Source organism: Nelumbo nucifera, chromosome 1, assembly GCF_055504915.1.
Source record: "Nelumbo nucifera cultivar China Antique chromosome 1, China Antique-T2T, whole genome shotgun sequence".
In the NCBI taxonomy this organism is placed as follows: domain Eukaryota; kingdom Viridiplantae; phylum Streptophyta; class Magnoliopsida; order Proteales; family Nelumbonaceae; genus Nelumbo; species Nelumbo nucifera.
Genome location: NC_142649.1, coordinates 63,940,640 through 64,084,818, shown reverse-complemented (window position 1 = coordinate 64,084,818; position 144,179 = coordinate 63,940,640). Strand labels below are relative to the sequence as shown.

The window sequence follows — 144,179 nt, the reverse complement described above, 5'->3', positions numbered from 1 at the left end:
AGGGGAGCGTGTAGGACCGTCGATACAGCCGTTCGTCTATTATGACATATTTGGCTGCCTGGTGCTGCACCCCTCTGGCTGCATTGCGGTCCACAGGGAGGGTCCCATCTAGCAAGAAGCTTGCAACTGGGTTGATCTAGCTTGGCTCTGCTTCAAGGACGGGAGCGACCTCCTCTGCCCCACCGAGAATGCTAGGCCGAGGTAGGTCCTCTATGTGCACGGTTCTCATGGCGTTGTGACTAATGCTGGCTAACCGGGACAGGGCATCGTTCTTAGTGTTCGCTGACCTTGGGATTTGCTTGATGAAGTGTGACTGGAAGTTGAGCAAAGCCTCCTTTACCTTTGCCAAGTAGGCGATCATAGTTAGCTCGCGTGCTTCATATTCGCCCGTAACCTGGTTGACCACAAGCTGGGAATTGCTGCAGATAACTATGTGTTTCGCTCTTACCTTTTGCGTTAGGGCCAGCCCGGCTATCAATGCCTCGTACTCCGCCTCGTTGTTGGATGCCACAAATTCAAAGCGTAGCGCGTATTCCAATTTTGTGCCACCCGGGCCGCATAGGACTATTCCAGCCCCGCTGCCCTGTTGGTTCGAGGAGCCATCTACGTTAAGGATCCATGGCTCCTCATCCCAGTTCGCGTTTGGCCTAACTAGGAGAGATGCCACTCTGGTTGCTACCTCACGGGGTTCGGACTCTATTGGCTTGGGAGCTCCGGGCTCACCCAAACTGGGGATCTCAGGCACAACCGGCCTAGGGACTTCGAGGCTGAACGTGCAATCGGTGATAAAATCTGCTAAGGCTTGGGCCTTAATAGTAGTTCGTGGCTTATACTGGAGGTCGTACTCGCTGAGCTCGATGGCCCACTTCGTCAGCCGACCGGAAACCTCGGGCTTGAGTAAGACTTGCCTCAGAGGTTTGTCAGTCAAGACGATGACAGTGTGAGCCTAGAAATATGGGCGGAGTTTCTGAGCTGCAATTATCAGTGCGTATGCCAGATTTTCTATCTGCGGGTATCTCGTCTCTGCTCCTTGCAGGATTTTACTAACATAATAGATGGGTCGTTGGACCCGATCTACTTCTTTTATTAGTACCGAACTGACCACCTCGTCGCTTGCCAAGAGGTACAGTTCTAAGACCTCGCCCTCCTCGGGCCAGGTTATGACCGACACACTAGCGAGGTAGTTCTTTAGCTCGTCGAACGCGAGCTGGCAGTCTCGGGTCCACTCGAACCCTTTGCCTTTAATTGCTTTAAAGAAAGGAAGGCAGCGGTCTGCCGACTTGGACATGAAGCGGCTCAGAGCGGCTATGCGACCATTTAGCCTCTAAACCTATTTTACTTTTCGGGGTGGTCTCATATCTAGGATGGCCTTTATCTTGTCCGAGTTGGCCTCAATACCGCGCCGGTTGACGATGTACCCTAGGAACTTACCCATGGTGACTCCGAAGACACACTTGTTTGGGTTCAGTTTCATGCTAAATTGACGCAGAATTTGGAAGACTGAATCTAAGTCTTGTATTAATTCATGCGAAAACTGTATCTTGACGACCATGTCGTCTACATAACATTCTATCTTCGTGCCAATTAAGGGCTGAAACAGCTTATTCAGAAGTCTTTGGAAGGTCGCCCCAGCATTCTTCAGTCCGAAGGGCATGACCTTGTTGTAGTATAGGCCGAACTCGGTTATGAAGGTGGTTTTTCCTCATCGGACTGGTCCATCCTGATTTGGTTGTAGCCCGAGTAGGCGTCCAAGAAGCTTAGCAACTCATGTCCCGAGGTCGCGTCCACTAGGCGGTCAATTCTGGAGAGGGGGAAGCAATCTTTCAGGCAGGCTCGGTTCAGGTCGGTGTAATCGACGCACATGCGCCACTTGCCGTTTGCCTTTTTTACCAGCACTGGGTTGGTTACCCAGCTTGGGTAATGAACTTCCCTTATGAAGTCTGCTACAAGGAGCTTTTCGACCTCCTCGTCGACCGCCCTCCAGCGCTCTGGGGCTAAGTTCCGTTTCTTCTGTCTAATGGGTCTGACTACAGGGTCAGTATTAAGTTTGTGAGTTATAAGGCTGGGGTCAATACTGGGCATATCGGCCGCGGACCATGCAAAAATATCTAAATTTTGAAATAAGAAACTCACCAGTTCGGTTCGTAGAGGTTCCTGGACGGAAGCACCGATCTGTACTGTCTGAGCCGGGTCCGCAGCTGAAGTTGGGATTGCGACCGTTTCTTCTGTGGGCGAAGCTCGTTCTTCGCCTTGTTCCGTAGGCCGCTCCAGTTCGAGGTCGTCGGCCACCTTGGTTTTTCCCTTCAGGGCGGCAACATAGCACTTGTGAGACTCAAGCTGGTCGCCCCACGCTACCCCCACACCGAAGTCTGTAGGAAACTTCATTGGCAAGTAGTAGGTGGAGACCACTGCCCGTAGGACATGAGTGATTGGTCGCCCTATTATGGCATTGTATGGGGAGGAGGTCGCGACCACCAGGAAATCGTGGTTGAGTCTGACTGCACAGGGCCATGTGCCGACTTCCACAGGTACTGTTATTTTCCCGAGAGGTCTGACTTCCTCTCCACTGAAGCCCACCAGAGGAGTGTTTGTGGGCTTCAACTCGCTTCTTTGCAACTGAAGCTGGTCAAACGCCAACTTGAAGAGAATGTTTGTTGAGCTGCTTGAATCAACAAGTACGCGCTTGACTTCGAAGTCGCTGATCCTTAGTTTTATGCCAAGTGCATCATCGTGGAGGTAGTGGACCCCTCGCGCATCGTCTTCCGTGAAGAAAATCGGTTCCTCTGTCTTCGGCCTCTTCGGAGGGTTCTGTTCTTCTCGGGCAGCTTCGCGAACTGACGCCCGGGCCGCTGCAGAAGTACAACCCGCAACCACTGAACCTCCCACTATCACGTGGATGGTTCCCCGAACTGGCCTCTCTTCCGGAGGCTGTCTTTGCGATGGTTTGGCCGGCCTGCTGCTGGACTCGGGGGCATCCTTACTGTGCTCCCCTTGCCGACCTTTCTTAATATTAATATTAATATTATTATTATTATTATTATTATTATTATTATTATTATTATTATTATGCTGTACAAAATGTCTCAAGTACCCGCGACGGATGAGTCCCTCTATCTCGTCCCGGAGATTATTACAATGTTTGATACTATGACCGTGGTCTCTATGGAAACTGCAGTACAAGTTTTTGTTCCTCTCGTTTGGGTTCCCTTTTAGGTGAGGTGGCCATTTTACGTACGGGGCGTCTATGATCGTCATCAAGATCTCAGCCCACTTCGCGTTTAAGGGTGTGTAGTCCGTTCGAGCTGCTAAGGGAGCTCGGAACGGCTGGCTCGACTTCATCTCCCGGGCTGGATCTTTCCTTCTTTTGTCATTTGGGTTGGAGGGCTCACCTTCCCTCTTCCTTTTCTCGATCCCGCTTTCGGTCCTTTGGTTGATCTCCTCCTCTGTTCTCATGAATTTATCCGCGAGCTTGAGGAATTCAGCTACGGCTGCGAGCTGGCTAACTACCATGTGCCACTTGAACTCCTTGTGTGTCACTCCTCTCTTGGCTGCCGCAAGCTGCACCGCGGGGTCCAGTCGCAGTATCTGCAAGCACGCATCATTGAACCGCTTGATGTAGCCCCGGATGGACTCTCCTTCCCTCTGGACTACTCCGAAGATGCTCTCCTCGGTTCTAGGGCACCGCTTGCTAGTAACGAAGTGCGCGGTGAAGACCTGCACAAACTGGGTCCAGCTTCTTACTGATCCGAGGGCCAGGTTCTTGTACCAGGTGCGGGCCACCCCTCTGGAGGTGGTAGTGAAGGCCACACACATGCATGATTCACTGGCCCTTGCCAGGTGCATTTGGGACTGGAAGGCATCGATGTGATCGTTGGGGTCGAAGGACCCATCATACTTGTCTAAAGGGGGGAGTTTGAAATCTCTGGGCATGGGGACTGCAAGGAGTTCTGATGAGAGGGGGGAAGGGACTGAGAGAATAGGGGCACCTTTTACCTCGTCCGAGCTTGTCTCTTCTTTACCTCAGAGCTCGGGCAGGACACGGGTGGCAGTTCGGCGACTTCGCCGGTGTCTTCGTTGCTGGGTGGGCCTAGTACTGGCGCTGCTGGCCTCTATGTTGCCGAGCTCGATGGGCCCGGATTGTTGGTAGTCCACTGCTAAGACGCTAAATCGGTTCTCTGTGGGTGGGAGCTCAGAGTTGGAGTGCCGAGGTGCTGACTTGGCAGGCGAGGTTCCCAACCCGCCGGCGAGCTGCGAGGCGGGGGTGATTTTTCTTTCCCCCGGCTATGGGGCGGGCCAGTTCGGGTTGTTGCCCTTTGCGCTCCTCGTAAGGCTCGGGGTCAAAGGGAGAGTTCGGGCTCCTTTTGGGGAGCTCGGATCGCTAGTTCCTCCTCTCGGAGCTCGCGCCTTGAGCGTACTGCCGTGCTGAGCTGTTGCCTCTGCCACGTGTTGAGTGGTCAAGAGGTCGGGACAAATCTTCCTTCATCAAGCATCACTAAGCTCTACTTCCCCCTCCACGATTTGTTCACTTCTACTGAAGTTATTGAGATTAGTCTCTCTCTATTTTTCTCTCTATTATTTTATTTGCTGGTTTCTATTAGGGTTTTCTACTTTTCTCATTATTTTAACATTAGGTTTGTAAATTTGTAGTGGTCGATCAAGCTAGACAGGGGGGCTGTAAGATAAAAATAGTGACTTGAAGACAAACAATCCATAAGATTCGCGGTTGTAGTGACTTGAGGTAAGATGTCGATTTTTGTGTTGAAAATTTCTTTGCGTCTCTTTCTTTCTTGGCCCATCTAACATTGTTTGTTTGTTTCTGGAAAACAGGGTCAAGCTTGGCCTTTCTCAATAGCATATAACATACCCAAAAGTGAGACTCAAACCCAGGTCAATCTCTATATATCATCTTCCTCTATATTTAATTCTTTTTAACACTGGAGTCAGAGAACTATATTCTCTTAGTAAGGGAATTGATGGAGATCAATATTCTTTTGATAAAATACAGTTGGATGCAATTTAAATATTTGACTTGATTTAATAATTTATGTGCTTTTGATAAAGCAATCCATTGAGAACTAGCACGACCATGGCATTCTAAGTGAAGGTTAACATGGTAGAAATGAGATGTAGAGGTTTTATATGCTGCAATTGCAATAGAAAAGAATCCAAAAACGAGGCTGCTTATTGGTTTTTGATACAATGTATGGAATGCTATCTATATAGGGATTGATGAGATATGTGGTGGAGAGTAGCACTTGGGCCAGATCCATTGCACTATTCCTAGGGGGTTTTTTGAATTCCTCATTCAACTAAAAACCTAAAAGTGCCAATTCGTTGGATGACAGTTTAGCTAGAGCAAGAGTATCAAAGGTTAATCTAGAGTGGGTCCAGGGCTGGGTTGTTCAGCTTCAGTTTGGTGCTTTGCCTCTTATTCCTTTGGGCCTATCTGTTGTATTATGGTTTTTTCAGCTCCTTAATGAATGGATTTTATCTGTTATTTATCAAAAAATAAAATATAAAATAACATCTATTTGATCATTCAAATGAAAGGTCAAACCATGAAATTCTTTTACATATAAATAAGCGTAAGGCTATAACCCTTAAAAATTTCATGGTTGTGGTTGGTTAGTTGGAAACTGTAACTTACCTGAACCAAGCCAAGTGGATTCATGGCGATTTCCACCATAGCGTTGAGCATATGGCATCGTATGAATGGATTATGAAAGAAGAACATAATATGAGTCATGAATAATTAACCCTTATCAAAGAAAAGGGAATTTTAAGGTATTAGAAAAGAGATGATAAACAACATGTTAAGACTTATAAAACTTATCCTGCCACCAAGGGGATGCCCTGAGAATACGAGTGGGAAGTTTGGCCTTTCAAATCTGAGATTCCAACATAAGCTGTTGTGTTATTCCCATATTTAATGATGTCTCATGCATGAGGGAGAATTAAACCACTCCATGGAAAATCTAAATAAATTCAAGATTAAACTATGAGGGTTACTAAATTGCCATTAGTTGTCAAGATCCACATAATTGTTAAAGATAGGAAGTACAAGCATGCTCTTTCTAGGGTGAAACATTAGCAGAACAAAATGGGATATCCATCTATAGTTGTCTTTTGATACACTTTTTAAAAAGAAGCAACAAATATTCGATGCAAAACCTAATTGCTATAATTGAATAACTGAAACCAAATTGGGACAGTTCGATTCAACACCTGAATGAGGTGTTCATCATGATGTAGCCAAACCATGGATTTCTCTATAGAGTAAAGGTATAACTATGGACTAGAGATATCTTCTTTCATCCACCTAATACCTACTAGGGAGTCTCCTATCTCCAGCCAGCATTTTAATCAATATGTGACAGTTCACTCCATCTCCTCATACTTTCTTTTCACTACATTCACTAACTTTATTTAACTTTTTATTTGTTATATTTTTAGTTTAGGATTTTAATGATGCATAAGTTATGTGTTAATATTATTTGTCAACAGAGGCATGTCCTTTTTGCAGGAGAGTTTGAGAGGCCATGACTGAGCTGGATCTTTCTGTAGAGGTGACTTAGTGAATACTTATAGAATGATTTCCAATTTACATTTTTATTTCATGTTTCAAAGTTTCTTATGTTGTTGCTACAGTTGATTATTCTTTCTTTTTTTTCTTAGATTTTTATGAGGTGGTTCTCTTGTAGTGGATGCTTTCTATGGGCATTCTCTAGGATTATATGCTTTTTATTATCATGAGACTCAAGAAAGTGTCTGGAGTTGGGTTCGATCCTAAATAATGTTAAATGAACCTAAAACTTGACATTGTGGATTGTTCCCAACTTATTCATAAAAAAGAAATAAATAAATAAAGAAAAGCTTCCATAGTTGACTTTCCTAATGAATAAAATAGTAAAATGCCATAGTCAATCTGTAACCTACTTTTTCCGTAATCTAGCAGTCACAAAAAACATAGTTTCCTTCATCTATAAGTTGAATTAAATTATCACTTTTACCTTCTTAGAATTGATTATAGAAAAACACTATTATGTGCTCTAGATTGGTTGCTTTATTTTTTTTTCTCTAAGTGTCCACCTGTGAAAGGAAGTTCCATAAACACCTATAGAATGAGAGAGAAATGAAAGATATCAAGTAGTGAGATATTTTAACAACAAGTAACTCATAAGGGACACCATGAGGACAATAAACCTTGCTAGACATGATAGGTTATCCAAATGAATGAACACACTAGAAATTTCCTAAGATAACTACTCAACTTGGTTTAACTTTTTATCATTTAGTTACAAAATTGTAATAAAATTGGGTAGGGACATGGAAAGCCTTCAAGCTTTCAAAAATATAACCTGAGACATGTTGAGGACTCCCCGAACAGAAAAAGGACAAACAAAATACTTGAGTTGCACTTGGGTTAGGTAGATTCGGATTTGGAGGCAGAATAGGAATTTTCAATTCCTTGTATAGAATTTCCATGTTTGGATCGATCCTTAGTGTAGTTGAACTCGATGAAAATGTTAGAACTCAAAATGAAAGGGGTGACAGTTATTTAATTTCTGCAGCATTGAGGTGGAATAATTCAAATTTAGTTCATTTCCACAATCAAACACATCCTTAGCAAAGGCAACAGAAGAAAAGTCTATAGCCAGATGCCATGCCACCCTGTTCACTCCTCAACCAGTTCTTTGACTAACATGTATACTTGTTTCAGTCCCTAGGAGAAAAAGAAAAAAATTTAACATTTTTACTCTTAGCATCTACATGGCGTGTATCTTGTTGGTAATACTCCCCAACCCCTATTGCCATTAGTTGCTTAGCTGATAAGTATTGCTAGAATTCCCTTGAGCCATGATATTGTGGGATCTTCTTTGAATTAGAATGACCAATAAGTCAAGGGGAGAGTTAGATAATGTCCTTTAAGGTCACTCACTATCTTTTTCTCTAGAGAAGCCCAGATTCCCCAAAGAGCAACTCTCAAGTTTTGCTTAATGAAACCAGGAAGTGGATCAATAGTCTAATCGTTAACTTTATAGGCTCAATCTGGAAGGAGTACAAGTGCAAATATGTAGAGTGCAAAACTATGCATTTTGTATTATTTTGTATACATTTGCACTATACATATTTGTATTTGTATTTGCACTGTACATATTTTTATTATCTATGTTTGCTATCTTCTTTTCAGAGTTGGTAAGATAATTGTTCTGTAGGTGAGGCTGAGTCTGGGTTAGAACGGCTTCATCAATGTGCTGAGAAGGAACTACAGTTTATCTAAATGCAGAGGGCCCATCAGAAGACTTCAATGAGTTCCGGACAAAGCTTGCTGGGCTGACTAGGTAACTACTAGAAACACATATATATTGCTGGAACTGAACATTGTGGGGATATTTGGTATTAAGGTGGGGGACATGATCTGTTTTTTCAAATATTAATCATCATTTGAGGGAGAAGCACCTTTTTAATATAAGCCCCTGGGAAGAAAGCCTTAATGGAATAAGAAAGGGAGAAGCACTTCATCAATCCTATCTTGCTTGTTATTCTCCAATTTCAGCAGTGATTTACAATAGAAATCTGAACTTTTAAAATTTAATAGCGTGTTTACTTTTGATGATAGTGTGACTCGAAACTACTTTGAGAATTTGGTACAAGCATTGAAGAACGATTTGTCAGATATGGACTCGCATGGTGCTTGTAGCAGAACAACAAGCTCTAAGAATTTGAGAGGAAACAAATCCAGAGGTGGAAGAGGCAAAGGAGCGGCCTCCCAAGCTCCCGATCAACTGGATGATTCAGGTCACTGGTCTTGTGACCATTGCACATATACTAATGTTGAGTTTGCAAATACTTGCCAAATATAGAGCAAAGTTAGAGCTCTTCGGGATGTGGAATCAACCTTTCATGAGCTATTTATCATTTTCAACAAACTAACAATCGTGGTTATGTAGCAAAAGGCACAACTCCAAATATGTGGATGGAGGCATTGGATCAAATTGTGTTAATTGTATTATGCATTAGATCAAAGTTTTTGTTAATTGTATTATTTATATGATATGAATTTGGAAATTGTAATATATTTTTAACATAGTTGCATATGAATTATAGTTGGAATGCAATTTTTATCTTTTATAATATCAATGGGCTCACATATTGATATTTTACATGTGTATTTTATTTAGATGATTGACAATAATTATTATAATATTTGCAACAATTTATTAAATTGAATATTAACAATTAAAATGATAATTGGCAACAATTGCTTGATTGTTGCTACTTCAACAATAGTTTGGAAAAACTGATGTCATAAATAAGCATAAGAAACAATTGTCCAGTTGTTACAATTGTTGATTGTTGCATATGAAACTTTGGGGCAACAACTGCTTGATTGTTGCCTATTCAGGGGAAGGGTTGTTGCCTAAGATGCTAATTAGAGACAAATTTTTAACTGTTGCAAATTTATAATTAACATCAGCAAGTATGATTGTTGCCTAAGGTACCATTGAGCAACAATTAAGCAGCTATTGCTAAAAATTTATATGGGCAATGATTTTTATTATTGTTGCTAAAACAAACATTTGGCAATAATCCCAATTGGTTGTGGCAAAACACTATTGCTGCCAACAGCTGGTCCAATTGTTGTGAATAGTATATTTTGCAACAATTGATTGTTGTTAAAAACTTCTAACAATTGCTTTGCTAGCCACAACAAGAGAGTTTTAAAAAATCTCTTATACAAATTGTCATTTCCTAATATTCCTCAAATATAATATCATTAGGCATTTTTGCATTATAAAAATTAATAAGAATTTATTTATGAGAAATGCAACTTTCTAACATAGCATAGGTAGAATTCTATTTATGTTTAACATCTAATATAAAATGTTTATTTTTAAAACCAAAATGTTGACATAAATATTTAAATTCTTGTTTTCTTGCTCTAGAACTTTTATTATACATAATACAATTTCTAATTTTAGAAATATAAGTAGAAGTAATATTTAAAGCATCCCGAATACATAAATTTAAGATGTGACATGCACATCATATATGAAATAATTTACCATTTAAACATGGTTTTAATTAAGATTTTAAAATATTTATTGCTGAATCATTGTTACTATCATTATCAAAACTAATAGAAAATAATTTATTCTCAATTCCATAAGCATGTAAAGTATTTAAAATGCTTGCAATAATAGTTGGGCCATTATGTGGCCATTCAAGCCTAGTAAACTTAAAATTCTTTTATTTAAAAGCCAACTTTCATCAATAAAATGACCGGTAACATAAATATAATTTATGTTAAATTTAGAAGTCCAAACATCAGAAGTAATTGCAACTTTAGAATTAAGATTTGATAACATATAATTAAATTTTGTTTATATGAATAAAAAAATTTTAAAGCATCTGATCTAGTAGTATTCCTAGAAACATTTTTATATTGTGGATTTACATAATTACATAACCATTTTTCAAGTTTAGTATCTTCAGCTAACAAAAATGGTTGTTCAGCATGTACAATGTACTTTGCTAATTTTTGCCTCATTTTTTCTTGAGAATATTTAAATGTACCAAACCCCCTTGCCAAATTTGTGTTTGTGTTGTTTCTCTTCATTCTTCTTCTTCTTCTTCTTCTTCTTCTTCTTCTTTCTCATGGGTGAGCAAATGTCTGCTCAAGTGGCCAGTACTACCGTTACTACAATAGCTAAAGTCTTTCCTACATTTTTGGCAGACAACTCTTTTTCTTTTCCCCTCAACATCTTCTACTTTAAATATTTTCTAAACCGGGTTAATCGACTTAGAGGCCCTCTTTTTCTTTCCCCTAGTATCAATACTAGGGGTGGAAGTTCCATCAATATCAATAACATCCATATCAGTGCTAACACTATCATGATGCGACTAAATATCGTCAACATTGAACATGTTGGGGAATTGGTTTCATGAGGAGCCAACCATTTTTTAAATTCTAAGAAAATAAAAATTAATTTAATTGGACTTACCTGGGTTGTCAATTCGGAATCCCAACTTGATTTCAATGGTTAAAGCCTTTCAACTCCAAGAGTCCAAGCCTCCCAAATTGCTAACTTGAGATACTCGAGCTGGTTAAGCCTTCTTATTGAAACTTCAATAAAGTTGAGAATTGGAGAATCAATTAATTAGAGTTCATATCACTTTAGAGTCTAGAGAATCTATGAGAGAAGAGATTAAGAGAATTGTTGAATTGGTGTGATGAAAACAGTGGGGGGGGGGGGTAGGGTTATTTATAGGAATTGAAAATAACTCAATTTCCCAAAATACCCTAAAGACTAGTTGTTTTTTAGTTGTTGGAAGGGGTATTTTGGTCATTATAAAGTTATCTACCACTTTACCCAAAATGCCCCATAAACCAGCTGTTATATAGCTGTTGGGGGCATTTGTGTCATTTTTCTCTCCTATAACCAAAATACATAAATACCCCCTAACAGATATAAAAATTCCCAAATACTTCCTAAAAATAGTTATATAGGGGGTATTTCTATAAAACAAAAACCCCAAAAGCTGAAGCTAGCCATTGAGGATTGGGTGGGCCAAGCGCGGCTGACTACGAGCCCGCTGGCCATGCTATGGGTTGGGCTATGCCGACTTGTGGGCCGCGGGCAGCACGACACACACAACCCGTGGATTCCGAACCCCAGCCCTAGCACGGCACGGACCATCATGCCGGGACTACCACAACCCGTGTGTCGTTGTTTCGTGTCGTGCTGGGCTTGGGGTTCGGAGTCCACGGGTTATGCGTGTCATGCTGCCTACAGCCCATAGGCCAACATGGCCCAACCTGCGGCATGGCCAGCAGGCACGTAGCGGGCCACGCTTGGCCCGTAGCATAGCCCGTGTGCCATCGTGTTGGGTCGTGGGCGGCACAACCCGATTTACACCTCTAGCCCCCTCTCTAAAGTTTGAATTGGAAAACAAGCTATAGACTTAATTTAGTCCTTGTCTAATTTTAATGATGGAAATGTAATTTGAAAACTAATTTTCTCTTCATTCAAATCACTCACATTAAGTCTCATATTTAAAGTATTAACTCTCATTAACATTCATTGAATCCTTTTTTTACTAGAATACCCTTATACTTTTTTATTTTGATCACTCTCTATTTGTGATGACACAAAATGCATTTTGAACTACTACATTTATCCTTGTTCAATTTCGTCACATTAAGTCTTATCTTATGATATTAACTTTCACTCTTTTATTGAATCCTATATTTAAGATATTATCTTGACAAAATAAAAGCAAAAAAAAAAATCTATCAATTAGATTTACATCCAATGATTATAACAATATAAAATACATTTTTTTTAAATTTACCCAAAAATGGAATAGTTTTTCCATCAAGGTGGCGAGTAAGCAATTCAATCATCAGAGTCAAGTGGACTAGGCACATCTCTCTCTCTCTCTCTCTCTATCTATCTATATATATATATATATATATATATATAATTTAAAACCAACCCAAAAATGAAATTATTTTCTAGTTGGTGAGTCAATAGTTAAACATTTCAAGTCATAGGTTTCAACCATTGATTTCATAATTTAATAATGAAAATTAAAAAATATAGAAAATATAAAAATGATAGTAACTCTATAAAAACATTTGGGTGCATCTTTAATCATATTAAAACTAGACACGATAAACAAGAATTAATTTTAACTTTTTTATTGATATATATTTATAATACAAAATTCAAAACTAACCTAAAAGTGAAATTGTTTTCCTATTTAGTGATAGATCAATTCAACATTTGAAGTCAAATGTGTCAACTCGTAAAGTAATAATTAAATAATAAAATTTTAAAAGGATAAAACACAAAAAATATACAAAAATATATAAAATTATATAGAAAACATTTGGACATATCTATATATTAATGAACTATATAAGTGTAACAAATAAGAATAGCTTTCATAAACAAAGAAACATAAAAAAAATCATAGAAAATTTTGGAAATACATTATATACTATTAACATCATCACAAAAAATTTCATGTAAAAACAAAGAAATAAATGAGTATCCAAAGAGTGGTTCTTTCTACTATAAAATAAAAACCTTAATATTCAAACATGCCTACCTATTCTTTAATAAAGTGAAGACATGTGGGTTCCCACTTCAAAAAATATGGGCCTATGATAATCTTTATAATTGAATTTCCCAATTTAAATAAAAAGACTAATTATAAATACTTTCAATGGTTTTGATCCCATTTCTTAGATGAAGTATAGGTTATTGGTTACAAATTTGATCTATTTTTTGAAGTATATAAGAAACTCAGATTATGTGTAGTAGATAAATTGTGAATTAAAAAAAAAAGTGGCTTATAAACAATAATTTAATTTCCCAATTCAAAATAAGAGATCCATTATGAATATTTTTAATGGTGTGGGTCTCATTAAATAGGTTATCAATTACGAACCTTATTTACTTTTTAAAATTAAACAATGAACTCAAATTAGATATACTAGGGAAATAGGGAAATTCAAATAATGTGGGTTATTATTTACAAATAAAACTTGATTAATCTATTGAACCAAACAATATTTTGATCTGTACTTGCCATGGAACAATTTGGCTGGAAAGTTTAAAAGAGTAAGTTGCATACACCTCTCTTATGGTTCTTATTCAAACATTAAGAGGGTGTTTGGTTCTGTTTACGTATATGGATGGTCGTTTATTTGTGCTTTTTCACTTGAAACGTTTATTTATACATTTTTACTTTGAATGTTTTTTACTTTAAATGTTTCTTGTTTTTGTTGTTTGGTTGGGCTTCACTTTAATAGTCTTTTTGCTCTACCTCAGATTAATACCCATTAAAGTGTGACACATCAGCATTTGGTTTCAAGAAACAGTGGGGTGTTGGGGGAAACAAGAATTTGGTGTTTTCCCAAATGCCCCGTGCACAAAAATCAAAGTGTTTAAGTTTTTTAATGTTTATTTGATATATGGTGAAACCAAACAATTGTTTCATTTTGCTTCATATGCAATAAACGCCAACGCCTATGTGGCACTGATGTAGCAGCGTTTTTTCAATAAATGCCAATGGAACCAAACACAAACTAAGAGGGTGTTTGGTTCCGTTTACGTTTATTGAAAACGTTGTGTACTTATGTGGCTGCAAAACCGAGAAAAGCTATTAATGAGGGTGTTTATGACACATAGGCGCCATTAGGCACCACATCAACAAAGTGCCAATAAACACTTACCCGTTTCAGGAATCTCCAAAATGAAGCTTCATGAAATGGGAGAGGCACACAAAATCAATGATTGCTTTTGCAAATACCAATACGTACGGATACAATTAATGAGGCTTTTGCTGATGGGGTGCCTATGTGGCACCGTTTACTGAATAAACGTAAACGGAACCAAACACATAGTAAGTCATCTCCTTGACTTTACCTCTTATTTGACTACAGAACCACAAGCAATTTGTTATTTTTTTTTAAGCAAAATCAAAGCATTCATTAATCACAAAAGGTCAGATACAATATTACAAAAGGATCATGGATGAAATGTGGCTCAAGTTACCACGTGTGAGTGCTTTGAATGCTACAACCATGCTTCGTTAGACAATGTGCTACTTTATTGCAAGATCTTGTTATCTAAAGAGATGGAATCAAGATAGAAATGTATTTTACCAAAAATAAATAAATAACTCTTGATAAAATATTATTTTTGCCTCTAAAATATGTATTTGAGATCGATAAGAGCACTGCCAATTATAAACACCAAATATAGATCCACCATGTAAAAAAACTTATTATTATCTTATCATATTTCTTAAACATATTTCAACTTTCCATTCCACTCTTAATTTTATAGAAACAACAAAAAATGTTCCTTAATAAGTACAAAATGAGGACATTTCCATTCATAAAACATATGAAAATGAAGATAAAACAAAACTTTAGTAAGTTTTAAATGCCATTTAAACATTTTCCAATATTAATATGGTGGGATTTTTGTTTTAAAGTATGAGGTTCTCTTTGGTAAGAGTATTTATGTCTCAAAAATAACAATAAATACATATTTCGATACATGTTTGCATTCAAGATAAGGGCAAAATTTTGCATCCAAAAAATGGATGTAAACTTTGCAATGAAAGTTGATAAATGTTAGAAAAGGGTATATTTCAATATTGGAACTCAAGTTTATAAATATTACAACTAAAAATCATTAGACAATACTACAAAACTAAACTGATGCTGCGCAATCCGGGCATTCCTATCTGGCAGCTAACTGGCTCCTGGCTGGCGACGGACGGTACCTGAGAAGAAGACGGTGAAGGATTCCCGGGGTACTTGCCCGGTGGGAATACTCCGATGCTTAAGTTAGAACGCTGGAGAAAGCAATAAAGAGTGCGAAGAAGGCTAAGAGTGCAGGTCGCGCTAGATCACTGAATGTTCGAGATTAGCTCGAGAGAGATATATTCAAGATGTTCAAGATACCTTTTCCCCTTCGACCATGGGGTTTCTTAAATATGGGCGTTCTTGTCAAATCGGGCGTAACCGCCACTGAGCCTCTGCCGCAGCCGTTATTTGCCAGGGCTGCATAGGTAACCGTTGCAGAGTACTACCCAATCGGATGAGTGACACGTCCCGGGAGGACTGACACGCCACCATCTGTCGAGAGACGTGGGTGCAGTCTGTCGGGATGGAAGGGACTGCGCCGCCAGTCAGGAGACGTGGTGCAGTATGATGGGTACGGTCTTGTCAGATAGAAGCTTCCTGAAAATGTCACGTCGCTTAGTAGCGAGCTGCCTTGTAACGAGCTCCCAGGGGTACTTCGAGGTAATTCCTCTTGAGATTGCCCTTAGGGCGGTTTTTCTGCCTAAGTGTTGGAGCGAGCTGGTTATCTTAGCTCACGAGCTGGGATAGACTTACCTTGGAGTATTCCCTTTCAGTGCATCGGGGGTCCTCGAGCTCGCACTGTAGCGAGCTCACCCTATGGCGAGTTGTGATGTAGCTAGCTGTCCGTGGGCTCGTTACTTAGTCGCAGTCAGGCTGTGGTGCTAAGCTGTTACTTGTGCTGAGTCATGTCCATGTGTCACCGTCTCAAGGGGTCGGGTCAAATCACCCTCCATCAATTGCCCCCCACTCCTCGGGCTAAGGGTGCTACCTTATCGTGAGGAGTTCATGAAGTGTGACGGGTGGATTTGACCCGAAGTTCAAACTTGATTGACTGATCGCATTAAATACGCACGCAGAAGTCAGGGGGTCTCTGGACCTTTTGAATGCCAAAAGACATGCCGAAGCGGCTCTCAGTTCCGGAAGATGTGCAGCTGTCATTACCTTAATCATGGGAGACGTGCAGCCAGTCACGTTTTAGCTTCAGGAGGCATGCGGTCAGCTTGACAGTGAACCGTCAGATCCGTTTTAATTTAAGCTGTCGATTTGAGGGCACAATGGCTATAAATAGGAGGGCCCCAGGCCTCATTTCTTTTACGCTAACTTGCCTTGTTTTCGGATTCTGAGGTCGCGTCTTCATCTAGCTGCCCGAGCTCTTCTTCTGCTCACACCGTCTTTTCGGTTCATTTCTTCCCTGGTGAGTCTTATCATTTTGTCAGTATGTCTGGGTATCCGTACCATGTCTTTTCCCGGGGTGACGACCAAGATGACGCCCCCTTGAGCTCAGGGTGAGCTTGGGGGCAGGCCCTGGAAGCTCGGGAGGCTTATGGCGAGACTGCTTCTACCTCTCGGGGTAGGGAGCCAGATAGCTTTGGTCCTTCCTACATGTCGATGGAGAGACAAAGGACCTTGGTTCTCCGATTTAACCTCCCTAGAGACCTTGTCTATAGTCTCCCTTCCGGTGACTATCCCTGGGAGCATGGTTCTGATGAGATAGTGATCTTCCAGGAGCAGCTCATCACTGGCTTCCGTCTTCCTCTACATCCTCTGATAGTGAAGGTTTTGAATCACTTCAACGTCACTATTGACCAGCTTCACCCCAACTTCATCCGAAATGTGGTTGGGACTATCTCTTTATTTTACGAGTACTGTCTTCCCCTTAACCTTGACATCCTTTCCACCATTCTGTGCATTAAGAATGCTTTTCCCGGAGCGCCTCCAGAAAGGCATTCCTACTATTTTTCTCCCCGCCGCGGCTTCAAGCTCTTATACGAGCTGCCGAATAGGATCTCGACCTAGAAGCGGGACTATTTTGTAGTTTGTAACCCTGAAGGGTGGCCCTTCCCAACTCACTGGAGGGCCGCCATCCAGGATTCAGGGGTTGACTTGGACCCCAAAGTTCGGGAAACGCTGCAGTCCTGGGCAGCAGTTGGCTTTCATTGGTCGGACTACTTGACCGAGGACAAGCTCGCGCAGGCTAGCCTGAGCCCGGGTAGATGCCTTTTAGGTCGTGTAGTGCCTTGTAATTTTTTTTTTACTGGACAAATACCTTGTGATTTTTGGCAGCCATCCTGTCTGGTGTTGACACACGCTGCCTTCTATCCAGCAACCAGAAACGCAAGGCAAAGAGGTCGCGTCCTGACCGAGCTTCCACTTATGGGGGTGCTAATTTCGAGTCTGCTGACCTGGTCTTTGCTTCTCCACCGCCTGAGGTCCCACCGGTCCCATCCGAGGGAGTTTCCACAGAAGGTGGCCTTGAGGAGGGCGAGCTCCCGGGGCAAGGGCCATTTCCTCCGTCTGGGCCATCCCGCCCATTCCCCTTCCCGCAGTTCCCTACCGGAAACTGGGAGGGTGTTAATGACTACATCGTGGCTCCACGAAAGAGCCTAAGGGCGGTCTGCCACGAGGAGGTCGCCCGCTAGGGAGAGATGGACCCCAAAGAGCTCGCCAAGCTAGCCTCCGCTCACTGCATGGTGGTAAGTGGCCTTTTCCTTCCTTCTCTTTCTTTTCTCTCCTTTTCTCTTTTCTGACCTTAGTCTTTTGTTGGCAGGTGAACTCCGCCATCCACGCCATGGCCCTCCAGACCAACATTCACTCTAGCGATGCTCGTGCTCAGAGGTCAACCGTGCAGAAGCTCCAGGGCGAGCTCGACTGGGCCCGAGGTGAAGTCTTTCAGGCTCGAAAGGGGAGCGAGGCCCAGGAACTGCTCGTCCGGGACCAGGAGACGCAGATCGCCCGGCTATCTGAGGAGAGTACTCGCTACCGGGAGGAGTCGTCGAGGGTGGCAGTGGAGAGGGTGCTTCTTCGCCAACAGGTTCGAGACTTGGAGTCCACGCTTCAGAACCGAACTCGGAACTTCGACACCATGGTGGAGGCTGAGCAGGCTAAGGCGGTGTGGGACTTCAAGGACTCCCAGGAGTACCACGACCTCCAAGTGGAGTATGGCTCGAGCTCTTACCGCTCTGGGTTTAAGCTTTGTCACTGGCTGGTCCGAAATAAGTTCTCCGGGCTCAACCTCGATGGCATAACCTTGAAGGGTTTGGATCCTGAGATGGCAGACCTAGCGGAGGAGGAGGAAACTGACTCTCCGGAGGACAATGATGAGGTGGAGGCGGTGGATCCCTGAGGCCGGTTGTTCTTCTGTTTTTCTTCTCTGAATGGATTCTGGTGGTTCTCGGGTGTCAGAACCTGGTTTTAAATCTCTTTCTTGGGCGGTTGAGCCCTATTTTGCTTTTGTTGAACTTTTCCCGAGCTGTTAAGCCCGGTTTTTTATTTATATAAATTAGTAATGAAATTTTTATCTTTTTCTACTAAGTATGGTGTGCTCTTTACTTTCTGCCGAAATGATTTTATCACTCGAACAGTTAGAGCTACATACTCGAAGTAGGATTTTTCGGTAGTTGTTACCCCGAGCTATCCCTTGGTGCTTGAGGTATTTTTATATTATACCCCGAAGTAGTTACCATGTATGCCCGATCTGTTTGTTGACAGGTCGTTCCTTGTTGAGTTCAACTAGTATACTGAGACGAGCTACGCTTCATAGGGTTCACACCCGAGCTGCATACGCCTCCGGTACTAATACTTAGCCTTTGCTAATGAAGTGGTTGGGTCTTTCACAGTGCCGAGGTCTTAGTTAGCTCGGCGCTTTAACCCTTAGGCTGGGGGAGTGACTTATAGTCCACTCTTGGAGTTTGCCCATGCCATGGAGGCGACTTGGTCTTATCGCGCCGCGGTCTACGTTAGCTCAACATTTTAGCTCTTAGGCTTTGAGAGTGACTCGTAGTCTACTCAGTAGTTCGCCCATGCCATAGAGGCGACTGGGTCTTATCGTGCCGAGGTCTGCATTAGCTCAACATTTTGGCCCTTAGGCTCTGAGAGTGACTCATGGTCTACTCAGTAGTTCGCCCATGCCACAGAGGCAACTGGGTCTTATCGCGCTGAGTTCTGCGTTAGGTCGGCATTTTGGCCCTTAATCCTTTAGCTCGGTTTAACCGTGCCTTTAGTCCATGGAGGATAGCTCTATTCGTGACTTTTGCTTGACCATTTGCTTAAGGGTGTGCAACTGAAGTGAAGTTCTGTCGAATTCCCATGTCTTGGCACCAGTTCTGGAATTTAATGTCTTCGAACTGCTTACCGTTATCAGAAATATGTACCCGAGGTAACCCGAAGCGGCACACTATATTTTTCCAAAAGAAGTTTTGTACGTTTCGAGTTGTGATTGTCACGATAGGTTCAACTTCTACCCACTTGGTGAAATAATCAACTGCTACCACTAAGAACTTCCTCTGGCCTGTTGCTAGTGGAAACGGTTCGAGTATATCGATGCCCCATTGTGCGAAAGGCCACAGGCTGGTGAGATACTTAAGGTCGGCAGTGGGCTGATGGATATTGGCATGCTTCTAGCACTTGTCACACTTTTTGGTGAGCTCAATAGCATCCGTTTTCATTGTTGGCCAGTAGTACCCCTGTCGAAGCGCTTTTTGGGTGAGGGCCCTACCCCCTAAGTGTCCGCCGCACAGGCGCTCATGAGTGTCGCGGAGCACGAGCTCGGCTTCGGAAGGTCGCAAGCAGCGCATGTAGGGGAGCGTGTAGGATCTTCGGTACAGCCGTTCGTCTATCATGACGTATTTGGCCGCCTGACGCTCTACCCTTTTGGCGGCATTGCAGTCTACAGGGAGGGTCCCGTATAGCAGGAAGCTCGCAAGCGGATCAATCCAGCTCGGCTCTGCTTGAACGACAGGAGCGACCTCCTCTGCCCCCCGAGAATGCTAGGCTGAGGCAGGTTCTCTATGTACATGGTTCTCATGGTATTATCACTGGTGCTGGCCAACCGGGATAGGGCGTCGGCCTCAGCGTTCTCTGACCTCAGGATTTTCCTGATGAAGTGTGACTGGAAGTTGAGTAGAGCCTCTCTTACTTTGGCTAAGTAGGCAATCATAGTTGGTTCACGAGCTTCGTATTCGCCTGTGACTTGATTGACCACGAGTTGGGAATCACTGCAGATGACGATATGCTTGGCTTTCACTTCTTTGGCTAAGGCCAACCCGGCTATCAACGCCTCATACTCCGCTTCATTGTTGGATGCCGCGAACTCGAGGCGTAGTGCGTACTCTAGTTTTGTGTCGCTTGGGCTGTACAGAACGATTCCGGCTCCGCTGCCCTGCTGGTTTGAGGAGCCATCTACGTGAAGGATCCAGGGCTCTTCATCCTAGTTCGCGCTTGGCCTAACTAGGAGAGATGCCGCACTGGTTGCTACCTCACGGTGCTCAGACTCAACCGGCCTGGGAGCTTCGAGCTCACCCGAACTAGGAGCCTCATGCTCAACCGGCCTGGGGACTTCGGAGGGACTTCTGAGTTGAAAGTGCATTCTGCAACGAAGTCTGCTAAGGCTTGGGCCTTAATAGCAGTTCGCGGCTTGTATTGGAGGTCGTACTCGATGAGCTCAACGGCCCACTTCGTCAGTCGACCAGAGACCTCGGGCTTGAGTAGAACTTGCCTCAAAGGTTTGATGGTGAGGATGACAACAGTATGAGCTTGGAAGTATGGACGAAGCTTTTGGGCTGCAATAACCAGTGGGCAGGCCAACTTTTCTATCTCTGGGTATCTCTTCTCTACTCTGTGCAACACCTTACTAACATAGTAGATAGGTCGTTGGACTCGATCTACCTCTTTTATTAGTACCGAGCTGACCACTTCATCACTTGCCAAGAGGTACAGCTCTAAAACATCGCCCTCCTCGGGCCGGGTTAAGACCGGTATGCTAGCGAGGTACTTTTTGAGCTCGTCGAACGCGATCTGGCAATCTTCGGTCCATTCAAACCCTTTGCTTTTAATTGCTTTAAAGAAAGATAGACAGCGGTCTTCCGACTTGGACATGAAGCGGCTCAGAACAGCTATTCGGCCATTCAGCCTCTGAACCTCCTTCATTTTTCGGGGTGGTCTCATGTTTATGATGGCCTTTATTTTATCCGAGTTAGCCTCAATGCCGCGCCGGTTAACGATGTACCCCAGGAACGTACCCGAGGTGACACCAAAGGCACACTTATTCGGGTTCAATTTCATGTTAAATCTACGCAGAATTTCAAAAACTGAATGCAAGTCTTGTATTAAATCACGTGAAAACTGGGTTTTGACGACCATGTCATCTACATAACACTATTTTTCGGCCAATTAATGGCTCAAACAACTTATTTACAAGTCTTTGAAAGGTTGCCCCAGCATTTTTCAACCCAAAGGGCATGACCTTATAACAGTACAGGCCGATCTCGGTTATAAAGACGGTCTTTTTCTCATAAGCTAGGTCCATCCTGATTTGGTTGTAGCCCGAATAGGCGTCTAGGAAACTCAACAACTCATGCCCCGAGGTCGCGTCCACTAGACGGTTGATCCTGGGGAGTAGGAAGCAGTCCTTCGGGCAAGCTCGGTTCAAGTTGGTGTAGTCGACACAAATGCGCCATTTACCGTTAGCCTTTTTTACCAGAACGGGGTTGGCCACCCAGCTCGGGTAATGGACTTCCCTGATAAAATCGATTGCAAGGAGCTTCCCGACCTCCTCGTCGACTGCCCTCCATCGCTCTGTGGCTAGGTTGCATTTCTTCTGTCTAATGGGCCTAACTACATGATCGGTATTAAGCTTATGAGTTATAATGCTAGGGTCTATGCCGGGCATTTCTGCCGCAGACCATGCAAAAACATCTAAATTTTCAAGTAAGAAGCGTAGCCGTTTAGATCACAAAGGCTCCTCAATGGAAGTGCCGATCTGGAGTGTCCGGGTTGGGTTCTCCGACGATGCCGAGATGGAGGTGGTCTCTTCCGTTGGCGCAGCTCGCTCCTCGCACTTCTCCGTAGGTCGCTCCAGCTCGAGGTCGTCGGCCACCTTGGCCTTCCCTTTGAGGGCGGTGACATAGCATTTGCGAGACTCAAGCTGGTCACCTTGCGCTATCCCGATTCCGAAGTCCATGGGGAACTTCATGGCCAAGTAGTAAGTGGAGACCACAACTCATAAGGCATGGGTGATCAGCCGACCTACTATGGCATTATACGGGGAGGGGGTTGCGACCACTAAGAAATCATGGTTGAACCTCACTATGCTAGGCCAAGTGTTGACTTCCACAGGTACTGTAATCCTTCCCAGGGGCCTGACTTCCTCTCCGCTGAAGCCTACCAGGGGAGTGTTCGCGGGCTTCAGGTTACTCTCTTGGAGTTGAAGTTGGTCGAAGGCTGCTTTGAAGAGGATGTCTGCTGAGCTTCCTGAGTCGACGAGGACGCGCCTGACTTCAAAGTCATTGATCTTCATCTTTATGACAAGTGCGTCATCATGGGGGTAGTGCACCCCGCGCGCGTCATCTTCTGTGAAGAAGATCAAGTCTTCCATCCTTGGCCGCTTCGGGGGGTTCTGTTCCTCCTTGGCAGCCTCGCGAGCTGATGTCCAAGCTGTAGCTGAGGTGCAGCCCGCCACAATCGAACCTCCAACAATCACGTGGATGGTCCTCCGAACTGGTCTCTCTTCAGGGGGCTGCTTCTACGGCTGTTCTACCTGCCTGCTGGATTCAGGAGCATCTCTATTCTGCTCCCCCTGTCGACCTGCTTTATTATTATTATTATTATTATTATTATTATTATTATTATTATTATTATTATTATTATTATTTTGTACAAAATTTCTCAAATACCTGCGACGGATAAGCTCCTCTATCTCGTCGCGGAGGTTTTTACAATTCTTGGTGCTGTGACCGTGGTTTTTATGAAACTACAATACAATTTTTTATTCCTTACATTAGGATCGACCTTCAGCCGAGGTGGCCACTTCACATACGGAGCGTCCTTGATCGCCATGAGGATCTCGGCCTGCTTCGTGTTGAGGGGTGTGTAGTCCCTTTCTGCTGCTAGAGCTCGGAAAAGCTGACTTGGCTTTGCCCCCCGAGCTTGGTCCTTCTTCTTCTTGCTATCGCCCTGAGTTGGGGGCTCTGGTTCTCTCTTTCTTTTCTCGAGGGCTTGCTCCCCCTTTTGGTTGATCTCTTCCTCTGTCCCTATAAACCGATTCGCGAGCTTGAGGAACTCGGTCATGGTCTTAGGCTGATTGACAACCACGTGCCACTTGAATTCTTTATGGGTAATACTTCGCTTGGCCGCGGTGAGACGAACTGTGGGGTCCATATCGGGTATTTGTAAACAAGCGTCGTTGAACCGCTTGATGTAACTCCGAATGGACTCCCCTTACTTTTGGACTATGCCGAGGAGGCTTTCTTGAGTTCTTGGGCACCTCTTGCTGGTGACAAAGTGAGAGGTGAAGACTTGCACGAACTACGTCCAACTTCTTACTGATCCAGGCGCGAGATTTTGGTACCATGTGTGGGCTACCCCTTTGAAGGTGGTGGAGAAAGCCACACACATACAGGATTCACTGGCTCTTGCCAGGTGCATCTGGGACTGAAAGACGTCCACATGATCATTCCGATCGAAGAATCCCTCATACTTATCCAGGGGAGGGAGCTTGAAGTCCCTTGGCATGGGGACGGCAAGAAGTTCTGGCGACAGTGGGGAAGGAACTGAAAGGAGAGGAGTAGCTTTTACTTCATTCGAGCTTACCTTCTCCTTACCTCTGAGCTCGGGCAAGACGTGAGTAGTAGTTCGGCGAGCTCGTCGACGTCTCCGCTACTGCTTCGTCGGCTCGGTGTTGGTGCTGCTTGCTTCAGTGTTACCGAGCTCGATGGGCTCGGACTACTGATGGTAGCTCTGAACCGAAGGGCCCTACCTATAGTCTGCGGCTAGGACCTTAAACAAGTTTTATGCGAGCGGGAGCTCGAACTGAAAGTGCTGGGGCGATGCGGGCTTGTCAGGCTGGGAGGCCACTGACCTGCCCACAGGTTGCGAGGCGGGGGTGGCTGGCCTCTCCCCTCTGCCATGGGACGAGGCTTGGCTTTTGGAAGGATTCTGGGTCTGAGAGGCTTCTCCCCGGCGAGGTCGTTCGCTCCGACGGGAGGGATTGGTTTGCTTCATGGCCGGGTGCCGAGGGGGAAGCAGCTGTTAGGCCTGAGGCAAGAAAGGGAACTGCTGCTGGTACTGGTACTGAGAGACCTGATGCAGCACTTGCTGCTGATAGAGTTGAAACTACTGAAACTGCTACATTTGAGCTTGCATGGCTCGCATGCACTGCACTAGGTCTTCCAACTGGTTCTGGTTGGTCACTGGGGGCACAACCGAAGGTTTAACAAAGGTCGCTTCAACCGTGGAAGGGAGTGGAGCGTTCACGGGTGCCACTGTGAGGGGCACGTTCAAGCTGGGAACCCCGTCCATAGAGAGGGAAACGGTGAACTATCTGATACAGACAATGGGGAGCTAGGGTTGCTCCTCAGAAGCGTTCTGGTTGGCACCATGTCCGGCGTTGCTGGAGGAGGCCATGAATGCTAAGTTCTCAAAAGGAAATTGTAGAAACTTAGAGGAAGGCTTTTTTGAAGCGTTTGCCACAGACGACGCCAAATGATATTGTGCAATCCGGGCACTCCTTGCTGGCAGCTGACTGGCTCCTGGTTGGCGACGGACGGTACCTGAGAAGAAGACGGTGAAGGATTCCCGTGGGACTTGCCCGGTGAGAATACTCTGATGCTTAAGTTAGAACGCTGGAGAAAGCAATAAAGAGTGCGAAGAAGGCTAAGAGTGCAGGTCGCGCTAGATCACTGAATGTTCGAGATTAGCTCGAGAGAGATATATTCAAGATGTTCAAGATACCTTTTCCCCTTTGACCATGGGGTTCTTAAATATGGGCGTTCTTGTCAAATCGGGCGTAACCGCCACTGAGCCTCTGTCGCAGCCGTTATTTGCCAGGGCTGCGCAGGTAACCGTTGCAGAGTACTACCCAATCGGATGAGTGACACGTCCCGGGAGGACAGTCACGCCACCATCTGTCGAGAGACGTGGGTGCAGTCTGTCGGGTTGGCAGGGACTGCACCGCCAGTCAGGAGACGTGGTGCAGTCTGACGGGTACGGTCTTGTCAGATAGAAGCTTCTTGAAAACGTCGCGTCGCTTAGTAGGGAGCTGCCTTGTAGCGAGCTATCCCGTAGTGAGCTACTTTGTAGCGAGCTATTCTGTTGCGAGCTACCTTGTAGCGAGCTCCCAGGGGTACTTCGGGTGCTTGAATCCCATGCCAAACAATGCCTATATAAAGGCACCAACCCCAATGGCGAGCAAGCAAGCAAGCAAGCAAGTAAGCAAGTTCCAGCTCTTAGACTTTGTGATTTTTAGCTCGCAGTCTACTATGAGAGTACTGACTTAAGCATCGGAGCGACCTCGCCGGGTTAGCCACCCCGGGTCCTCTGACATTTGGTTCCTTGGAGGTCTCTAAAGTGCAACGAAGCTCATCAATTCAGCTCGCCACCAGGCAGCTCGACACCTGGTCAGCCCAACACCTCACAGGCAGCTCGACACCTGGTTTGCCCGGTACCTCACAAGCAGCTTGGCACCTCACAGGCAGCTCGACACCTGGTCAGCCCGACACCTCATAGGCAGCTCGACACTATAGTCAGCTCGCCACCTAGCCTGACCAGTTTGACTCAGCTCGGCAGCCAAAGTTCACTTTGGCCTGAGTCATCGGCCACTTGGAAGCAGACCAAATGAAGAGGTACTTAGCCAAAAAATCGATACATCAATAAAAATTGATTCATCACCTACCATTGCAAATAAAAAATGTTGATGTAATGCATTAATTTTACTTCACTTCAGCTTTTTTAATTTTCTTTGTCCAAGAAGAGTATTAAGAGAGTTATTCTTTGAAAGTTGTGTGGCAAAATAAATTAGAGAAAGGGTAAAATTGAAACTTTAAATTATGTATAATAATGCATTAACCATGATAAGGATATTTTGGTAACTCCAATGTCTTTGCTACCAAAATACTAAGTGAAAAGAGATATTTGCACATTTTTTTTCAAAACTACAAGAAAGGCTTTTGTTAGGATTAAAATACAAAGGTGGTTTATATAATAGTTATAAGGGGATATTTTTTATAATTTTAACTCAAAATAATACAATACTAATAAACTTATAAAAATTAATAAAAGTTATTTAAAAAAATAATAAAATAATAACTTTAAAATAGAAAAAATAATACAAACTTATCTAAGAGAATAGAAAATTGACCGTTCTCACTAAAACGCAACTTAAATGTCATATAACTCCATCTTCAACTTTGTTTATAAATATTAAAATCCGTACATCGCCCGGGTATTGAACGCCACATCCCATTCTCGAGCAGCAGTCAAGCGTCTCTTGCGCCAATGGCTTTGGTCTTCACAACGTTAGTTGATTAGTTTTAATGGTGTAAGTGTAAGAGTGGAGGTTATGGATTCATGCCTCCCACATTGGGAGTTAATAAGCGGGTTACCTGACTTCCGACAGGAGGACTATAGCTGTACAAGATGGACTTTCACGTGCGGTTATTTTGTAATTTAAACTAAGTAGTGAGGGTAAATTGTCAACTTTGAAGCTTGAAGCCTCGAACCCAGAGTCCCAGACACCCAGTTCTTTAATGTCGAGCTGTTTGAGTCCGGGCAACAAAACGATGCTGTACATACGTGCTCTTCATTGTATGGTTTCGTTTTAGGAATCAGGGGTCAAGATTCACAGATAAAAGTTCGAAGTTAGTAATTTCATAATTTCACCACAGCTCGTGTTCATTTTGCTTTTTTTCGAAAACCTGGAAAAAAAACCCTCCGGTTCGGGTCAGCTCTGTATCGATCGGATGGTCTCTTTGAGAGATGTCGAACTGGTTTAGAGCTTCATTCCCGCGACAGTAATGGCGCAAAAACTTCAGCAGCAGCTAAAAGAGGTGGGATCGAAGCTCGAAAATCCTCCAGCTTCAAAAGATGCGCTAATTAAGCTTTTAAAGGTAAGCTTATGTTTCAATTTTAAATTGCCGGTCTCTTCATATTTGTTAGAAAATTCTTAGAAAAGCATTGCCTTTTTTGTTGCTCCATCTTCCTTTAGCCGTCTTGCAGATTCATGGTTGCTTAGTATTATTTTGCTTCCACCGCTTCATTGTTGTGAGTTAATTCTTTTACTTTTGTTTTTTAGCTTTTGCTCCCTCGGTGTAAAAAATTCGTGATTTTGATGCCAATTATGGAAATTTAAATCAGACTAGGGCTTAAACGAAGTATATACGTATTGCTTTTAGGAAAAAAACTATTGTTTTGTTGTTTGTGCTCTGCTCCTGGTGGCAGTAATAATCGAGCTCTACTGAGAAAACTAAGCGTTGAAAAGGAAATGACCCGGTTTAGCATGCCTTCTATTTTAAGGTTAAGTTCGGATGCAGTTTGCAATTGCACGGTTTTCTTCTGCTTGGGAAAAGAAATGATGGATATTGGGTAAAATCAGCTCAAATTGATGGTTAAGTTCGGTTGTGGTTTGCAGCTGAAATTTACATTAATCTTGAAGGGTTCTGACAGCAAGGCTGCAGCCTTATAAACATTTTCAAAGCAATATATTAACAGGAACACAAATACAACAGGAAGTGTTGGTTATTCTTCCTTCTAGGATCTGTTCTCTAGGAATGATTTAGAATGCTAAAGTTTTATCTGATAAAACATATTGAGCAGTCATCAATTCATCATCACCGATCAGTTTGGTTAAATAAAATAATAGTCCATATTTATATCAAATAAAAAAAGAATTATAGTCCAATAACCATTGATGACTTTGTAGGAGAAGTAAAAAAGGAGAAACTGAGAAAGCGACCATCTCTTTGAGAGAAAGAATAGAAGAGATTTGGGGGAGGATGTTTTCAATGGTTAACTCAAGGGTGCTTGTAAAATTTTTAGAGGCATTTCATTTGAGGTCCATAACAGAAACCTTGGAGATTCTCTAATCTACACACTCTGAACCCCCTCCCCCTACCAATAATTCCTCTCCTTTCTATTTGGTCAGAAACTCAGAATTCAAACTTCAGAATAGTTCCTTTTCCCTAAATGGATCCCTTGACCTCAAAGAATAGTTCCTTTTCCTTCTTATCATATGCAATACGCTATGCATTAAATAGCTACTAATAATCCATTTCCTTCTACATCCTAAATATATGCATCCTACTCTACAAGGGGTTCTCCCTTGACAAAGACACACAACGGACCAGAGACACGGCCTTCCTATAAACAGAAAAAATAGCCAGGATACAGAATATCAAAATGTCCAGATTTGTTATGGGCCCGGGCGTAGGATCTCGTCACGGGTCGGTCCACGGGGAGAACCTCTAGTTTCCCCTTGCCCCTCCCTTTGCGTGCTGACCCTATCGTGGCGACCTAAGGGGTGATTTGTCCAAGAGATCACCCTAACTCTCCTTTACTCTTCTCTTTGACTGAAATTTTGGATGCCTTTATTCAATAATAGTGGCTCCTTAAATAGGAGATTACAAGAGTCCTACTCTTAGGGAGACTCCTTGCTGAATAGGGAGACCTCCAACTCTATCTTGATAAGATAAGACTGATAAGATAAGATAAGTCTCTCTTAATCCTAATCTAATAAGATAAGTCTCTCTTAATCATAATCTAATAAGATAATCTAATCTAATCTACTAACTTAATAAGATAAGAATAACAGGATAGTCTAATCTAATCTGCTGAATGGATAAGACTATTGCTGCCGAATTGGATAGGATGAGAACACCGGATCATTGCTGCTGCTGCTCCCAATACGCGTCCACATCAAGATTATTTTTACCCTTCTGGGGGAGAAAGCCATATATATAGAGAGAAACTGGTTCGATAGTGATGAGGGGTGATTTGGCCCGATCTAATAGATGGAGAACACGTGGATGCGACTTGCCAGCTAGATTGTGACTCAACACCTTTAGCCATCTCGGCAGGACGGGTCACCTCGGGTGTCTTGGTCACTTCGGATAGCACCGAAGCCCGGGTACCTCGGATGACCAAGCCTACCGAAGTGACACATAGCAGATTCTAGAAGCTTGCCAGCTGTCTTCGAGCCTTCCAGGATCACACTACGCAACTATAGGCCTTATCCTCATCCTGCCCGAATCGGATGGACACGATAAGCCTTATTGGCTAGCACGTTATCCACCTTCTGGAGCGGAACGAACTCCTATGGCTTGGGCCGAAGATCTCGGGAATGTTTCGTGTGACCCACGACAACCCAACTATATAAAGGCATCAGCCCCTAAGACCCAGGTACGTGCGATATAGTGCATTCTAGCTCTTAAGTTACTTACTTTCAACTCGCTATTCATATCCAGTACTGACTTAAGCATCGGAGCGACCTCTTCGGGTTAGCCACCCCGGGTTCTCTGATCCATCTGTCTTGCAATTCGACCAGTCTACTTATTCGCTGACGTCCGAGCTGCCTTCCAGCTAGGAGCATTCAGATCGCGTAGTAAACATGATATATTAAAATAACATACTGTAGAGAAGATGGGCCGAATGGCCCATAGGCTGTTTATCCTTTCTTACTGTTTATGTTCCTTTCTGTAATGGGCCTTATTCTGGGCCCATCCTTTCTATGTTATGATCTTTGTAATTTCTTGCCCAACTAAGGGCCTCCTTGTAATTATTCAAATTTAACTTAATAAATTAGTGTTAGGGTGTTTGAGAGAGATTAAGGGGTTCGAAACTCTCATACTCTAAACCCTTATTGCCACCATCTCCTTCTTCACCTTCTACTCCATAGAAGAAGTATTTTTTGCTTTTTTTTTTTTTTCGATTCCTTTTGATTTCTGCATCTATTCTAAACAGTCCCACACTCTCAAGGACTGTTTTTTCTTCTTGGTATCAGAGTAGGCCTGAACTTGGCTTGGGCTCTCATGTGGGTGTAGTCCAGCCGACTACATGAGAGTGTTATAGGGCTGGAAGCTTCAGCTTGTGTCGCCTGATTCTTGGAGGTCATTGGAGGGTGCCCAAGACTCAAATCTCTTGGAGAGTGGTTCGGTGACCAGGAAGAATTAGAGAAAAGGAATAGTTCGGTTTCTGATTTGGAGCTTAAGTCAGAGATTGTAAGTTGTGCTCAGTTATTTCTGGGGTATTTTTCTGTTTTTGGACTGTTGAAGTGTCCGAAGTTTCCTTGAAAACTGTACAGCTATTCGGCTGTTTTTAATCTGGTTTAACACAGAGATTTCTGGGTTGTTTTCATTTCTTTTCTGGACTGTCAAACTACCGAAAAATCTTTGGATTTAGTGCTGCGAGTTGTTGCTTCTATTTGGTTGTTTTTGGGCCCTGTTCGGACTGTTCCTGAGGTGTTTCTCACCTTTGACAGTGGGGTCTTCTCTGCTGCCCACACTGTGTTTGTAAAAAGGCCTCTTCATTAATACGAACTGGTCTTTGCTCTTTTTGGGGTACTTTTTGGTGAGTACCTAGAATTTCTGATTAGAAAAGGAGCTTCGACTGGGTGCACAGTGCTTGGAGGTTTTCTGATTACTTCTTGAAGGCCGAACCAAACTGTTTAGTGTCTCGTGTAGACAACAAGGTGCTGCTTCAGACTTGGTTCTCACAGCTTCCGGGTGTGGTTTGGCTTTGTGTATTGCTGTTTTGAGGCTGGTTTAACATGGTCCTTGCTCCATCCTCATTCAGTACACTTGTAGAAGTCGGCTGAAATCCTATTTGAAGTGTTTACATGATGGACTCCTCAGAGATTGAAAGCAAGAATGTTGCTGAATTTGGACAAGTTCAGGGGACTCTAGTTGATTCTTTATTGACTGTGACCACAATCAAGCTGGATGGAACTAATTATCTAGCATGGTCACAATCGGTAAAAATTTATATTTGTAGTAGAGGAAAGTGGGGCTTTATCTCCGGGAGCAAGAAGGCTCCCCCAGAGGATGATCCATCCTATGAGAAGTGGATGCAAGAGAATTACACTATTATTGGGTGGCTTGTGAACTCAATGCAGCCACAGATTAGCCAACACTATCTATGGATGAATTCAGCAAAGGAAATCTGGTACAGTATTGCAGAAACCTATTCCCAAAAACTAAATGTGGCTAGAGCCTATAAATTGAGAAGTGATGTGAAGATTTTAAGGCAGGGGGAGAAACCTTTAGCTGTATACTTCTCAACCCTGAATTCTCTGTGGCAAGAAATAGACCTAATAGAAGCTGTAACTTGGGACACCACCAATGATGCAGAGACCTACAGGAAACTGGTTGAAAGAAACAGGGTGTTTGAGTTCTTAATCGGACTAAACCCAGAATATGATATCACAAAACAGAATATTTTATCCAAGGAGAGTGTCTCATTGTCACAAGCATATGCATTGGTGAGTAGTGAAGAGAGCAGAAGGATTGTCCAGGTTCGAGGGGCTGGTATTAGTGATCACTTTGCGAATATGGGGGTTAAACCCAAAGGAGTTGCAGGGACTTCTAGTGGCATTGGGAAGAAAGAGGTTGTATGTGAGTACTACAAGAAGCCAAAGCACACCAAAGACAAGTGCTGGAAATTACATCCTAATCTTGTTCCCATTCGGTTTCAGAAAAAGCATGATAGTAAAAGGACATGGAGTGCAAATGTGGCTACTGGTCTAGATAGTGACAAGTACTATACTGAAGAGATGTCTGCTTGTGCACAGTTGGCAGCCATGAAAGCAGAATATGGAAAGTTTGGGAAGATGACCAGTCATCTAGAGGGTGTGACTTCTTCTTCCAACCCTTCAGGAAATTCGACTTCTTTTGCATTTGCTCATTCAGGTATAAGGGCTTCTGCCAATCATGCAACCACTTCAGGTAATCTTAAGATCCCTTGGATTATTGATTCAGGTGCTTCTGATCATATGACCAACTTTTCTACCTTGTTTGTTTCATATGATTTGCTTTCTGGACGTGATAAAATCACCTTAGCCGATGGATTTCTTGCCCCTATTTCTGGCAAGGGAACCATCAAGGCTACAGATTCCTTGTTCCTACCTTCTGCCCTTCATGTACCTAGACTAAATACAAATTTGTTATCTGTAAGTAGTCTAACCAAGTCATTAAACTGTTGTGTAACCTTCTTTCCTTCCTACTGTGTTTTTCAGGATCTGGAGTCTCAGAAGGTGATTGGGAGTGGCCATGAGGCGAACGGAATATACCTGCTTGATACTACAGGACAATGCCCTGATCATCCTGGGAATGTTGCTTTTGGGTCTGTTTCTTCAGTCTATTAGTCGAATTATGTTGTGTCATCTTCGTTTGGGTCATCTTTCTTTTTCTGCTTTGAGTCATTTATTCCCTGAACTGTTCAAGGGAATTAGTTTGTCCAGTCTTCATTGTGAATCTTGTGAGTTGTCAAAGCATTGTAGAAACAATTATCCTTTGAGCAATAAAAGATCTTCTTTTCCTTTTAATATTGTGCACTCTGATGTGTGGGGGCCTTACCACTTACCCTCTATGGGTGACTACAAATATTTTATCTTGTTTATTGATGACTTTTCTCGGTTCACTTGGATATTCCTGATGAAATCCTGTGATGAAGTTCCAAGACTTGTAAGACAATTCCATGAATTTGTTTTAACCCAGTTTGATACCAGGATTAAAATTTTCAGATCTGACAATGCAAAAGAATATTTTGAGAAGAACTTATCCTGCTATCTCTCTGACATGGGGGTTATTCATCAAAGTTTCTGTGTTAGGACCCTAGAACAGAATGGAGTTGCTGAAAGAAAAAATAGGCATATTGTTGAAGTTGCAAGAAGTATTTTGTTTGCCTCACATGTTCCTACAAGGTTTTGGGGTGATGCTGTTCTCACTGCTACCTAACTTATAAACCGTATGCCATCTCGGATTTTAGGGTTTAAGTCTCCCTTCAATCTCCTTCATCCGGACAAGGACCTTTTTCCTATTCCTCTTCGTGTCTTTGGCTGCACCTATTATGTACATGTTCCAAGTGTCCAAAGGCATAAATTTGAACTAAAAGGCCACAAGTGTATCTTCCTTGGTTATTCCCCCACACAGAAGGGTTATTGTTGTTTTGATCCAAAGACTGGCACTCAGTATGTCTCAATGGATGTCACCTTTGATGAGCTTTCTCCCTTTTATGGTTCCTCTCTGGAAGGACATTGTCCACAGGGGGAGGATTTGTCACAGGTGTTTGCTCTTCCTGTCCCAATTGAGTCTTTTGATGAGTCTGCTTCTCCTTCAAATGAATCAAGGAAGGATCAGTCGTTCCATTCTCCCTGTCCCAGTGTTCTTCCTCCTTTACCTCCTCGTCCTATCCTCAATCCCAAGGTGTATCAAAGGCAAAGATCTAGAAATGAGCAGGTTGTTTCCCCTACAACACATGAGCCTCATGCACTTCCAGTCACAGATGAGACAACAGGTACTGTTTCAGCCCCCTTGGAGCCATCTTTCCCTGACCTTGATATTCCCATTGCTATTAGGAAAGGAAAACGGAAGTGTATTGCACATTGCATTTCCAAACACCTTTCTTACAGTCTGCTTTCTCCTTCATACTTTGCCTATCTCTCTTCTGTTGCCTCTAACCTTATTCCTAGGTCTGTGTCAGAAGCTTTTAATTTTCCAGAATGGAGGGATGCTATGAGATCTGAAATTGGTGCCCTACACAAGAATGACACTTGGGAAGTGGTTGATTTGCCTGAAGGGAAGGATCCAGTTGGTTTCAAGTGGGTCTTTACCATCAAATATCAGGCTGATGGCACCATTGAGAGGTATAAGGTCAGGCTGGTTGCAAAAGGCTATACACAGACATGGGATTGATTATTTGGAGACCTTTGCACTTGTTGCCAAGATGACATCTGCGAGGGTTCTTCTATCTCTAGCTGCTCACTCTGACTGGCCCCTTTATCAATTGGATGTAAAGAATGCATTTCTGAATGGTGAATTACAGGAGGAGGTTTATATGTCTCTTCCTCTAGGGATGTATGGAACAGATATGAAAGGAAAGGTATGCAGGATGAAGAAATCTCTTTATGGACTAAAACAGTCCCCTAGAGCATGGTTTGAGAGATTTAGAACAACACTTGTTAACTTTGGCTATGTACAGACACAGTCTGATCATACTCTTTTTGTGAAGAGGGGTGGACCTCTGGTAGTATACCTCATTGTGTATGTAGATGATATTGTTGTGACTGGTAATGATGTTTCAGGAATTCATGATCTCAAATCTTTCCTCTATACAAAGTTTGAGATTAAAGATTTGGGGGAATTGAGATACTTCCTTGGCATAGAAGTTGCTAGATCCAAGGATGGGATTCTTATCTCCCAAAGGAAGTATGTCCTTGACTTGCTTTCTGAAACTGGGAAGATGGGTGCTAGACCAGCTGCAACTCCTATTGATATGAGTCATAAACTCTCTGCTTCAGATGGAACATTGTTAGAAGATAAATGAGTCTTCCAGAGACTTCTTGGGAAACTTCTGTACCTATGCATGACTCGGCCAGATATTGCATATGCTGTCAGTTGCATTAGCCAATTCATGCATGCTCCCCAAGACACTCTTATGGCAGCAACAGAGCGAATCCTGTGTTATTTGAAGGGCTCCCCAGGAAAGGGAATTCTGTTTGCCAAGCATGGTCATATGAAACTTGAAGCCTATACTGATGCTGACTGGGCTGGAAACATTGATGACAGAAGATCTACTTCTGGGTATTGCAGCTTGGTGGTTGGTAGTGTTGTTTCTTGGAGAAGCAAGAAACAATCGGTTGTTGCTCGATCTTCAGCAGAAGCAGAATACAGGGCCATGTCACATGGAGTTTCTGAACTATTGTGGCTAAAATCATTGATGGAGGAACTAGGGGTTGAGCATGACAAGCCAATGATGTTGTACTGTGATAATCAGGCTGCCATCAACATTGCTTACAACCCAGTGCAGCATGATAGAACTAAGCATATTGAAGTCGATAGACACTTAATTCGAGAAAGGGTCTCTTCGGGTGAAGTATGTTTTCCTTTCATCACATCTGAAGGACAGTTAGCAGATTTCCTCACCAAGGGCATTCCCAAGGCAAAACTTCAGCATGATACTGGCAAGCTTGGCATGATTGACATCTATGCTCAACTTGAGGGGGAATGTAGAGAAGATGGGCCGAATGGCCCATAGGCTGTTTATCCTTTCTTACCGTTTATGTTCCTTTCTGTAATGGGCCTTATTCTGGGCCCATCCTTTCTATGTTATGATCTTTGTAATTTCTTGCCCAACTAAGGGCCTCCTTGTAATTATTCAAATTTAACTTAATAAAATAGTGTTAGGGTGTTAGAGAGAGAGAGTAAGGGGTTCGAAACTCTCATACTCTAAACCCTTATTGCCACCATCTCCTTCTTCACCTTCTACTCCAAAGAAGAAGTATTTTCTGCTTTTTTTTTTCGATTCCTTTGATTTCTGCATCTATTCTAAACAGTCCCACACTCTCAAGGACTGTTTTTTCTTCTCATACAGAAAGCCAAACCTCAGCCAAATCAAACAAAACCAGATTCCGGGGATCCCAAAAATCTGCATCAACAGAATGCCAAATCTGTATGCTTTATTTTTATTTTTTTTAAAAATCCCATAAAAACTATCACCCCTTCACAAACAATTTCTGAAAAAATGATATGTGGATACCTAAGATCTTTCTCTACCAAGCTGCAGAAAGATCTACTGTAAGGGTGGGTATCCATATGGCTATTGACATTATCATGATGTCTTGGTGATGTTAGAGATGTACATTATGAACTGTTGAGAGAATTCTAAGTTGTAATCTAATAACCAGTGATCATTTTGTGGAGGGGAGAGAAATGGAATATACTAAACATCAATTTATTTCCTAACCTTTATTAACTTACAATAATACCCTTAATAATGTGCAACCATATAATATAATATGCTTGCAGTCTCTCTTATGACAAAATGTAACGAATGTTATTGGTGTTGTCAGTATGGTCAACTAGTATCCTTGGTGCCACTGTGAAACCAGATAGGGCTTGGACCTTTTGAAACAAGCCATGTTTATATCACATGTTTTGATCATGCTTTCATATTGATTAGTGGGTAATGGTCCAAAAAATAGGAACAACTATTGTACAGGGTTGTTTGTACCTGTTACCGAGAGTAGGTGCCATATATGAAGTTTGTATAATTTACATAAAGCAGGGTGTTCAAAGTGCAAAGTAGGAAAGCTCCTGCAATTAGTTGCAGAAGAGATAGAAGCTATTCATCTCCTGACCTGGCAATATGCTACATCCTCAATCATAAAGTTGGTTTTTTTTACTCATACTGGCTTGAAGATATCTCCAAAATGTTGTCTATGGAGCAGGAAAATAACAAGATTAGGTTCCACGTACATGAAGCTTATGTGGATTTAGGACAAGGTCTGTTTGATCCTCTTACTAAATCATCCAAGGTTTAAAGTAATATGGGTGCAGAGAGCTTTCAATAAAAGGTGCATATGACTTTCAAAGGGGTCTCTTTTGTGGTTTTGCTTGTGGTTAAGATGGGAATATTATATTTTCAGTGGCCCAACTAGTGGGCTGATACAGGTGGGTTTCAGATAAACATGTGGTGTTCTTGCTCATGTCCTTTAAAAGATCAATCCAATGCTTCATCGACCTCTTTAACTCAAGTCAATACCCATTTGGGCACCTCTGGATTGTTGCTTATCCTTGCCTGTGCAAGTCAATACCCATTTGGGCACCTCTGGATTGTTTCTTATCCTTGCCTGTGATTGCTTTTGCTTCAATTTTCTTTTAAACCTCACATGTGATAGGCAAATACCACAAAGGGAAAAAGCCAGTAATGTTGGAAGCAGAGTGTTGGGCAGAACACTCTGAGGAGGGACCTTGGCAACTCCACAGGGGTTCAATCTAGCCTATGGAAGAAGATGGAATGGGCTTGTGGTGGACGCCATGTAGTTCTGATCTGGATGCAGTCTACTTCTGAGGGACCTTGGGGACTAAGATATTGGTTAAGAAGTGCAATCTTAGCTGCCAATCTGAACTGCTAGTTCAGAACTTCCGATTGATATACTGGTCTGTCAATAATTTGTCAGACAACTTGGCCAGAATGGAGATCCATATACCTGAATTAGACTGGAGATTTGCAGGGCCAGTTGTCAATGTGTAACTTTCTGTTCTTGTTTCTTGTACTTAATGCTCAGTTTGGAAGGAGTGCAAATACAAATATGTACAGTGCAAATACTGGTTTAGAAATACAAAACAAGGCTTTGTACTGTACATATTTGTATTTGCACTCCTTCCAAACTGAGCCTAAAAAAGGGGGTGCAACTTTGTGTCTTGTTCTTTCTTTGCAGGTAGTCAGCCTTTGGCTGTTTGTTACCACTATTCCCATTGCTCCCAGGGCTGTTGGGAGACAAAATGTTACTTCCTTTTTCCTTTATTCAATTAAATTCTGTTATTGATCCAAAAAGAAAAAAATGTGATGGGATGGGTGAAGGAAGAAGCATATTTAGTGGCCTTTGGATTTCAGGATACTAGCCATTTTCTAGCCAAGAGTTTGTGAGCTTCCTGTTTTTGACAATGGTGTATATCATTTATGGTTACCATACGCTATTTGTTGTTTCTTTTCTCATTAGCTTTATGTAGCAAGTACCCCCTTTGGATATTTATTCTTATCTTGTTTAAAAGTTAAACAGTGCTTAGATATGGTTCTTATTATTGTTGCTGTTTTGATGTGATTTAATCTTGACATGCACCCCTTTGAATGTGCAGCAAGCTGCTAGTTTTCTGTCTGAGTTGGATCAATCTCCATCACCATCGATGTTGGAGTCACTGCAACCTTGTCTCAATTCTATAGTCAAGCCAGAACTGCTGAAACATCAAGACAAGGATGTCAAACTTCTTGTGGCAACCTGCATTTGTGAGATAACCCGAATTACTGCACCTGTAGCTCCTTACAGTGATGATGTTCTAAGGGTAAACTTCTGTTACAAAGTTTAGCTATTATTAACAAGGATGTTCCAAGGGTGCACTCCTTGTACAAAGTTTAGCTGTATTAACAGGGATTCGTCCATGTTGTTATTCTATGGGTGTTCTGCATTTATTTTCAACCATTCTTTGATTTTGTGAATTCAGTTTCACCTAATTGGGCTTGATCTCTTCTGCAGGACATTTTCCACTTGATTGTAGGTATTTTTAATGGATTAGGTGATATCAATGGGCCATCATTTGGAAGGAGAGTTGTTATATTGGAGACTCTTGCAAGATATAGGTCATGTGTTGTGATGTTGGATCTTGAGTGTGATGATCTAGTGAATGAAATGTTCAGTACTTTTTTTTGTGTAGCCAGGTACATTTAGTTCTTTAGATATTCGTGGTGATTTTTTGAATGAGATATACTAGTGGTATGACCTGTACTGGTGAATTGGCCTTTGATTGCATAAAGAGAGAGAATTAAGTACTCCCTTGATCCCATGTGTTGGGTATCTTTTTCCTGATGTAAAAGCAGTTACACTGCCATGAGCATGGTGCTGGTATTCCTCTTTTATCAATTTGTGTAAGGCATGTAATATCAAGCATGCCTTTTGGTTTTGTACAATAGTTAGCAATATTCATAAATCTAATGATGATTTATTTGTTTTAAATTATTGGACCACCAATAACCGACTATTCCCTTTTTCTGAAAGCTCAAAGCTATGTCCTTAGTTATTTTCCAGAGTTATTAATGGGAAATATTGTTACAGATCCTGTTTTCTTTTCCTCCTTTTTTATGAATAACAATGGTTTTAGTAATGGAAAATAAATGCCTTATTGTCGACTATCATTTTTTTAAGGCAATGGTCAGGAGTCAGTTGTTGGAATGCTGAAGGTGGGAGGTGGGGTTTGATCTACACGAACTAGATCAGTTCTAATTAATAGTCTGAGCAAATCATTTAGACTGGTTAAAAGATTTGCTATACTTAAGCAGATAAACTTTATAGACAAGTGGGAAATTGGGTGTTCCTATACTAGGCCTGCATTTCCAGGATAGGCTAAAGAGTCATCATGGGGTGGGTAAGCCAGGTGGTATATCTATATTCTACTGTACTCTTTCTACCTTATTATTAATTTTATAGAAGTTTTTTTGGATTTGTTAGAAAAAGGGTGTGGTTTGATCCTAGGTCTATATTAAATTATTTGTCATCGTCCTAGGTCTATATTAAATTATTTGCCATCGTTGTTATCATCATCATTATCATTATAATCTGTGGAGATAAAGAGAGCTGAGGGCTATTTTTGTACTTTTACTCTTTCTTGTACATTAGATTGTTATGCACACTATCATATGCATGGTTCAAAGTATCGATACGGTACGAGTTTCGGCCGTATCGTATCGGCACTTAGAAACGGCTGAAACTCTACTTTTTTTAGTTTTTTTTTTTTCAAATTTTGGTTTTTTGGGAAGCTTTTAGCATGCTTTTTATTATTAAAAAAATTGGGGGTCGGACCGTATCATTTTCAAAAGATACGATACGATACGCCTGATACGGGGCGTATCGTATCGATACTTTGAACCATGATCATATGTATATTAAGGGCAGATTTGTCCTTTTATCTTCTTAATATAAATATCTTTTTCATGGGTGTCGACAGTCACTTTTGGCACACCCACCAAACTGCTGTTTTCTCTTTCTTGATCTGACTCTGACATGGTACCAGAGCAGATCACAATCTGATCTGCATAAAGCTCCTTTTGTACCTGTGTTTTCTTAGTCTTTTTGTGGTCTCCCTAACAGTATTTGGGAAACCTTCAAGTGCCCTTGAATATCTTTTCTAGGGCTGTTTCAATCTGATCTGTACAGACCAAATTTCTGGACTGTTGCGCTACCAGAACTGCTATTCTCCTCGGATCTCCTCTTAGGAACATCATATCGGCCTGAAACTTTAGATCTGGTGTCGCCCAGAGGAGTACTATTGATCTTTTTTTTTTTTTGTTTTGTTTGGATCGGATTTGATCTAGAAGGGTTTTGATCCATCTTTGGGTTCGACAGACTGATACAGTTTCCTTTTTTGGACATCGGCTGAAAGGAATTTCTTTCTACTCTCTGTTTTGAAGTCTATCTACTTCTTTGAAAGTTTGTACTGCTTTCTTCTTCCTCTTAATGGCATCAGAAAGAATGGATGTTCTTCCTATCATTTTCAATTGTGCGAACTATGCTTTGTGGAAGTTTAATTTTCAATTCAATGTTGAGGCAAAGGGAATTTGAGGATACTTGGATGGGTCTATAGTTAAACTAGATGATTCAGACATTAAGGCCCTTAATCAATGGAAGATTGATATTGCAAAAATTTCATCATGGACTTCGGATCAGTTGAAGTTGATATTGCAATTCCTATGAGGGGATACCACACTATATGTGAGATGTATCAGTACCTTGAGAAGGTATATCAACAATCAAACACTTCTAGATAGTACCAAATAGAAGTTGATATATTTTCATATCACCAAGGAGAGAGGAAAGGTCAAGAATACTTTGTAGGATTTATTAATCTCTAGACGAAGTATGAGCTAGTGCATATGGGAAAGGATCCTTCAGACTGCTGTGTGAAGTATATGAAAGCACATTTTGATAGAAGGAAGATTATGCATTTCTTAATGCATCTCGGACCTGAATTTGAAGTTGTCAGATCTAATATTCTTATTCGAGGGACTCTTCCTGATCTTGATACTATCCTCGGGGAAATCTTGAGAGAAACTAGGCTTCTTACACAAACTGCACTTGATGAAAGGAAGGATTCAAACATAGATGCTGTTTTCTTTGCAACAAAACCTAAGGGGAAGAAAGATTTTTCCCGAGTGCAGGTGGTGGGTCAAATCAAAAGAAAGGATCATATAAAGCTTATTAGACTTAAATAGAGAGTTCAGGTTCCTCCTCCTTTATTGCTTTAGTGGCTTCACAGAATGATAGTTCCGGTGGTATGTTTGAAGAAAGGATTCAGTAGCTCATGTCCTTGGTCATCTCTTCTGCCTTTTCTGCTACCGATTTCCAACCAACTTGGAGTGACTAATTTGATAGTTGAAGGAGACTCTAAGGTGATAGTGGGATGGATGTCGGACCCATAAATTGTTGTTTGGGGATATAGGAACATCATAAAAAAAGTCAAATGGCTTACAAGAACCATGTCAGTTAGCTTTCAGTGGGTTAGTAGATCGACAAATGCTTTGGCAGATTCTTTAGCTAAACAAGGGGCTTCAAGGGATTCTCTGTTAGACAATGTATGCCCTTTGCTCCAATTAGCATGATGTACATTATGACATTTATTGTAAATGAATAAAGTACATATTTGATTCATGTTATTATGGTGTGTTTCTATGTAATACCCTTAAACTGGACACATATGAGACTCGTGTTAGTTTAGAATCTTCACAGCCGTTGGATAGATTTGGGGAGACTTATCCTGCCAAGGTTGACACTGATGTACCGTCAAGTTGGTTGGGGTGGCTTGTCTCAGCTGCCAGGGTGAGACCTGAGGTACATGCAGTGTGGGTTTTCTTGAAACCCTGAACCAGACCAAAATTCTAGTATTGCCCTAGACCTTGGAGATAGATGGGCAAAACTGGAATGTTACACCTGACCCCTAGACTCGATTATGATACTACACTAGGTGTCGGATTGGACTGTCTTTGATATGCCAATCAATGAGATCCTTAGAGGGGGTCAATACTTGGGTATGTTGGGACAGTCCGAGAATTCATCTGAGTAGGTAATCATAGTGATAGGATCAGCCCCTTTGTCGGACAAAGTGAATGATCGGGGATGCACTCTCTCTGATGGAAACCTAAACTGCCGGTAGTTGATTTCAACCATTGAAATTTGTTTTGCAAAATATATTTATATAGAGATATACATATATATATTATGGCTTCAAAATGTTTGCAAAAGGTTTTAATTCCCGCGATCCATGTGAGTAGAGAGTGCAACACTGTACCTTGCAGCCGAGGGAGAGGTCCTCTTTTGTCGGGCAGTGTTTGATCATTATTGGCTGAGATGTCAAGTGTAAGACCATTGAGGGTTATACCTGATGGGCTAATCTTGCATCTGCCCACAGTCCTTGGGCCTTTATAAGATGGCTGGACCCAAGGACCATTTAGTGTAAATGTTGGGCCCATTAAGAGCCCATAGTGATGGACTCAGGGGTTCACTGTATTCAACAGTGAATTCGGCCAGGCCTTGTAACAGAGGCTAGGCTAAACCCATGTGGCTGATGTGTAGATCAATGATAGGGTCCCACGCCATACAAAGAGAGACAAGCTAGCCAGCATTAAAGTGGGAGTGAGCCTGAAAGCTTAATGGGCCTAAGAGCCCATTTCGAACTGTGTTAATTAGATTAATTAAATAGGGGCGGATCTGGGATTTGGATCAACAGATAAGATAAGGGATTATTCTTATCCACTTAAAGAGTCCAGATCCAAATAAAGATTTGGATCAAAGGAACTCCTAATTTGATTAGAAAGACTGATCTTTATTTGCAGATAAGATAAGGGATTATCCTTATCACTTAAAGAGTTCAGATCCAAATAAAAGATTTGGATTAGGAAATTCCTAATGGGATTAGGAAATTTTCTCTTTAAGGCTATAAATAAGAGAGCAGGGCGAACCTCCAAAGACACATTCGCTGAATACAGAGAGAAGAACACAGTTAGACTGCTCTTGCCTTCTGCTCTTTTTCTTCCCGCTCTTGTCGCCCCACCCTGTTCGATCTCCAGTTCTTGGATTCGATCAAGATTGGATCTTGATATTGTTTCTTGCAAGAAGAAACAATCTAGAAGCTGTGCTCACCGTCCCATTCGATTCTTGCTAAAGAATCACTAGTTCTTGGTGAAGAACTACCTGTTGATCCTGCCTCACCCTAAGCTGTGTCACTTCAGTGGAGGAAGGATTTGGTACTCTCTTTGGGCGTGAACACCTACGTTGGGAGGAGCATTCTTGCGTGGATTCCGTATCAGGTATATCCCTCTCTTAATTTGGTCTGGTTTGGTTACGAGAACGAACATTGAAAATGCAGTTTTCTAAATTGGGAATAGGATTCCCGGATGGGAGTAAAGAAATTTTTGAAATTTCGCCCAACCTTCCTGTAGGGTTCGGCCATCCATATGATGGATCTCTCATCTCTTCAATGGAGACTCTATAAGGGCTGAGATATTAGCTGTGGTACAAGGACTACAGATTTCCAACCAACTTGGAGTGCCTAATTTGATAGTTGAAGGAGACTCTAAGGTAATAGTGGGATGAATGTCAGACCCAGAAACTGTTGTTTGGGGATATAAGGACATCATCAAAAAAGTCAAATGGCTTACAAGAACCATGTCAGTTAGCTTTCAGTGGGTTAGTAGATCGGAAAATGCTTTGGTAGATTCTTTAGCTAAACAAGGGGCTTCAAGGGATTCTCTGTTTTTGGCTAATTTGTAACTGCAATCTGAAAAGAGTTGGGTTTGGAACAGATTATGAGGAGACCTTTGCTCCTGTGGCAAAAATGACTATAGTACGACTCCTATTGGCTATATCTGCAGCCAAACATTAGACAATTCATCAAATGGATGTGAAGAATGCATTGCTACATGGGGAATTGAAGGAGACTGTGTACATGAAGCCTCCTTCTGCATATTGTATAGATCCACATCTTGTCTGCGGCCTCAAGAAGTCTCTATATGGCCTCAAACAAGCTCCTAGGGCCTGGTTTGAGAGATTCTGACTGTTACCACTAATGCTGGCTTTATCCAGAGCTCCTCAGATCATTCCTTGTTTACTTTACATCGGGAGAAGGGCATGACAGTTCTTCTCTATGTTGATGATATAATCATTACAGGGAATGATGTAGAAGGAGTTGTTGATTTGAAACGACTCCTCAATGAATCTTTCAAGATGAAGGACTTGGATCCCTTGACTTATTTTTTGGGGCTTGAGGTAAGCCGTAATTCTTATGGTTATTTTGTCAACCAACATAAATATGCGATGGATTTTGTTGGAATGGCTAAGCTCAGTGGTTACAAGGCTCTTGATACTCAGTTGGAAATTAATCTGAAACTTAGTAAGGATGATGGTTCCCCTCTTGAAGATCCTACTCTCTATCATCAACCGGTAGGTAGTCTAATCTAATCTATCTTACTATGACTCGGCCCGATATATCCTATGCAGTCCAACTTGTGAGCTAGTTTGTGTCATCCCCAAGACGACCACATTTGTCTACAGTCCATCAAATTATTAGATATGTATGGGGGACTTTATCTCACGGCTTATTCTTTTCCTCCTCATCCTTCATTAGCCTCATTGCCTATGCGGATGCTGATAGGGCTGGCTGCCTAGACACTTGACGATCCACTACATTGTGGTGTTTTTTCTCGGGCAACTCTCTCATTTCATGGAAGTGCAAGAAACAATCAACAGTATCCAAGTCTTCCATTGAAGTTGAATACAAAGCCATGTCCTCAGTGTGCAATGAAATTATAGGGCTCCAAGCTCTCTTGCATGATATCTCCTACATGAGCCATCACTCTCTGTTCCTCTCTTTGCAGACAATGTAAGTGCAATCAAAATTGCATCCAACCATGTATTCCACGAGAGCACAAAGCATATCGAAGTTGATTGCCACTTCATTTGCGATCTTCTTCTTGTTGGCTCTATTTTTCTTCCACATGTGTCCTCCAGCCTCCAACTTGCTGATCTGTTGACAAAGGCGATGACTCAGACACAGTATATATTTCTCATGGACAAACTGATGCTTATTCCTAGGCATCGGTTTGAGGGGGAGTGTAGAGATAAAGAGAGTTATCCAAGGGTTATTTTGTACTTTTACTCTTTCTTGTACATTAGATTGTTATGTACACTATTATATGTATATTAAGGGCAGATTTGTCCTTTTATCTTCTTAATATAAATACCTTTTTCATGGGTGTTGACAGTCACTTTTGACACACCCACCAAGCTGTTGTTTTCTCTTTCTCGATCTGACTTTGACATAATCATCATCATCCAAGCCTTAAACCAACTAGATGGGGTCGGCAACATGAATTCTGTTTCACTATTCTGTTCTGTTTAATGCCATATCCATTTATTAGTGCTTAAATCATTTTTACTACTTCAACCCATTTCCTTTTTGGTTTACCCCTACCCCTTCTAGCCCCTTCAACTTGTAACATATCACTTCTTCTTATGCGAGTTGTGAAAGGTCTTCTATGTGTGTGACCAAACCATCTTAGTCTCACTTATCAAAAAAAAACCCATTTTAGTCAACTTTCTCTCATTTTATCACGTATTAGAGCTACATATAAGATGTTTTGTTTTAGTCTTATTTTAAAACCTCTTGTTTCTGAGGTATTTGTCCATAAACTTTATTTTGCATTCAATCCTTCAATAGTTTCATCAATTAAAACAATGTTATTAGCAAACAACATGCACCAAGGGACCTCTTCCTGAATATGTTTAGTCAATTCATCTATCATTAGTTCATATAAATAAGGGCTAAGTGCTTGTTGCACCCTCGCCAACAGGTGGTGGCTTAGTTGGTAGGATCTCTGGCTTGTTATAGCAGAGACCTGGGATCAAATCCTGCTGCCACCAGGGTTGGGGGTTAAGGGGATGGGGGATGGGATACCACCTGTTGTATAGTCCGCAAAATAAAAAGTGCTTGTTGCACCGTCATACATATCCTTAATTAGGTCTATATTGCCATTTTGCAATCCCTTTCTTTTCCAAGATCCGCATCTCTCTAGGCACTCTATCATATGCTTTCTCTAGATCAATGAACACAATATGGAGATCTCGACTCTAGATTAAGTTCTTTGTATTCAACAAATAATAAGTGGAGATTTGTGAAATCCTAGAGAAGAAAAATTTCCTATAAGGCCTCAAACTGACCTTTTATTACAATCTGACAATCGGGAGCAGCAGTTAAACTAATCAGGGATCCTTATATTTTATATAGAAGAATAATATAAAACATAATGCAGGATCATCCTTGCACTAGCCCTAAGAGATTGCATGGAAAGACTCTCACAGCATACAAGGATCATGAGTGGTGTCCATTTTGGATGCTAGTTTGGCATATGGAATTAACCTTGGTATTTCCCAACTTAACGGAACCCAGAGGCAGCTTGGCAACAATGTGAAAACCCATCCTTGGGTTGTGTAACATGGGCTTACTCAGATTGGGTTTGGTAAAGTAGTAAGTTGGTGGAAATTTCTCTGTTTTTCTTTATTTGGAACTCTATTAGAAATAGGAATTTAATAAATACCTATAAATCCCAGCTGTTGTGGTAAAGAATTGGAAGGAAAAGGTGCCTTGGAATGAGACTAGAGATTTTAAATGGCATTTGGAATCTCTCTCTCTCTCTCTCTCTCTCTCTCATTTCTGTAACCAGCCACCGAAGGCTCTTGGTGCTGTCTATTATTAATTCCAGCATTACAACATCCAGAAGCTGAGTTGTTATTTCACTTGAAATATTAAAAAAAGCCCATTTCCCACTGTATGCCCTAAATCTGATATTCTTGCTCTAGGTCTTTTTGTTCCTCTCTTTCTGCATTTGTGTTTACTCACTGCATTGTCGGGAGTTCTAGGATCATTGATGTTTTAGTAGACTCACTACTAGGTGGGTTCTTTATATTGTGATTCAAAATTGGCTAGCTCTTCTGTTCTTAGAAAAAGATATATATTCCTCTTACAATCTTTGTATTCCTCTTACTTTTTTTCATCTAATAAAATTCCATTTCATTTTTGTACAGCCTCTATTTGAAGTTTGAACAGGTGCCTTTTTTGGTTTATTAATGAAATATGGCTTACCTCTTCTAAAAAAAAAAGATACTTTTATTTTTGAAAATAATATCCTCTCTGTGGTAGGAAAATATAGAATAGGCTTGACCACCCTCAGATTTTGGTGGGTGTAGTTAGCTTAGGCAACCATGGATTTTCAGGCATGGATAGGGTGCTCAAAGACAGTCTTAGTACCATATTAGCCATCCATTCAGGACTTGTGGGGGTTGTGACTCCCTAAAAGTTGAAGTTTTAGCAGTCCTACAGGGATTGAGGTGAGAATATCTCTTTAGTAACATAATGGTGGAGGAGGAGGTGGTAGTGGGCTGGTCAAGGAACAATAGCATGGGTCATGACAATAAAGACACATTATGAGGAATAAGACACTTTGCTAGAGAAATGGTCGCCTCCTTTTGAAGATCAACAAGTGGCTTGGCTGATACAATGACTAAACAAGATGTTTTTGGCTATTTCTGTTGGGCTTGGGCCAACATAATGCAAAATTAGGGCCTTTTGTTGGGATGTATTCCACTTGAAGATCAACTGTTATGAATCTCTGTAAAAGAGGCTCTTGTATCTCACCACATAAATGCTTTCTTTGTGCAAGTGGGGGAATCTATATTTCATCTGCTTATCTCCTACAATTATGCACCATATGTCTAGGGATCAATTGTACTTGGGACGTAATTAATAAGTATTACTTGTAAGCAATTGGGCTAGGTAACATGACAAGCCTAACAAAAATATCTGCCCTGTATTTTATTTAGCACTCTTTTATTATAATCAATAAAATTCTATTGTTACCTATCAAAAATAGAAAAAAATCAGGGCTCAACTTTTTGGTGGGATGGTTGGAAGATGATTACTTGTAAGGAAGGTAGGGGCTAGGTAGCATGTGCTAACCTCTACTTTTGAGGTGCTTGGCACTTGTTGTATATTATTCATTCTTTTATTTACAAGCAATAGATTCAACCAAGGTTTAAAGTATCGAGATATTTCAAACACGAGCTCCACCTTTTTTTTAGTTTTTTCCCCCCAAAATTGACAGGGAGTCTGTCTTATCTTAACCTACCTTCTGAAAATAACCAAAACCCGAAACACTTCATATTTAGTGCACTGGGGTGTATCCGGAACAATATGATATACCCGATACACCTCAATACATTGCGATTTTTTGAACCTTCGATTCAGCCATTAGGATGGACCTGAGCTCTGTTTTCAGCACTTTGGTGCATGTCATGGATATTGCTCAGGTTTGGTGTGCCTGACCATGCTTATGACATTGTGACACCTGACCATATTGTCAGTTTCCAATCTCCAGGTGGTCTTAATATGCCAGCTACTGTTGATAACTAAAGGAGAAAAGAAATAAAGAAATATAACTTTTAGGAAAGACCATTGCGTTTTGTACTTTGGATATTAGGAAGATAGTTTTGACTGTTCTTATTTTTCAGCGAATGCTGTGACCAACTGCAGTTATCTTCATCCTTCTTATTGATCTTTTTGCCCCATATGTGCAGTGATGATCATCCAGAAAATGTATTAACATCAATGCAGACGATCATGGTACTTCTCATAGAAGAAAGTGAGGATGTTCTGGAGAACTTATTACTTGTTCTATTATCTGTTTTAGGCCGGGAAAAAAGTGTAAGTGCCTGCTCTCTGTATTCTGATAGTGCTCATGTCTTTAGTCGCTGGGCCCTGGTTAGGAGGAAAGGCAGTGGTGTAAATTTGTAATTTTCTGTTACTATCATGTTTGAGACTTCCCTGCAACTCTTTTTTTTTACAGAGTTGATTTTTGGAATTTGTGACACTAGGATGTTTCTATGGCTGCACGGAGGCTTGCTATGAATGTTATAGAACATTGTGCAGGAAAACTTGAACCTGGCATAAAGCAGTTCCTTATATCATCAATGTCAGGGGATAATAGTTCTCTGAATAGTCAGCTTGATTACCATGAAGTTATCTATGATATTTATCGATGTGCTCCTCAGATTCTTTCTGGAATCATCCCATATATTACAGGAGAACTTTTGGTAACCACTTCACTAACTTGCCGTGCCTTTTTTTTATTTGTTGTTATTATTTATATTAAGCAGCTCTGACTCTATGGTTGTAGACATTCTCTAAGGCTGTATGTGGGTGGGGGAAAGTGGAATAGTGTAGTATCAGTTTATAAAAAAAAGGGGGATAGTATTCATGGGGACCACTTCTGCAAGTTTCCAGGTTCCACTTCTTGTTTCAAAATTAGCACCATATGGAATCCACAAGTTTTTAATTTTTTTGCATGTTCTCCACAGTTTAAGTTGACATCAGGATCCCTTTTTTGGTGGTGGTTTAAGGGGGCGGGGGTGTAAAATCCATGGATTTTGTGGTGGAATGGGTTTTGATATAATTTTCTCCCGGAATTTTGCAGTTAGTATTGAGTTCCTAATCTAACTGCTTTTTTTTTGATAGATAACTGAAACTTTATTAATAAAAAACACAGCAAATCTACAGAGCTATATACAACGTGAGGATAGGCTAGAAGAGCTGCCTATCCCCAAGGAGAAAAAGAAAAATTACAATTACAGCCCAGAAGAGTTGATCCCTGTTTTCCCCTTGTTTAGCCAAGATATCAGCCATATTGTTGGCTGATCATCGAACCCACAGAAATAGCTAACTAGAACACTTCTACAATATTTCTATAATCTACTTTATTTTTTCAAGATAAATAACATATAATCTTAGATGCTCTATCCATGGTTTTCAAGATTAGTGAAGTCTATTGAACAGATTCCAAATTTTGAATTTCCATCTTATACAGGCAGATCAAGCAGATATTCGCTTGAAAGCAGTAAAGTTACTAGGAGACCTGTTTGCTCTACCAGATTCTATCATCTCTGAAGCATTTCAGCCAGTATTCTCTGAATTTCTGAAGAGGTTGACTGATAGAGTAGTAGAGGTTAGAATGTTTGTCATTGGGCATGTGAAGAGCTGTTTGCTTTCTGATCCTTTCAGACCTGAAGCTCCTCAAATCATTGGTAATGAGGTTTCTGTTTAGTTATTACATATTTTATTAGTACAGGGTAACTGTATACAGTGTTGACCTTGAGCTCGATGTTCATTTCCAGCTGCCCTTAGTGATCGGCTGTTGGACTATGACGAAAATGTTAGGAAAGAAGTTGTTACAGCACTCTGTGATGTGGCTTGTCATACCTTGAAATCCATTCCAGTTGAAGCCATAAAACTTGTTGCGGAGCGTCTTCGAGACAAATCTGTACTACTACTTTGTTCCTCTTTTTCTCTCTCATATTCATTTAGCTATTATTTTCAACAAATTTATGTTTCTGATGCTATTTGTTTCAAAACTTCCAGTTACTTGTTAAAAGATATACAATGGAGAGGCTTGCTGAAATATACAGAATTTATTGCTTGAAGTGTTCTGAAGGAACAGTTAGCTTTAATGAATTTGATTGGATACCTGGGAAGATATTGAGATGTTTTTTTGACAAGGATTTCAGGTAAGATACTTCTGTAATAGAAATAACAAAATTAATTATCCTCCAGTTTCATACTTGGGCATTAAGCTGGAAAACTGTATACTATAGTGTTCTATTTAAAGGCAATGTTCATTGAATTGATGCATTGCTTTTAAGGGAGTAGGCATGGTTATCTCCAAGAACATACTGGATTTGAGGTATCTTAACAAATCAGTGACTGGAAATTTCACAATTTTAAAATGCAGATGATTCATAATAAAAAATTAGATATGGGAAATTGGTACTTTATTTATCAATGTTTCCATGGAGATGTCTTAGGATCAACCATGGAAATGGAATTGGCCCTTGGGATTTGAATTAACTAAATTGCAATGAATTGCATGTATTTTGGCATTTGACTTCTTTTTGGATGCAGCTGCTGAGTCAAGCGTGAATTGACCTATGTGGTAACAAAATGACTAAAATTTGCACAAATGAATGGCTGGAAGGACTTTATAGTGGAAGGGGATTGTCAGGTGGTTTTGCTTGGCTGCAATTGGGTGAATGGTTTCCATGGACATAACAATTCCCAGTCAGGAAAGCCAAATCCTCAGGAACAATCTTGAACTGCTTGTTAAGATGGATTCCAAAGAGTGCTCTTTTTTTGTTTCATGGGGTTACCAACAGGGGGTAGCCCATCCCCCATCCCCTTAACCCCCCAACTCTTGTGGCAGTGGGATCCCAGGCCTCTGCTACAATGAGTCAGATCCTACCAAGTACCAACTGATCCACCACCAGTTGGTGATTCCAAGGAGTTTTAATGAGTTTGCTGATAAACTTGAAAAGCAGGAACCTCAAGGCAATCATTAGAAATGGGATGTCCAGGTCCTGGGATTTCTTTATTTCTGTTTGGTTATTGTAACATATGAGTGGGATTAGTCAGCTTTTTTTTTTTTTTTCTGTTTTTCTGGTTATGGTCTTGTTACCCTCTTGGGTTACCACATATTACTCTCATTTTCTTTTCATATGAATGAAAATTATTTTGTTATTTATCAAAAATAGACCTCTGCCCCCAAGAGAGGCTATAATGAGACCTTTAAGTTCAGGCCAGTTGATATAATAGTGAAGAACATGACTTGGAAGCTATCTATAATTTGATTAATAAAACCACAATTCAATTATCAAAAAATAAATAAAAGACTTGGTAGCTCAGTTGACGTGGAGGTGGATGGGAAAAACTTGTTTACCAAAATGATTAAAATCTAATTCAGAGGAACAACATCAGGGGAAACCAAATACATAAAATGCTTATACCATGTCAAATAATTCTAGCTCATGCTAAGCACAGATTAAAACAGGTGGAGAAAACCCACATCAAATAACCACTTTGTTAACACAAGCCACCATCACTTTTCTCCATGTCAACTTAAAGCCACCATGGAAGCTGTTTCTATTGAGGATATCAGTTCATAGATTCAACACACAAAGACAAAAACTATACAGTAAAGCTGAATACTTTCTCCAATCTTCCTGCTTCCTCCCTCTTTTGCACCAAAAAGAAATACAGAGGATAAAAAAATTAATGTCTAATCATGCATTTCCTCTATCTGTAGCTATTGATCTATCTTAGGGTGTTGATATTAACAAGGAAGAGGAGAATTTTATGCATGACTATTACTGCTAACCCTCCCCTCAACCTCCACCTTAATTGCACGCTTGCTGGTAGGTCTAGGGTTTGTTCGTAAAACTTGAGGAATGCCTTTCAGTTTTTCAATTCCCCTCTTGATAGGGCTTGTCAAAACATATCCTTACCAAAGTCTGTAATTCACCAAGTTAGCTCCATATTTTCCTTGTTCAGATAGATAAAATATGTGGCACAATTCCATTTTCGGCATACTCAAAGGGATCATTTTTGTCAGAAGTGGAGTTTGGATTTCCCAAATTCATTTTTATTCCTAAAATCAGCACAGTAACAGAACCTAACAGTATGGTTCTGTCAATAGAGTGAGTTATGCTTCCAGCAGGAAAGCCACCCCAACAAATCCATCTGAAGTGGTAAAACAGACAAAGGTTTTCCTCACTCATGAGGAGGTTGAAATTTTGATTCTTGCTTCTTTCTTGATTCTGAACCAGTTGGAATAAAAAATAAATGGGAAGGTAACTTTTGGAGTTCTAATCGGGTAATGATACAAAGACTATAGGTGTAAACAATTGGGGTTTCTTGAAACATTACAAGAACCAATCATCATCTCTAGTACACACCTTGAGGTTGAAGGTGACTGTTTTATGCCATGTTACAGGCAATTAATTTGTCTTTATAGAAGTGAGCTTCATTAAATGGAAAATTACATCAAAAAGAGGATTTTGTTTTTCCTGTTGTTCTTCTGTGAGTGTTAAAATATCTCTTCTAACAGTATCTTTGTTGGGCTTGGATACTGTTGCCTTAAAGGTGAATTTGGTGTTGAAGCCCTTGAAGGCGTGAATATTGTGCCTCATTCCCTGGCCTTCAGCATTTCTGTGATTTGGGCTTTAATGGCAAGTCTTCAGCTGAAGCATATATTTTGAAGATCATAAAAACATAATTCTCTTCAACTTTTTAGTGTCTTTCTTATGGTGGTAATTAGTAATAATTGGCGATGTACATTGAAGGTCTATCTTGCCATTCTCAACTGTAAGGGATACTAGGGTCAGGGTGGTTCCTTCATAATATTGGACCTATGGGGGATGCCAACTCAGTGAGAGAGGAGCAGCTTTTCTTCTCCAGGGGTGTCAAGGGTCAGATTGTCATTCTGCATGGGCTTTGAGGAGATCGTGATAGCAGGTAACTCCAACATTCATTGGCTATGGAACAGGGGGTGAAACATCTATGGGCCTATGAAAACTGATTCGCTATATTTGAGTTTTTAGACGAGTTACCTGACGGAACCCCTAATCTTGTTGGCTTTAGAGATCTGCCAATGCTAGCTCTGGTATGTTGGTTAGGGCTGTGAGGATGTACATTTTATATTGGGGTACTTTTTTACTGGCATGAAAGGTGTCTTATATTTTTGGTTTTGGTGATTTCCTTGGTTTTTAGGTCTTGTTCATTGCCAACAGGCTTTTCTTCTTCTTCTCTTTTGATCTCTGTATCCTTTCTTTTTCTTTCTGCAATAGTGCTTTTTTCAATCAATTATAAAAAATGATGTGTTGCACATTAAAATATTTTGACGTATTCAGACCAACTTTCCATTATTAACCAATAGCAAACGTTCTGTAAATTCTTTTCATTGGCTTTGTACAGATCAGAGACAACTGAGGCTGTTCTTTGTGGATCCTTGTTCCCCACTGAATTCTCAATCAAAGACAAGGTGAAACATTGGATTAAAGTCTTCCCAGGGTTTGACAAAATTGAGGTTAAGGCACTTGAGAAGCTACTGGAGCAAAAGCAGAGGTTTGTCTCCAATTTTTTAACATCATTTTTGGGTGATGTTCATGTCTCTTTTCTGTTCACTTCTTCTATTTGATAGTATATAGACAAAATTTCAGCGAATTTCCTATTGGATTGCAGGTTACAGCAAGAAATGTTGAAGTATCTCTCTCTTAGGCAGATGAATCAGGTTTAGAAATCTTGAAAATTGAAATGCTAATACTAAATCTTCTGTAAAGTTTTATCACAATTAAATCTCATCAAATGCAGGATGGCGATGCCCCTGAGTCCCTAAAGAAAATTTTTGTTTGCTTCCGGATCATGTCCCACTGCTTTCCTGACCCTACTAAGGCTGAGGAGAATTTTCAGATTCTTGATCAACTGAAAGATGCTAATGTTTGGAAAATTTTGTCAAATTTACTTGATCCTGGCACTAGTTTTCAGCAAGCTTGGACCTCTAGGGTATTTCCTTCATGCTCCTCTATATATTATTGCGATAAAAGCAACAAAACATTGGCATGATTTTTTTGAAAGAAAAAAATAGACATAATTCAAATAGTTTCTTTTCTTTTTAGTTGTATATGAAATTTATTAATCTGGCATGGGCACTTCTGCAGAAAAATAATATGGTTGCTGGCATTGTTTTCTATTAGAATATTCAGATGTTAATGTTTTCTTTGTTAATGTAGGATGAATTGCTTGGGATCCTTGGCGAAAAACACCGACTTTATGATTTTTTGGGAATACTCTCAATGAAGTGCTCTTATCTACTCTTCAACAAGGAGTATGTTAAAGAACTCCTTTCAGAGATTTCTGAACAAAAGTCAGCAGGCAGTACACAACTAATTCGATCATGCATGGATCTACTAGTGGTATAATCATGTCTTTCCCATCCTTTCTGTACTTGTAATATTGCAACCTAAATTTTTATCCTTTAAGGTAGCTCCACTGTTTTTTTCCCTTTACTGCATATTCAAGGTCATTCAGATGCTTCTTAGTTTTTCCTTCAACTTCCTCCTTTTTCTGTAAATGTCTGTCATATTCAGTGTTATGATTCTTGAAATTCTTGTTAAGGCTTATTATTCTGATAATTTCTGCAATTGCTGACTGACTTCACTATTCCTTAATGGAGATTGTCTTCCATCATTCCAATTTGTCTTTTTTCTTGTTTTCCCCTTTGTCTGGCTTATGGAGAGTCTTTTTTCATCCTTACTGTATCATCTCAACAGCTTGATAGAGCTCAACTTAGAATATCATGAGGCAGCTTCTTAAGGTCAGCTGATGGTTAGGTGGGCTAAGTCCATCAATACCATCCATCTCTGGAATTTCTTCCCAATAATGCAGTTCACAAGGTGGATTCATATAGCTTACATCAGCGCCAATGCCTCATCACTCATGTGGGATATAAGCTTGTTTTCCTCAACCACATATCAAGTAGTAGAATGTGTACATCTTTCTTTTTATGAATAAAATTTCTGTTATTTATCAAAAAACTGAATAGAACAATAATGAGACTTTCTTTCAGAGATGGAGAATCTAGACTCCACTTTATAAATTGGATGATGGTGAGCAAAAGGAAGAACCAAGGGGGATAGAGATTTTTTAATTTGGGAGTTGAGAATTCAGTGTTATTGGGTAAATCACGTTAAGAGATTTCTGCTTGACTTGGGGGCCTCTTGATAACAACTGAAAATGCTGTAACTGAAAAACTTATTGCTTCGTCTTTTAGTAAATAAGTTTTTGAGGTCATGGGTTCCTTAATGGCTGAAACTGAAATTGTAGATCACAATATCCTTTAAGATTTTATTATATAATTATTTTAATAACTAGAAGACAAAGCAATAAGCCTTTCAGTTCAGAAATCTCATCCATTAACAAATGGCCCCTTAGACAAACTATGGCATAAGGTGAGTGTCAATATCCATGATACATAGACTAATGGCTAGGATGCTGGTCTAGAAGTTATTAGTAACTTGTCTCCCACTCTCCCCTTGGAAAGCTATTTCTAGCTTGGATTCTCTCTCTCTCTCTCTCTTTTAATGGTTCATTTGGTATCGTATTTGCTTTGGGAAGAAAACCAAGTTTTCGAAAGACCTTTAGGTGGGGGATAATCCTTTGAGAGAAATTTTTCTAACCTTCTCTCTCTACCTATAAAAAATAAAATTATTTCCCACTTTTCCTTATTAGATGTTGGGATTTCTTGGAACTTTGGTTTCAAGAGATGCTTAAGGGATCTTGAAGCTCCTAATGTCACTAGCCAGGCATTCAATTTTCCTTTAGGTTCAGTTTGGAAGGAGTACAATATGTAGAGTGCAAAACCTTGTACTTTGTATGTATTTGTACTGTACATATTTGTATTTGTATTTACACTCTGGTCCACTTTTGTGCCGTTTGGATGGAATGTAAAATAACAACAATAATCGATGTAAACAAGCTCTTAGAAAGACTTTTACATCGAGAATCGATGTGAAATTTACATCGAAAAAAGCGATGTAAAAAACTCTTCGAACTCTCCATCGATGTAAATGTATAACGTCTCTCTTCTCCTTTGAAACTACTCTGTCTCAACCTTGTGGTTTCAATCTTCTTATAGGGGATGCCTCCGACAAGTGTTGCGTAGCGTTAGATCGATTTGACAAGTTTAGCATAAAAGATGTTGAAATGGAAAAGGAAGATGATAAGAAAGAAGAGACCAAGGCTACTAGAATGGAGGAGTGCAAAACCAAGGAAGAAACTTTACCTTTCATGCTGCAGAGATCTGTAAAGCAGCTTCACTTTGGGAGTTGGGAAGAGAAGGAGATTGTGGTGAAGGAAATCAGGAGATTGGCCAGAGAGGATCTGAGGACAAGAAAGTCGCTTGCGGCTCTAGGCGTTATATCGTCGTTGGTGTCCATGCTTGGTTTGGAGGTTTCAGATCATCGGCGATTGGTGGCTCAAGCATTAATTGAGCTAGCTAATGGCACTTACATATAAGTTTCCTTATGACTTACTTCGAATTGAGATTATCAGTTCTCTCTGTTGTTCGCTTTAGTTCACTTGATGATCGGTCTTCTCTGTTGTTCACGCTAGGTTTTACATCATTTTGCCAAACACACAAGAGTGTAAAACGAGCACAAGGCCAATTCGCTTTTTTACACTGACAATGCTGACCGTTGTAATACTCCATCAGTGTAGTTTTGTATTTACACTGCAAACATGTCTCTTGTTTAGTTTGGATACATTCAGACTCAATTAGATCATACCCTCTTTGTTAAGAGGAGAAATACTCTTTTCTTATTGTTTATGTGGATGATATTGTTATTACTGGCAGTGATACACAAGAAGTTAATGATCTCAAGAAGTTTCTTAATTCTGAATTTGAGATCAAAGACTTAGGAGAGTTGAGGTATTTTTTGGGCATTGAAGTTGCTAGATCTAGAAAGGGTATCTTTATTTCCCAGGGGAAGTATGTGCTGGATCTTCTCACTGAGATTGGGAAGGTTGGTGCTAAACCTTCCTCCACCCCTATTGATGTGAATTATAAACTCTCATATGATGATGGAGAACTTTTGACTGACAGGGGAGTGTTTCAGAAATTCTTGAAAACTTCTTTACCTCTGTATGACTTGTCCAGGCATTTCTTATGCTGTGAGTGTAATCAACCAATTCATGCATGTTGTAGAAAGGGTGATATGCTATCTTAAGGGAACTCCCAGGAAGGGTATACTGTTTGCTAAACGTGGTCATATGAAGGTAGAAGCATATAGAAATGCTGATTGGGAAGGTAATATAGATAACAGGAGGTCCATATCAGGCTATTGTGCTATGGTAGTTGAGACTATTGTTTCCTGGAAGTTGGCTGATCTGTTCATAGTCGGGCTATGTTCTAATGCAGTTTTAGCAAGAAAACAAAAGAAAAGAGAGGAGAGAAGAGAAGAGAAGGGAAAGGTGCGGTTGATTTGTGTTTGCTGCCCCCCTCACAATTGGTATTTATATGTTTCTAAAATAAAAGTTAGTACAATGACATAAATACCCCTGCTGCCCAAGAAACACACAAACAACAACAACTAATAAAAAGAAGAGACCTTGCTAATTTACTATAGTATTTCTCCACACAAAAGTCTATCTCTAACTTGTTGTTTGTAACAACTTTGGTTAAGAGGTCAACAAGCTGCATATCGGAGGCAACATAGGGAAGACACTTCTTGAGAAGCAACTCTTTCTCTAATAAAGTGTTGATCCTCCTCAATATGCTTGGTCTTATCATGTTGTATTGAATTATGAGCAATATTAATAGCGGCTTGGTTATCACAATACAATATCAGGGGCTTTTCATATTCAATCTCTTTGTCCTCTTGTAGGGATCTTAGCAATAACACTTTAGCCATGCCATTAGCCATAGATTTGTACTTTGCTTCAACATTGGAGTGGGCAACAACATTTTGTTTCTTATTCCTCCAAGAAATTGGATTATCCTTAACAAGGGCATAATAACTTGAAGTAGATCTCCTATCATCAACACATCCAACCCAATATGCATTAGTATATACCTCTATTTTCATGTGACCGTTATTCTTGAAGAGTATACTTCTACCTGGACACCTCTTCAAGTAGGCAAGATGGGATGTTCTGGGAGACTTCATATACTGACCAACGACATTAACAACATAAGAAATATTAGGACGTGTTAGGTAGAGGTAGAGAAGATTTCCAACCAGCTATTGATACATGCCTTTATCTTCAAGTGGCTTGCATTTATCTTATGATTTGGCTCAATTGGTATGTTTGCTAGTTGAACTCCCAATTTTCCAGTTTCCTCTAGGAGATCAACAACATATTTCCTCTGGGAGATGAAGATACCATGCTTAGACCTGGCCACTTCAATTCCTAGGAAATATCGCAAATCACCCAGATCCTTCATCTCAAACTCCTTACTAAGTAACTTCTTAAGAGAATTAATCTCATCACTGTCATTGCCTGTCACCACAATATTATCAACATATACAACTAGAAGAGTTAAGGCTGAACTTGTTTTCTTGATAAAGAAAGTGTGATCAGATTGAGCCTGTAGACAACCAAATTTCTCCAGGGCAAGTTTGAATTTGTCAAACCATGCCCTTGGAGATTGATTCAAACTATACAAAGCCTTCTTTAGTTGATAGGTTTCTTTCCTATATCTCCACCATAGAAACCCGGAGGCAACTCCATATATACCTCTTCTTGTAGATCACCATTCAAAAAAGCATTTTTAACATCTATCTGGAACGACAACCATGAGAAGTTTGCAGTAAGTGACAACAACACTTTGATAGTGTTCATTTTGGTGACTGGTGCGAAGGTTTCCACATAATCAATACCATAAGTTTGTGTGTATCCCTTAGCAACCAGTTGGGCCTTGTACCTTTCAATTGAACCATCTGCATTGTACTTCATTGTAAATACCCATATGCACCCAATAGGTTTCTTCCCTCTCAGCTAATCCACCAACTCCCAAGTATCATTTTTGATAAGAGTATCCATCTCAACTTTCATTGCTTCCTTCTACTCAGGTACTACTAGGGCTTCTTGTACTGTTCTGGGAATGGGTATAGCAGCAATGGACACCAAAAAAGACTTAAATGAAGGTGAAAGGTGGTCATAAGAAAGAAACTGGGAGATGCAATGGGCGGTTGATGAGGTGTGATGGCGTTTCCTTTTGTGTATTGCAATAGGAAGGTCAGGATCATTTGAGGGAGGCTGAAATTCAGTGGTGGTAGTAGGCATGCCATCTGCAGTAGTTGTGGGTAAAGAGGTTGTAATACCTGGATCTGGTGCCACAGAGGAGACTAGAAATGGCCTGGACTGCTCATTACTGGAACCAACCTGCCTCCGTGTTAATCACACCACCAAAGACTCATAGATATCTAAGGAAGAGGCTTAAAAATGAGTCTGTACAGCAACCAAGTGCCAATTACAGCTCTGAATTAATCTTTCAGCAACCTAGTACCAGTAGAAGTAAACAAGATAGGCTAGAACCCTAGAACTGATCTGTTTCCAGATAAAAACCTTAGAACCAGCCCTAGAGAAAGCCAGAAAATCCAGCCGCTCCTTTCTGAGGAGTCCAACCGCCTTCTACAAGCTGTCGATCTTAGAATGTATTTTCTATCCAGAAAAGTACTGAACGCCACTACAAATGAAGGTTTAACCCCTAAACTTCTATCCAATCCTAAATCTCTAATTCTTCTTGGTTGTTGGTGATCTCCAAGATTACACAGGTCTTGGGCAGCAACAGACTTCTCCAAAAACCTCCAAGAATCAGGCACACCAAACTGAAAACTCCAGCCTTAATTTATCCTCATGTAGTTGGCTAGGAGAAGCCTACATGAGAACCCTAAGATGTCCTAAACTTGGCTCTGATACCAAGTTAGCTGATCTGTTCACAGTCGGACTGTTTTATGATGCAGTTTCAACAAGAAAACAAAAGAAAAAGAGAAAAGAATAGAAGAAAACAGGGAAGAAGAGAAGAGAAGAAAAGAGAAGAAGAATAGGAGAAGAAAGGTGTGGTTGATTTGTGTCTGCCACCCTCTTCACAATTGGTATTTATATGTTTCTAAAATAAAATTCAGTACAATGACATAAATATCCCTGCCACCCAAGAAACACTAACAGCAACTAAAAATTAACAAAAAACTGACAGCGACTAATAAAAAGAAGAGATTCTCCACACTGGAGAAGTAAAAAGAAGTTAGTGGTTGATAGATCTTCAGCTGAAGCCAAGTATAGGGCTATGGTCCATGGGGTTTCTGAGTTATGGCTTAGATCTCTCCTTGATGAAATGGGCATCCCATTTGATAAGCCTCTGATGTTATATTGTGATAATTAGGCTGCTATTAATATTGCCCATAACCCAGTTCAGCATGATAGAGCCAGGCACATTGAGGTAGACACACTTTATACAAGAGAGAGTGGCCTCAGGGGAGTGTGCCTTACTTTCATTGCTTCAGAAGTGCAACTAGCAGATTTTCTAAGGGAGTTTCCAAAGCAAAGCTACAACATTATATAAGCAAGCTGGACATGATTAACATCTATGCTCAGCTTGAGGGGGAGCATAGAGAGATTGGGCTGAATGGGCCTTAGCTTTCTTTGTTTTAAATAGCTTTATTTTGTTTTTTGTTCTGCTGTAGTGGGCCTTCTTTATGAGCCTATTTTATTTCGTTTTGTTTATGCTTAAGTCAGCCACCTAACTAAGGACACTCTTGTAACTTCACACATTTTTTATTTCAGCATATATAAATCAAATGAGAGAGACAAAAGAAGAGAGATCAAACTAGTTTCTTCTCTCTTCTCTTATCTTCCATTCTCTCATCTTCTTCCTAAAGCTTCTGCTGAAAGTCTTCTTTCTTCCTTTCTCCTTCTATTTTTATTTTATTTTCTAAATTATTACAGGTGTGTTCTGCAACTCCTTTCTTCTCACTGCAAAAGGGAGAAGAAACTGGAATTACACTCTTGACCTGAGAGCATGCCCTGTGATTTTAAGGTTTTGATATTTATAATCACAACCAACAGTTATATTTAGGTCCTTGTGGTTCTGCACCAATAAATTTGAACTTGTTTTACAACCGTTTTAATGTAGTAAACACTTGTACTAGTTTGGTTCTTAATTTTATTGCAGTCACGATTTAGCTGTCTCCTGAGGTATGTGCCCATATTTGTAGACACCTTTTCTTAACTTCTTGGTGACAACTTTCAGATTATTGCCCATTTTTCTCCGTTGCTATTAAGTGGGATTGAAGAAGAACTGGTGAATCTTCTTAAAGAGGACAATGGAATAGTTAAAGAAGGTGTTCTGCATGTTCTGGCATGGGCTGGAGGAACCATCCGGGAACAATTATCAATGACTTCTAGGTGCAACCCTAGAAATGTTGAATTTCCAGAAGCTACAATTTTCTCTTTATTTTCTTTTTATTTTTCTTATTTTTTAATGTGGATATGCTTTTTCTGTCTTTGTTATTATGCAGTTCAGTAGACCTTATATTAGAGAGAATATGTTTAGAGGGTAACCGAACAGAGGCCAAGTATGCTGTACATGCCCTAGCAGCAATAACAAAAGATGATGGCCTTAAGTCTCTCTCTGTTCTATACAAGGTTTCCTTGCTCACAACCCTTTTTCATTTAATAGTAGCTGGTTTGGCTCTATTTCATAATTTGCTATTTCTTGGGATGATATTTGTACTTGCATGACCTGATGCATCTTACTGGATTTGTAGAGGCTTGTTGATATGCTAGATGAGAAGACACATCTTCCTGCAATCCTACAGTCTCTGGGATGTATAGCACAGACTGCAATGCCAGTTTTTGAAACTAGGGAGAGTGAAATTTTAGGGTTTATAACAGGCAAAATTCTTGAGTGCAGTAATGTATGCCTTCTGCAATTAACAAGACTTGTTCACGTTATTATAATATTTACAGTGATCATCAATTTTAACTTAAACATTTATCTTTTCTATTCCAGAAGGAAGAGAAAAATACTCAAAGCTGTTGGGACAACAGAAGTGAACTTTGTTCATTGAAGGTTGTCAGGATAGGGAAAATTGTTTCTTAGTTACTAGTCCCTCATAATTATCTGTGGCATAAATAAGTTCTAGTGGTTTTCTTTTAGGGATATATATATATATATATATATATATATATATATACTTGTCATTCGCTAGTCTTTGCTTTTTTCAGTGCATTATCCTGGTGAATTCAAAGGAGGATTTATAATCTCTTGGTGATCCACAGATTTTTGGTATTAAAACATTGGTGAAGAGCTACTTGCCTGTTAAGGATGCTCATTTGCGTCTTGGGATTGAAAATCTCTTGGGAATCCTTAAAAATGTTCTTACTTTTGGAGAAATTTCAGAAGATATAAAATCAAGGTACTCTTGAGAGAATGTCTACACATTAGTATTTTCCAGGATATGAAACTGAAGTGCCTTTGATTTATTGCTTGCTGGTTAGTTAAAAGTATGTCTGATCTTGCCATCTGACTTTTTTTTTGTTTTCTTTTTTTTTGTGTTTTTTGGTTATCTATTTGCAGTCCTGTTGATAAGGCCCATTTGAAGCTTGCTTCAGCAAAAGCAGTCCTACGTTTATCAAAGCACTGGGATCATAAAATACCCATTGATGTTTTTCATTTAACCTTGAAAACGTCAGAGGTTGAAGCTTCCCTTTCTGAAGCTTGTGTTCAGATAGTATTTTAAGTAGCACTATTTGTTAAGGTTATTCTTGATGATAGATTTGATTGTTACCTTCAACAAAGAGCAGCTTAACATTCATAGTTATTTATGTGTTGCTTGCTTTCATGTCTCACAGGTTCTCTACCCTCAAGTTAAGAAACTTTTCCTTGGAAAAGTACATCAGTATATAAAGGATCGACTTCTTGATGCAAAGTATGCTTGTGCATTTTTGTTAAATTTAACTGGATCTCAGGGGCCAGACATTAAAGAGGTTAACATTCATATTGTTTATAATGCATGCCAAATTATTCTTAATGTTTCTCTTTCTATTTTATTTCATATTATTATATTACTTATTCCATCTGGTGGAATGTGGGGGAGTCTCTTGTTGTTTGTCTCTTTTCTTATCCTTATTTGGTTTGACAGGACAAACATAATCTAGTTGAAGTTATTCAGACGTGCCACCAAGCAAGAGCACGCCAGCTTTCCATGCAATGTGATGCAAATCTGTTGTTGACATATCCGGAATACATACTTCCATACCTAGTTCATGCTCTTGCACATGACTCTTCATGTCCTAACATTGATGATTGTACAGATGTTAAAGTATTTGAACCAATATTCCGGTACAACGGCTATCTTCATTTACTTCTTTTTGTAGTATTGCATGAAACATAGTTGTGATTGACAAAGACATGAGCTCTCTAATTTGAAATTAGCACCATCCTTTATTTCTTAGTTACATTTATGCAATTCAGATGTTTTGTTCTTCTGTTCACGCACATTTTTTTTTTCATTGGCATCAAATATTGCATATAGACATATGGAGTGAGATCACATAGGTATGTTTTACCATCATTATTCGAGCTGTAAGAATAGTTCAGTCAAACTAGTTTCAGAGATAGAGAAGAGAGAAAAAGAGAGAAGGAGAAGAAGAAGAAGAGAGGAGAAAGAAGTGTCGAACTGAGAAGTCAAAAGGACTCTCCCAGCTGACCATATATTTATATATCAAAAGCAATGTACAAAGTGAAATATGCCCCTACTTAAGTATGGGACATGTAATTAACATAATACTTAAACAGAAAAGACTGAAATGCCCTTCCTTAGCTGACTCTAACACTCCACCTCAAGCTGGAGAATATATGTCATATAGTTCCAGCTTGTTACATATATAGCTCACTCTTCCCAAACTCAACCCTTTTGTGAACAGATCTGCCCACTGATCACCTATTCTCACATGCTCTGTACTTATGACACCATTAAGGACTTTTTCCCTTACAAAATGGCAATCTACCTCTATGTGCTTAGTTCTCTCATGAAAAACTGGATTGGATGAGATGTGAATTGCAGCTTGGTTGTCATAGTATAGCTTCATGAGTTTGCTTATTGAAAACCCGACTTCTTAAAAAGATTTTTCAACCACACTAGTTCACATGTAGTGTGTGCCATGGCCCTGTATTATGCTTCTGCACTACTACTTGCTACAACAGTCTACTTCTTGCTCTTCCATGTCACTATATTTCCTCCAAGAAAGGTGCAATAACCTGTGGTGGATTTCCTGTCCGATACTGAGCCTGCCCAATATGCGTTTGTATAACCAATTATTTCAAGACTACCTCCTGGCTTGTACAGTAACCCACGGCTTGGTGCCCCCTTCAAATACCGCACAATTCTAAGAACTGCGTCTAGTGAGGAACTCAGGGGCTTTGCATAAATTGGATTACCACACTGACAACAAATGAGATATCAGGTCTAGTGATAGTTAGGTAATTCAGTTTTCCCACTAGCCTTCTATTACCTTCCGGGATCATCAAATAATTCTATATCACTGCCCAACTTCACATTCAATTCCATGGGAGTTTCAGATGGTTTAGCACCTAATAGTCCTGTTTCTTCCAATAGGTCAAGAACATATTTCCTCTGATATAGGTTTATGCCTTGCTTCGATTTAGCAACTTCTATACCCAAGAAATATTTTAACTTCCCAAGGTCTTGTATCTGAAAGTGATCTTGTAGAAAGACCTTCAGTCTATCAATCCCAAGTCTATCACTGCCAGCGATGACTATGTCATCCACATAAACTACTAGCAAGATCTTCCCGGCTTTAGAGCCATAGCTAAATATTGAGTGGTCAACTTGACATTGTCTCATTATCACTACTTCACTAAATTTTCCAAACCAAGCACGGGGAGTTTGTTTGAGCCCATAGATTGCCTTCTTGAGCTTACACACCTTACCATCCTCCCCTTGAGGAGCAAACCCTGGTGGTTGCTCCATGTACACTTCCTCTAGAAGATCACCATGGAGGAAGGGATTTTTAATATCGAGCTGAAACAGAGGCCAATCATTCATGACTGCTAAGGAAATCAACACACGTACTGAGCCAATCTTAGCAATAGGGGAAAAGGTTTCCACATAATCTACACCATAAAGTTGAGAATACCCTTTTGCATCTAAACAAGCTTTTAACCATTTCACTCTCCCATTTGGTAGATATTTAACAGTATACACCCATTTACAATCAACAACATGCTTACCTGGGGGAAGATTGGTGAGTTCCCACGTATGATTGTGATTAAGGGTAGAGAGTTCCTCTTCAATAGCTTTATGACACCTTGGCATGGTAAGAGCCTCCTGAACATCCTTAGGTGTAGATACAGAGGATAACAGAGAAACAAACTCGTGATGGGAAGCAGAAAGGTGAGAGATAACATAATTGGATATGGGGTGCAGAGTGCAACTACGTTTACCTTTTTGCAATGCAATAGGAAGGTCGAGGTTAGAAGGCAACTCGGGTATGGAAGAAACTGGATCTGCAGATAAAGTAGAAGCTGGAGGAGGTGCTGGTCTCTGTCGGTGAGTATACACTTGACGGATTAGTGGCCTTTCAGTAAGTTCTTGCATTAGGGGAGGTGGAGACTTAGTCAATGGGAACAACAGGAGTGGGATTATCAACTGGAAGAGGAAGAGGAACCTCTTTGGGAGAAGGAGAAATATCAGGACTTGAGAAGTACGACACTGACTCAAAGAATATAACATTAGGACAGACAAACGATTTCCGAGTAATGGGATTGTAGCATTTATATCCTTTCTGAGTCCTAGAGTAGCCAAGGAAGATACACTTAATAGAGCGTGCATCCAACTTGTCTAGACCAAGACCAAGATTCTGAACAAAACACACACACCCGAAGATCCTGGGAGTCAAGGGATATGGAGACAAAGTGGGAAACAAGATAGAGATCGGAGAACGACCATCAAGAATGAACGAGGGCATGCAATTAATGAGAAAATAGGCAGTAAGCATTGCATCATTCCAAAAACGTTTAGGAACATTCATATGATGAAGAAGAGACCGAGCTGTTTCAAGTAGATGTCGGTTCTTCCTCTCAGCCACCCCATTTTGTTGAGGAGTGTTTGCACAGGATGTCTGATGAATAATGCCATGTTGTTCCAAATACTACTGAAATGAAGTAACAAAATACTCTTTGCCATTGTCTGAACGGAGAATTTTAATTGAAACACCAAATTGTGTACACACTTTAGCATGAAACTTTTGGAAAATGGAAAATAATTCACTCCTTTCTTTCATTAAATAAATCCATGTCATTCTTGAACAGTCATCAACAAAAATAACAAAATACCTGTAACCATTATAAGACTCAATTCTAATTAGACCCCAAATATCTAAATGAACCAAAACAAAAGGACTCAACATGCGCCTATCAACTTTAGGATTGAGGGAAACCCGGTGGTGTTTCCCATACTGACACGACTCACATTGCAAGGAAGACAAGCGACTCAATGACGAAACAAATAGCTTGAGAGCTTTAAGAGATGGATGGCCTAGTCTACAGTGCCACTGGAGAGGAGTCAAAGAAGTTTAAAGTGCAACTGTAGAACCACCACCGTCAAGGTAATACAATCCACCAGCTTCATGCCCTCCACCAATCTTCCTCCCCGTCTTGAGATCCTGAAAAGCACAAGAAGAAGGGTAAAACGTAATGGAACATTTGAGTGATTTGGTTAGTTTACTAACAGACATAAGATTAAAAGGAAACTTGGGTACATATAAAACAGAAGACAAAGAAAGAGATGCAGTATCAACATTACCGACACCATAAATGGGGGAAGTAGAACCATTGGTTAGGGTAACATTATGTAATGTGGAGGTCGGAGAAAGAGAGGAAAACACACCTGGAGTCCCAGTCATGTGATCAGAGGCTCCAGAGTCAATTATCCAGGGGGAAGGTTTTGATGCCAAGCAAGCCATACCTGAATGAGCAAAGGTGGCAGTATTCTGATGTGAAGTAGCCTCAAGGAATCTCTCATACTCATCTCTTGGAATACTCATCATCTCCTTCCCAGAAGTAGTTGTGACTGTAGAAGGTGTTGGATCAACTGGCTGATTATCACTGACTTCACTACCACCAACAACTGCATGATTAACCCATGTGGAGGGTGGTCCATGTAGATCATAACAGAAATTAATTGTGTCCATCTCTTCCACAATGTGTACATTTCCTACTAGTGCTTCCTCTTCCTCTTCCATGGCCTCCCCCTGAATCACGACCTCCACCATTGCTACGACCAAACATAGGGTTACCATGGCCCCCCCCAACTATACGACCACCTCCTCTGTTCCCATAAGCTCCTCCTCGAGTTCCAACAAGTGCTGATCTGTCAGGAGGTATGGTACTCTCTGTGGGACCAAGAGAAATTCTACGGAGATGGGCAAACACTTCCTCTAGGGTAGGAAGGGCAGATCCACCTAATATCTGTGCTCTGACAGTTTCATACTCTGATTTCAGCCCCACTAAGAACCGGGTAACATCAAGTTGTTCCCTTTGTTGTTGCTGAATTTGGACATCCGGAGTTAAGGGATGATAGACATTAAGTTCATTTCGAAGATTTCTCATACTGGCATAATATTCTTCAAGGGTCTGATTTCCTTCCTGCAAATTGAAGTACTCCTGATAAAGCTGATAAACTCTTGTAGTGTTGTCTTGTCCAGAATAGAGTTTCTTGGTGTGCTTCCATATATCCTTTGCTGTGTCTAAGAACATGAAGTTAACACTGATTTTAGGCTTCATATTGTTCCACAACCACATCATGGTTTGAGCATCCTCCTACTCCCCAATCACTGAAACCCGGAGATTCAGTAGTAGGTTTCTCCTCCTGTACATGTTAGCCCATGGCACATAGTTTTCACCGTTGAGTTTGATGAATGTCATCTGGACACTTAAAAAATCAGAGGAAATCATCACACTCGATTTCTGGTCACCACTAACATCTCCCTTGATGCCATTTCAACCTATGAAACTGGTTCTGCCTGTCCTAAAAAAATATTAGTCCCAAACACTTCGACTATTTTTCTTTGAATACTACAGCAACACACTCATTACCATACAGTGTCTCCTCATCCAATCACCATGATCCTGCCCTAGCATACATTCATCCACTTCTGTGAACATACGGTTTCATAACCACCATAAAAAAAAAATATCCCTCTTGAAACTGCTCAATAGAAGGTTCAGACCACCACAACTACAACCACATGGCCACCAAGGCTGTCACGCATGGTGACAGCAGTCCAGAAATTTTCTACTAGGGCTGCCGCAGTCCCCCTTCAACTGTAACTAGGCTACCGTAACCCTAGGAATGCCTGAATAGGTTGCCGCAGCCTTCTCTACCACTTACTCCAGATTGCGCAGACCAGAAAAAATAAAAAAAAATAAAAAAAAAGAAAGGAGGAAAGAGGATTTGATTGAATGAAGCTGTTGTCTTCCTTTCTCCTTTTAGTGGCACTCTGATACCATGTAAGAATGGTTCAGTCGAACTGGTTTCAGAGATAGAGAAGAGAGAAAGAGAGAGAAGGAGAAGAAGAAGAAGAAGAAGAGAGGAGAAAGAAGTATCGAACTGAGAAGTCAAAAAGACTCTCCCAGTCGACCATATATTTATATATCAAAAGCAGTCTACAAAGTCAAATATGCCCCTATTTAAGTATGGGACATGTAATTAACATAATACTTAAACAAAAAAAACCGAAATGCCCTTCCTTAGCCGACTCTAACACAAGCCATCAAATGACTGTTTGAGTTGGCTTTAAATACCTGTTTCACCTTTCATTTCTAATGCTTATGCCTTCATCATATGGTGGTTGATGTCCCTTTTAGCTTCATCATCCTCATTTTAAAGACTTTGGCCTCCAACTTTCTACTTGTGTGTGTGTGTGGGGGGGGGGGGGCATATTTTTTGGGAGCAGGTTGGAAGTATGCAAATCCCAATCATGACTGATATCAGAGGAGGAGAGGAGGAAGAGAGAAGAGAGAAGAAAAAAATTGGATTCAAACTTGTAGCTGGGGGCACCAGCTATTAGCTTATATATTAGGGCAACCCAACGAATAATAAAAAGAAGAGAAATTACAAGAGTGCCCCTGTGACACTAAAGAACAGAAAACACAAATAAAACTTAAGAGTAGTGGCTAACTGATTTCAACACTCCCCCTCAAGTTGGGACATAGATATCAATCATTTCCAACTTGTCACATAAATCATTGTGCCGCAAATGATGTAATCCCTTGGTAAAGATGTTTGCATGTTGATCTGTGGAACTGACATATGGAGTGCACACTTCCCCACTTATAATTTTCTCCCTAATAAAATGCTTGTCAACCTCAATATGTTTAGTTCTATCATGGAGCACTGGGTTGGCAACAATGTTGATAGCAGCTTTGTTATCACAATACAAGGATATGGGGCCATCAACAGGAAATTCCAACTCATTCAACAAGTTCTTTATCCACATAACTTCAGCCACTCCATGGGACATTGCTATATATTCAGCTTCAACACTAAACCTCGCCACAACATTTTGTTTCTAGCTTCTCCATGTGACTAGGTTTCCTCCCACAAAGGTGCAATACGCACTAGTAGACTTCCTGTCCTCAATTGATCCGACCCAGTTAGCATCTGTATACACCTCAACCTTCAAGTGACCAATCTTTTGGAAAAGTAAACCGGCCCCTGGGAACTTCTTTAGGTACTTGAGAATTCTATTGGCTGCCTCTAAGTGTGTAGTCTTAGGAGCATGCATGAATTAGCTAAGAAAATCCACAACATAAGCAATGTCTAGCCGTGTTATAGACAAATATAATAGCATGCCCACAAGTCTTTGGAATTGTTTCACATCCTTAATAGTCTCACCTTGACAATCACCTAATCTGTGGTTTGGATCAATGGGGGAGTCCGCAGGTTTGACTCCAAGTTTTCCTGTATCCTATAATATATCTAGGATGTATTTTCTTTGAGAAATGAAGATCCCCTTTTTCGAACGGGCCACTTCAATTCCAAGAAAATACTTCAAAGGACCTAAATCCTTCACCTCAAATTGAGTGGCTAGGAACTCCTTTAGTCTTTGAATTTCCACCTTTCAGTCGCCTGTGATCATTATGTCATCAACATACACTATCAAGGCTGCAATTTTTCCTTCTCTTTTTTTCACAAATAATGTATGATCAGTCTGACACTGTTTATAACCAATCTACTGTACAACTAGGTGAAACTTACTGAACCAAGCCCTCGGTTATTGTTTTAGTCCGTACAAGGACTTCTTTAACCTGCACACCTCTTTTTCTTGGTCTTGGGCATAGAAACCAGGAGGTTGCACCATGTACACTTCTTCTTCAAGATCACCAGTCAAGGAGGCATTTTTAATATCTAATTGGTGGAGATCCCAATCAAGGTTAGCAGTAAGAGAAAAAAGAACTCTGATAGAATTCATCTTAGCAACCAGAGAAAATGTCTCTGCATAGTCTTCTCCATACACTTGAGTAAACCCTTTCGCCACCAATCAAGCTTTGTACCTTTCTACTGTACCATCAACCCTGTGCTTTATTGTAAAATCCCACTTGCACCCTACCGGTTCCTTTCCCATAGGGAGATCCACTAATTCCCATGTACCATTTTTATATAAGGCATCCATCTCTTCTTTCATTGCATCTGTCCATTTAGGTATTTAAAGAGCTTCTGCCCTATTTTGAGGATAGGGATACTTTCAATGGAAGAGAGAAAAACACGAAAGGAGGATGAGATGTTCTCATATGAGATAAAGTGGGAGATAGGATGTCTGTTGGTACAGGACCTAACTCCCTTCCTTTGTGCAATAGGGATGTCAAGGTCATTGACAGAAGAAGAATCAATGGCAATAGGATCAGGAATGTCAACAGGAACAATAGTACCTGGTGGAATGTGATCTGTCCCTAGTGAATCTGATGATGCTGGTGGTATAGTTTCAAGTTGCTCCATAGCTTTTGAACCTGATTGGCCCTTGCGGCAATAGAGAAAGACACGGAACGGAGGAGGGTCAGGTAGGAGAGGTAGTACTTGAAATTGTTTTTTCTCCACCCTATTCTTTCCCTGAGGAGAAACCGGGAAGAAGGGATCACTCTCAAAGAAAGACACATCCATAGAAACATAGTATTTCCGAGAAACGGGATTGAAACAACGGTAATCCTTTTGAGAAGAAGGATAGCCCAAGAATACACAAGGAAGAGCATGAGGGTCAAGTTTACCATGGGTAGGAGACAAGTTTTGAACAAAACAACGACAACCAAACACACAAGTGGGAATAGAAAAAAGGGGGGCTTTAGGGAATAGAAGCTGATGAGGGGACCTGTACCCTAACACCTGAGATGGCATACAGTTGATGAGATGGGTAGCGCATAATATAGCATCCAACAAAAAACGTTTTGTAACACTCATATGGATGAGTAACCCATGGGCCACTTCAAGTAGATGGCGGTTTTTTCTTTCTACAACTCCATTTTGTTGAGGAGTTTTGGCACAAGAGCTATGGTGGATAGACCCACACGAAGCAAAGAACTCCATGAGATCACTGTGGAAGTATTCTTTGGCATTGTCAGACTGGAAAATTTGGATCTTTGTTTGAAATTGGGTGAATATCATGTGTTGGAAATCTTTCACAATCTTTGGTACTTCATCCCTGGACCGCATGGGGTACACCCATGTATATCTGGAATAGTCATCAATAAAAGTAATGGAATATTTATAGCCAAGCTCAGATGGTAAAGTAACAGGGCCCCAAACATTAGAATAAACAATATGGAAAGGAAAATCAGATTTATTATTTCTTGAAGAAAAACAATTTCTACAATGTTTGCTCAGTGGGAGTAACAGAAGAGATAGGGGATGATGAAGCTATAGAAGGGTCTAAGGAGGAAGGGGAGCGAATCTGGGAATTAATGGTGATCCTTTTCGAGCAGTTGGTAGAGGTGGAAATTCATTCCAGGTTGGGATCAAAAGAGGAGGCTGAACTTTTTGGGACTACTTCTAAGGAAAAGAAGAGGGAGATTAACAAGAGTGGTGCTGGAACTAAAAGGGCAAATAAAAAATTTAGCAAGAATAAGAAAAAAGGACAAGAAGTAACTCAGTTAAAAGCTTCAAACAAGGGGGAGGGAGAGAATTCTAAAAGAAGAAAAAAAAAGATGAGTGAAGTTGAAAGACTTAGGTGTGGTGTGGATTATGAAAGATGAGGCATAGGAAGGAAGGAGAGAAAGCTGGGTTAAATTAAGCTGAGTCGTTGAGTCTTTTTTGCTTAGTTTTCCATGATGATAATCAGCTGGAATGTGGGGAGTTCAAGAAAAAGAAGTGTAATTAGGGAAGTCCTTAGGAAAGAGAAACCGACCATTTTCTTAATTCAAGAGTCAAAGCTGACAGAGGTGGATAGAAGATGGGTGAGGAGTGTTTGGTCAACTAGAGGGTTAAGCTGGGCGTTTACACAATCATGGGGAGCATCAGGAGGCATCATTACAATATGGAAGAATGAAGAGATGGACTGTACTGAAGAACTAATTGGCAATTTTACAGTAACAATCAAATTGAGAAGGAAAGAGGATGGTTTTGAGTGGGCCTTAACCAATGTATATGGACCTAACTCGTATAGGGAGAGGGATGATTTTTGGGATGAGCTTGCAGCCATTAGGGGTCTTTGGAATGGACTGTGGTGTTTGGGGGGTGATTTCAATGTCATAAGATTCCTAAATGAGACTATCAATCTAAATGATAGGGTCACCTCTAGCATGAGAAAGTTCAACCTATTTGTGGACTCATATGAACTTAGAGAGCTACCTATGTTGCAAGCAAACTTCACTTGGCCCAATTTCCAAGAACAACCCCTATGTTGTAAATTAGATAGATTTTTATTCTCTTTAGGTTTCGAATCTGCGTGGTGGGGACTAACAGTAAGGGCTCTCCCTAGACCTACCTCAGACCATTATCTAGTTAGGTTATCCCAAGAACACTTAGGAGGGGGCCATGTCCTTTCTGGTTTGAGAACATGTGGTCGCTTCATCCTGATTTTATAAAAAAGGTTCAACTATGGTGGGAAGAAGACCAAGTGGAATTCAGGTGGAAAGGGTACAAGTTTTATAAGAAGCTACAGGCCCTGAAAGCTAGAATCAAAGCCTGGAATAAGGAGGAATTTTGAAGAGTGGAAGAAAGAAAAGAGTGGATTGCTAATAGGATTCAAGAAATTGATGGAGGTACGGCAGAGAGGAGATTGACCGGAGAGAGGGATGAGTGTTGGAAGCTGAAACAGGAGTTGCAAGAAATCATAAGGAAAGAGGAGATAAGTTGGAGACAAAAATCTAGGTGTAAGTGGCTAAAGGAGGGAGACGGGAATACCAAATTTTTTCATACCTTAGCAAATGGAAGGAAGAGGAAGAATTTTGTGGGGAGGTTGGAATGGAATGGGGAAGTGATTACAAGTGAGGAGGAGATAGCAAGAGCCATTGTGGAGAGAGAAGAAATTCCTAACCTTGATTGGCTTCTAGGGAATAGGGTTTTGATGGATCAGCTAGAAAAGAATTTTGAGGTCCAAGAAGTAAAAGATGCTATTTTTTCAATGGAAAGATCTAAAGCCCCATGCCCAGATGGTTTCACGATGGCCTTTTACCATGATTGCTGGGATATTATAGGTGGTGATTTAATGGAGGTCTTCTTGGAATTCTTTGAGAGAGGTAAGATAAATTCGAGTGCCAATGCTACTTTCATAGCTCTGATTCCTAAAAAGGTAAATGCAAACCACCCAAATGATTTTAGGCCCATAAGTCTAATTGGTAGTATGTATAAGGTAATCTCAAAGGTCTTGGTAGAAAGAATAAAAAAGGTACTACCATCCTTGATTTCTCTGAACCAAGGGGCGCTTGTGTCAAGAAGACAAATTATTGATCAGATCCTTATTGCCAATGAATGTGTGGATTACAGAAAAAGACAAGGAGAAAAGGGTCTAATTTGCAAACTGGACTTGGAGAAGGCCTATGATTTGGTGGACTGGGGTTTTTTACTGGAAGTATTGAGAATTAGAGGATTTGGAGAAAGGTGGTGCATGTGGGTTAAAGGTTGTATCTCTTCATCCCACTACTTCATTCTAGTTAATGGAGTAGCCAAGGATTTCTTCTCGGCAAAGAGAGGTTTAAGACAGGGGACCCTCTTTCTCCTTTACTTTTCACCCTGATAGCTGATGTGTTGAGTGTCCAGATTACTAGAGCCGATGCTATAAATTTGCTTAGAGGGTGGAGAGTAGGGAGGGAGGAAATAGTTGTAACCCACCTTCAATTTGCTGATGACTTGATTCTTTTTTGTGAAGGAGATCCGGAGGAGTTGGAAAATTTAAAGGTCTTGGTAGAGAACTTTGAAAAGGTCTCCAACTTGAGAGTAAATTGGAATAAAAGTTGTGTAGCTGGAATTAATAGGCAAGAAGTAGAGGCGACATCTTTGGCTAGATCTCTAGGTTGTAAGGTAAGTGATTGGCCTCTTAAGTATTTAGGCTTACCTTTGGGAGGAAACCCGAGGTCGGATAGTTTTTGGTACCCAATTTTGGAAAGATTCTCAAAAAGACTAGCGGGTTGGAAAAGGAACTACATTTCTTTAGGGGGTAGAATCACTCTAATTAAGTCAACACTAGCAAATTTGCCAGTGTATTTTTTTGTCTTCCTTCAAATTGCCTGTTAAGATTGCAAATCAGGTTGAAAAAATAATGAGAGATTTTCTGTGGGAACCTGGAGATACTAAAAAGGATCATAGGGTAAAATGGGAAGTGGTGTCTAGAAAGAAAGACAAAGGGGGCTTAGGGATTGGAAATATTAGAATAAGAAACACAACTTTGTTAGGCAAATGGTTATGGAGGTTTCCTAAGGAGCATGAGAGTTTATGGCATAAGGTGATAAGAAGTATTCATGGAATGGAAGCAAATGGATGGGACACTGGACTCGACCTAAGGGCTTTGCGCTTTTCCCCGTGGAAAGATATTGTTGGTATCTTGCCTGTCTTCTCTCCTTTAATCAGGTATGATGCTTGCGTGGGTAATAAGATTCTTTTTTGGGAGGACTTGTGGATTGGGGAATCTCCCCTTAAGGATAGATTCCCGTACCTATATTCCCTTTCTTAGAAAAAATCTCAATTTATCACTTCTTTTTGTGTTTCTGGGGATTCTTGGGATCTAGGACTAAGGAGAGGTTTGAGGGACTCATAAGTGGATTCGGCAAATGATATTTTTTCTCTTCTAAGTTCAATTTTTCTAGACCATTCTTCTCCTGACAGTGGAATTTGGACTGAAACTTCTACAGGTAGTTTTTCTTGTTCTTCATTTTTCAATGCTATGGTCCTTCCTTTTAACCTGGTTTCCTCCTTTCTTGTTAAAGAAGTATGGAGCACTCCGGTACCCCCAAAAGTAAGGGCTTTTTGTTGGGAAGTGGTTCTCCAAAAAATCAATACCTTGGAAGTGCTTCAAAGAAAGAGACCAAATTGGTGCTTGTCACCTCATGTCTGTAGCCTTTGCTTGAGGAATGGTGAGATGGTGAATAACCTATTAATTTCTTGTCCTTTTAGTGCTCTAATTTGGGATTGGTTCTCCTCTCTCTTTGATTGTAGGTGGACTACTCCCACAAGCATAGCGGATTTATTTGACCCTAGCTTTTTCCGATAACCAAAGAAGAAAGGAAGGGTGATGTGGAGAACAACGAGGGCAGCTATCTTGTGGGCAGTGTGGGAGAGAGAAATAATAGGATTTTCCAAGGGAAAGAAAAATCAGCTCCTAAAGTTATTGAAGGGATCACAATCAAGGCAGTACATTGGCTGAAAACTCTTGACTTGTTCAAGGATGTCTCTATAGATGATTTGACTAGAGGCTGAAGTATTTTAGCAAGGTCTTCAACTTCATCACCTACCATACAAGCAGTTTGGTCTCCTCCTTTGTAGTGTAATGTCAAACTGAACTTTGATGTTAGCTCTCTTGGGAACCCTGGACCTTTTGGAATAGGGGGTGTGTTTAGAGATGTGGAAGGAAAAATCCTAGCTATGTATTCTGGTCCAATAGGTTTGGGGGACTCGCTTAGAGCTGAAGTATTATCTCTCCTCCAAGGGCTCAGATGGGCCAAGCAATTGGGTTTTCAACAGTTAGAAGTGGGGGGGGATTCAAAATTAGTGGTAGGTTGGCTGCAATCAAATAGTTTGGGAACATGGTCCCTTAGACAACATGTAAGGGAATTATTGAGTCTCACAAGGGAGTTGGGTGCACAAGTGTATTGGTCTAGGAGGTTAGCAAATGCTTTAGCTGACAACCTAGCAAAACAAGGGGTGAATCAGGAGGTTTTTGTTTTGCGCAGTGTTATAAGTTATTTGTTATTCAGGGGTCACCTTTTACTTTAGAAGGTGATTGTTGTTCTTCTGGTTTTATCTAATGAAAGTTACCGTTTCCTATAAAAAAAATGTTTGCTCAATTGACAAGTTTGGCATTTGAACTCAAACACTGACACTGATATAAATAAATCCGGAAGTAAGACCTTTAACGACTCAAACGATAAATGACCCAAATGACTATGCCATAAGTAAACTTGATTCATACTAGACTGACTCGTAGATTCAATGACTGCAAGACTAGCTTTGTTCTCCAGCATGTAGAGATCATTCACCATACGACCTCTACCAATCATCTTCCCCGAGTCCAAATCCTGTAGAACACAAGAAGAAGGGAAAAAGGTCACTGAACAATTTAATGAATTTGTAATGCTACTGACAGAAAACAAATTTATAGGTAATTCCAGAACATGTAATACATTAGAAAGGGGTAAGGGTTATGGTTCCTTGACCGGCTATGGTGGAAAAAGAACCATAAGCTAATCTCACTTTGTCCCTACCAGATAAAAGTTGATAGGATTGGAAACAATTTGACTTACCTGTCATATGGTTTGAGGCTCTAGAGTCAATTATCCAAGGGGAATCAGATGAATGGGAAGACACATGGAAGGCTGTGGCAGGATTACCATTACCTGAAGTAGATGCAAAAGAAGTCGAGGCAGGAGGAGCAGAATCCATCTGGCGGATTGCTCTCCCATATAGATCCAAGTGGTCACGGAAAGAATTAATGATATCTTCCTGGGGATCGGCAACGGATGGGCGGTCCTGGTGAATAGCAGTAGATGGCTGAGGCTCCTGAGAGGCCAAGTTTGCTGTATTGAACTTTTTCTGACTCTGCTGTCCCAACTTCTTATTCTGATCTGATTTCTCACTCAACTCCTGGGCTCACTTTGGCTTTCCATGGAGGTTCCAACAAGTATCTTGAGTATGTCTGGCCTTCTGGCAATGAGTACACCATAACTTATCCTTATCATCCACTCTCTTCTGTAAGTCACCCTTCTTAAAGGAATTATTGCCTCCTACACCCATACTCCCTTTAGCCACTAAGGCAATCTTCTCCCCTTCGGAGCTATTCAACACACTTCGCCTGCTCTCTTCAGATTGAACTAGAGCATACACTTCTTGTACTGAAGGAAGATCTTTATTTCCTTATATCTGAACTTTGAGGGACTCATATACAGGGTTCAACCCCAAGAGGAAGGCAAAAACCTGTTGTTGGGAAACCAGAGACTTGTAGGCCTTAGCATCAGCATCACACTTCCAATCAATGTTTTGATAGTGATCTAGTTCTTTCCAAATTGAGGTCAAATCTGAATGATAGGCTAAGAGGGTCCTCTCCCCCTGCTTACAAGTAGAGGAGGCAGCTTGCAACTGGTATATTTTGGCATAATGATGTTGCTCTGAATAGGTAGATTTTGCCTGCTCTCAAATCTCAACAGCTGTTTCAGCCCACATGAAGGTCTTCCTAATTGGAGGCAACATAGAAAATAACAGCCATGACATCACCATGTTGTTTTCCTAATCCCACCTATCATGCTCCACCCCCTGAGACTGGTTCTTTTGTTTTACCATTAATATAGCCTACCTTCCCCCTGGCTGTTATGTATAATTTGATTCCCCTTGACCATTGTAGGTAGTTAAGACCATCAAAAGGTATCACGGCCATGGGGAAACTCATGTCAAAACCCCCACTCACTCCACCTTGACTGGAGGACCCACTAGGCAGGATAGAATCTTCAGATGACATGTTATAGGATAGTTCTACTAAATAAAACAATCACAGTTCAGCCACAATTTATTAACAGTTCAGTTCAGATTGGTTCAGCCAAGTTCACCCACTGTTCAATTTCAGTTCATGCAGTTCAGACTCCAGTTCAGCCACAGTTCAGTCCCCAGTTCAGTCACAGTTCAATCCCCAATTCAGTTCAGACATAGTTCAGTCCCCGGTTCAGCCACAGTTCAATCCCAATTCAGTTCAGCCACAGGTCAGTTCAGTTAAGTCTTAGTCAGGTATAAAATTTTGGGATCTCACACATCTACTGGAAAATTTTCCAAGAAATATAGTCGACCACTGTCTTATAGTTACAGGTCATTTAGACCTATATCACCCAATTATTTGGGCACAGAAATGGATCACACGATCCACAAGACTGAGAAAAAAATTCACAGCACTTACAGGTCATTCAGACCTCCATAACCCCCTTACCTGGGTACAAAAAAAAGGACCACCCGATCCACAGAAAAAAGGTGAGAAAAAGCCTTCACAGCATCAAACTTCCCTCTCTTTAATTGTTTGTTGGCACATGACCAAGAGAGAAGGGAAGAAAGAACGCAGAAACCTTCAGATCAGTCCAATGCACTTCCTTGACAAGTTCAATCCACAACAAGAAGAAACTGAGAGAAGAGAGTGATCTCGTGGCTTCTAATCTCAGAAAACCCGCTTTGATACCATGTTTTCCAGGCTAGAGATATCACAGAAAGAGAGGAGAGGAGGAAGAAAGAAGAGAAAGAGAGAAGAAAAAAATTGGATTCAAACTTGTAGCTGGCGGCGCCAGCTATTAGCTTATATATTAGGGCGACCCAACTAATAATAAAAAAGAAGAGAAATTACAAGAGTGCCCCTGTGGCACTAAAGAACAGAAAACACAAATAAAACTTAAGAGTAGTGGCTAACTGATTTCAACAATATTAATTATGCAAATTGAAAGAGTACAACAAGTTGGGAGGATTCAGCCATCCCATAATACAAAATGACTTTTGCCCAAAATACTTTTTGCCTATTAACCCCTTGTTTTTCTAGGGCATCTGCCATCCCATTTGTAGTTCTTCTCACCCACTTAAAAGCAACACTTATCTCCCTTGATAGGCTTTCAATTTCCCTAAAGGTGTGCCTGTAGATCCATGGAATTTGCTTATTTCATCTTGTCCAGGAAATGACCACTTGGGAGTTCCCTTCCACTTTCAATTGCTGGAACCCATACTGCTTTGTAAACCTTAGCCTGTGCAGTAGTGCTATCAACTCAGCTTTCAGTGAGTCACCTTGTCCTATAGGGCCTGAATACAAAGCCAGCACCTTGCCATATGAATCCTGTTGGAATGTTCACTTTATTTCTTATGTTTGTATTCTGCTGAGTTAGGGTCCGTTTGGACTAGTTAAAGTAGCTTTTTTTCTTTGCTTATGTACTGTAACTTAAGTAGGGGCATATGGGTCCTTTCCCTTTTAATTATGGTCACCCTATATATATTAATATAAGCTGGCGCCGCCAGCCAGTTAAGTTGACTCCAAAAACATTCTCTTCTCTCTTTCCCTTCTCTTCTTCTTTTCTTCTCCTTTATTCTGCTGTTAATGTGGTATCAGAGCAGTTCTGCTATGCCTAAGAGCAGATCGAACAAGGTCCCTCTTCCTCAACTTGCTGTCTTCAACTGTGATTAAAAGGGCAGACCTACGACTGGTACAGATTCATTTTAATACCTTTTTTTCTTTTATCTTGGTCGTGTACCAAGGAAAAACAAATGAATCCAGATTACTGAATGCCGTCTGAGAAGTTGTGAGGTTTGAACCTCTTTTTTTTTATGGATCGTGTGATCCTATACCTGAAAATACAGATCTGTAGGTCATGGATGGCCTATTTTTTTAACCCTTGTGGTGTGACTGTACTGGTTTATGACCCCTCCTGGCAGTCAATGTGTTTGGATGGTCTGGAAGTTGGTGGAGTGTGACTTTTAGCACAGTTCAGCACTGAGATCAACCTAAAATCTCGCCTTTTTTGGACAATCTCAGCTGGATTGTAGTCAGATTGTGTCCAGATTGCAGTGTGTGCATGTGGGATTCATCCTTGGTGTGTTTCTAGGACTGTTTTTTGGTGATAGGAGGGGGATCATAAGGGGTGTGTGTAAGATTTGAAAAGTGTTGAATCATGTCCTTTGAGAATTCTGCAACTTCTGGAATTTTAGGAGGTCAAAATGGAATGAGTGGGGGGATGGATATGAGTTTCCCCATGGCTGTAATTACCTTTGATGGATTGAACTATCTTGAATGGTCTAGGGGAATTAAACTTTACATTACTGCTAAAGGGAAAATTGGGTAAATTAATGGTAAAGTGAAGGAACTAAAGACTGGTAATGCTGAACATGATAGATGGGACCAAGAAAATAGTATGGTGATGTCATAGCTCTTGGTCTCCATGCTGCCACAAGTAAGGAAGACTTTTATGTGGGTTGAAACAGCTTGTGAAATATGGGAACAAGCAAAATCTACTTATTCAGAACACAGACATTATGCAAAGATATATCAATTACAAGCTAAATCCTCCACTTGCAAGCAGGGGAGAGGAGTCTCTTGGTGGACTACTCAGATCTAACATCAATTTGGAAGGAACTGGATCATTATCAAAATGTGAATTGGAAGTGTGGTGAAGATGCAAAGTCCTACAAATCACTTGTTTCCCAACAACGGGTATTTGCTTTTCTTTTGGGGCTGAATCCTACATATGAATCCATGAGGGTACAAATCTTAGAAAGTAAAAACTTACCATTAGTTCTAGAAGTTTATGCCTTAGTTCAGTTTGAAGAGAGTAAAAGAAGTGTGATGAATTGTACAGATGGGGAACCAGTTGCACTAGCTGTCCGAGAGGGTACAAGTTCAAATGTTAGAGGTTCTTTTAAAAAGGGTGATTCACAGAAGAGAGTTGATGACAAAGACAAACTTTGGTGCACTCACTGTCAAAAGTCCAGGCACGTAGAGACATATGTTGGGATCTTCATGGCAAGCCTAAATGGGCTCAGGAATTGAGTAAGAAACCTGATCCGAGTAAGAATCCAACCCAACAGAGTCAGAAGAAATATAACTTAGAAAATGTGGCATCTCAAGAGACTAGTCCCATGGTACCCCAGGAGCAATACTCTGGTTCTGACCCCAAGGAAGAGATCATCAACTCCTTTTGTGACCACTTGGAATTATATGATAGGACACTTCACCAGATGGATTATAGCCCTAGTCCATCTACCTCCTTTGTATCTACATATGGTAACACTGCCACTACTTTCCATGTATCATCTCATACATCTGATTCCCCTTAGATAGTTGACTCTGGAGCCTCAAACCACATGACTGGTAAGTCAAATTTATTTCATGCATATAACCTCCTCTCTAGGAGAGATAAGGTGAGACTGGATGATGGGTCTTTTTCCACCATAGCCAGTCAAGGAACCATCTCCCTTCCTCTTGGTCTTACCCTCTCTAATGTGTTGCATGTTCCTAAATTACCTATCAATTTACTCTCCATTAGCAGTATTACTCATTCCTTGAATTGTTCAGTGACCTACTTTCTTTCGTGTGTGTTTTAGGATTTGACCTCGGGGGAGACGATTGGTAGAGGAAGCATGGTGGATGACCTCTACGTGTTGGAGAATAAATTTGGTCACCTTTCATTTGAGTCTTTAAAACTTATGTTTTCTGAGTTATTTAAGTCTTTGTCAGTTAGTGAATTGCAGTGTCAGATGTGTCAATTGATCAAACATTGTAGAAATTCTTTTCCTTTAAGACTGGATATAAGTATTTCATTACTTTGATTGATGGCTACTCTAGATATACTTGGGTTTATCCTATGTGATCTAAAGATGAAGTTCCAAAGATTGTGTTCCAGTCGGGCAATGCAAAAGACTAGATATAAGTCTTTGCTTTGTGTGGATCCCTTCATCGAAGCTCTTGTGCCAGGACACCTTAACAAAATGGTGTTGCTGAAAGAAAAAATATCATCTTCTTGAAGTAGCTCATGGTTTATTACTTCATATGAATGTTCCAAAACGCTTTTGGATGGATGCTATTATATGTGCTGCATATATCATCAATCATATACCATCTTGGTTACTAGAGTATAAGGCCCCACATCAACTTTTGTTTCCTACAACTCCACTGTCCCCCATTCCAATGCGTGTCTTTGGGTGTCGTTGCTTCGTTAATGACTTGTCTCCTACTCGCGGTAAACTCGATCCCCGTGCCACTCCTTGTGTTTTTCTTGGTTATCCGTTATCTCAAAAGGGTTACCATTGCTATGACCCTGCTACACGCAAGTACTATGTCTCCATGGATGTATCCTTCTTTGAGAGTTAACCTTTTTTCTCAGTTTCTCCACAGGGGGAGAGTAGGGTTGAGGAGAAACACACTCAGGTTCAACTACCTCCTCTTCCTGATCTTTCTCTATTTTGTGTCTTTCTTCGCCGCCATAAGAGCCAGCAGAGTTCAAGAGCTGTGGAACTTGAAACTATGTAATCAATATCATCGGACTCTCTAGAGGTAGATCCTCCTCATTAGCCAGGTACACTTGTTCCCATTGATATGCCTAAACCTCTTAATATCGGTCCCCTTGTTATTAATGATCTTGATATTCCTATTACTAAGAGAAAGGGTGTTAGATCTTGTACTACTAATCATCCTATATCTCACTTTGTGTCCTATGATCATATTTCACCTTCATATCATGCATTCCTTTCCTCTATTGACAGTGTCTTTGTTCCTAAGAATGTGGCAAAAGCTTTATCCAAACCTAAATGGATAGATGCAATGAAGGAATAAATTAATGCCTTACACAAAAATGGCACCTAGGAGTTGGTGGATCTTCCTGAAGGGAAGAAACTAGTGGGTTGCAAGTGGGTATTCACAGTAAAGCATAGGGCTGATGGTTTGGTAGAAAGGTACAAAGCTAGATTGGTGGCCAAAGGGTTTACACAAGTGTATGGAGTAGACTATGCAGAGACCTTTGCTCCACTAACCAAGATGAATTCGATCAGAACCCTCCTTTCAGTGGTAGCTAATCTTGACTGGGAACTTCAGTAGTTGGATGTTAAAAATGCATTCTTGAATGGTGACCTAGAGGAGGAGGTTTATATGACTCAACCTCTAGGTTTTTGTGCCAAAGGTAGTGAGTAGAAGGTATTCAGGTTAAAAAAATCATTATATGGGTTGAAGCAATCACCTCGGGCTTGGTTTAGTAGGTTTCATTTAGCTGTACAACAGATGGGATTCAAACAATGCCAGTCAGATCATACTCTGTTTGTGAAGAAAGGTGAGGGAAATTTGCAACTTTAATTGTGTATGTTAATGACATAGTAGTTATCAGAGATTAGAAGACTGAAATATAGAAGCTGAAGAAATTCCTAGCCACTCAATTTGAGGTGAAAGATCTAGGTCCCTTACGTTATTTCCTTGGGATTGAAGTTGCCCGCTCTAAAAAGGGCATCTTTATTTCCCAAAGGAAATATGTACTAGAGCTATTAGAGGATACGGGCAAGTTAGGAGTAAAACCAATTGATTCACCCATTGAACCCAACCATCAGCTAGGAGAGTCAGGGGGAGTGTTTGAAAGATGTGAAGAAGTTCTAGAGACTTGTAGGGAGACTTATGTTTGTCTATGACTAGACCTGATATTTGCCTATGCAGTGGGTGTCCTTAGTCAGTTCATGCATAACCCTAAGACAACTCACTTCAAAGCTACAAAAAGAATCCTTAGATACCTCAAGAAGTTCCCAGGAGCTGATTTGCTATTCCAGATACATGGGCATTTGAAAGTGGAGGTGTATACAGATGCTGATTGGGCAAGGGCAATCGATGACAGAAAATCTACTAGTGGGTATTGTACCTTTGTGGGGAGAAACCTAGTCACCTAGAGAAGTAAGAAGCAAGGTGTGGTGGCTAGATCCAGTGCTGAAGCAGAATATAGAGCTATGTCTCATGGAGTTGCTGAAATCATGTGGATAAAAAACTTGTTAGGAAAGCTGGGTTTTGCAGTTAGCAAACCTATGTCACTCTACTGTGACAACAAAGCTGCTATCAATATTGCTGCTAACCCAGCCCTTCATGATAGAACAAAACATATTGAAGTGGACAATCATTTTATTAGAGAAAAGTATGTGAGGAGAAGTGCGCACTCCATATGTCAGTTCAGAGGAACAACTTGTAGACATCTTCGCCAAGGGCCTTCATCATGTGCGGCATAATAATTTGTGTGACAAGTTGGGCATGATTGACATCCATGTCCCAACTTGAGGGGGAGTGTTGGAATGTTCACTTTATTTCTTATGTTTGTATTCTGCTGAGTTAGGTTCCGTTTTGACTAGTTAAAGTAGCTTTTTTTTTTCTTTGTTTATGTATTGTAGCTTTTTTTTTCTTTGTTTAGGGTCCTTTCCCTTTTAATTATGGTCGCCCTATATATATTAATATAAGCTGGCGCCGCCAGCCAATTAAGTTGACTCCAAAAAACATTCTCTTCTCTTCTCCCTTCTCTCCTCTCTTCTCTTCTTCTTCCTTTCTTCTCTATTATGCTGTTAATAAATCCCAAAATACTCCCCCTATACCATCCACCCCTTGAATACCTAATGAGCTTCCATCAAAATTTGGTTTTACAAAATTGATTGCTGGAGGTTTCCATTCCATGATTACTCTATCCTTTTCTTTAGCAGATTGTGCCACTTCCTTCCAAGATTTTACAATATTCTTCACTTAGAAAATTTGAAAGACTTCCATTATCTTTACCCAGTGTGCAACTTTTATCTTTTTGGCATCTACGACTTCCTACTTGGACCTTTTCTTCTCATTGAATATGTCCAAATCACTGCTGCTTTAACTGCTTTCCACATTATCCCTTCTCTTTTCTTTAGCTGGCCCATCTTAACTCACTGCTTTATCTTATTACATTTCTACATTTCCTTAATTCTATCAAATGTGCTTACTTTTATTTTTGTCTTTTTTAGTCTTACCCATCATCCATCTTAAACAAATAGTCATTTTTTTTTTCACTTACTATGTTGAAGATTGCATACATATAATTGGAAACAAATTAAAAGATGCATTCCAGGGGAAAGCTTAACCACACAACATGGATTAATGGTGGTAAAAACTTAACCCCACAACGTAGATTAATGGTGGTAGATTTGTGCATTAAAAGATGGAAGAAAAAGAGAGAAGAAAATAGGAAACTGAAAACTAGGCATACAAATATAAAAGGAGAAAAACTATTATAATTTAAAGACAAGTGAATAGTAGAAGGAAAATGGAATCTAGATAAAGTGACTAATAATATGTCGCTTGAAGTGGTTAACTGTATTTAGAAGTATCAAAATAGGTGTTGAGAGAATCTAAAGGAAAATGGCAAATTGCTTAAGAGACTTGGTGGTGGAACTAAGAGGTTTAAGACATAACCAAAGCAAACTGGACATGTTATAAAGATTGAAAAAAGGCTAATAATGTAGAAAACTTGGAAAAATATAAAAAAATACATAAAAGGAAGTAAATGTAGTGATATAGTGGACCAGACCTGATATTCTTTATGTGTGGTCCTATAAGTTCAGTCTTTTTATTTCTTATTTTTGTCTTTATGCTTACTTTCTTATACTGTTGTAGGTAGTAGGGAATTTTTGTCCTTTTACCTAATGTTATGTTAAACATATAAATAACACTGCCTTGGGTGGCAGTAAGTGATTTTCGCCCATTCCTCTCTGGCTCTTCCTCTATTCTCTTTTCTCTTCTTCCACCTCCTTTTCTCTTCTCTTCTCTCTTCTTCTTCCTATTGATTTCTGTTTTCTCTTCTACCAACTGCAGTAACTTCAAGTGTAAGAAAAGTGAGTGAAGCTAAATTTAAGGCACATGATAAACTTTATCATAAACTAGGCACTAAAGAGGGAGAAAATAGAATTCATATCCCAAATATGAGATAAGGTTACATTGGTTGCTTGTTTATTGTTCAGAATGTGATTTATGGCAAATAAAGCTGTCCTGGGTTAGTAGAGAACCTGTTGGGTTGGGTCTTATATGATGCTTGTGTGTGAGCAACATATAGGTCTTTTTTGTTATTACCTTAGAAAGGATATCCTTTCCTGTACATGGTCACTCTTCTCATTTTCTGCAATAGTCTGATCAGTTAGTGATCAAGTATGTATACATATATCATTTGGACTTTAGAATAATATAACCAGGTAGTATGCATGAATAGAAAAACAACAAAAAGATCAAAAGCATTTACTTTTGTTTATTTATTTTCTCTGTACTTTTCTAGGCAGTTGCATTTATTTCTTTCTGTGTTGATACGTGGAGATAAAGCTGGAAAGCCAGAAGTTAGTGCCAGCAAAGAAAAGGAGACTGTTTCTACAATTATCTCTATTTTTCATGCTATCAAATTATCAGAAGATATGGTTGATGTGATGAAGTCAAAGGTAGGAAAACCATTTCCTTTAGTCCCTCCTATTGGTTATCTGAGATTAGTTGATTTTGAAATCTTATCAGTAAGCTTTGTACAATATGTTCGTTGAAATTTACAGAACTCACATGCAATCTGTGATATTGGGATGTCAATCACAAAGCGCCTAACTCAAAAGCAGGAAGATTTGAAAGGATTGACAACCTCAGTTCCACTACCTCCGGCACTGTATAAACCAGTTGAGAATAAAGAAGGGATTGACTCTTTGGTGAGTATTTTTTTATATTAAATTTTATTTGATATGTAGTCTTCTTTAAATGCATTGAATAGCTGAAAGGTGGAGATATTGCTCATTATTTGGCATAGATTTTGATGGATATGTCAGTTATTGATCATCTGCCATAGGTTTGTTAGGACAAGCCAACTCTTGTAGTATCATGATTTCTGTCAATTTAATGTCTATTTTTGATCTAGTTTTTTTTTCCTGTCTTTTTTTTTATATCTTAGCAGTTTTAATTGGCTTATCAAAAGACAGGAAGATTATTTGTGCTGCCTTTGCTTGCATATGATAGTCCTTTTTATAGTTGTAATCAGTCAGTTGATTCTGATTTTCTGATCAGATTTATGCTGATAATTAAATGAATTTCCTTGATGATGTATACGCACATTAATCAAGGAAAATCTTCAGTGCAAGAGTTTACTTCTATATTTTTAGTATGTTTCATTTGGTTGAAAAGAGAACAGGGCTCCAAGGATTAATTCTTAGAAGTCATAACAATATAAATTGCTGGTGAATTAGCTAGATAAGGGGCACAAGGGGTGGATGTATATTGGGGGCCTGAAGTCTCGGTAGGTAATTATGTGTATTTGGGTTGTGGGAAGCTGGGAGCCAAGGACTTCTTTGCATGACCAATAGTTGAGTTTGTGGTTTCTAATTTCTGCTGTAATTTTTTTCACATTTTAAGCTTTAATAGAATTGTTTCTTTTTTTTAATTATAAAAAAAAAGCTACACCACAACACACAACGTATGGTATTATGGTTGGTTGCAATGCACGGACTGAGGTGTTTTTATCAATTGCTTGGAGATATCTTTTACTCTCTTTTTGTTGTAAGTTGGGTCAGAAAGGTTATCATGCAGCAAGCCAACTATTAGTTGGGGTGTCAATTGGACTGGATTTGGTCCAATCCGATCCAGTCCAATGTGAGTCCATTATAAATGGACCAGGTCCAATTCAATCCAATGAATGTTGTGGACCAATTTGGACCGGTCCAATTCAATGTCTGGACTGTCCAATCTGTTCAAATTCATTTTTATTTAAATTGGTTTCAACCCAAACCTGGTCTATTGACATGTATATTCGTATCTTATATCAATGGACCAGATATTGGCTTAATCCAACCCAATCCAATATAAATTTGTTACGGACGGACCAGGTCCAATCCAATCTAATATATATTTTGGACCGGATTGGTCCAATCCAATATGTCTTGTTGGTCCGTCCGATCCGTCCAAATTGATTTTGGACTGGACGGGGTCCAATCCAAAACCGGTCCATTGACACCCTTAACTATTAGGTATATGGGCTTGGGTCCAACCAAGCATGTCTCTTCCAATAGGGACCAGACCTTCTTAATATTTTTCCATGTCATGATAGAAACTTACAAGAGATATTTCCAATAATAATAGGAGTGTAAATCAGGGTACACTTAGGATTGATGGCAAGAGACAACTCAATGTTACCTTTCCCAATACTTTGGTTCAATAATTCATAACAAGGGAGAGACAGAGGAGGATGTCACCTATAGAGTTAGAGCAAGATGGGCAAAATAGAAGGGTGCATCGGAATTTTGTGTGATAGGTGAATTACTTAGATTAAAAGGAAAATTCCACAAAACAATTGTGAAGCTATCTATATTTTATGAGCAGAGTGTTGGACAGTCAAAAAACATGACCAAAAAATGAGTATGGTAGAAATGCGTATAAACTAGAAAGGATAGGGTTAGAAATGAAGTCATTTGAAGGAACCTAAGAGTAGCTCTAATAGGTGGTAAAATGAGAGTGTAGATTAAGATGGTTTGGTCATGTGCATAAAAGGCCATCTACAGCACCTATAAGAAGAAGCAATCTATTACAATTTGAAGGGGCTAAAAGGGCTAGGGGCAGACCAAAAAGGACATAGGCCGAAGAAGTGAGAAATGATTTAAGTCCTCGTATTTAACAATGGATATGGCATTAAACAGGACAGAATGGCATAACTGGATTCATGTAGCCCAACCTCATATGGTTAGGGGTGTTTAAGGTCCGGTTTGGAGAAAATCTCAGATTAAACCAGTAAATTACAGTTTGATAAATTCTTAGAACAAGCCAAACTATTTTAGTACAGAAACCAAACCAGATCAATCCGTTCTTTTACAGTTTGGTCTAGTTTCTATTATGTTTGGGCCATTCTATTGGGCTTAACCCAATTAGAAAGCCCAAATAACATGTGTATCTACATAAATAACAAATATAATTCAATTATCAAATTGAAATGCTAACAAGTGCCACCTATTACTATTATATAAATTACATTCATACTTTTTTTTTATGAGTAAATCACATTCATACTATCTCAAACATAAACATCTCCTTGGGTATCAAAGTACAAGTGAAAAGTTGAAACAAATAACAACAATATATGAAATGTTAAATGGATACGCACATACATACATATGCTTAAACATATGTGTTATATATATTATATACATTAGTAAATTTATTATTAATAATTCGGTTTAATACAGTTTACAGTTTAACCACCAAATTTGGTTTGGCTTGGTGGTCTAGACCATATAATGAACACCCCTACATATGGTTGGGATATAAGGGAAACTTACAACCATGAATTCAGTTATGCTAGTGCAAATGAACATTAAGATAGACATGCAAATTGCATGGCATTGCTAGTGACTAATGAAATGAGAGTATTATCATCCAATATGTAGCGTGCTTCAATGCCTATTGTGCTAATTCAAATTACAGTTGTCTGTCACTTTATCCAACCCACTTGAGTGGCTTGTTTGCATATAATTTTCTTTACCACCTTACAGACTAGTTTCTTTGGGTCTCTTTGCATGTAAATTTCTTGTATGTCCATAAAGACTTTTGAACAAGCATTACAGGACTGCTTGTCGCCAGCATGAAAAAGTTAGTTGATCTGGAAGGGAATTTTCTCCATTTATCCTATAATCGTGGAAAACCATTGTTCTGATATATTAAAATCAAGGGAATTTTACAGTGTTATTTCCAACATATCTCTGTTTATATTTTGATTTGTATTATATCTTACGTCTTAGTTTCTGTTGCCTTTTCCTTTCAGACCACTGAGAGGCCAACATGGTTGGCTGGTGACAGTGTCTTGGACCATCTTGAATCAATTGATTTGGAAACTAATGGAATGGTATTTTCAACATCTTAGTATTCTTTATCATCAATTCCTTGAGAAATTGTGGTTATTTTAGACAACTATTCTTATCTATGTTATTAACTTCTTAAGTGTCTCTCCTGCAATGCTGTCAGGTTCATTCAGAAATTCCCGAGGATGAAAACGTTCTGAAGGCTAGTGATAGAGATGAGAATGAAATAACCCTTGGGAAGATGATAAAACGTTTAAAATCTCAGCGAGCCAAAACTAGAAAAGTAGTGAAGAAGAAGACTTTACCAGACGGAAGAAAAAAATCAAAAAATGATGTTGATATTTTGGGAATGGTGAGGGAAATAAATTTGGATAATTTGGAAAGATCCAATAACTTGGAATCAGGCAATGGTCATGAATATTTTGCAAGTGGAGAAACAGAAAATGATCAAACAATGAATGAGGAAATTCCCAAAACACAGAGAAGGAAAAGAAGGAAAACTAATGATTCAATAACTATGGCAATACCAAAACGGAAGAGGTCATTATCTTCTCAGGATGTTCACAATTCATCTCACTTGAGCTCTTCCAAGGGTCTGAAGAAAACTTTAGAGGACAATTCAAATCACATATCTATGCGATCTATCAAATTTGATGTGGAAGCCCACACTGATTCAGAAGATGATATGTCACCAAAGAAAGAAATGGTTGAACCTACCGAATCTGGTTTGCTGGGTTCATGCTTGCCAACAAACAAAAGCTTCTCATCAAAACGTAGGGGCAAACGGACTGGTCAGGATTTGAATGAAACATCACATAAAAATGGGAGAACTGATAGCCATGTGGTTAAGGTGAGACTTTCACTTATCAGACTATTTAATAAGCTTCTTACTTATCTTTATTTTGAAGTTCTTCTGCCTATTTTTGCAGAAGCCAAGTGCGCTTCAGACTGATGATAATAATTCAATTGATACTACTAAAGCCTCAAGAGGAAATGTTAGGAAGCGGAAAAGAAGAAGTATTGCGGGATTAGCAAAGGTCATTCCCTACTTTCAATGTCTTTTGCATTATTACCCTCCATAACATATTGTTTTGCTTTTAGACTCTTCACTGTTCATAGAATATCAGTGAAACTTGGAAACTTGTGGTTGTGATTTACAAAAGTTTTAAGGAAGTAACTGCTTAAAATAAGGTTATAATGTTAAATTGAGCTCAACTATAAGATAATAAGAAGAGAACAATTAACCTGTAGGAGATGAGGCAAACTAGAGATCAAGGTAACCTGTACACTGAACCACTCTACGAATCAACCTGGTGTTCTGAACTAGAGAATAATGAATTCTAATTTATGAAAGAATCTTTGGTTTACTAGACCATGTACTGACTTTTGGTTGGGTTTGGATTGCCCTACTAGTTTGAAAGAGAGAGAGAGAAAGGGCTCAGTTGTGCTTGGTTTCAAAATAATAGATGATTGGATTTATTTTGATGTCTATTGCCTAGGGGTGTTCAAATTCGGTTGATAAACCGAAAACCGAACCGAACCAAACCGAAAAAGCTAATTCGGTTCGGCTCGGTTTTTATTTTTTTAAAAAATTGGTTTTTGGTTTGGTTCGGTTTGACTGAAATTTTCAACCGAACCGAACCGAAAACCAAATTAATGCTGTTATTTAGTTAAGTATATTAAACATTAATGTTTTATTTGATACTTTGTGCTGATTAATTATTATATTTCCCAATGAACAATTAATAATAGTTAATTAAAACCTACACTCATTATTAATTGTTTATTAGTCATTAATTGTTTATTAATCATTAATTATTTTTGAAAATGGCCAATTCGCCAATTCCCCATTGGCATAGGGCTTTGGGCCTATTTTAGCTTTTAATTAATAATAGCTAATTAATTAAAACCATTGGGCTTTGGGGTCATTCCGACTTTTAATTAATAATAGTTAATAGTTAATTAATTAAAACCATTGGGTTTTGGGGCCATTTTAACTTTTCATCAATAACACTTTTTAAATGCTTGTCATTTATGTGGAACCAGGATATAACCGAATCGAAAACTGAACCAAACCGAACTGAATTCGGTTAGGGTCGGTTCGGTTCTAAAATATAATTCAGTTCAGTTTGGTTAGAGGAAATGGTAAAACTGAATAATCGGTTAGGTCCTCAGTTTGAACCAAACCAAACTGAACCAATCGATTGTGCACCCCTACTATTGCCTGGTCAAATGCCAAAAACCATCCTACACATCCCCAATGTCCACTAGTAGGCTTCTTGGCACATATGAGTTTCCAATCTGCAGAAGATGCTTGTAGAGGCAATCCACTTCTATATTGTATATATTACAATTGAGCTATTTTTGTCAGTAATCAGTGTGCATGCATGTTTAATGCTGTACAGGAAATGACTAATACTTGATGTCACAGCCTCACAGGCCACCTATTATTAGGACTTACTACTCGTGTGATGGTTAAGTTAGTCTAAGGTCCATTACTATTCTGGTCTCCACTATTTGAAAAGTGCAAAGGGCTTTTTGTGACTTAGGTGCAAGGCATAAGGCAAGATGAATGCCTTTATGAATCAGGGGGCAAATTTTCTGAAAAATTTTAAAATGCAAACAAAGAAGAAAATGAAAATAAATAAATAAAAATATTAAATGTAGTATTAGTTAAAAAATGCACACTTTAATTTTAAGCTAAAAGTTTTAAAAAGTCTGTTAGTTCAAATTAAAATACATAAACATAACATACAAAACATATTCAAAGCAAAGATGAAAAAAAAATCAAACATTTGAGCACTGAACAATTTAAATTCTTAATCTGTATATGAAAGATAAGGAACAACATTAGCAAAAAGAATAAATTAACAACATTAGCAAATATGTTGTTCTTGGAGCTTCAGTGAGTGAGAACCTTCATTTTTGCTAATGCTGTCCATTCATTCTTCTTAATACCAGTCAGTTTTAAAAGATAAAGAACTATAATTAAAATTATGAAAGTTGGTAGCCTTCCCACTAAATACTTGGGCTTTCCACTCGGGGAAAAGACTAAAGAGCACTTAAAAATCCATTTGGAATCCAATCCTAGAAAGAATGAATTCGAAGTTTGCAGCTTGGAAAGCTCGTTACCTTTCTAAAGGAGGCAAAATGGTTCTAATTAAGAGTGTCTTAGCTAGTCTCCTGGAATATTATATGTCTACTTTCTCAATCCCCTCTGAAGTGGCAGGTAAAATTGAGCAGAAATTGAGGAATTTTTTATGGAACGATTGGAATGGTGATTTGGAAATCAGGAAGGTTAAGCATTTTAACACAGCCTTGTTGGATAGGTGGTTTTGGTGATTCTCCACAGAACCAAATAATCTATGGTGAAAGATCTTAATGGAGAAATATGGATTACATAGTAATGGCTGGGATGCTGAGAATCCTCACATATCTTACGGATGTGGTGTTTGGACAGAGCTTTGAAATACTTGTACCTGGCTCTATTTAATGTAGCAAAGAACAAAATGGTGTGGGTTGCTGAATCCTATGTAGTTGATGATAACATGATTGCATGGATCCCCTTCTTTAGAAGGATTTTCAATGATTGGGAACTGGATTTAGTGGCTGAGCTTCTTGCTATGCTCCAAAATCTGCATATAAACCTCTAAGCCCATGATTCTATATACTGGAAAGTTAAGTTTTTTTATGTGGGCAGTTATGTGGGCTGACTAGGAAAGGGAAGGTCTGCTGATCAGCCGTTCCGGCAGCAGTTATGTGGGCTATCTGGTATGAAAGGAACAACAGAAATCAACTACAGAATCAAGGTGATCAATTTGGTTGTAAAACTTCTAAGGAGCTGAGTTGGGACTGCCATTTGCACAACAGAGTAGGGCCCAGGCCTAAGGAGGTCAGACATCATCTAGCCTATGTGGCAGAGACTTCATTCCATAACATTTGTCTATCAAAGGAAGTCACATCAGTTGTACGGTTAAGGGGAATCCCCAGTTTGTTACAAGGGAATCTGCACAATGTAAGAAGTTATATAATTTGGTGTGAAGAAGAAAAAAATCAAATAATTACCCCATTCATTTTTGTCTTCTTTCATTCTCTTCTAAAGGAGGTTAGGTTGCCCTTGAAGTGATCTCTATGTTGTGCAGTATTCCAACAATTTGGTGTTCTTTGATGACATATTGATTTATAGTGGTGATTAGGAAACCCACTTAAAGCACCTTGAGTTGACTCTAGACACCTTGCGGGATTACAAACTATTTGCAAAGAGATCCAAGTGTGCCTTTGGCCAAGACCAAATCCACTACTTGGGCTATGTGGTTAGAGATGCGCAGGTTATGGCAGAAATGGACAAGGTCAAGTGCATGCTCTCTTGGCCTAAATCCACATCAATCAAGGTCCTTGGGGGCTTCCTGGACTTGACAGGTTATTACAGATGATTTGTTAAAGATTATGGATTGGCATCTGCTCCCTTAACTGCTCAAGAAGGATAACTTCCACTGGGATAAGCAAGCTCAATGGGCATTTGAGTCACTCAAGGCTGCGCTATCTTCCTACCTGTCCTAGCCTGACCTGATTAATCCAAAACCTTCGTCATTCCGTGAATGTCGAGCAGTGGGTGGGGGCAGTACTACCCAAGAAGGTTGGCCCATCATCTACATCAGCAAGGTGTTATCTAGTCAGGCACAGTCCAAGTCCACCTATGAGAAGGAGCTAACGGTGGTCATGTTTGGAGTTTAGAAATGGCGTGCCTACTTATTGGGCCATCCATTCATTATGAGGACTGATTAGTAGAGTTTAAAGTACTTATTGGATCAGCACACCCTAAATATCGAGAAGCAAAGGTGGCTCTACAAGTTATTGGGATTTTCCTAGTGCTGTAAACAGATCAAATTCGGATCAGATCCAGCTGTGTTTGCTTCCACATCCGATCATGAAACATGTAGATCCACATCCACATCCAATTATCATGTTGGATTTCAATTGGATTCGGATTTAATCCACAACCATCTTATTGTGTTTAAAATAACTAAAAAATTCAAAACGTTTATCAAAAACTAATTATTTTTAACTTAAATGTATAATAAATGTATATAAATATGATACATTAGATTTATCGATTACAAATTTTATATAACTATACATAATATCTATATGTAGACATTATACTACATATATACATAAAATAATAGTTTTTATCGGACTTGGATTTTAAAATGGACTGGCTGGGGTTAAATTTACATCCAATCCAATTATTAATCGGATGCAAGTTCTAACATTCCAAATCCAGGATAATTGGATTGAAAGTTGAATCATATCAGACTTTTGGAGTCCATTGACTACTGCATTGAATACAAGCCTGGCCCATCCAATGTAGCAGCTGATACCTTGTCCAGAAGACCAATTGGCCCATCCTAGCTTTTCTGTGAAGCCTTTGCATGGATGGTTGCAGTGGACAGTGTCTTCATAATGGATCATTTAAAGAACAGATGGTTCAGTATGGCCAGTATGTGTTGTGCAGAGAACATGAAGAGACAGTCAGCCACTTATTTATTTCTTACAAAATTTCTGGGGTCATATGGAGTTTGTTCACAGCCTTGTTTAGGGTCAGAAATTTTCAGCCAAGGTGTCCTTAATAAATCTTCTCATCTTGGAAAGAAAAAAAAAATAGAAGATTGTTTGAGGATAAAGCCTGGAACGTGAAAAGGATTGTGGCAGCTATTGGCAAATCTGTGCCAGATTGAGCCCTGGTCTTACCAGAATTTGATCAAGTAAATTAAGAGGACCTAGGGGACAGTCTTCGGGGATTGTGGTAGCTATTGGATGATCTGTTTTGATTTCACATGTGTGGAAACAGAGGCAAGGGAGGAATAGTAGGAAGGGGAAAGAAGGCTGTAGGACAGGTGTTTGGAAATGCAATGAGTTGTACATTTCCGTTTGCCTTTGCAAAGGGCAATAGGGAGATCAAGGTTAGGGAAGGTATCTGAAGTGGTAGAAGAGGGCTGACTTGTTACCTTAGTGGTGATGGGAGGAGCAAGAGGCGCATCTGAAGGCGTGGGAACAACTTGCATGCCTCTGAGTCTTTGTCTCTGGTACCACCTCTGGATAATAGGATGGGAAGGAAAAGTAAGGGGATGAGCAGGAGGAGGAGGGGGAGTAGGGATAGATGACTCGATTGGAGGAGACCCTATAGAAGATTCAATGGGAATTGGAAGAGGAACAGATGGTGACAATGCAAACAACTCCTCTGAATGCTCCCCCTCAAGAGAAGTACCAAAGAAAGGAACAGACTCTACAAATGTGACATCTCTAGAAACAAAGCGAGTGCCACGAACCGGATCAAAACAATAGTACCCCTTCTATGTGGAGGCATATCCCAAAAAGACACACTTGTGTGCTTTAGGCTCAAACTTACGTCTTTGATGACTGTGAACATGAACATAGCAAGTGCACCCAAACACCCTGAGAGGAAGAGAGAAGAGATCCTCATTTGGGAAAAGAAAGATAAAGGGAGTTTTAAACCCCAGAACCCGAGAAGGCATTCGGTTTATCAAGTATGTAGCTATAAGGACAGCATCACCCCAAAACTTAACAGGAACATGGGAAGCAAAAACACACATCAGAGTGCACAATATGGAAAGGAGAAACAAATCTTTTATTACTCACTGAAAAAGATTGTCTACAATGTTTTGCAAGTTCACATGACTCACAATGAAGACTCGATAAGGATATTCCCTTAAACATTTCTAGAAACAAATGACTCAAAGCTGAAAAAGACAAATGACCAAATCTGAAATGACATATCATGACTCTATTAACTGACTCTGATAAAACAGACTCCAAAGCTACTCTCCACTAGGTAATCCAGGACTTTGATTAGAGACATCTAGCAAGTATATCCCATTCGCCTCATGGTCACTCCCAATCGTCCTTTGAGACTTCAGGTCCTAAAACACAATAAGTAGGAAAGAAGGTTATGTTACAGTTCATTGATTTTGTTAAACTACTAACTGACAAAAGGTTAGTGCTAAGTTTGTGAACAGGAAGGACAGAGGATAATACAAGTGAGTTAGAGGCTTTAATATTCCCCTTGCCAGAGATGGGAGCAAGAGACCCATCGGCAAGAGAAATCTTCTCTCTACCCGAGAGGAGCTGGTATAAACAAAAAAGGTTGGGTATGCTAGTCATATGGTCTGATGCACCAAAATCTATGATCTAAGGAATTCTACGATTAACTGAGGTTGTAGCATGATTTGCAGAAGCACGAATACCTAAATGGGCAAAAGCGGATGTAGAGGGGGTGCCTAAGGAGGAAGATGCAACCGTAGACTCCAAGTGGTTTATCAACTTCCCATATCTCTCAAATTCTGCCTTCACTGCTACTAGCTATTCCACAATAGATTTTTCTTCACATTTAGATACTATAGCAACATTTGCATTCTTGGGCTTTCTAGACTGACCACCATTCTTAAAGTTGTTGTTCCGAAACCTCTCAGGTAGAAGATCTGGATGAAGCTTCCAACAAGAATCCTTAGTATGTTTCGGCTTCTTATAATATTCACATATCACCTTTTTTTCATTTAGCCCCTTTGGTTTTATTCCAGCATGTGCAAAATGTTCTGGAGGAGGTGGGGTCTGTAGTTGTACCTATCGCCTGCTCTCGTCACTGCTCACCATAGAGTATGCCTAAGCAAGTGACACTTCATCCTTGGCCAGGATATTCTACCTTGTAATATCAAATTCAGGATTGAGTCCTGTAAGGAACTCAAACACCCTGTTTCTTTCCACAAATTTCCTGAAAGTTTTTGCATCTTTGGTGCTTTCCCATACAAATGCTTCCATAACATTTATCTCCTGCCATAGTGACTTCAACATCGAATAGTAGACAGCCACACTCTTCTCCCCCTGTTTTAAAATTTTCACATCATTTTTCAGTTTGTAGGCCCTTGCAACATTTAATTTCTAAGAGTATGTCTCTGTCACGCTATCCCAAATCTCCTTGGCTGAAGCCATCCACAGATAGTGTTGACTTATGTGGGGCTGCATAGAATTTACCAACCGCCCAATAACTGTGTAGTTATCCTGCATCCACTTCTCATATGTAGGATCAGTCTCATCTGACGCCACCTTACTACCCGTTAGAAACCCTAGTTTACCTCTACTATAGACATGGATCTTAATAGATTGTGCCCAAGCAAGGTAATTTGTTCCGTCAAGTTTATTTGTAGTCACTCCTGTCAGAATGGAATCTATGGGACCAACCCCCGACACCGGGATCTGCTTCACCTCAGTTTCAGATTGCTCCATCAATCAAATGAAAAAGCAATGTTTTCAACCTTTATAGACCTAAATAAGGTCAGTCAAGCACTCAAAAGTCCCAAAATTAGGGTTTCACCGTACTTGGCCTCTGGGGAGAAAGAGAGAAGAGGTAGCTGCTCAAACCAGAGCTATCCAAGCTACTTCCAACTGCAGCCGCCCACTTTTGGATATAAAAAGGAACCCTCCAAGCCTTGAGTGCCACACCCAAACAGCCTCTTCAACCCGTAACTAGAAATTCTCTAGTCAGATAAGGTTTTGGGAAAAAATCTGCAGCCCCACTTTCTTGGCAATCTTTGGCCAGATTCCGACTCTCCAAACCCTCTACCAACTAGGCAAACAAGATCTCTGAATAATTAGCAATTTATCTCTCCATACACCTTTCAATTAGAAAAAAAAGTGTGGGAAAAAAAGGAAAAAAAAGGAAAAAAAGGGAAAAACGGAAGGGAGACCCGCTCTGATACCAATATATGATTCAAACCAATAAAATTAGTAGAATATTTTATATTAAAGCAAAAGAAAGTAAGGAAGAAGAAGGAGACAACAAGAAGAAGGAAGATTGGAGAAGAAAAGAGAAAGAAAGTAGGAGTTCAATTATCTCCTCTTTCCCCCACTTATCTTTTAATAAACTTACTTAAGTTACATAATTTATAAGATTGCCCTTAAGTAGGCGTCCACATCAACACTATACTTAGAAAACATAAACAAGAGCTAAAGGCCCATAAATAAAAAGCCCAATAAGAAAACATAACAGGAAAGAACTAATAAGAAAGACACTAATGGGCTAGGTCCCATTTGGCCCAGTCTCTCTACGGGTTTTTCTCATTTTTTTGTTATTCCACAACCAGGTCATAATTTGTGCATCCTCCTGTTCCCACTCACTATACCCATGAGAGTCAAATGAGGGTTTCTCCTCCTTAACATGTTTCACCTTCTTCTTGGCTCTCAGAAACACTTCTACCGACTTATCCCATGACACATAGTTCTCACCATTTAATTTGGAGGTAATTTGTACATGTTGAGTTGGGCCTAGTTGTTTTTATTCTTATTTTAAGTTATTTAGTTAGGAAGTTGTTGGGCTTTAGGCCCATTAGTTTATGTTTTTAAGTTGTGATTGTTCAGCTACATTAGTAGCCGCCCTACTAAGGGCATCCTTGTAATATCTCATCCTTTAAGTTAAGTATAAATATAACAAGGGGTTGGCAGCTAGGGTTTATCTAAGAATCCCGATTGACTTCCTACTTGTTTCTCCTCCTCTTTTCTTCTCTACTGCTGAAATCTTCATCTTCCTCCTCTTTCCCTTCACAAGAAATTCGACTAAATCTGCAATCAGTGATTTCTACTTGGTATCAAAGCAGGCCGAAGGTTCCTTGAGTTATTTTCTCATGCAGCCCTAGATCGGCTGACTGCATGGTGATTTAAGAGGTTGATCGAAGATCTCAGATAAACCCAGTTTTTGGATTTTTTGGTGGATTTGTTTGCCCTGTAGCTGGTCTAGGGTTCCAGAAGTGTTTCGTTTGATCTTCTTGCATATTTCAGTTATTTTCTTTACATTTTTTAGAAGCATGGAGGGTCTCGGAGTTGAAAATAAGCCTGGGAGTGAAATGAGACCAGTGGGAGGAGGTGTTGGTGACCTTTTTGGGACTGGGACCATTACTACAGTTAGGTTGGATGGTGCAAATTACTTAGAATGGTCACAATCTACAAAGATGGCCATTGGTGCTCGTAGGAAATTAGGGTATATCACTGGTGAAGAAGTGAAACCCGAAACTAGCAACTCTCGGTGGGTACAGGAGAATTATATGGTGATGACTTGGTTGTGTAATTCCATGTTACCCCATATAAGTAAAATTTTTTTATGGGCAAATACAGCTAAAGAAATATGGGATGGGGTTGCAGAAACCTATTCACAGAGGGAGAATGTTGCTAGGGCTTATCAGTTGAGAAATCAGATTATTTCTACAAGGCAGGGGGATAGACTTGTTGCAGCCTATTTTTCAGCCCTTAAAACCCTGTGGCAGGAGATTGACCATTTAGAGACATTTGCTTGGGAAACCACTAAGGATGCAGCTACCCATCAGAAACATCTAGAGAAGTATAGGATGTTTGAATTTCTTGTTGGCCTTAATCCTGAGTATGATATTGCAAGACAGCATCTTCTTTCCAGGGACAGTTACCCTCTCCCAGGCATATGCCTTTGTGTCAGGGGAGGAGAGCAGGAGAGATGTGATGATGAAAAATCCTGTTTCTGATTAATCTGTCATGGTGAGTACTGTGAAACCTAAACAAAGTGGAAATCTGGGTGGCAGTGAAATCAAGAAGGAAGATAAAAGAGATTTGATCTGTAACTACTGTAAGAAGCCTAAACACACAAGAGATACTTACTGGAAGCTTCACCCACATTTTGTGCCGACTAGACTGAAAAATAAGAAGAGAAATGCTCACATGGAAGTTACTGGTGACATTCCGACCCCTCCTACAGCTGCTCTGGAGTCTGTTGCAGCTGTTGTAGTAAGGGCCGAACTTGAGAGGTACGGGCAACTTCTGAACAAGTAGGATACAACCAGTTCCAACTCAACAAGAAGCAGGCAACAAGGTACAGGTGGTACTGGTGGAGTCCACTCTACTTCCTTTGCTCACACAGGTAGTTTACATGTCACTGTAAATTATGTTTCTACTTCAGGTAAGGAGGGACCTCCTTGGATTATAAATTCTGGAGCCTCAGAGCACATGACCCATAGCTCTACTATTTTTTCTTCTTACCAACTTTGTTTTGGCAGAGATAGGGTCTCCACAGCTGATGGATCCCATGTTTCCATTGCTGGGAAGGGATCTGTCAAGATTAGTGATTCTATTTCTCTACCCTCTGTCCTTCATGTTCCCAGATTGAGCACTAATTTGTTATCTGTTAGTAGTTTGATTAAGAACCTGAACTACTCAGTAATTTTTTCTCCTAGTCATTGTATTTTGTAGGATCTGGATTCAAAGAGGACGATTGGGAGTGGTCGTGAAGTGAATGGGATCTACTTCCTAGATGTGCTTCCTCCTCATCAGAGTCATCATGTCAGCAAGGATAGTGAGTTAGGGTCTGTGGGTCAAATCATGCTTTTGGCATAATCGTTTGGGCCATTTACCTTTTTCTTCTTTGAGTCTTTTGTTTCCAAAACTTTTTGAGTTTGTTAGTTTGTCAAGTCTAGAGTGTGAAGGTTGTCAACTTGGAAAGCATTGTAGACATTCATTTAAACATAGTAATAAAAGGTGTTCTTCTTTTGATGTTTTTCATTTTGATGTGTGGGGACCTTACCATGTTCCTTCTATGGGAGGCTATCGATATTTTCTCTTATTTGTGGATGATTTCTCATGATACTCTTGGATTTACCTGATGAGATCCCGCGATGAAGTACCATCCTTGGTGAGGCAATTTCATCAGATGGTGCTAACACAGTTTGGAACAAGAATAAAGGTGTTCAGATCAGACAATGTTAGGAAATATTTTGAAAAACACCTTGCCTCGTATCTGTTAGAATATGGTATTGTCCATCAGAGTAGTTGTCTCTATAGTCCACAGCAGAATGGTGTTGTAGAAAGGAAGAACAGACACATTGTTGAGATTGCAAGAAGCATGATGATCACATTTACAGTTCCAATTTGGTTTTGGGGTGATGCAGTTCTCACAGCAGTATATCTGATTAACAGGGTGCCCTCTCGTATACTTGGATTCAGCACCCCATTCAGTCTCCTTTTTCCTGAGGGGGAGATGTTTCATATTCCTCTCAGGGTGTTTGGGTGTGTCTGCTTTGCACATATCCTTGCTCCTCACCGCTCGAAGCTTGATCCCAAGGCAAAGAAGTGTGTCTTCCTTGGATATGCAGAAAATCAGAAACGGTACTGCTACTATGATCCAGTCTCTGGTAGCCGGTATGTTACCATGGATGTCACCTTTTTTGAATCCACATACTTCTTCTCAAAGAATCCTTTTCAGGGGGAGTCTTTTGGGGAAGTGAGTCAGCAGTCTATTCCTCTCCCAGTTCCAATCCCTGTGTCTACTCCTGTGCTTGACCCTCCTGTGTCACCTACCTTACCACCTCCTTTGCGTCCTGCTTCTCAGCATTACTTACAACAGAGACTTCACAAGGAGGTTGACTCCACTACATCAGAACCCACATCACTTCCTATCGGTTCCTTGGAGACTCCAGATTCAGCTGACATGGATTCAGGTATTCCTCTTGGTCCTGCTACTGTTTCAGTTCCTATTGATTCTACTAACCCTGTTACAGATAACCTTGATCTTCCTATTGCTCTCAGAAAAGGGAAGAGAAAGTGTACTACTCATTGTATTTCACAGTACTTATCCTACAGTGGACTTTCTCCTTCCTACCGTGACTTTTTTTCCTCTTTTGACTCAGTGTCTATACCCAAGGGTGTTAGTGAGGCTCTCTCCAAACCTGAGTGGAAGACAGCTATGCAGGAAGAGATGACAACTTTGATCAAGAATCAGACATGGGACATTGTGGATCTACCAGAAGGCAAGGAGACAATTGGATGCAGATGGATTTACACAGTAAAATATAAGGCAGATGGAAGTATAGAAAGGTACAAGGCAAGACTTGTTGCAAAAGGGTACACACAGACCTATGGCATTGATTACTTAGAGACCTTTGCACCAGTTGCAAAGATGACCTCTGTTCGGATACTTCTTCCTCTTGTTGCCTCATACTCTTGGCCCTTGTTTCAACTTGATGTGAAGAATGTTTTCCTAAATGGGGATCTACAAGAGGAAGCGTATATGGATTTTCCTGTTGGCTTCTACAGTGATGCTGAAAAGGGAAAGGTATGCAGCTTAAGAAGTCACTTTATGGCTTGAAACAATTTCCCAGAGCATTGTTTGATAGATCCAGAAAGGCCTTGATTGCTTTTGGCTACACTCAGACTCAATCCGATCATACCTTGTTTGTGAAGCAAAGGGGATCTTTGGTGTCAGTCCTAATTGTTTATGTGGATGATATTGTTGTCACGGGGAATGACCTAAGTGAGATTGATTGTCTGAAAAGGAATCTACATAAAGAATTTGAAATTAAGGATCTTGGAGAACTGAGACACTTCTTAGTCATTGAAGTTGCAAGATCAAAACATGGAACTTTTATCTCTCAAAGGAAGTATGTCTTGGATCTTCTTCAAGACAGGGAAGCTTGGAACGAAGGCAATCAGTACCCCTATTGATCAGAACCATAGAATCAATGCATCAGAAGGTGAGCCAGTAAAGGACATTGGGAGATATCAGAGACTTGTGGGTTGGCTGCTATACTTGTGTATGACAAGACCAGACATTTCCTATGCAGTAAGTGTGGTAAGTCAATACATGCATGCTCCACGAGTCCAGCATTGGGAGGCAGTTGACAGGATTCTTGCTTATCTGAAGGAACACCCGGGCAGAGGCATATTGTTTACTGATCATGGACAGTTGAAACTAGAGGCTTAGACAGATGCAGATTGGGCAGGATGCCTTGATGACAGGAGATCAACTTCAGGAGTGTGCACCCTTGTTGGGGGTAACCTTGTCTCGTGGAAGAGTATGAAATAAACAGTGGTGGCAAGATCAAGTGCTGAAGCTGAATACAAGGCCATGGCACATGGAGTTTCAGAACTTCTCTGGATCTGTTCCCTATTAGAAGAAATTGGTGTATAGGCAGAAGAACCTATGATGTTGTACTGTGATAACCAGGCAGCAATTAACATTGCCCATAACCCAGTCCAGCATGACCGAACTAAGCACATTGAAGTGGATAGACATTTTATCAGAGAAGAGTGACTTCTGGAGAAGTTTGTCTTCCATACATTGCTTCTGATCTGCAGCTCGCTGATGTTCTCACAAAAGGTGTTGCAAAGAACAAGCTGGAGCATGATCTACGCAAGTTGGGAATGTGTGACATTTACTCCCAACTTGAGGGGGAGTGTTGAGTTGGGCCTAGTTGTTTTTATTCTTATTTTAAGTTATTTAGTTAGGAAGTTGTTGGGCTTTAGGCCCATTAGTTTATGTTTTTAAGTTGTGACTGTTCAGCTACATTAGTAGCCGCCCTACTAAGGGCATCCTTGTAATATCTCATCCTCTAAGTTAAGTATAAATATAATGAGGGGTTGGCGGTTAGGGTTTATCTAGAATCTTGGTTGACTTCCTACTTTTTTCTCCTCCTCTTTTCTTCTCTACTGCTGAAATCTTCATCTTCCTCCTCTTTCCCTTCACAAGAAATTCGACTAAATCTGCAATCAGTGATTTCTACTGTACATTTAGGTAATAAGGGGAAATCATTACACGAGTTTTATTATCACTGCCCTCTCCAATTGTGGCCATTATAAAAAAGCAATCACAAGAAATCACCCTTCACTATTCAGCACTCATGACACCACACACCACACCACAATTAAGCAACTGTTGCTAAAACACTCACAGTCGTAGGGTTCAGCACTAAAAACCCTACTGCTATCACACACATTCAGATATAAATAGGAAACAAATACAATCCCTACACATACCTATCAATCAGCACTGCTGCAAAGTTCAAACCCAGTCCAAAAAAGAGAGAAAACCACATGCTCTCAGCTGACCATAGACTTCTGTTCACACCTGTCCACAAGCCAGCCCTCTTCAAGTTGTCAAGTAGAGGGTTTCTAGTACTACACCACAACAACTGGAGGCATAGTTACCTCCTAGAAGGAAAAACGATCACTCCTTTTTTGGCCCCTTATCGATCCTCCAACTGATTGATGAGAACTTTCAAAAGAAAAAGCTCAAATCTGATATGGCGATCCAAGGAGAAAAGAAAGGAAGGAAGCAAACTGATTTCTAGTGCTTTGATACCATGTTTGTGGATCAATTGACACTAGTTCAGTCCTAGTTCAGAAATAAGAAAGAATAAGAGAAGAAGAAGAGAGGAGTCCTAGTTCAGAAATTAGAAAGAATAAGAGAAGAAGAAAAAGATAGGAGAGAAAAGAAAGGGTTTGGCCAGTGAGAAAAATCTCTCTCAGCTGGTCCACCTTGTATTTATAACTTATGCATTAGGATATAAAAGACAACTATGTCCCTCATTTAAGTATGGGACACAGAACTTCAACATAGGTAAAATAGACAACTCACTTCTAATTATATGACAAAATGACCAAACTACCCCTTATTCTGCCGACTCTAACAACACCTAAACAGATTGTACGTTTTTCTTTTAATGAAAATTTTATATTTACTTATAAAAAAAAAAAAACCTTGTTCAGAAGACATGAGCTGGGACAATTAGTGGTGTCTAGGCCTACTTTTCCCTCGTTGAATCAGATCAAAGACGAAGCTTATAAGGACCCTTAGCTTAACAAAATCAATTCCAACCCAGCAGACACTCTTGGCTATCAAGTAATTGATCAACACTCTACTACAGGTGCAGTTGTTAGTGGCTAAGGACTCCTAATTTATACCAGAACTACTGTGACTCTTTCACAAGTTTGATCCAGGGATATACTTGGGCATTCTATGAACCAAAAAAGAATCTTTGCTCATTATTACTGGCCAGGACTCAAGAATCAGGTTAGAGACTTTGTAGCTGCATGCCCTACTTGTCAACAATATAACTACGATGCTGTGGCTCCAACAGGCCTCTTGTAGCCACTACCCAGCTCTAATTAGGTTCGGGAAGAAATAACCACGGACTTCATTATTGGCCTTCCCACATCCTTAAGTAAATTTGTGATCATGTTAGTAGTGGCTGGCTAACAAAATATGTCCATTTTTCACTCTTCCCCACCCTTACACAGCATCTCTCTCGTTGCCTGAGTTTATGTGCAAGAAGTGGCCTAGTTACATGGTATGCCATCTGCAATCATCATTCGTCACTGACAGGGACACCACATTTATGAATAAGTTTTGGATTTAATTCTTTCAAGATCAAGGTACTCAGCTGCACAACTCCGGTTACCATGCACAAATGGACGGTCAGATGGAATCACTAACAAGTGCCTTGAAACTTATCTTTACTGTTTCTCTAATGACTGACCTGAGCAATGGGTTCAGTGGCTTTCCTATACAGACTACTGGTACACCACCTCACATCATGCTTCAACCGAGACCACTCCTGCTACTTTGCCATATGAAAGGGGATATACAGTTGTGGCATCTCCTGGATCAAGATAAGATCCCTGTAACTTGTAAGTACAACTTGCACAAGGCCCAGTAGCAGATGAAATTATATTATGACAAGAAGCACAGGCTGATTGAGTTTGATGTAGGGGAGATGGCATACTAGAAGCTGCAACCTTACCGACAAGTTACAGTGGAAAAAAGGGGCTGGCCAGAGCTCTCTCCTTGTTATTTTGGTTCCTTCAAGGTGTTGGAAAGAATTGGGGAAGTTGGTTACAAGTTAGACTTGCCACCTACATCCAAATTGCACTTGGTGTTTCATGTGTCTTTGCTCAAGAAATGTTTAAGCTTCACTACCATTGTGGGAACCACCCTACAAGAATTCACAGATGAAGGAAGCCTTCATACCAAGCCTTACAAGATTATCAACTTTAGGCAATTCAAGAAGGGCTCACTGGTGACAAGGGGAACCTTAGTTCTACGGTCCAAACTCCCTGTTGAGGATGCCACTTGGGAGCCTTATGAACAACTGCAGAAACAATTTCCTCACATCAACCTTGAGGACAAGGTTGATTTCAAGGAGGGAGTTGTTGGGACTCCACCAGTTGCATAGCAGAGTCGAGCCCAAGCCCAGGTGAACCAGGCCCTAGGAGGTCAGACATCAGCACAGTCCATGTGCCAAATACCTCATCCCATAAATTTTTTCTATCAAAGGAAGCCACATCAGCCTGTCCAAATTTTTTCTACGGTCCAAACTCCCTGTTGAAGAGAGAAGGAAGAGAGAAGGAGAAGAAGAGAAGAAGAGAAGTTGAAAAGAAAAGAGAGCAATAATCTGGCTGCCCCCTTCACTTATTATTTATACTAAAATAATAGAACAATACAAAGACAACTATGCCCTTATAGGGCAGCAAAACATAAAACAGCATATATAACACTCAAAAACATAATAAAATTTGGACTCACATAACTACTGTGGTCTCCACCTCCTATCTAACAACTAACATAAAACATCATAAAACTAATTAATCTTCAACACTCCCCCTCAAGTTGGGAGTAAATGTCACACATTCCCAACTTGCGTAGATCATGTTCAAGCTTGTTCTTTGCCACCCCTTTAGTGAGAACATCAGCCAGCTGCAACTCTGAAGAGACATAAGGCAAACAAACTTCTCCGGTTGTTACCCTTTCTCTTATAAAGTGTCTATCAACTTCAATGTGTTTTGTCCTATCATGCTGAATTGGATTGTGGGCAATATTGATTGCAGCCTGATTGTCACAATATAACATCATAGGTTTCTCTGCTTTCACCCCAATCTCACTCAAAAGAGATCTAACCAAAGAAGTTCTGAGACACCATGAGCCATGGATCTATACTCAACCTCTACACTTGACCTTGCCACAACCGCTTGCTTCTTACTCTTCCAGGAGATCAAGTTTCCACCTATAAAGGTACACACTCCTGATGTAGACCTCCTGTCATCTAAGCATCCTGCCCAGTCTGCATCTGTATAGGATTCTAGCTTCAAATTCTCATGATTTGAGAAAAGAATGCCTCTGCCAGGGTGCCTTTTCAGATATGCAAGTATTCTCTCAATAGCTTCCTAGTGTTGAACCCAAGGTGCATGCATGTACTGACTCACAACACTGACAGCATAAGAAATATCTGGTCGTGTCATACACAAATACAGCAGTCCGCCCACCATTCTTTGATATCTCCCCACATCCTTTACCAATTCACCATCCACACCATTAATTATGTGACTTGGATCAATAGGAGTTTCTGCTGGTTTGGTCCCCAACTTCCCAGTCTCTCGCAATAGGTCAAGTACATACTTTCTCTGTGAAATGAAGATCCCATGCTTGGATCTTGCAACTTCAATCCCTAAGAAGTATTTGAGCTCACCAAGATCTTTGATCTCAAATTCTTGCTGCAATGATTTTTTGAGATCATCAATCTTTTCCATATCATTTCCTGTCACCACTATATCATCCACATACACAATCATAATTGACACCAGAGCATCTCTCCTCTTCACAAAGAGGGTGTGATCAGGCTGTGTCTGTGTATATCCAAAACGGATGAGTGCCCCTCTGAACCTGTCAAACCAAGCCCTAGGTGACTGTTTCAGTCCATACAGAGATTTTCTAAGTCTACACACCTTTTACCAACATTTTCATAAAAGCCTGTTGGAATGTCCATATATACCTCCTCCTATAAGTCACCATTGTGGAAAGCATTTTTTACATCAAGTTGGAACAAGGGCCATGAATAGGTGGCTGCTAACTTATCTTAGCTACGGGTGCAAAGGTTTCCAGATAATCAACACCATAGGTCTGAGTATACCCTTTTGCTACCAACCTTGCCTTATACATCTCTATCTTGCCATCGGCCTTATACTTCACTGTGAATACCCATCGACATCCGACTGTCTCCTTGTTTGGGGGGAGATCAACTATTTCCCAAGTTTGGTTTTTGACCAAAGCATCCATCTCATCTTGCATGGTTGTTTTCCACTCAGGTTTGGAGAGAGCCTCAGTAACATTCCTGGGTATAGACACAGAAATCCAGGGAAGAAAGAAAAGCACGGTAAGAGGGTGATAAGGCACTTAAGGAAAGATGGTGTGAAATGCAGTGGGTTGTACACTTTCTCTTCCCCTTATGAAGTGCAATGGGAAGATCAAGATCAGTGGGATCAGCTGCAACAATGGTGTTAGGGACAGAAACATTATCATCAGAAAACATAACAGGCTCAGGCTCAAGAGGAATACCCGGAACTGTATCTGCCAAATCTGGAGTTTCAGAAGGACTGACAGAGAGTGGTGTGGGTTGAGGAAGTGTGGAGTCAACCATCATCTGTCGGCGCTGATATTGTTGTGAGGCTGCCCGTAGTGGCTCAAGTAGTGAAACTAGAGGTGCAGGTGCTAGCTGAACTAATGGTGCAGGTGCTGGCTGGACTGATGTAGATGCTGGCTGAACTGATGGAGGCACCACAAAAACAGGAAGAGGAACAGATTGTGAGTTCTTCCCAAAACTCTCCCCCTGAGGAGAACCACTCGAGAAGAAGAATGTGGATTCAAAAAAGGTAACATCCATAGTGACAAATCTGCTCCTCGACACTGGGTCATAACAGCAATACCCCTTTTGGTTCTGAGCATACCCAAGAAAAACACATTTCTTGGCCTTAGGATCCAATTTCTTGCGATGAGGGCCAAGAATGTGAACAAAAGAAACACAACCAAAAACTCTCAGAGGTATATGAAATATCTCTCCATCTGGAAAAAGAAGACTAAATGGCACCTTAAACCCCAAAGTCCGTGAAGGAACACGGTTAATCAAATGCACGGCTATAAGAACTGCATCTCCCCAGAACTACACAAGAACTGAAGCACACACCATAAGACTCCTTGCCACTTCCACAATGTGTCTGTTTTTCCTCTCAGCAACTCCATTCTGTTGCGGTGTATATGCACAACTGCTCTGATGAACTACACCATGTTCTAAGAGATATATGGTCAGGTTCTTCTCAAAGTACTTTCTGGCATTATCTGATCTAAAAGCCTTAGTTCTCACTCCAAATTGTGTGAGAACCATTTGGTGGAATTGTCGTACTAAGTTAGGAACCTCATCACGTGATCTCATCAAATATATCCAAGAATATCATGTATAATCATCCACAAACAAGAGAAAGTAACGGAACCTCCCATGGGAGGGATTTGATATGGCCCCCATACATCAGTGTGAACAATATTAAAAGCAGAAGTACTTCTTTTATTACTTGGTTTAAAAGACTGTCTACAATGCTTTCCTAACTGACAAATCTCACACTCCAAAGTAGATAATTGAACAGACTCAAACAACTTTGGGAAAAGACATTTCAAAAAACTAAAAGAAAGATGTCCCAAGCGATTGTGCCAAAGCATAATCTGGTTCACCGACTCTGACCCACTACTGCTGTTGTTGCTAACATGATGGCCCTGATGTCTCGGAATCTCATCCAGAAGGTAGACTCCATTCACCTCACAACCACTCTCAATCATCTTCTTTGACTCCAGATCCTACAAAACACAATTACCAGGAAGAAAGGTTACAGAACAATTCAAAGTTTTTGTCAAAGAACTAACAGACAGTAGGTTGGTATGAAGTCTAGGGACATGTAAAACAGAAGACAGTTATATCATTGGTCACTCTAACTATCCCCTTTCCAGCAATGGGCATATGTGAACCATCTGCTGTAGACTCTGTCTCAACCAGAGCACAACTGATAGGAACTGAAAATGGTAGGGGCATTAGTCATATGCTCAGATGCTCCTGAGTCTATAATCTAGGGAGGTCCCTCCTTACCTGAAATGGATGCAAGATTTGCAGTTGCATATGAACTACTTGTATGTGCAAAGGAGCATCTGAGCATATGACTAATGCCCATCTGGAAGGCTAGAGCTGGGTGAACCTTTCTTACTCATAAGTTGTCCAAACCTCTCCAATTCTGTTCTCACTGTTGCTACTGCAATGGATTCCCAATCAGTTTGGGAGAGAGGGGCTGAAGAGTCTCCTATAGTGGCTACATTTGCATTTCCCTTCTTGTTTCTTATCCGAGCAGGCATAAGATTTGGATGAAGCTTCCAACAAGTGTCCCTGGTATGCTTAGGCTTCTTGCAATAATCACACACCAAGTCCTTCTTATCTTCTCTTCTAGTCTCACTACTCCCCCTGTCTCCATTCGGCTTAGGTTTTGTTGTACCAACCATAGCCAACTGGTCAATCCCAAGTTGTCTCAGCATTACATTCTTCCTACTCTCCTCTCTAGAGACAAAAGCATAGGCCTGAGAGAGTGTCACACCCTCCCTAGAAAGAATATGCTGCCTAGCAATGTCAAATTCAGGGTTCAGCCCTGCCAAGAACTCAAAAACCCTATTCCTCTCTACCAGTCTATGATAAGTTGCTGCATCATTTACACTTTCCCATACCATAGTTTCTAAGTGATATATTTCCTGCTATAGGGTTTTCAGCATGGAGAAATACACAGTAAGAGGTTTTTCTCCCTGTTTCATACTTATCACCTGATTTCTCAACTGATAGGCTCTGGCTTCATTTTGCTTCTGAGAGTAGGTTTCAGTCACTCCATCCCAAATCTCCTTAGCAGTATTAGCCCATAGGAAATTTTTTGCAATATGAGGTAACATAGAATTACACAGCCAAGACATTACCATGTAATTCTCTTGCACCCATCGGGAAGAGTTTTATCAGGTTTCTTCTCCTCCCCAGTGAGATACCCTAATTTTCCACGGGCTCCAATAGCCATCTTAGCTGACTGTGCCCACTCCAAATAATTTGTACCATCAAGTTTTACTATAGTAATGATCCCAGACCCAAAAATATCACTACCTCTAACACCTAGCCCCACAGTACCGGTAGATTTCATCTCGGTATTCCAACTCTCCATTTTACTTCAAAATAGATTGGAGACCTTCAAAAAATAATTTAATATCACACACACAGAAACCAACCCTTGCGGAAGAAGAAAACCCTAGCTAGAGGAAAATCTCTCTCCTCCCCACGCCTCCCAACAAAGAGAAAAGTGAATCGATCACTCCGAGAGGCCTACAAAATTCCAGAAACCAAACCGCCCTCTTCAGAAAATCAAAAGAAAACTAACAATACCTGGGCGCCCAAGATCAGATCAAAAACAAAGAGTCCAACTTTTTTGGGACTCTTCCCCGTACTCCAGTTCTTCCTGATTTTGATGTCGAACAGTAGATCACCTTCCTGATGTCTAGATCCCACCAAAAACTCCAAGAACTGGGCAATCTATAGCAGATCGATCAGCCCTTTACTACTTCATGCAGTCGGCTGATCTAGGGCTGCATGAGAATGCTTCAAGAAACCCTAGCCGATGCTTTGATACCAAGGAGGAATCCGCTAAATTAAAATATATGAAAGAAAGTAGTTTCTTGAAGAGAGTAGGAAGAGAGAAGGAGAAGAAGAGAAGAAGAGTGGTTGAAAAGAAAAGAGAGCAATAATCTGGACGCCTCCTTCACTTATTAGTTATACTAAAATAATAGAACAGTACAAAGACAACTATGCCCTTATAGGACGGCAAAACATAAAACAGCATATATAACACTCAAGAACATAATTAAATTTGGACTCACATAACTACTGTGGTCCCCACCTCCTATCTAACAACTAACATAAAACATCTACTCAGAAAAGCATCATAAAACTAATTAATCTTCAACAGGGAGGTCCTTAATTGGCATTTCCTTGTGCAACACCTTGTTGCACAGAGGACCATACTTTTGAAATTAATACACTATACTTTACCTTCTTTCAAAAAAATAATTAAAATTATGAAACCTGTTTTTTATGTATGGATTAAGAATATAAGACCTTAGCATGGACTTGTTTGGGTTTGCCTCAAGAGGCTTGGTACAAAGGCAGCTTGTAGAATTAGGAATGCAAGATGTTTAACTCACATTAGCTATTTCAAATAATGAGATTGGGATTTGGGAAAGAAATAGAGATTGAAAGTTTGACATGCTTAAATTGTTGATTTCTTGAACATGTTTTATATGTTATGTTTATGTATTTTAATTTGAAGTAATAGGCTTTTTAAAACATTTAACTTAAAATTAAAGTGTAGATTTTTTTAATTAACACTATTTTTAATATTTTAGTTTTTTAATTTTTTGCTATTTATTGAAAAAATTTGTGCCTTGCTTCAAAAAAGCATGTGCCTTGCACAAAAATCTGTTTGCACTTTTAAAACACTGAAATCATAATAATTTATTACTTTTTTCTGATTATTTCAAGACAAGTCGATATAAAAGTACAATCTAGCTCAAACCCTCTCGTCAAAGCAATAAGGAAAATAAAACACAGAAAATAGAGATGTTAGTGTCTTGCAATCTCATCCCATTGCCTTCTAGTATCAATTCCTTGCACATCTTTAAGTCCAAGATGAATGAGAATATTCCATGGAAAATTCTGTAGGTTGGCCCTGACTTCTCTTCAAATAGTCCCCTAATTTTCTCTTCCAACAAGCCCCCAAAACAGCAAGTGGTGTTTATTACTCTTCAGCCATCCTTTTTCCCTTTTAGTTTCTCTCTACATTTCATAAAGTTTATCACCTAGACTAAAAAGTCCTAAGTTCCTTTTGATCTTTCTACATAGCCCCTTATAATTATTTTGCTCTTGATTTGTGTTAGGAATTTTCTAGATCAAATTATAAGTATGGAAATCTTCACTATAATTTATGTTGTTGTAATAAAATATGCCATATTTTTGTATGAGCCACTCATTCAAACAATTGACTTACTGCATCACAACCATGAAGCACTAATTGAAGTCTGGCTACTGCAAAAAGGAAAGTGCCATAATAACTGTTTCTTTGTTGTTCTATGCAGTGTTCATTGAAGGAAACTGGGGATTATGGTACAAACTTGATTGGGAGAAGAATAAAAGTTTGGTGGCCAATGGATAAGCAGTAAGTTCTTTTCCAACATTTCATTTTTGTCTTCTGGGTTTCATGTATTTGAATATGTTTAATTTGGGTATTCATTTTATTGATCTTTTGTCCTTAGTTGGAACTTGGAATGAAATTATTATCTTTGGCTACTTCACTTATTACATTTCTTTCTACATAGTATCTTTTCCTCTTTTGGCATGTATTTCTTTAAAATTTTCATCATGACCTTAATCACTGCCTCTTTGCCCCTTTGTTTGTCTCTTTAGGCCTTTCTGCCTGCACTAGAGCATTCTACATGGTGTCTTATAGATCTTTATTGCATATGGACAGACCATTCTAAACAATTGCCTTCATCTTATTGGAGTGACTGCTGTTTACCTATACTTTTTTTGTTAATGTCTTGCTGTTGTCATTCATCTCTACAAGATTACCTACACTCTTTTTATATGAACAACAAAACATTTTGTTGATGTGAAAAATGTATGGAAAATATATTAGCATTGTTGATCTCCATACAATGGTATTCACAATTTAGTTTTTAACTGGAACTGTACCAACTTTATGAAAAATGAAGCATAAGAATGCATTATATGATGTCCTCAACAGAAAAAGGCAGACGACCAATACCTCAAATCAAACAGAAAACAAAGACAGATAGTCACCAGATAACCAAAAGCCCAAAACTCAACTAGTCCAGGAGGAATGACTGACCCCCTGAAAAATTAAGGTCTATCCCTACCATCTCTAACAAGGCTATCAACCAACTCTTGGAATCCATTTAAATATATTGTTCAACATGGGTGTTACTAAAAATCACTTGTAATGTTTAGTGTGTAAAAAACAAAAAACGGAGAAAGAGGAAGAGTTCGTGACTTTCATCTCAATATTTATATTATCATAAAATAAAGAGAAAAAATATAACTACACTGGCAGTTATTAAAGATAAACGACTGAAATACCCTTTGCACCCTTTACACTAAACTTCTGCATTACTACACTCCCCCTCAAGTGAAGCATATATTTCAATCATGCTCAAGTTGCTCAAAATACTATCCACCTTAGCGTGAAAAGCTCCCTTGGGTAGAAAATCAGCCAGTTGGTTACGAATCTTTACATATGGCAGATTGGCAAGCACAACTCTTAAGAAGCTACTTTCTCTCTGATGAATTGTCAATCAACTTCTATGTGTTTTGTTTGATCAATACAAGTGGAAGAGAATAACTAGTGATCTGATACCAACTTGTAATATTAGGAGTATAAGAAACAATGAAGAATAAGGGAGAAATAAGGAGAATAGTTTGTGAATTTGAAGCGAAAAAACAGTAACTTGGGTTCTCACACCTAAGGGTGTTCATTAATCATTATATGGTCTAGACCATCAAACTGCACCATACCAAACCAGAATTGGTAGTTTGGTCTGATTTGGCCTTAAAATGGTTTGGTTTGGTTTTCTAAATCTTAGAAACCAGACCAAACCATAAACCATATTAAACCGAATTATTAATAATATATTTGTTAATGTATATAATATATATAACACATGTTTAAACATATGTATGCATGTGTATATTCATTTAACATTTCATACATTATTGTTGTTTGTTTCAATTTTTAACTTGTAATTTGATGCCCTAGGAGCTGTTTGTATTTGAGAAAGTGTAAATGTAATTTATATTATAGTATTAAGTGACACTTGTTAATATTTCAATACAATAGTACTAAGTATTCAGCTTTGGTCTCCTGACATGAGGATCGGAAGATGGAATCCGCTGGTTGGTGCTATTAAAGATGTTGGAGCAACAAGTTTGGTGTGGATTAACGTGTACGACATTCCTCTCCATGCTTGGTCTTTCCAAACTTTTGAAGCTGTGGATGAAGCCTATGGTAGATTCAGATTTGCTGATCCAAAAACAATCACATGGAGAAATCTAGTTTTCACATGTATCCTAGTCAAAGTGGATGATATCCATCTAGTGCCTTCTTTGCTTCCTCCGAGATTTGTAGGAGAGACTGATGATTTGAGACTTGTGGTTGAGGGCTCATATCCAAACAGATGGGTGGAGAATATTGATTTGTGGGGGAAGAGCAAAATCCTGCAGAATCGTGTCATTTCAGATTGGAAATCCAAAGTCTGTTCGATGTGGAGGTTTTAGAGGTTGAAGACGAGGGCAGTCTCGGAATTTTGGGTACTATTTCTCCTTAGGAGAATGGTGAACTGGGTCTCGATTTGTGTGGTGGCAGCTGGGATTCAAAGAGTCAAGGGGAGTCCCAACCTAGGGTTGTTTTGAATTTTGATATTGGTCTGCCGCCTTTGGATAACAAAGGGGACAATATGCAAAAAGGGTTGATAGGACACGTGGAGGGTTAAAAGATTAAAGATGTGGGCCCAGGGAGAAAGTTGGAGAAAAGCCTAATCAAGGGAATGGAAGAGCCATCTTGGGTCGTGAAACTGAATGGTGGCCCGGATGGGATGACACATGGGGTCTGATTTTAATAAGAGGAGACTGGAACAGGCTGTCCAAGTTAGCGGTTGATAAGAGACAAGGAGTTTGTGAATACTAATTGAAAAGTTGAGATAGTAACTTTGAAATATGATAAAGAAAGCAAAGGTCAGATCAACAAGGACAAAGGGGAGAGTTTTGCTGGTTCCAATGGCATTCATATCAATGGAGAGTCTGATCTGTCTATGGGGACACATCATCTGTGTTACAATGGGTCTACAGTGGTGTGCAGTGATCAAGCTGGTCAGGGCAGTGCTATCGGGCCAGCTAAAGAAAGTGGATTTCCTTCGATGGAGTCGCATTTGAGAGTTTTAGAGAAGTAGAAGGGGTGGAGTCACAGTTGGGGGGAGGTATGAGGGACAGCAAAAAGCAAATGGATTTTAGTTTAAAGATGAGAGAAAATGTTGGTGCTGATGAGGGTGGCACTGTTGGAGAAGAGAGGGACAAGATTATCTCTATGGTCGAGCCTTCACCTGTTTTTCCAGTTAGCTTTCAGGAGGTTGTGGTTGGTAAGCTAGGTGTCGATCTGGGTCACAAGAGGAAGTTTGAGGACAGAGGTGAAGCCAAGGAAGGTGGATTAGTTCCAACGAAGTCTTGGGTCTTGAGCAAGACGCATATTGTTCATGTTACAAGAGTTTTCTCTAGACTGAAGCTCGGCCTGGTCAGAGCTGGTCCACAAAAAAAATTTAAGAAAGTTTACAAGAGAATGGGTGTAAAGACAAAAGCGTCGAAGTTGGTTGATCCCAGTGGGGGAGCTCCATTTGGTCCTCCAACTTCAGTTTTGCAGATGGTTAGTGATCAACAGAATTAAAATTATTGGGGAAGGATTAAAAGCGAATTTGGGGAGAACAAGTATGACATCAGAAGAAAAGATGGAGATGGAAGGAGGATTAGATGTTGAGAAAATTGTTGATAAAAAATATTGAAATTGGAAAAGACTTTTTGGGTGGAGAGGCGTTTGTTATAAGAGCCATTGTGGAGTTTGAGAGGAGGAGAGATCAAAGAAAGCCATTGTGGGGGAAGGAGGAGAGGCCTGGAATGAACACCCCGACTCACACCCTTGCATCTTGAAATGCCTCCATTTATTCTCCCTATCCAACTGTCCCCTTCCACACGGAAACATGAAACATGTAGGATATTATTATCACAATTTCCACAACTTAAAAGCTACCCCAAAACTGAATTACAAATTTTTGTAAATCCAAGATCAAATCAGAGATAAAAGAGCCCATATTGACTGAAAAGCACCAACCATCTTGCATAAATCTAGGTAGCCTCTTGGTGGTCCAGAATAAGGGAAAGAAAAACCACCAAGTATCCAATGTCATTTTCTATTGTATGGATAGCTGGTATTCTTTTGATTGCAGCATATACCCTGCAGTTGCAGAGTGGTGGAGTCAATTCATCACTTGTTCCTTTACTGTCCTTCAACTTTTCCTATTTTCCACACTTTCTGATTTTCATTAATAAAATGCTTGGGTTACTTACTAAAGAAAAGAGGGAAGGTACTTTGGAGAGCTATGAAGGCAGCAATTTGTTGGGTGGTTCGGAAGAAAGGAATAATAGGATTTTCTTAGAAAAAATCAGAACACTAGAGGAAGTAATAGAGATGTGATTCAGTCCAATAAAAAATCTGTAAAATAATCTCAGATTATAGCAAGAGAGAGTTCAATGACTTCTCTCCTACCTCTCTTATCTTTTATTAATGCTACTAAAACTGAACAAATTACAAGTCTGCCCTTAAGTGGGCTGCCAGCTCATCAACATACTTAAAAGACATAAAAAAATATTAGCGTGCCCATTATCAAACAAAACAACTAGGGAACACTAATAACAAGACAATAGTGCACTAGGGCCCATTAGGCCCAATCGCTCTACACTCCCCCTCAAGTTGAGCATAGATATCAATCATGCCCAGCTGGCTTATATAATGTATCAACTTTCCTTTTGGAACACCTTTTGTCAAAGCATCAGCCAACTGTTCTTTAGAAGCAATAAATAGCAAGAAAACTTCTCCTGAAGCAACTCTCACCTATATAAAATGTCTATCAACCTTTATGTGCTTAGTCCCGTCATGCTGGACAGGATTATGTGCAATGTTGATGGCTGCCTGGTTGTCGCAATATAGCATCATTGGCTTCCTACAGTCAATACCCAACTCTCCCGAAAGTGATCTAAGCCATAATAAATCTGAAACTCCATGCGCCATTACCCTATACTCTACCTCAGCTGAGGATCAGGATCTGGCTACTACAAACTGCTTCTTATTTCTCCATGAAACAAATGTTCCCTGCCACCAAAGCATAATATCCTGAGGTGGATCTCCTATCATTTATACACCCAGCCCAGTCAACATCAGTGTATGCTTCCAACTTCATATGTCCATGCTTGGCAAACAGGATACCCTTCCTTGGAGTACCTTTCAAGTAAAACAGAACCCTTTCTACAATTTCTAAGTGTGTCTTTGTGAGAATGCATAAACTGACTAATAACAGTCACTACATAGGAAATATCTAGTCGAGTCATGCAAAGATATAATAACATCCCAAGTAGCCTCTAAAACACTCCCCTATCAGTCAACTGTTCACCATCAGTAGCTGAGAGCTTACGATTTAAGTCTGTAGGAGTGGAGGCTGTGTTAGCACCAAATTTGCCAGTTTCTGCAAGTAGATCAAGGACATGCTTACGTTGAGAAATGAAGATACCATCCTTAGACCGAGCAACTTCAATTCCTTAGAAATATTTAAGTTCACCCAAGTCTTTAATCTCAAACTCAGTGTTAAAAAACATTTTGAGATTAACCACTTCTTGAGTGTCATTACCAGTAGCCACAATATCATCAAAATAAACAATCAAAATAGTCACTGTAGAGAAGATGGGCCTAATGGCCCATAGGCTGTTATTCTATGTTATATTTATATTCTTGTCTGTGATGGGCTTTATTCTGGGCCCATCCTCTTCTATATTGTGTTTTTGTAATTTCTTGCCCAACCAAGGGCCTCTCTTGTAATTACTCAAGGATTAACTTAATAAAATAGTATTAGAGTGTTAGAGGGAGAGTTTAGTTCAAATCTCTCATCCTCTAACTCTCCTTGCCGCCAGCTCTCTCTCTTCATCTTCACCAACCTTCTCATCTGTTTGCCTTTTCTGGTTTTCATCTAATCTTACACAGTCCCATACTTCGAAGGGCTGTTTTTCAACTGTCACCAAGGAATCTCTCCTCTTAACAAATAGGGTATGATCAAATTGAGTCTGTGTATAACCACAGGTAATAAGAGCAGCCCAGAATCTCTTAAACCAAGCTCTAGGAGACTGTTTGAGGCCATAAAGAGACTTCCTCAATTTAAACACTTTCCTTGCATTTCCTTCCCATACACCCCTGGGAGGTAAAGACATATAAACCTCTTCATGTAGGTCACCATTAAAGAAAGCATTTTTACATCAAAATGATGAAGTGGATAATCAAAAGCAATAGCTAGAAATAGCAAAACCTGAACTAAAGTCATTTTAGCCACAGGGGAAAAGGTCTCCATGTAATCAATACCATACATCCGAATGTATCCTTTAGCAACCAAACGAGCCTTAAACCTACCATCAAAATGATACTTGATAGTGAACACCCATTTACAACCAACCAGTTTCTTTCCCTCAGGCAAGTCCACAATTTCCCAAGTCTTGTTCTTATGCAAAGCATTTAGCTCAGTCATCATTGCATCCCTCCATTCTGGTTTAGATAAGACTTATGCGACAAACCTTGGGATTGCATGTGTAGAAACAGAGGCAAGAAAGGAATAATAGGTTAGGGAAAGAAGGTTATAGGATAGGTGTTTGGAGATGCAATGGGTTGTACACTTTTGTTTGCCTTTGTGAAGGGCAATAAGAAGATCAAGGTTTGGGAAGGTATCAGAAGGGGTAGAGGAGGGCTGACCTGCTACCTCAGTAGTGATGGGAGGTGCAAGAGGCTCAGTTGAAGGAGGGGAAATAACTTGCTCATACCTGAGTCTTTGTCTTCGGTACCACCTTTGGACAATGGGATGAGAAGTGAACATAGGAGGATTGGTTGGAGGAGGAGGGGGAGCCAGAACATGTAAAGGAGGCTTAATGGGAACTGGGAAGAGACTCAATAGAAAACTCAAGAGGAACCAGAAGAGAAATAACTGGGGACATAGCAAGCAACTTCTTTTAGTGCTCCCCCTCACAAGAAGTACCAAATGTAACATCCCTAGAAACAAAGCGGGTGCCACGAACTGGATTAAAACAACAATATCCTTTCTGTGTGGAGACATATTCTAGAAAGACACTTGTGTGGTTTAGGCTCAAATTTATGTCTCCGATGACTGTGAATATGAACATAACAAGTGCACCCAAAAACTCGTTGAGGAAGAGAGGAGATCTTCATCCGGAAAGAGGAGGCTAAAGAGGGTTTTGAAGTCCAGAACCTGTGAGGGCATATGATTTATCAAGTATGTAGCTATAAGGAGAGCATCCCCCCAAAACTTAACAAGAACATGAGATGCAAAGAGGAGGCTTCTAGCAACCTCAACCACATGATGGTTCTTCCTTTCCGCCACTCCATTCTGTTGTGGAGTGTAGAAACAAGAACTTTGATGAATAACCCCAAAGGTACCAAAGTGGAATGAAAGGTTCTTCTCAAAATATTCCTTAGCATTATCAGATCAGAGTATTTTGATTTGAGTGTTAAACTAGGTAAGAATAAGTTAATGAAACTTTTGCACAATAGTTGGTAGTACTTTTCCCATACAACTGTCTCCATTATATCAATCTCCTGCCACAGTGATTTCAACATGGAGTAGTAAACAGCCACACTCTTCTCTCACTGTCTCAAATTGTTCACATCATTATTTAACTTATAGGCTCTTGCAGCATTCAATTTTTGAGAGTATGTTTCTGTGACATTGCCCCAAATCTCCTTGGCCGAAGTCATCCAAAGATAATGCTAACTTATGTGAGGCTGCATAGAGTTGACTAACCATCCAATCACTATGTAATTCTCCTACATCCATTTTTCACATGTAGGATCAGTCTTTGTCGGTTTCTCCTTACTACCTATGAGATTCCCCAATTTACCTCTACTACAAACATAAATCCTTGTAGGTTGTGCCCATGCCAGATAATTTGTTCCATCCAGTTTAATTGTAGTTACTCTAGTAAAAATGGAATTTGTGGGACCAACCCCGGACATCGGTATTTCCTAACTGAGGTCAGTCCAATACCTTAAAGTCCTAAATAGGGTTTCACTGCACCCGACTTCCAGGGTGAAGGAGAGAAGTAACTGCTCCTATCAAAGCTTCCCAAACCTCTTCCAACTACAACTGCCCACTTCTAGAGATTAAAAAGAACCCCCAAGCCTTGAGCGCCACACCCAAACTGTCTCTTTAACTTGTAACTGGAAACTCTCTAGTTGGCTTGGTTTTGGGGAAAAAAAAATCAGCAGCCTCACTTTCTTGGAAATCTATAGCCAGATTCTAACTTTCCAAACCCTCTACCAATTAGGCATAAAATTTCTCTGAACAATCAGCAACTTATCTCTCCATACACTCTTCTAATTGATGAATGTATGGGAAAAGAAAGAAAAACAAAAAAGGAAGACTTGCTCTGATACCAAGATGTGATTCAGTCCAATAAAAATTCTATAAAATAACCTCAGATTATAGCAAAAAGAGAAAGGAAGAAGAAAACAGCAGAAAAGAAGAATAAGAAGATGGAGAAGAAGAGGAAGAAGAAGAAGAGAGAGAGAGAGAGAGTTTGATTACTTCTCTCCTACCTCTCTTATCTTTTATTAATCTTACTAAAACTGAACAAATTACAAATTTGTCCTTAAGTGGGTGGCCAGTTCATCAACATACTTAAAAGACATAATAAAAAGATTAACTTTCTCATAAGAGAAGGCCCTTTATCAAATAAAACAACTAGGGGACACTAATAACAAGACAATAGTGCACTAGGGCCCATTCGGCCCAGTCTCTCTACAAATAGATAACATAAAGTTGAAGGCATTGGGTAAAAACATTGGTCAGCTTCCAAGATTTCTCGGTCACTGACATCCTAAGAGCCTGGACTGGAGTAGCAGTCTTTGAGAGTAAAAGACAAAGTAAGGGTGGACTGGAAACTCCCAGAAGGAAACAAATCAAACTGAACTTTGGTGTGAGCTTCCTTGGAGACCTGGATTTGTTAGTGTTAAAGTGTGCCGAATAGGGGTAGTTTAGTCTTCTTATGCTTGTTAAGTAGCTTGCTTATGTGGCAGTGTTATTAGAGTCACTCTGCCCCATACTTAAGTAAGGGCATTTTTGTCTTTGTAAAGATCATTAGAATCTAATGAAGAGTAAGGGGGTCGACTGTAGGGGTAATCCAACAGATTTTGACAGACCCTTGTTTTCTTTCTTCTTCTTCCTCTTCTCCTTCCTTCTCTTCCTGGTTCGGACTACTGTAGCAGCATTCGAAACATGGTATCAGAGCCATGCTCCTGACCTACTTCAGTTGGTAAAGCACCTCAGCAGTGTCCGTGACTCTCCTCCTTCGTTTCTAGTCAGTCTATGGAGAGAACTGGTTCGCCCTAGGTCTGAAACATCCCAGGTCGTCTCTCTCTGCTGCGCATAACCTTCTTCATCAAGAAAAGTGACTTCAGCAGTGAATGGTTGGTTGATATTCTCAAAGGAAGGTCGGTTATCTCTTCTTCTTGTGTTACTGATATTTCTGGGTAGAAACCCTACAAGAAACTACTAGTATCGATCAGAACCTAGAGAACTAGGTTCATTGTTGCCCTAGAAAGGGTTGTGTGTGCAGTAGCCGAATGGTGTAGGGGCTGCTGTGAGTTGTTGAGTGGTGTTAGGGCTGCTGTGAGTGGCCGAGTGGTGTAAGGTGTAATGCTGTGACCTAGCCGAGTTTTTTTGTGGGTGTGTAGTGCCCTCTTAAAACTGTTAAACTAGTCTGAACTGGGTGTAACAGGTTTAACTATGTTGTGGTGCTTATGTTGCACAATCCCGATTGAGTGGATGTAAGAGGGCTTACATGTGATTAGTGAGTGTTAAATCGATGCCTATGTGGTCAGTGGTGTTGTGAAATCAGCAGTAGTGTGAATAAGAACAAGGCGTGTGTACCCACTGTTGTGTTTAGGAGTTGCTATAGGTGCTGGAATATCAACTTTTTGGATAACAACAGTCAGCTTGTTGCTGAGAATTCAGGTTAGAGGCAACTGTGAAGGAGTTCAATGGCAGCAATAGGAGATGGGTATAATGATCAGAAACCTAGTGTGGTGGTTTCCTCTGACTACCTAGGTGTACAGATGACCTCAATTAAACTGAATGGGGAGAACTATGTTCCATGGGCTAAATCTGTGGAAGTTTTTCTCAAGGCAAAGAGGAAAGTGAAGCACATAAAAGATGAGAAACCATCGGCTGACTCCCCAGGGTTTGATGATTGGGAACAAGAAGATGCTCAAATCATGACTTGGTTATGGAACAGTATGGAACCCAAAATCAGTGCCAACTTCATGTTCCTTGATACAGCTAAGGATATATGGGAACATGCTAAGAAGTTGTATTCTGGACAAGATAATACAACAAGAGTATATCAACTTTATCAGGAGTACTTTGATTTGCAACAAGGAAACAAAACGCTAGAAGAGTACTATGCCTGCATGAAGAATATAAGGAATGAACTCAATGTCTATCATCCCCTCACTCCAAATATTAAAGTTCAGCAACAACAAAGGGAATAACTAGATGTTACAAGATTCTTGGTGGGGCTGAAATCAAAGTATGAACCAGTTAGAGCCCAAATATTAGGGAGCTCCACCCTTCCTACACTTGAGGAAGTATTCTCACGGCTTCGCAAAATTTCTTTGGGACAGACAGAGAATCCCACACAGTCTGATAGGTCAGCACTTGTGACAGCTAGAGGAGGTGGACATAGTACAAGAGGGGGAGGACATGCCTCCCGTGGTGGCCGTGGCAGTTCCATGATTGGTCGGGGTGGTCGTGACTCAGGGGGAGGTCGTGGCAGAGGGAAATATAACTCTACAAGGAAGTGTACTCGTTGTGGTAGGGAAGGGCACACAGTGAATTTCTGTTATGACCTACATGGCCCTCCCTCCAAATGGGCTAATCATGCTGTAGCAGGTGAGGTTGACATCAGTGACAGTAAACAGGCAGATCGTACTCCTCTCCCATCTACATCTACTTCTGGGAGGGAGATGGTGAGTGTACCGCGTGATGAGTATGAACGGTTCCTTCAAACTACTTCACAGCATACCACTGCCACACTTGCCCATTCAGGTATTTCTTGCATGTCATCTAAAACCTCTCCCTGGATTATTGACTCTGGAGCCTCAGATCATATGACCGGGACTCCAGGTGTGTTCTCTTCTCTTTCTGAAACCTCCACATCACAAACTGTTACACTTGTCAATGGGTCCTCATCTCCCATCTATGGTGTTGGTAATGTTGACATGGCTTCTGTGCCCTTATCATCTGTTTTATATGTACCTAAGTTTCCATTCAATCTTATGTTTGTTAGTAAAATAACCAAAGCTCTTAACTGTTTTGTTACCTTCTTTCCTTCCACTTGTGTTTTCCAAGATCTCAAGACGGGGAAGAAGATTGGTGGGGGGCATGAAGCTGGTGGATTGTATTACCTTGACGGCGGTGGATCTTCAATTTCTCTTCAGACTTCACTTACTCCTCTACAATGGCATTGCCGACTGGGACATCCATCTCTCAAGGCTCTCAAGGTGTTGGTTCCGTCATTGAGTCAGTTGTCAGTTTTGCAATGTGAGTCATGTCAGTTTGGTAAACATCGTCGTGTGTCCTTCAGTCCAAGAGTTGAGAGTCGTATGTTGATGTTAGACAGTTTTGTATGCCCTTAGCTTCAATCCGATTTGATGTACTTTTGTTATTTAGTGGAAATAAATAAAGTACATGTTTGATTCATGTTGTTTGGTTTAATTCTGTGTAAGACCCTAAAACTGAACACTTATAGAGACTCGTGTTAGTTTTAAATATTCACAGCCGTTGGATAAGTCTGGGGAGATTTATCCTGCCAAGGCTGATACTGGTGTGCCACCAAATGTTGGGATGGCCTGTCTCAGCCACCAGGGTAAGACCCAAGGCACATGCAGTATGGGATTACTTGAATCCTTGAACCGGACCAGATTTCCAGTATTGCCCTGGACCTTGGAAACAGATGGGCAAAATTGGAAAGTTACACCTGACCCCTAGACTTGATTATGACATTTCACTAGGTGTCGGATCGGGCTGTCTTTGATATGCCAATCAGTGAGATCCTTAGATGGGGATCAAAACCTAGGTATGTTGGGACAGTCTGAGAATTCATCTGAGTGGGTGATCATAGTGACAGGATCAGCCCCTTTGTCGGACAAAGGGTAATGATCGGGAATGCACTCTCTCTGATGGAAACCAAACTGCCGACAGTTGATTTCAATCGTTGGAATTTTGTTTTGCAAAATTAATATATTTATATATATATATATATGTACGGTTTTAAATTGTTTGCAAATGATTTTAATTTCCGGGATCCATGTGAGTGGAGAGTGCGGTACTGTTCCTTGCAGCCGAGGGAGAGGTCCTCTCTTGTCGGGCGGTGCTTGATCATTAAGGGCTGAGAGGTTAAGTGTAAGACCATTTAGGATAGTACCTGATGGGCTAATCTTGCACCTGCCCACAGTCCCTGGGTTTTTATAAGATGGCTTGGCCCAGGGACCACTTAATGTAAGTGTTGGGCCCATAGGGTCCATATGATGGGCTCAGGGGTTTATTGAGTCTTTCAGTGAATTCGGCTGGACCTTGTATTAAAGGCTGGGCCGAACTCATGTGGCTGGTGTGTAGATCAATGCTTGGGTCCCACGCCACACAAAGAAGCCCAACTGGGCAGCAGATTGGAAACTAGTTAAACGCTGAACATCTAATGGGCCAAAAGCCCATTTCGAGCTGGGCTGATGTGATCACCCATCTATGGGGCGAATCTGAGATTAATGTTAGTAAAAGGTTGGGCCTTTAACCTTATCCACTCCAGGAGACCAAATTCAAATTAGATTTGAATCTGGTAACCTCCTGATAAGATCAGGAGTAAACTAACTTAATCTGCAGATAGGATTAAGATAATCCCCTATCCAAATATAGATTTGGTTTGGGATAACTCTTAATGAGGAGGTTTCTTAATCAAGAAGAAAGGAGGAGAAAAACAAGAGAAAACACATCAGAATTCGAACTAGGGTTTTTGGAAAAAGAAAACTCCCCGCGAATTGAGATTAGATCTCATTCATACTCCAGCCAGAAGAAAAGCAGTTCAGCCATCTTTGCCCTTGGAGTTCTCCTCCTGTCGCCGCCATTTACTTTTGCAAGATTCGATCTTTGCAAAAATAGGAAGTCAAGAAATCAGTTCTTGACATCAGTCTTGCAAGAAAGACTGAAGAAGATTCGGTGTTCAGAGTTTCCATAGGATTCCTGCGAAGGATCCAGTGTGTAGGACGCACCCTACTGGTTCCGTTCCATCCACAACTGTGTCATCTTCAGCAGGAGCGGATCTTGGTTTCTTCTTTGGGCGTTGTTAGTGGTGTTAGTGAAGGGGTATTTCAGTCTTTGTACTTGTTGAGAATGCTGATGTGTACTGTTATGTTAGTTCGAGTGCCTCTTACTTAAAGAAGGGCACTCAAGTCTTTTTCAATAAGTCAATAATATAATAATAGGTCTGGCCGAATCAAGGGATTAACTTTTTTCCCTAATTCGAACCAGCCTTTCTCTCTTTTCTCTCTTCTCTCTTTTCTTCTTTCCTCTCCTACTTCTTGCTGTCTACTTTACTCTACAGTCAACGAACAAGACAGAATTCTATGGCAGGTCAAACTTCAACATGGTATCAGAGCTAGGTTCACCAAATCAGACTTGCTAGAATTCTGCCTTCTGCGCATTCGAATTAGGGTTTCACTTGGGGTTCTCAGTTGTGAGTTGGAGACTGGGAAAAGGGCTGAAAAGGAGTGATCGCCCTCTTCCCTAGGAGGTCTCTATGCCTCCGATTGTGTCATTGGTGATTGGTTGCTGTGGTTTCTAAGCCCTAGTTAGGGCTGGTACGTGTGGTGCAGTGGTGTCTCAGCCCTTCGTATGGTTGGCCTTCAGGCGATGAGGTAAAGTTTTTTTTATATATTTTTTTTTGTTATGGAATACATGAGAGGTGTAGTACAGTTCGCATGATGGGTTCTCAGATTGCAGTATGCTAGGGTTTATGCTAGGGTTTATTCTGGTTTGTGTGTGATTCGAATGGCAATAGTGTCTACTTAATGGTGAAGCTTCCTATAGTTGTGGATTAATGTTGGTGGTGTTACAAGTGTGGTTTTCAGCTTTTGATATCGCTGAAATCAGTGTGTAGACCTCGGTGAGTAGGGGTTGTAGTGTTGTAGTTTTCAACATTTAATACTGCTGAAATCAGTGTACAGACTTCGGTGAGTAGGGTTTGTGGTGTTGCAGTTCTCAGCTGTTGAAATCAGTGTGCAGATTTCGATGAAGTGTCTGTGTGTAGTGTGCAGTGTGTAGTGCTCCTAATTCAGTGCTCAGAATTAAGGGAGTTCGGCAATGGCAGATAACAGTGATAGTAAACCTAGTGTCATGATATCTACTGACTACCTGAATGTCCAAATGACCTCCATTAAACTGAATGGAGAGAATTATGTCCCTTGGGCCAAGTCTGTAGAGGTTTTTCTGAAGGCGAAGAAGAAAGTGAAGCATATAAGAGAGGAGAAACCCCCCGCTAATTCTCAGGAGTATGAAGACTGGGAACAGGAAGATGCACAGATCATTACATGGTTGTGGAACAGTATGGAACCCAAAATCAGTGTGAACTTCATGTTTCTTGACACAGCCAAAGAGGTGTGGGATCATGCCAAGAAACTGTATTCAGGTCAGGATAATACCACTAGGGTATATCAACTGTATCAGGAATACTTCAATCTGCAACAGGGAAATCAGAGCCTTGAGGAGTACTATGCCAATGTGAGGAATATCCGTAATGAGTTAAATGTCTATCATCCTCTCACTTCAGATGTCAAAGTTCAACAGCAACAGCGAGAGCAGCTTGATGTAACACGGTTTCTGGTGGGGCTGAAGTCTGAGTATGAACCAGTACGAGCCCAGATACTAGGGGGATCTGCTCTTCCATCTTTAGAGGAGGTGTTTGCTCGTCTTCGGAGGGCTTCCATTGGATCTATGGACTCTAATGTCTCCGATAAATCAGCATTTGCAGTGTCAAGAGGCCGAGGTGGCAGAAGTGGGACTCGAGGAACCCAGCCTGGCAGGAGTGGTAGTGGTGGATCTACACATATCCGTGGTGGTGGTCGTACTGGAGGCAGAGATTCAGGGGGAGCTCGTGGTAGAGGACGTGGCTCGGGTCCACGGAAGTGTACTCACTGTGGTTTGGATGGACATACCATTAACTACTGCTATGACTTACATGGTCCTCCCTCGACGTGGGCCAACCATGCCATGACTAGTGACACCAGTTTCAGCCCTACACAGGAGAAACGGTCAGCTGACCCGATGCCTTCTACTCCCTCAGATGGTCCAGGCAAGGAGATGGTGAGTGTTCCTCGTGATGAGTATGAGAGGTTTGTTCAATCCAAGTCGCAGCAGAACACAGCTTCCTTTGCACACTCAGGTATGGCTTGTTTGGCATCCACACCCAACCCCTGGATTATTGACTCTGGAGCCTCCGATCACATGACGGGAACTCCAGGTGTGTTTTCATCTCTCACTCATTGCTCAACATCACAATCTGTTACCCTTGCTAATGGCTCCACGTCATCTATCTGTGGTGTTGGTAATGTTGACCTAGACCCTGTATCCCTATCCTCTGTTTTATATGTACCTAAGCTTCCATTTAATCTTATGTCTGTTAGTAAGCTGACCAAGTCACTTAAGTGCTCCATCACTTTTTACCCTTCTATGTGTGTTTTTCAGGATCTCAAGACGGGGATGAAGATTGGTGGAGGGCATGAAGCCGGTGGACTGTATTATCTTGATGGTGGTGGACGAACGTCAACGGCTCTTCAGTCATCCATTTCTCCTCTCCAGTGGCACTGTAGATTTGGTCATCCTTCGCTGAAAGTGTTGCAGTCCTTAGTCCCTTCATTGAGTCAACTTTCTGTTTTAGATTGTGAGTCTTGTCAATTTGGGAAACACCATCGTGTTCCCTTTCGTTCTAGGGTCGATAACCGTGTGTCGAGTCTTTTTTCTTTAATTCATTCAGATGTTTGGGGTCCTTATAAAGTGATGTCATATAATGGATACCGATATTTTGTTATTTTTGTTGATGACTGTTCAAGAATGACGTGGCTCTATTTAATGAAAGAAAGAAGTGAATTATTTTCCATCTTCCAGAAATTTTATGCTGAGATCCGCAATCAATTTGGTGCACATCAAAATTTTCCGTTCTGATAATGGTCGTGAATACTTGTCTTCATCTTTTCGAGAATACTTGGACCAACATGGCATTATACACCAAACTTCATGTACCTATACTCCGCAACAAAATGGGGTTGCTGAGAGAAAGAACCGCCATCTTGTAGAAACGGCACGCTCCCTCATGCACCACATGAATGTTTCCAAAACTTTTTGGAGCGATGCAATGCTCACCTCTTGTTTCTTAATTAATCGGATGCCCACGTCTATCCTTGATGGTCGTTCTCCTTTTAGTGTCTTATTCCCCAACATGTCTCCGTTTCCGCTTTCTCCTCGGGTATTTGGGTGTGTCTGCTTCGTTCATAATCTGAGTCCCGGGACTGACAAGTTAGATGCACGTTCCATGAAGTGTATCTTCCTTGGTTATTCCCGAACTCAGAAAGGGTACAAGTGTTATCATCCTAGTTCTCGTCGTTCCTTGGTATGTGCTGATGTTACATTCTTTGAGTCTACTCCGTTCTTCGTGGGGTCCGGTGCTGCTGCTTCCCCCACATCACCACCTCCTCTTCCTCTTCCTGTGGCTGATCCACCTCCTTTGGTTCCAGTCATGCCTACGTCCTTGCCTCCGGTGCCACCATTGGTTGACCGTCCACCCATCCGTCACGTGTATACACATCGCCCACGTGTACCGGCTGCAGCTCCTCCAGCTTCATCACCGTCGACAGATCCAGCTCCAGCTTCGACACCAGCCTCCGACCTAGATCTTCCTATTGCCTTACGGAAAGGTAAGCGTACTTGCACCCTTCACCCTATTTCCAATTTTGTTTCACTTACCCACCTCTCCGCTTCCCATCGCCAGTTCATATCTTTGTTATCCTCCGTGGTTGTTCCTAAGGATGTCCAGGAAGCCCTTACCTCTCCAGAGTGGTGCCGTGCTATGGAAGAAGAGCTCTCTGCTTTGCATCATAATCACACTTGGGATCTCACCGCTCTTCCTCCTGGGAAGCAGGCTGTCGGTTGTAAGTGGGTGTATAGTGTTAAGTACTTGCCAGATGGTCGTGTTGAGCGCCTGAAGGCGCGGCTGGTTGCCAAAGGGTACTCCCAAACCTATGGCATTGACTACACGGAGACGTTCTCCCCGGTTGCTAAGATAGGGTCAGTTTGTGTCGTCATCTCTCTTGCAGCTATGTCTGGTTGGCCTCTCCATCAGCTCGATATCAAAAATGCCTTTTTGCATGGGGATTTGCTCGAGGAGGTCTACATGGAGCAACCACCTGGGTTTGTTGCTCAGGGGGAGGATGGTAAGGTATGTAGACTTAAGAAGGCTATTTATGGACTTAAACAGTCCCCTCGAGCATGGTTTGGTAGGTTCAATGAGGTGGTCAAGAAGTTTGGTCTGAAACAGTGCCAAGTTGATCACTCTGTCTTCAGTCTTGACTCTTCGGCAGGTAAAATAATATTGGTGGTGTATGTGGATGATATCGTTGTGACTGGGAATGATAAAATGGGCATTGACAGATTGAAGGCATTCCTACAGGAACACTTTCAGACAAAGGACCTTGGCAAGTTGAAATACTTTTTGGGCATAGAGGTAGCAAGATCTAAGCATGGCATTAATTTGTGCCAGAGGAAATATGTGCTTGATTTACTGGAAGAAACAGGATTGTTGGGTACTAAACCGGCTGAGACACCTATGGAAACAAATACGAGGCTGAGCAGTGATATAGGTGAAGTGTTTGAAGAGCCTGGCAGATACCGACGACTTGTAGGCAAACTAAACTATCTAACCATTACTCGGCCAGATATTTCATTTGCGGTTAGTGTGGTGAGTCAGTTCATGCAGAAACCTTTGGTCCCACATTGGAATGCAGTGCTAAGGATTGTGAGGTATCTGAAAGGAGCTCCTGATCGTGGTTTGCTGTACAGAAGTGGTGGAAAACTGGTAGTAGAAGGATACACCGATGCTGATTGGGCAGGTTCTATGTCTGATAGACGATCTACCACAGGCTATTGCACCTTTCTGGGGGGTAACCTGGTAACATGGAAAAGTAAGAAGCAAACAGTTGTGGCAAGAAGCAGTGCAGAAGCGGAATATAGGGCCATGGCACATACTGCTTGTGAACTAGTGTGGCTGAGGAACCTTCTACAGGAGATAGGATATGACATCAGTACTCCAATGAAGCTCTACTGTGACAATCAGGCAGCGGTTCATATCTCTTCCAATCCAGTGTTTCATGAAAGAACCAAGCACATCGAAGTTGACTGTCATTTTGTGAGAGAGAAGGTGCTGAATGGGGTGATAGAAACTGCATATGTTAGTACGGGAAACCAGTGGGCAGACTTGTTTACAAAAGGCTTGAGTCGGGGGAGAGTGGACTACATATGTAACAAGCTGGGATTATATGATATATACTCACCAGCTTGAGGGGGAGTGTTAGTGGTGTTAGTGAAGGGGTATTTCAGTCTTTGTACTTGTTGAGAATGCTGATGTGTACTGTTATGTTAGTTCGAGTGCCTCTTACTTAAAGAAGGGCACTCAAGTCTTTTTCAATAAGTCAATAATATAATAATAGGTCTGGCCGAATCAAGGGATTAACTTTTTTCCCTAATTCGAACCAGCCTTTCTCTCTTTTCTCTCTTCTTTCTTTTCTTCTTTCCTCTCCTACTTCTTGCTGTCTACTTTACTCTACAGTCAACGAACAAGACAGAATTCTATGGCAGGTCAAACTTCAACAGGCGTGAACACCAACTTTGGGAGATACTGCTTCTCCGGATCAGGTATAATCCTCCCTTTTACCTTTTGGTTCAGATCTGGTTCGATTATGGTTCAGATAAGATCCTTGAATATGGTATTCTAAATTTAGGGAATACGATTCCCTGTTGGAGGTAGAAAATTTTTTGAAATTCGCCCACCCATTCCGCAACCTCTTTGGCGTCCATTAGATGGATCCTACCATTCCTTCAGTTGAGTCATTTTTCTTTGGTTCATTCAGATGTTTGGGGTCCAATCAAAATAGTCTTATAATGGGTACAAGTATTTTGTCTCCTTTATTGATGATTGTTCAAGAATGACAGTGATTTATTTAATGAAAGAAAGAAGTGAATTATTTTCCATTTTTCAAAAATTCCATGCTGAAATACGCACACAATTTGGTGTTCCAATCAAAGTTCTCCGTTCAGATAATGGTCGTGAATACTTTCTTACTTCATTTCAACAGTATTTAGAACAGCATGGCATTATTCATCAGACCTCATGTGCATTCACCCCTCAACAAAATGGGGTAGTTGAACGGAAGAATCGTCAGCTTCTTGAAACTGCTCGGTCTATGCTTCACCACATGAATGTTCCTAAACGGTTTTGGAGTGATGTTGTACTCACTGCATGTTTTCTTATTAATCGGATGCCCTCTTTTATTCTTCATGGTCGGTCCCCCTTCTCTATCTTGTTTCCCACTTTACCCCCATTTCCATTAACTTCTCGTGTCTTTGGCTGTGTGTGCTTTGTCCACAATCTGAGTCCTGGAATAGATAAACTAGATGCACGCTTAATTAAATGTGTCTTCCTTGGCTACTCTCGAACTCAAAAAGGGTACAAGTGTTATAATCCCATTACCCGAAAGTGCTATGTCTGCCCTGATGTCACCTTTTTTGAGTTTGTATCCTTCTTCTCAAGTCCTGATGCATCCTTGTCTTCACCCTCACTTCCTCTTCCTCTTCCTCTTCTTGTCAGTGATCCAGTTCCAGATGCTGTTGTGGAAGTAGACTCATCACCTCATCCAGTGCAGGTCACCACTGAACGACCACCGATCCGACAAGTGTATACACGTCGAACAACACCGGCCCCTCCTCCAGCTTCTACCTCATCTGCGGATCCTCTCATGGCTCCTATTGTTGAACCTTCAGACCTTAACCTACCCATTGCCTTACGGAAAGGTAAACGCAGTTCTACTCTCCATCCCATTTCCAATTTTGTTTCATTATCTTGTCTTTCTACCAAACATCGCCAGTTTGTTTCACTTTTGTCCTCTATTTCCATACCTAACAATGTTCAAGAAGCTCTTAGTTCACCTGGATGGCGGCAGGCAATGGAGGAGGAACTCTCTGCTCTTCAACATACTCAAACGTGGGAACTTACTACTCTCCCACCTGGTAAGCATGCTGTGGGCTGTAAATGGGTGTATATTGTGAAATACTTGCCAGATGGTAGTGTGGAGCATCTGAAGGCTAGACTTGTTGCTAAAGGCTACTCATAGTTGTATGGAGTGGACTACATAGAGACATTCTCTTCGGTGGCTAAGATTGGTTCTGTTCGTGTACTAATCTCCCTGGTAGTTATGTATGATTGGCCTCTCTTTCAGCTTGACATAAAGAATGCCTTCCTCCATGGTGATCTGGTGGAGGTATATATGGAGCAACCACCTGGGTTTGTTGCTCAGGGGGAGGATGGTAAGGTTTGCAAACTAAAGAAGGCAATTTATGGGTTGAAGCAATCTCCACGTGCTTGGTTTGGGAAGTTCAGCGAAGTGGTGAAGAGTTTTGGAATGAAGCAATGCCAGGTTGATCACTCAGTGTTCAGCTATGACTCAGAAGCTGGGAAGATTTTATTAGTGGTCTATGTGGATGATATTGTCATTACTGGTAGTGATAAATTGGGGATTGCCAAACTAAAGGTATTTCTACAAAATCATTTTCAAACAAAAGACCTTGGAACATTAAAGTATTTATTGGGAATAGAAGTTGTCAGGTCAAAGCAAGGTGTAAATCTGTGCCAGAGGAAATATGTTCTTGATCTATTGGAAGAAACAGGACTGATAGGTGCAAAACCGGCTGAGACCCCTATGGAACCAAATGTTAAGTTGAGTAGTGATACAGGAGAAGTATTTGAAGATCCTGGAAGGTATAGACGACTAGTGGGAAAGCTGAACTATCTGACTATCACGAGACCCGACATCTCTTTTGCAGTCAGTGTGGTGAGCCAATTCATGCAGAACCCTCGTATACCTCACTGGGATGCAGTCCTTAGAATTGTGAGGTATCTGAAAGGAGCTCCAGGCCGCGGGCTATTGTATAGATCAGAAGGAAAACTTGAAGTAGTTGGGTATACAGATGCAGATTGGGCAGGCTCAGTGAATGACAGAAGATCTACTACAGTCTATTGCACATTTCTTGGAGGAAATCTTGTGACATGGAAGAGTAAAAAGCAGGCGGTTGTGGCCAGAAGCAGTGCTGAAGCCGAGTATAGGGCCATGGCGCACACTACATGTGAATTAGTGTGGTTGAGGAATCTCCTACAAGAAATTGGATTTCACATGGATAAACCTATGAGATTGTACTGTGACAACCAAGCTGCACTCCATATCTCATCCAACCCTGTCTTTCATGAGAGAACAAAGCACATAGAGGTTGATTGCCACTTTGTGAGGGAGAAGGTCCTTGCTGAAGAGATAAATACAGAACATGTGGGCTATAATGACCAGTGGGCAGATTTGTTTACAAAAGCTCTAAGCTCAGGGAAAGTGAACTATCTATGTAACAAGCTGGGATTATATGACATATATTCTCCAGCTTGAGGGGGAGTGTTAAAGTGTGCCGAATAGGGGTAGTTTAGTCTTCTTATGCTTGTTAAGTAGCTTGCTTATGTGGCAGTGTTATTAGAGTCACTCTGCCCCACACTTAAGTAAGGGCATTTTTGTCTTTGTAAAGATCATTAGAATCTAATGAAGATTAAGGGGGTCGACTGTAGGGGTAATCCAACAGATTTCGACAGACCCTTATTTTCTTTCTTCTTCTTCTCTTCTTCTTCCTCTTCTCTTTCCTTCTCTTCCTGGTTCGGACTACTGTAGCAGCATTCGAAACAGTTAGGAATAGGAGTTGGGAATGACACTCCCACCACCAAGTTGTACTAATTTTCTGTTATTCAAACATAATAATAAAATAAAATATATTTCCTGCTGATAAAAAATCTCCTTTTCTGGGAGTTTTTTCATTGTTTGTGCAGTTGTTAGGTTTTCCCTTCGTTGGTCCATGAAGCTTTTGCTTCTATCACCCTACAGCATTGGATTCTGGTAGTACTGCTATTTGAGCCATGGTCCCTTGTATTATCTGTTGATGTAGTTGGAAAGAAGGGAATCATAAAATATCGAAAGAAGGGAAAAAAACCTTGCTTTTTGCATGGATTCTTCATTCTTGTATCCTCCTCATGAGTTGATCTTAGAGGTTAAATAAAGACTTAAGCTCTATTAAAAGAAGGGTTTCTCTGTTTAGTTTCAATTATGTTATGGATGTAGGTGGGGTGGTAAATTTCAAAGAAACAGTTGGATGTTGCCTTCTTGTATATATTTATACTTAATAAATCCTCATGTTAACTTCAGATAAGGGCATACTCATTATTATAAGAGATCTATTTTAATAAAATTTTATTATTTACCAAAAATATTATTATAATAGATCTACATCCGAAGTTTTACCTTATCTGCTCAAGATGATGTGCAAGCAAGATATTTTGTAAAACATGTTAACCTTGCAATCCCTCTACTCTTGGAGAGATACTTATACCCGGATCCAAAATATGGGCAAAGAAAGAAATATTGTGCTTGAAAATGGATATGGAATAGATGGTGGAGAAGTAATTTTTTAAGGGACTGTTCCCCCACCCAAGATCTACCCAAAACTTGATTCTATTGCCATTATAAGCGTTGTACCTGATAGATTTAATGGAAGTAGGAAGTAAATCCAAGATGGCTTTCCAAGGGGATGCATGGGTAGCTCTCTTGTCCAATCTAGCATCATCCCACACATTAGGCATCCTGTCATGCATGCTACAAATCATACAATGCCACAAATTGATATAGAGGCTCCATCACTTAATTATGAAGAAACACATGGAAAATCTAGAAGGAACAAGAAAGTGAAGAATTCTTGTGCTTAATTTAGCTATTTCTTGTTTAATTTTGTTTTGATGATTTCCTAGGTTGTTTCTCAGTCAACTAATGATTTCTAGTGGATTATTATTGTTAGGAAGGCTCAGTTGAAGGAGTACAAATACAAATTTGTAGAGTACAAAACCTTGTATTTTATATTATTTTCTATATATTTGCACTGTACATATTTGTATTTGTACTCTTTCCAAACTGAGCCGAAGAGTCTTACATGGTATATAGCTGTTAGATAAGGTTATTTTTGGGTTTTCCTTACTATTTTGGGACGGGAGTGCTTTTTGTAATTTCAGGGTTTTATTTTCTGCCAACCTAAATAGAACCCCTATATAAGAACATTATTAGCTGCTGTTCAAAGGAGAAAAAGGAGGATATTCAATTACTTCAAGCTTAAGAAAGCTGTTTTTTCTTTCTTCTCTCTATTTCTTCTTTCTCTTGAGTTTCTCAAGCAGTTTGGGTGATTTTTTCTGTAAAAATCACTAGAACAGATCTGCTAGACCTGTTCTGCATTACAAATTATCAACTTCCAAGGGGAATTTCCAAAGTCATTTACCGAGCATTGGTAAGCTTCTCCTTGCTAAAAGAAGAAAATAAAAACAGCAATAAATCTCATAGTTCAATCAAAAAAAGTTTGTGATTGGAAGTGAAGAAGAGAGATTCAGAACAAGAGAGGAAGAGAAAGATGAAGAAGGGTTTTGGGAGTGAAAGAATTGTTATTCACCCCAGCCCTAATCGCATTTTATTAATTATAATAACAACAAGGGGCAAATAACTATAAAAAAAAATAACAGTAAGGGGCAAATTACATAAATGCTTTTAATAGGGCGGCTGCATAAAGAAAGAATATAAAAGAGCTGTTAGGCCCATTATGAGCAAGGCCTATCAGCATAAAATAAAATAAAAAGAGAGAACAAATGGTGGCATAGTGGCCGGCCCAACAACTCAACACTAAATTGTATTTCTGTGTAGTGTTAAAATAAGCCAGTTTTAATTTGCCTCTGTGCATAAAAACGATGGAACTACAATCTTGCATACAGTTTTTTATGGTGAACTTGTTCCAAGCATATACTGGGTACTTAAAGGGATTCTATTCTTCAAAAGAACATGGAGAATACCTTTTAGGCTTTAATTGAGCTAATCACAACCAAAGCCTTGCATTGGAAACAAACCTTGCAGTTAATGAGTTATCTAGAGGGATCACAGTGCAAGTAATCTTGAGAGGGTTGACCCCAATCTCTGGATCATCAACTTACAAGGTCATAGTTCACAGTATCAGCGAAATCTCCATAATTTCCCCACTTTACCAGGTGATGATATGAAATTTTTCAAGATTTTTTCTTATTATCTCCTATATTTCAGAAATAATTCAGATTTCATTGATAGACTTAAATTTTCAAAATATTATTAGAAACTTTCTAATATTTCAATAAAATCATAATTTTTTAAAACTTTCTTAAAAGAACAAATAGGAATTCAGTGATTGAATTACTTGCTTACTATATTTGATACTATTCAATTAATAAGTTATTGTAGTTCAAAAGAAAAAGAAAAGGAAAAAGAGAAACTACAAAAGAGTATCCTTAATCTAATGAAAATGTATAGTAACAAAAAAGGCAAAAGATAAACTGGCAAGTAAATGACAATATGACATACATAATGAAGAGAAGATGGATAAAAGACTAAAAGGGTGACAGAGAGAAAGATACCTATTTAAGTCTCATAATATTCTTTTATTTGATTTATACAGTTATTTGCTATGGTTTTTTAAGCCTTAGATGTGCAATTATACTTCTTCTAACGATTCCTTGAAAGTTTATTAACTAATTCCATGTTCTAGAAAATTTCCCTGATTTTTAAATTTTCAAAATATTTTAGACAAATTAGTGAAATATCCCCAAAATTTCCCCATCTCTGTATGGTGAAATTTCTACTGATATCAAATTTCAAACCATGACAGAGCATATAGGTGACTGCCCTTGGTGGGAATGCCATTGATCAAAATTCCATTCAATGGTTGTTCTGTGGTAACCCAGGACCCTCTGGTGTTGGGGAGGTATCTAGGGACAATAATAGGGTGATCTCTCCTCCCTCCTCTCTCTCTCTCTCTCTCTCACGGGACTTGGCAAGAACTTAACATCTGTCAATGATGTAGGATCTCAGGCTGTGTCAATCAAAACAACTACTTCTACAATGTCTATGGTGCCCTTACACAAACAATGCAAGTTTCCCAAATAAAATTACTCATATTATACCATTCTCACTATGCATGTAACCAGATCTTTGATGATTTAATCTTGTCTTTTTCATGGAAGTTACTACCTTATCTATTCTTCAGAGAAATTATTTCAATTTTATATTTATCATAAGCTCTACTGCTAATGTGCACAGGTTTTATGAAGGTGTGGTGCAATCTTATGACCAAGGAAAGAGGAAGCATGTGGTAAATTGCAACATTCTTAATTTCTTTATTAAAATTCTTACATATCTGATAGAAGATTCCTGCTTGACTGCAATTTTTGGCAATTTTCTAATTGAATTCTGTGCATTTTAAGATATTGTATGATGATGGAGATGTGGAAGTTCTCCTGTTAAAGAAGGAGCACTGGGAGCTTATTGGTAATGACCATCAGCCTAGAAAGGTATGAAAACTTTTGATTATTGATATTTGTACTTTATGGACTATTTTACCCATATTTTCTTTTTGAAGCTTTTGCATTTGTAATGTTTCTGAGGTATATTTGTCTGTAACAATTTTTACAGCATCTAAAATCACCCAAAGTTTCTTCTTCTAATGAAATGTAAGTATTACTGATTATTTGATTAAATTGTGTTGCTTATTTCTCTATCTGTAACTATTGAAAATTTATTTCACAAAGAGGGGATTGGTTTTTTTCCTATGGGCTTGCTGCAATCTCAGTCATACTCATCCTTTATTATTAAGTTTCTTTCATTCATTGGGTTTAATTAAGTTGTCGGAAATGCATTATGTTCATTACTTATATTATTTGTCTTTCAGTTCATCTGTGAAGAAAAGAAATAGGACTTTGGGTGATTCAATGCAGAATAAGAAATCCTCTAATAAGTGAGCAGTCTTGTTTGCTCTCTCTTTCTCTCTTGTTCACTTTGTGTATGTTTGTGTGTAGAATTTCTGGCTAATTGCTTTTTGAACCTTGAATTTGTATCACAGATCTTCATCTTCTAGAAACAGAAGGAAAATAACTTTCAGAAAAAATGTGGAACAAGAAAAGAATGCTATGCTAGAAAATAACTTTGATGCTGACTTTAGTGAAGGTGAGTTTAAAGGGATCTCCAATCTCAAGCATTGTTTCTCATCTTCTCCATGTGGATGCTTGTGTTTTCTGACATAGGATGAATCTAGGAGCTTGCTTTGTCTGAAGGTTATCATAGCATGAATTCTGGAAGGTTCAAGGGCTTGATTTAATAATTTTCATGTTGTTACCAGTTGTCTGTGGGACAATGATTTTATAATATTGCAAAAGGAATGTTTTTATATGTAAGGGCATAGACTTGCATCACTCCATAGTGTGAAGGGACTTGTGTGAAACCAGTACGACAGTTAAGGAAAGAGGTGTGAAATCTATACTTTTAGTATGGGTGTTAACTGCCTTGGGGGTGTCTATAGCAGTTATATCAGACAACTAAGAAAGAGAATAAACTAAAGAATGAGGACACGTGTAACCTCAGAAAGAGATGAGGAGATATCTTTTGTACTGAGCAGTCCACATGGTTTGCAACCCCATTTGATTAACCTCAGAGTGATACGTGGCACAACCTGAACAGGCGTGTGATCCTAAGTGTGCCCAAGATAACAATAGAAAAGATAATAAAAAGAAAAACAAAAGAATAAAAATAATAAATGAAGCCCTTCTGAAGGGCTAGAAAGTTCAAGAATCACTATAAATAGCCAAACAGAAAAGAGACAAAGACAGAGATATTCCAGAAAGAGAAAGGACATCACACCTTCCTTTTAGGAGGTAGAACCCATTTCAGCTCGGGATCTCCACCATTACAGCCAAGTGCAGAAGGAAATGCTTGTGGTTTTCTCGGTTTTTGTCTCCAACCTTTCAAACTCAACCGACCAAGCCTGATCCATCCTCCTACACTACATATGGTTGTTAAGAAAATGAAATTTTTATGTTGTTATCAGTTTGTATTATTTGTTAGGACATGGAACCTAGGAGGTTGATGTATAATGGAAGGTTGATGTATCAAAGTGAATGGTTGGGGGTGGGCAAAACCAAGAGTCTCCAATTGATCCCTAATACTAAGTATCAAAGTGAAGATGACTTATTTAGGTATCTTATAGCAGGGTTATTTCTCTTTACTTCTGCTCCATCTTTCTCTCTTATTTGTAAATGTCAATCTTTTCTAATAACAATCACTATCCCCAAAGTGAAGATATCATATTGAAGGACTGTTGGATTTAGTTATCAGATTGAGGAGAGAGTGTGACACAAGCACCGACCACTCGAGCATTCAATTGAATTTTGTTGTCTATCTCACCACATAGGCGTTGCTTGTCACCATCTAATTATATTTTTTGAGCACTTGAACTCACTCTAGTATGTGTAAGTCATGATATAGAGATTTTATTGACTTGATTTTTTTTTCTTTGTTATTTCTAAGGTGATTCTAAGGACAAAAAAATGAAAAGATTAGAGAACAGCCAGACAGACACAGAGGAACCTGACAAAGAAGATAAGTCAGTTTCTGAAGGGAAACTGGTAGAAGATGCAGAGAAAGGTGGAATGGATACAGAAGAATCTGCCAAGGAAGAAGAGTCAGATTATGAAGGTACCACAGAGAAGAGTCGAATGGATGCAGAGGAATCCAACAAAGAAGAAACGTTAGATTCTGAAAGGAAACAGATAGAAGAAACAGAGAGGAGCCAAACTGATGCAGAGGAATCTAGCAAAGAAGTGCAATCAGATTCTGAAGGGAAACAGGAAGAAGAGAGAGTGAACTCAACAAACCAAAATGAATCTAACGATGAGGAGAAATCAGATGCATCCAGTTCTGAGAACATTGAAGATTCTGATAATGAGCCTCTCGTACATATCTTCAGTCTTTACCATGTGTTTATGTTTTAGAAGATATTTCTTTAATCTGGATTCTTATTTAACATTAATCATGTACAGAGCATGTGGAAGCATCGGGCAAGGAAAGCAACCTAAAGCAGTGAACAGACGTTCCATTTCAAGATAGACATGACGCCATGGCTGCACTCTTATGATTAGCGTCAAGACAATTGTTGCTGGATCTGAGGGATGAATACTATCTAACTGATAAACAACACTTAAATTCTCTCACATTTTAGGCCTGTGTATCATGTATCATAGTTGTTAATGTCCCACATTTTTGTAACATTATTGTGTTCTCCGTGTTGGGATTATGTGATTTGTACGAGCTAGTTATGGAGGCACATCAAAGAACCAGTCCACTACGGACTAATGTACAGTTATAATAGGTGGACTATATATAATATTGGTGGGACTTGTATTCTGTAATCTGTATTATCTTGCGCATGTGAGTACATGCACATACCGCATTTGATCTCTAATAGTTAAAATTCAGAACATTAATAAACCTTTTGATGTTAATTTATACAAATTTATCCTTCTTGTTTTTTCTCGAACATGTTCATGTCTGATCTACTTTTCTCATTTTCTATGTTGAAATCAGCTGAGCTGTGCTTCCCCTCACATCTCTTATGTAAACATGGCGTTGATAGACTAAGGGGGTGTTCTACAACATGAACATTTTTGTTTTCATTTGTTTTTGAATTTACCATATCAGCAAAAAGTAAGATAAAATGTTATTTGTTTTGAAATTGTTGCATCAGCAAAAAAATGAAAAAAACGTTCTTGAAAACATCAAAATAATGGTTTTTACAACAAAAAATAAATTTTATGGTATATTAAATAATCAGATGAAAACATTTTTACACCACACATTCTAGAACACTTTTTTTTCAGATTTGGAAATAAAAAACACATATAATCAAGAATATGTTTTAAAAGTTTTTGTTTTAGGGTTATTATCTATTACTCCTCTCCAGTTTTTTCCCAATCTTTTTGAGCATACCCTATTATTGGAAACAGCTTCTCTATACGTAACTGCAGAGGGGTAAGACTGCATACGTCTATCCCACCCCAAACATCACATTGGTGGGGTGGGAGTCTCATACACTGGGCTACCTTCATAAGCATACACTAACTTTTCAAAACCTCACGAGGCCCCCGTGGTAGATATTTGCCATTTAGTAGATGCTCCCTTGTTAGAGAAATGCCATTTGGTAGATGAAGTGAAGGTTCAAAATATCGATATGCCGATAGAGACGTATTGGGCAGTATCGGTAGTTTCTTTTTTAATTATTATTTTCAAATCCAGTTCAGAGGGAGCATGCCTATACATTACAATACTTTGAATATTGAAATTTGAATCAACTTATTTTGTATTAATAGAATCAATTTATGTTGTCAAAAAATAACTACCTTTTACAAGGTTCAAAATTTTGCATATTGGTACATTTTAAACCCACCGATATGCAATACACCATTTATAAGGATTTAGGGGAGGTTTATAGGTGCATTATTAGAAGCTTAGAACCTCTCCTATTTTACTTGATCCTGAAATGCCATGTTAAAAATATAAAAAATAAAAAGTATTGCAGCCTTAAAATGCACATCAATGTTTTGAACCTTGCATTTTTATTTTGGGCTATTTACAAATAAAATGACCAAGTTTGCTGTATTGGAAAATTCGGTTATGTTTAGAAATTAATAACATAAATAGTGGGCGGGAAGAGAAAAAGTTTTTTTTGGGACCACATTACCCCTGTATTAGAAAAGAATAGAAGTGAAAACACTGTTCGTCTTCCTCAAGCTTCTCTTCTCACTGTGCAACGTAACCAAATTTGAGGGAGCATCATGTTTGCAAAAATAAAAGTGAGAATAAGTTTGCAGGAGAAATCAGGAAATAGTTTTTAACAGCCACCAACAAAAAATGGAGTGAAGCACCAGCACGGATTCAAGGTTAACA

At 40.2% G+C, this 144,179-nt stretch overlaps 1 protein-coding gene across 5 annotated transcripts; it reads left to right on the top strand.

The window, feature by feature from the left end:
- The first annotated feature begins 26,965 nt into the window (after nt 1–26,965).
- LOC104594261 (sister chromatid cohesion protein PDS5 homolog A) lies at nt 26,966–142,766 on the top strand. 5 transcript variants are annotated; one of them, XM_010254481.3, is made up of 33 exons: nt 26,966–27,270; nt 38,011–38,214; nt 38,406–38,587; nt 48,546–48,672; nt 48,843–49,061; nt 49,832–50,048; nt 50,139–50,284; nt 50,383–50,528; nt 53,767–53,916; nt 54,034–54,082; nt 54,163–54,354; nt 54,582–54,764; nt 61,601–61,755; nt 61,869–61,995; nt 62,118–62,267; nt 62,363–62,422; nt 62,632–62,768; nt 62,930–63,047; nt 63,205–63,339; nt 63,495–63,694; nt 86,831–86,987; nt 87,093–87,239; nt 90,332–90,412; nt 90,532–91,218; nt 91,298–91,405; nt 114,199–114,278; nt 139,506–139,557; nt 139,670–139,756; nt 139,878–139,915; nt 140,134–140,199; nt 140,305–140,408; nt 141,765–142,189; nt 142,277–142,766. In XM_010254481.3, exons 1-33 carry the CDS (start codon nt 27,178–27,180, stop codon nt 142,310–142,312), a joined length of 5,058 nt encoding a protein of 1,685 aa, XP_010252783.1. In that variant the 5' UTR covers nt 26,966–27,177; the 3' UTR covers nt 142,313–142,766. The 5 variants fall into 5 exon arrangements, with proteins under 5 accessions (XP_010252783.1, XP_088753544.1, XP_088753555.1 ...); XM_088897418.1 differs by having other exon boundaries at nt 140,305–140,412; nt 141,766–142,189; nt 142,277–142,461; XM_088897429.1 differs by lacking the exons at nt 62,118–62,267; nt 62,363–62,422 and having other exon boundaries at nt 140,305–140,412; nt 141,766–142,189; nt 142,277–142,461.
- Nucleotides 142,767–144,179: the final 1,413 nt, after the last annotated feature.

Coding starts and splice junctions, on each gene's coding strand:
- LOC104594261 (XM_088897418.1), top strand. CDS start 27,178: ATGGCGCAAAAACTTCAGCAGCAGCTAAAAGAGGTGGGATCGAAGCTC. Junction 38,588..48,545: donor ACTTTTTTTTGTGTAGCCAG/GTACATTTAGTT, acceptor CCATATGTGCAG/TGATGATCATCCAGAAAATG. Junction 86,988..87,092: donor TTGATGTGATGAAGTCAAAG/GTAGGAAAACCA, acceptor TGAAATTTACAG/AACTCACATGCAATCTGTGA.